The sequence below is a fragment of the Momordica charantia genome (assembly GCF_013281855.1).
Source record: "Momordica charantia cultivar OHB3-1 chromosome 1 unlocalized genomic scaffold, Mcharantia_2.0 BLBB01000001.1, whole genome shotgun sequence".
NCBI lineage: Eukaryota > Viridiplantae > Streptophyta > Magnoliopsida > Cucurbitales > Cucurbitaceae > Momordica > Momordica charantia.
Window position 1 is genome coordinate 11,107,141 of NW_028275157.1, and position 144,179 is coordinate 11,251,319.

At 32.7% G+C, this 144,179-nt stretch overlaps 6 protein-coding genes and 1 pseudogene across 14 annotated transcripts; 3 read left to right on the top strand and 4 right to left on the bottom strand.

Moving 5' to 3' along the window:
- Positions 1–23,457: 23,457 nt before the first annotated feature.
- LOC111019995 (MADS-box transcription factor 23) lies at positions 23,458–30,970 on the bottom strand. The gene is made up of 8 exons (XM_022296527.2): positions 28,920–30,970; positions 27,960–28,041; positions 27,782–27,849; positions 26,766–26,865; positions 26,640–26,681; positions 25,824–25,865; positions 25,571–25,728; positions 23,458–23,853 (listed from the first exon to the last, which is right to left on the bottom strand). Exons 1-8 carry the CDS (start codon positions 29,156–29,158, stop codon positions 23,718–23,720), a joined length of 867 nt encoding a protein of 288 aa, XP_022152219.1. The 5' UTR covers positions 29,159–30,970; the 3' UTR covers positions 23,458–23,717.
- A 6,948-nt stretch (positions 30,971–37,918) lies between these two features.
- LOC111020025 (Glycosyltransferase family 61 protein) lies at positions 37,919–41,227 on the bottom strand. The gene is made up of 3 exons (XM_022296563.2): positions 40,682–41,227; positions 40,507–40,593; positions 37,919–39,395 (listed from the first exon to the last, which is right to left on the bottom strand). Exons 1-3 carry the CDS (start codon positions 40,935–40,937, stop codon positions 38,137–38,139), a joined length of 1,602 nt encoding a protein of 533 aa, XP_022152255.1. The 5' UTR covers positions 40,938–41,227; the 3' UTR covers positions 37,919–38,136.
- A 28,099-nt stretch (positions 41,228–69,326) lies between these two features.
- On the top strand, positions 69,327–73,927 carry LOC111020018 (pentatricopeptide repeat-containing protein At3g14730). Of its 9 annotated transcripts, XR_002602606.2 has the most exons (4): positions 69,334–69,794; positions 72,988–73,109; positions 73,446–73,536; positions 73,652–73,927. XR_002602606.2 is itself a non-coding variant. In XM_022296555.2 (2 exons), the coding sequence occupies exon 2, from the start codon at positions 70,402–70,404 to the stop codon at positions 72,361–72,363; it is 1,962 nt and encodes a 653-aa protein (XP_022152247.1). In that variant the 5' UTR covers positions 69,327–69,794; positions 70,399–70,401; the 3' UTR covers positions 72,364–72,571. The 9 variants fall into 9 exon arrangements, 2 of the variants coding, with proteins under 2 accessions (XP_022152247.1, XP_087983870.1); XR_015792898.1 differs by lacking the exon at positions 72,988–73,109 and having other exon boundaries at positions 69,331–69,745; XR_002602607.2 differs by having other exon boundaries at positions 69,332–69,745; positions 73,446–73,927.
- A 4,683-nt stretch (positions 73,928–78,610) lies between these two features.
- Positions 78,611–86,348, top strand: TFIIB (transcription factor IIB). The gene is made up of 7 exons (XM_022296535.2): positions 78,611–79,183; positions 80,260–80,284; positions 84,035–84,164; positions 84,247–84,377; positions 84,482–84,570; positions 85,779–85,855; positions 85,999–86,348. The coding sequence occupies exons 1-7, from the start codon at positions 78,831–78,833 to the stop codon at positions 86,130–86,132; spliced, it is 939 nt and encodes a 312-aa protein (XP_022152227.1). The 5' UTR covers positions 78,611–78,830; the 3' UTR covers positions 86,133–86,348.
- Positions 86,349–93,881: 7,533 nt separating this feature from the next.
- On the bottom strand, positions 93,882–96,341 carry LOC111020016 (zeatin O-glucosyltransferase). The gene is made up of 2 exons (XM_022296553.2): positions 95,432–96,341; positions 93,882–94,703 (listed from the first exon to the last, which is right to left on the bottom strand). The coding sequence occupies exons 1-2, from the start codon at positions 96,242–96,244 to the stop codon at positions 94,035–94,037; spliced, it is 1,482 nt and encodes a 493-aa protein (XP_022152245.2). The 5' UTR covers positions 96,245–96,341; the 3' UTR covers positions 93,882–94,034.
- Positions 96,342–105,085: 8,744 nt separating this feature from the next.
- On the bottom strand, positions 105,086–106,278 carry LOC148213264 (uncharacterized; annotated as a pseudogene).
- A 31,662-nt stretch (positions 106,279–137,940) lies between these two features.
- LOC111020013 (zeatin O-glucosyltransferase-like) lies at positions 137,941–140,152 on the top strand. Its single transcript, XM_022296550.2, has 2 exons — positions 137,941–138,824; positions 139,379–140,152. Exons 1-2 carry the CDS (start codon positions 137,984–137,986, stop codon positions 139,903–139,905), a joined length of 1,368 nt encoding a protein of 455 aa, XP_022152242.1. The 5' UTR covers positions 137,941–137,983; the 3' UTR covers positions 139,906–140,152.
- Positions 140,153–144,179: the final 4,027 nt, after the last annotated feature.

The window sequence follows — 144,179 nt, forward strand, 5'->3', positions numbered from 1 at the left end:
CAACACCACAATAGTATACTCTTTTATTTGTGTGTGTATATATATATATATATATATTTTCTCTTCTAATTAAGTCTTAGTGATGGCTGAGCGGTAGGACACACGAGGTAGGAATAGGTGGGAGTGAGACTCGAAACAGGGAATGAAATCCGTTCTGCATCAGATGATGAGCCAATTAAGTCTTAGTGATGGCTGAGCGGTGGGACACACGAATATGAACTGACATTATTATATTGGAATGAAAGGGATCTTGTGGCCTATTCACGAGAAACTCCAAAGCTATATGTGTAAGAATCATGTAGTTTGATTTTTTTTTAGTATAACAATTTGGAGATGTAAGGGATCAAACTTTCGATCTCGAGAGAAGTACGTGCTAATTATCGTTGAACTATTGATTCTCTTAGTCAAAGTACTTTTTTTTTAATCAAGCTGAGCACATGGCTTGATTAAAATAATAAAACATGACTAAAATAATTATTATTTTTAACATTTAGAGACTGAAATAGATATTTATGAAAGTTTAGGGCTCATTTATCAACGTTTCTGTTTCTTGTTTTTCGTTTTTAATTTATTAAAAAACCTAAGCTAACATGTGGTAATATTTCCTACGTTTTTTTTAGAAATTTTGGAAACAACAAAATCAATCGTTTCCAATTGGTTTCAAAAGATAAATAAAAATATTGTTTTATCAATATTCTTGAATTCATGGGTGCTGAACCGATGCAATTATTTCTTTTTAGTAACAAGAAGCGAGAATGTTAACAAATGAATTTTTAAAAACCAAAATGAAATAATCTTCGAAAGTAAGAGTCTAAAATAGAATTTAACTGTCTAGACCATATATTCTACGCAACTTTTCAGCCTTAATTATCACATGTTATAGTTGAATAATATGTTAGTAAGGTGTGTTTAAATAGAAGTTTTGCACTAATTTAACTATAGTTTAATTAAATAACTAAACTTTTTGTAATTTGAAGGTTCTATCTCATCCTACATTTATTGAAAAAAAATCATCAAAATATACTTTTGATCTCTTAGGTTTGGACTTGGTTTCTATTTGGTTCCCAAGTTTAAAAAATTATTTTGTTTATGAGATTTAAATTTAGTTTCAATTCGATTTTTAAAATTTCAAAAGGGACATGTTTTGTCCTTGAAATTTTTGAATTTAGTTTTTAATTGATCGCTAAAGTTTGAGCTTGATTTCTAATTTATCCCAACAAAATGATAATGTAGTATATTTATAAAATGATTTAGCAAAAATTTGTTATTCTTTATTCTATTTTCTCGTCTTCCTCTCTTCCTTCTCCTCTCCTACATTTCTTTTACTCGTTCTATTCGAACTTATGACCTTCTGGTTAGAGATAGGTGTCTTAACCATTTGAGCTATGCTCTGGTTGGCCTAATTTCATATTTGTTAATTTGTATTATTTTAGTAATATATTTGGTTAAATATTTACCATGGGCTAATTTAAAATAATGAATACTTCAAATTTAAAAGTACACAATACTTTATGGTCACATCACCATCACCATCAATTGGAGGACTGAATAGCAAAAACAAAAGGGTTGTGACGTTCATTGCAAATATTTTTCCTCTACATGTCTTCATTATTCAACCATGAGATGCTTCAATTAAGATGAATTTTATTTTAATATCCTTTTTCTCCTATAATTAATTTGTTCTAAGAATGGAAATTAAAAAAATAATGGGCGGTTTGAAATTTGTCTCTTCAAATTTTTTAAACTATAGTTTTACACACGCAAGGCATCTACTATCCTATTAAATAAATAAATAAGTAAATAAATATATATATATACATGTACAATTTAGAGGTTTAAATATTATTTTAGTTACTTTAGTTCATTTTAGGTTCTATACTTTCAAAATGTCTATTTTGGTTCTATATTTTCAATTTTTATTTATTTTAGTCCTTTTATTTCGGGAACGTTCGATTTGGTCCATGTACTATTAAAAAGTGATCATTTTGGTTCATCTGGGTCCATTTGGTAATGTTTTCGTTTCTTGTTTCCAATTTTATTACGATACTTAAGAATTTTACAAGTATACTATGTTTCTCATTTCTCGTTTTTTAGAAATATTCTTGAAACTTTGGAAACAGCAAAAACAAGAGATTGAGTTTGTATGGGATTTTAGAAATTTTGGACAAATTCCCTTATTTTTCGTTTCCGTTTTCAATTTGTTCCAAAACATAAATAAAAATATTGTTTTATCATTCTTGGATTTAGGCCGATTGAAACCATGCAATTCTATTTTTCTTTATTAAAAATGAGAAACAGAAACAAGAACAAATTTGTACTAAGAAACAAAAACAGTGAACAATTGAGGAAATAAATCCAAAGACACACATGTGGTTTAGAGGACAAGACACCATAGTCAGGAGGGCTCGAACCTAGATCTTGGATTTCATGACTCAAGCCTCTTACAACTACGTTAACACCGTAAAGTGCCACCACGATGTCAAATAAATAATAGAACAAGCTAATACAAAAGCCTACCATGAATAGAAAAACAATAAAATTATTGTGATGGAAAGGGTTGAATAATTAGGTAATCTATACTATATTAAAATGGGAGGATCTCGGAGTAACATTTTTGGACGCTTTTGTCCCTTTCTTAATTTATTAATTTACAAATTATGTTATTAATAATTTATTATAAATATTAAATTAATTATTGATTATTAATTATCAATAATAATATAATAATAAATATCAATGATCTAAACAAGGTTAGAATACAAAAGGTTTTTCGCCCTATTAAATTAAATTATTTTCTTTAATTACAATTTATAATAGAATTACAAGAGTTTTGTAACGTTTTATCTCCTAATACTATAAAAACATACTTTCTTTCACTATTTTTTCACAACACTTAATTCTCTCAAAACATTGCTCTCAAATATTATTCAATCTCAAAAACATCTCAAAATCATGTTGGCGACATATTCATCAAGTCATAGAGAATACATGTGTCGACACTATATCTTGAATCCAAGGCTTGCGGGATCATCGTTCCATAATTTATGAGGTAAAATAATAGTAATTGTTAAGCATCAACATATTTTAGATTAGTGTATTGATAAACTTTGATTTTTTTTTTGTTACTATTGTTTTGTATTGTTCTTTTATAATTAGTGTTTTATGTATTTAGAATGTTTTTTGAGAAAATAATAATAATGTATTGATATATTACAAGTTCATGTTGATTTTGTTGAAAAAAAATTTGCATAAGGTCATAAAGTTTTAAATAATTGTAAATAGTAAATTAATAAATTAATTATGTAGAATAATTTGTATGAAATCTAAAAAGTTGGAATATACTAACTTGAATTTAAATTAGTATAAACTAAAATATTTAATATATAACAAAATGTTAGCTTGAAATTTTTTTAGAATTTTTAATAAACAAACAAAATATTTTTAGAAAATAATGGACCAAAATTAGATAAAATAACATTAAAATAAAAAATTAAAGTATTTATACATTTCTTAATCAAATATAAAATTCTTTTAAGAGGTACGAAACAATGCAATTTAAATACATTCATAGATTAAATGATTAAAAGTACATATATTTTAATGAAGTTTGTATATATACATCTTAATTTTTTTCTTTTTTTGTTTATTATTGTTATTGTTATACTAATATTGTTTTTTCTCATTTATTTATGTTATTGTAAAATTAAGTTAAATAGAAAATATTCGTGCATTTGCACGAGGTATCGAACTAGTATATATAAAGGGTACAAAATTGTGAATAAGTTAAGGCTAGTTCAATATGAATAAAAAAAAATCCATAATAATGAATGTAATAGAATAGTTTGCTATTTTGGTAGATGTATTTTCTTCATTTTGATTCGTATATTTTTAAAATGTATATTTTGGTTATTATATTTTTACTTTTTATCTATTTAGATCCTTATATTTCGTTCATTTGGTATCTATATTTTAAAAAATACTAACAATTTTGGTCCCTTGATTTTCATTTTTTATCTCTTTTTTAATCACTATTTCAACCCAACACTATATTTACTAAATTTCTTAAAACGTAGTCATAGGTTTGTATTAAACTTTCATTATGTATATAATTTTTATTAAAGTTTTGTAAATACATACTAAAATGAAAAAAATAAAAAATTATAAGTATCAAAATTGAAATTTAAAAAATATAGGGATCAAATAAAATAAAAAACTAAAAATATAGAGACTAAAATAGTGTTTAAACATATAATTATCCATATCTCATGAATTGAGCGTTGGATCAAAAATCAAAATGTGAAAAGAGAAAAGGGTGGAAACGTGTGATTGAGATTGAAATATGTATAAAAATAATTTTATTTAAAATAATGATTATGAAAACGAAAATGTCTTTGCACGCTTGTTCGATGTGATCTCACCACAATCCCTATTTTTAAAAAATTAAAAAATTTCCAACTTATTTCTTTTGTTAAAATATTGGGATGTTTCCCACACAAAATTAGAAATTATAAATAAATATGGGTTCAATTATAAATTTTGTCCTTACAATTTTACGATCCGTGTCTAGATGGAGTGTCTAATAAATCTTTAAACTTTCAATATTGTATCTAATATGTCTCTAAACTTTATCTGATAAACTATCCATTAATTTTGTATTTTGTATTTAATATATATATTTTTTTAGTACTAACATGTGGGGTGGGAGATCGAACTCACGACCTCTTGATTGGAGATATATGTCAATTATCGTTGAACTATGCTCACTTTAAATTTACTAACTTTTAATTTTGTATTTAAACTTTGAACTATGCTCACTTTGTATGAGACAACTTTTTACATTTAGAGATTTATTAGATATAAATTTGAAAATTAAAGGATATATTAGACACATTTTAAAGTTCTAGAGACTTATTAGACACAATATTAAAAGCTTAGAGTATCTATTATACATTTTTTTAATGTTCAAAGATCAAACTTCTAATTTAACCAAAAATATATATTTTCATCGATTTTTTTTAATCTCTAATAAAATATAATATCTACTAACTGATCTGGTTAAAAAATTAGTAATCTCTTCTAGATTTATCTCATCCAATAGATTTTTCTAAATTCTAAATTCTTTTGCTTGGATATAAACTTTTTAATCCAGGGTTAAAAGTAATAAATGTAGAGAGATTGAGTTTTTTTTTTTTTTTTTTTTTCAGCCAAACCAATTAAATTTTCTGAAAGCTTGTTGCTTGGATAATGCCAAAAATGATGGAAAAAACCTGCTACCATACCCAAAATAGAATAGCTAACTGTCCTAGTTTCAGCTAAATCAAGAGTCTAATTACAGATATTTTTCTCCTCCTACAGTTGTTTAAAAGTAAAGTAAACTATTCAAGAGATTTATAATAATTCACTCAACAAGGATTACGTCTAGTCTTCGGTGTACAATCACCTACTTCTTTTTCAATAATACTTAGGAATACAAGAATGAAAAATTTCACCGAGACATGAGAATATAAAGATTGCCGACGATGCACCACAGCCCAAAAACTTAGTTCTCCCTCTTTTTCTCTGCCAAACAGTCGCAGTCGAGTTCCTCTCTTTTTTTGTCACAAAATCTAAAAACGCCGAAAAAACGTATTTATAACATTGTTACTGTTTCTCTACCTAATTCTTTTTCACTGCAAACAGACGCGTCCGTACAGTGTTGCAGCGTTATGATGTAGTGCCGCGGCATTGCCACCTCGACCAATATGACCTGTTGCAACCCGCTTCAATCTATTCTTCATTGTGTAGCATGCAAGCAAGACAAAACATGCTTACCATGGTTCTTTTTTAAGGCCTACTACATTATGGGTGAGAAGCACCTCTCAAAGGTGGCTCATTCAGCCGGTCATTTTGACCTTGTTTTATGAAAGGAGTGAACCTTTCTCGAAGGAAAAAAATCTGGAACGGATAGCCTCGAATTATGTCGGAAAAGGTAAGAGAAAGAAAAGTAAGGACTCTCTTCTTTTTAAGCCCTACTACATATTATGGGTGAAAATTTGAACCTACGGTAGAAATACCTAACCTATTTGAATGGTAGTTAACCTAGAACTACTTTATACCTCAAGTTAGTTGTTTCGCAAAATCATGACAAAAAAAAAATTTACTGACTTTCAAGGTTATATATATTATTCCCTATAATTTAAAAAGTGTCGAATAAATCTTACAATAATGTATTTATTGAACTTTAAAAAAAAAGTTTAATAGATCTTTGAAGCTTCAGTTTTAATGTCTAATAAGTTAGACGGCCTATCAGACGTTAATTTTATAAAATTCATGTTGACATAAAGTAGTAAACATTTTTTAAAATTCATTCTAATACCAAATACGCACAATTTTTAGATTTCACGGACTTACACAATATTGAAAATTTCAAGACCCATCAACAATTTTTAAAGTTCAAGATCAGCCTATTCGCTTAAAGTTGAGTCAAATAACGTAATTTCATTTTTTTTTAATTTTCAATGGAAATACGTATAACTTAACTAATTAAAACATAGAAAATTGACATACATAATCTCAAATGACCTAATGGTTGAAAATACTTTTTTCTAACCTAAAACAGTTTTTTTTGACATGCCTGTAAAATTAAATGTACAAAATTACCCCTGCTTTTGAATATAAAATGAGTTGTCTTCTCACATAAATAATGTGCCAAAATTCGGACGAGTTTTATGAAATTTGCTGCCCAAAAATATTGGTTTAGGGGTGAGTTTTTGCAACTCAAGAGTTCTTGGGCAAGTTAACGTCTGTGATACATATTGTAATTGTTATTTATTTATTTTTTGATCAAAGAAACATTGCATTAAAAAGAAACAAGACCACTAAGGGTTACATGAGAAAAGTGGCGACGACGCACCACAAACCGAAGCCACAAAGAATAACAACTATCCCAAATCATGTTCAAATAACTAGGAATATGAATAAATTTTGGCCCACTAAACACTTTCTCCAAAGTCACGACATTTTCAACCTCATTTAACGATTTCAGGGGAGATTAATCAATTAATCGAGGGATCTTGTCAATTATGGCACCCTCTTTAGGATTTGAAGAAAAATAATTGCCTCCAAAGTTGACTTATTCTCTACTATGACAGGTAAGGAAAAATTAGGCAAATTCCTCAAATCATGTTGGTCACAGATTTCAATACAATTAACACTGATAGCCTCTATAGATTCCAAAATTGTGTTTGAGCCTGTTTGGGGGTAAAAATACCTAGGACACGTGGAGGACACTTATTGGTGTTCTAAGAATTAAATAAAAGGAATTACCCAGGTCCACCTCGGCCTCACCAAGGTGATCGGGTTCGCCCATTGAAAAAGGCTAAGTATAGACGCCAAGGTTCCACCTGGTTGGGGTTCGATCTGCTCGGAACCCGACAGGTCCGACATGAGAAAAGACATATAACCGTCGGTCGTGAGTACTGTTGGATCCACCACCTATAAATAGAGGGCATCATTTCACGCTCGGGTATCGAATCTCACCTTGAACTAAATACGGAGTCCGACCTATACTGACTTGAGGTCGGAGTGTTTACCCTCTTGTGCAGGTCCACTCTAAGTGTTCAGGTCGAGACCGGAGACCGGGTTCGAGCTTGGTTCGTGAAGAACTGTTGTGCAAACTCCTACATAAACATTTGGCATCGTCTGTGGGAAAGGACGATCTAAGTCATCCCGATTTGAGAACGCGAACAAAAATGGTTCAGCCAGCAAACTCAACCAATACAGCCGACTGAAGAGCTCTAGTGGCCAATGATGGCCACCAGAGGGAGGCCGGAGCAGAGGTGGTAGAGGGACAGGTTCGTGAAGGCCTGGGGACAGAGCCTCTCCGCAGGTCAGCACGTATCACCACGCTCGTTTTGCCACCAGCACATCCAAAGCCATCCAAGGCCAATCGCGGCCGAGGTGGGGCTTCAAAGCAAACCACTCGAGCACCAGCCCCAGCTCCTACTAGGGAAAATTTTGACTCGCTCCAGAAAGAAATGGAGGCAATGCGCACTCAGATGCGTACCATGGAAGAGATGTATACCGAGATGGTGCAAGCTACGGGCGCTGGATCTCGGTTTGAAAACCGGGTGGCACACGATGACATGCGCGAGCAAAGGGGTCATCACCTCGGTCCAGTCGAGGAAGGGCACCCTGAGGGAGGTGATGACGAGGAGTACATTCACCAGAGGGGTGACCTTCGCGAGCATCTCAACAGAAAGAGAAGCTTGTCCCTCCGAAAGGGACAGTCTCCGTCCTGCTCGCATAGGAACTCCAATCAACAGGCAGAGTCCTCCTACAATCCAATGACTCCCGAAGGAGTGATCACAAGGGAGGATTTTGATCAGCTAAAGAGCAAGTTTGATGCCCAGGTTGAGGCCTTGAAGGCTAAGTGCGAGAAAAAAGAAAGTTCGTTTGATGATGGCGACCTGGGAGAATCACCATTCACCTCGGACATCCTAGAGGCATCGATCCCTCCAAAATTCAAGACTCCCACCATGAAGCCTTATGACGGGTCTAAGGACCCAAAAGACTATGCTGAGGTCTTCGAAGGCCTCATGGACTTCCAAGCGGCAACAGATGCAATCAAGTGTCGTGCCTTCCAGATCGCGCTCACCGGCAGCGCGAGCTTGTGGTACCGAAGAGGCCAGGTCGATCTCGACCTACTCCCAACTGAGGAAAGAATTTATTAGCCAATTCTCTTCTCCGCATTACGATAGAAAGAAAGCGACTCACCTCGCCACCATCAGACAGAAGGAAGGTGAGACGCTGAGAGAATATGTCACAAGGTTCCAGGAGGAGCAGCTGAAGGCGCACACTGCTCCAATGACTCGGCCATGTGCTACTTCCTCACCGGCCTAGCCGACGAGACCCTCACTGTGAAGCTCGGAGAAGAAGCCCCAGCCACTTTTGCCGAGGTCCTGCAAAAGGCGAAGAAGGTTATTGATGGGCAAGAGCTCCTCCGAACCAAAACTGGCCGACCAGAAAAGCAGATCGACCAGAAGAAGCTAAACCAAGAGAAGAGGAAGGTTGATTCTAAATCTAAGGACAAGGGATCGTCCTCTTTCGACAGCCGAACCAAGTATCGTAGGTCGGAGATCGGCCACAACTGAAGCCGACCTTATGAGCGTTACACTTCAACCACCATCCCAATCTTCGAAATACTTACCAACATTGAAGAGACTGGGATGGAAAAACTCCTCAAGCGACCTGAGAAGCTCCGAGGGGACCCAGAAAAGCGTAATAAAGACAAATATTGTCGTTTCCATCGTGATCACGACCATAATACATCAAGCTGCTGGGAATTGAAGCGCCAAATTGAAAACCTCATTCAAGATGGCTACTTCAAAAAATTTGTAGGCAAACCGAGGTCCAACTCGGCATAAAAGAAAGAAGAGAGGAAACGTTCGAGGACGCCACCTCGCCGAGATGACCGACCTGCGGTCATCAATACCATTTTCGAAGGCCCAAGTGGGGGCCAGTCTGAGAATAAAAGAAAGGAGCTAGCTAGCGAAGCCAGACGCGAGGTGTGCATCATCAGGGAGCAAAGACCGACCTCCTCCATTGCCTTCAACGATGCCGACCTGGAGAGGGTCCATTTGCCCCATAATGATGCGCTCGTGATCGCTCCTCTCATCGATCACGTCCTGGTCCGAAGAGTACTGGTAGATGGAGGCGCATCTGCCAACATTTTGTCCCTTTCAACATATCTTGCCTTGGGATGGACTAGGTCGCAGCTGAAGAAGAGTCCAACACCCTTGGTTGGATTCTCTGGAGAATCGGTCTCTCCAGAAGGGTGTATCGACTTGCCGGTTTCAATTGGGCAAGATGATACACAGGTAACTCAGATGGCCGAGTTCGTCGTGATCGACGGAAGATCGGCCTACAATGCCATCTTCGGGAGACCCATCATCCATTTGTTCCGGGCCATTCCTTCGAACGCTTCATCAAGTCTTGAAATACTCAACTCCCAATGGAGTGGGCACGGTCCGGGGGGAGCAGAAGACTTCATAGGAGTGTTATGCCTCCGCGCTTAAAGGGTCGTCAGTATGCTCCCTGGAAGAACAAACAATTCGGGACGAGCTGCAAGAGTCCAAGGCCGACCTACCCAAAGAAGCCAAAAGGCAGTTCTCTGCACCAACAGAAGAGCTCGAGCTTGTTCCCTTGCTTAGCGCTGAAAAACAAGTCAGCATAGGAACCAAGCTGGGGGCCACTGATAGGGAAGAGCTGATCAACTTCCTTAGGTCCAACTCGGACGTCTTCGCATGGTCTCACGAGGACATGCCAGGCATCAACCCAAAGATTATGGTGCATCACCTCAACATAGACCCATCATTCCGACCTGTAAAGCAAAAAAGAAGACCTGTAAATAAGGAGAGGAGTGATGTAATTGTTGAGGAAGTTAACAAACTTTTAAAAGCCGAATATATACGAGAAATTCTATATCCCGAGTGGCTCTCTAATGTTGTATTAGTTAAAAAAGCTAACGGGAAGTGGAGAATGTGCGTGGACTTCACGAATTTAAACAAGGCATGCCCAAAAGATTGCTTCCCCCTGCCGAGGATTGACCAGCTCGTGGATGCAACGACCGGGCACGAGCTACTCACCTTCATGGATGCCTACTCCGGATACAACCAAATTAAAATGCACTTGCCAGACCAAGATCATACCGTGTTCATAACAGATCAAGGTCTGTACTACTACAAGGTGATGCCTTTTGGCCTAAAGAATGCGGGTGCGACCTACCAAAAGATGGTGAACAAAATGTTCGCCAAGCAGATCGGTCGGAATATGGAAGTATATGTGGACGACATGCTTGTCAAGAGCAAGCAGTCAAAGTCGCATCTTTCCGATCTGATCGAAGCCTTTGGAGTATTGCGCAAGTACCAAATGAAGCTCAATCCGACCAAGTGTGCCTTTGGAGTCTCCTCGGGGAAGTTCGTTGGTTTTATGGTAAACAACCGTGGGATCGAAGCTAACCCAGAGAAGATAAAGGCCGTGCTCGAGATGGAGGCACCCAAGACTCTGAAACAGCTTCAATGCCTCAATGGGAGGATTGCAGCTTTGAACAGGTTTGTTTCAAGGTCGACTGACAAATGCCTTCCTTTCTTCAAAGTTCTAAGAAAGAAGGGACCATTTGAATGGACGGTAGAGTGCGAGCAGGCATTGGAACAATTGAAAAACTATCTCTGCTCGGCACCTCTGTTCGCAAAACCGTTGCCAAGAGAGAAGCTCCACTTATACCTGGCAGTGTCTGACAGCGCTGTCAGCTCGGCCCTAGTCAAGCAGGAAGGAGTACGCCAAAGTCCCATTTATTATACAAGTAAAGCCATGACCGAGGTCGAGACCAGATACCCCCAAATGGAAAAACTGGCCCTCGCTTTAGTCACCTCGGCTCGAAGACCTAGGCCGTACTTCCAAGCGCACACCGTCGTAGTACTTACCAACTTGCCCCTGAAGAATATCTTCAATAAGCCTGAAACATCAGGGCGCCTGACGAAGTGGGCATTGGAGCTGAGTGAATACGACATCCAGTTCGGGCCCATAACCGCGTTAAAAGGGCAAGCAGTGGCAGATTTCATCGCGGAGCTTACCCCACCATCTCAGTCAACCGAGTCCGACCTCTCGTGGACGATCTACGTTGATGGATCTTCCAATGAGAGGGGGTACGAGGCAGGAATCCTCTTGCTCGCACCAGGTGGTGAGCGATTTGAGTATGCTCTGCGATTCAACTTTCGAACTTCAAATAATGAGGCTGAGTACGAAGAACTTCTGGCAGGCCTACGCGTTGCTAAGGGACTGTGGGCCATCCACATCAAGGTCTTTAGTGACTCCGAGTTGGTCGTAAATTAGATTAAGGAGGAGTATCAAACAAAAGACTCCCGAATGGAAAAATATCTGAGCAAAGTCAGATCGCACCTCGCCCAGTTCGGGACTTACGAGGTGAGTCAAGTTCCACGGTCAGAAAATTCCAATGCTGATGCCATGGCCAAATTGGCATCAGCATATGAGACCAACCTGGCCAGATCGGTCCTAGTCGAGATCTTAGACAATCCTTCAATTTTGGACCCAGACGTGATGGAGATTGACACTCCATCACCCTCATTGATGGATCCAATCGTGGAGTTCATCCAAGGAAATCCGCCACAAAAACTGAAGGAGCAAAAGAAGATGGCACGGAAAGCAGCTCGGTTCGAACTCCGAGATGGAGGGTTGTACCGACGTGGCTTCTCCCTGCCTTTGCTTAAGTGTGTAACTCCTGAAGAAGGCCTTTACATCCTTAGGGAAGTCCATGAAGGAGTGTATGGAAACCACTCAGGCGCCAGGTCGTTGTCGGCCAAGGTAGTTCGACAAGGGTACTATTGGCCCACTATTGAACAGGATGCAAAGCAGTTTGTAAAAACCTGCGATAACTACCAGCGCTTCGCGAATATCATTGATCAGCCTCCCGAATTGCTTACCCCCATCTCGGCCCCATGACCATTCGCGCAATGGGGAGTAGACATCATAGGTTCTTTTCCCCTAGGCAAAGGGCAAACCAAGTTCGTCGTTGTCGCTGTAGACTACTTCACTAAGTGGGCCGAGGCCGAGGCGTTGTCCCACATCACGGAGTCAGAGTCACATCTTTTATATGGGCAAACATTGTATGCCGTTTCGGCATACCAAACGCCATTGTGACAGACAACGGAAGGCAGTTCAACAATGCAAAGTTCAAGGACTTTTGCAGTAACTTGGGAATAAGTCATCTCAGGTCGTCCCCTGCTCATCTGAAGGCCAACGGGCAGGTCAAAGTAATAAACAAAATTATAAAACGAGGACTTAAGCTAAGGTTGGACTCTAGAAAGGGAAATGGGCCGAGGAGCTACCTAAAGTATTATGGTCATATCGGACCACCCCGAGAGAGTCAACTGGCGAAACTCCGTTATCGCTAGCATTTGGCTCCGAAGCTGTTGTACCGGTTGAGATTGGCATACCAACAGACAGGGTAGAACAGTACGAGCCAGCAAAGAACGAAGAAAAGCTACTACTTAACCTGAACTTATTGGAAGAAAAAAGGGAAATGGCTCAACTGCGCTTAGTAGAGTATCAGAATAGAATAGCCAGACATTACAATGCCCGAGTTCGACCTCGAGGCTTCCAAGTTAGACATTTGGTCTGAAGGAAAATTCAGAATCATGTGGGCACGCTTGACCCAAGTTGGGAGGACCGTTCAAGGTTAAAGGCATAGTCCGACCTCGAACGTATATGTTGGCCGATCTGGAAGGAAACGTGCTTGCACATCTATGGAACGCAGAGCACCTGAAGCGCTATTACTCTTGAAATGTCAAAATGGTCCTAAAATGGACTTGTAAAAATTTTCAAGGGGCAAAACTTTTAATAAATGGAGTAATTTAATTTCATGACTCCGAGTTCGATTAGAAATTAAATGGGGGCCACAGACTCTCATAAGACTTAAATTCAATCCTGTAAACCCACGGGTTCGAGGTGCGACATTAATATTAATTATGGACTCAAAATTCAACCCCTTTGAACGTTTAAAGTTAAAGGGGCGATGTAGAAAGTTCAAATTATTTAACATTATCTTTTGGGCTTCCGAGTTCGAGGAGAAATATTAAAAACCAGTGAAGGAAACTCTCAAATTCAAACCTTAAACGTAAGAAAAAGGGGCGATGTGGAAAGAGTTCCTCCCAGACTCAATCCTTTAAGCTTATGAGTTATAGGTGCGAGATGAAATTATTCATATAGGAATTCAAATTTACAAAAGCAAGTTCAAAAGCCAAAGGAAAAAAGCAGTGAAAGAACAGTCAGAGCTCGATGTACAGAACTGGAGAAATTAAGATTTCATTGATTAAAGGACAGAGCCAAGGCTTGTAAACCTTGCAGCTCTGCCCAAAGACTTACAAAAGAAATAAAAAAACAACAACAAAATCTACAAGGAATCTCAGCTGCTCTCGAGGTGAAAAGATAGCTCGCCCTGAGAACCCAGAAGGTTGACCTCCTGAGATCCGTCCTGCTGAGAAGGAGCTCCCTCTTGGGTAGTGCCGACCTCGCTAGGCTCCTGACTAGGGGCTTCGCCTTCGTCCAGGTCGGAGTAGTCAGAGTCCAGATCTCTAACGTACTTGTCCACTAGGGATGCAGGACCTAGAGTGTCGTTGGGCCCAGAAGCCCATTTCTCAGCATACCTCTTCAGATCCCTGAGGTCGACCTGGAGGTGGGGCATGTCAGCAGCAATGCCTTTGATCAGAAACTTGAAGCCTACATCGCTGAAGTCCTTGGCAAACCCATCAAAATCTGGGTGTTGCCTGAAGGCTGATTCAAGAAGAGCTCCGTTGGCAAGGCGTTCTTTCTCCGCCTTGAGCTCAGTAGTGAGACGCCCAATTGTAGCGTCCTTTCCTTCGAGGGCCTGGAGCATGTCGTCCTTCTTCTTAAGGAGTTGGAAGTTTTCCTTCTCCAGCCCCTTAGTGATGGCGTGGGCAGCTCGGAGGTGGGCCTTGTGCCTCTCATCCTCCCTCTTTAGCAGTTCGGCCTTGGCTTCTACCTCTGCCCTCAAAATGTACACCTCGCTCCGAGCCTTCAGCAGCTCGCCTTTTAGCGTAGTGGCAGCCTCCAAGGCAGTAGAAGAGTTCTCCCTCTCTTTCGCTGCCAAGGCCTCCCTTCCATCCAGCTCGGCCTTGATCATGATTGCTGAATGGATGGAGGCAGTGAACGCCTGTAGAGCACAAAAGGCAAACACAGATCAGACCAAGTCACAAGTTAGGAAAATAAAGCAAAGTTTAGGAGTAGATCTTACCTCGACAGCGTGGTCAATTGTCCGTTGCAGCACGGACCCTGGATCGCTCACGAACTTGGATGCTCTTTTGAGACAGCGATCTAAGCATGCAGACGAGATGCGTGACACCTGGTCCTTCACCCCGGAGCTTGACGGTTCCATTCTGAACCGCATCTTCACGTCAGATGTCCCCCTCATACGAGCTTCAGGGTCATCCACCAGGTCGGCATGGCTTGAAGGCAGGGGGCCACGAGGTCCAACCTCTAAGGAGGAGGTGGTCTTCTTCTTCTTGTTCCTCCTCTTCAAGGGAGACTCTTCCCTCACTTCACGAAGAGGCGACATGTCCATCGCCTCGGACTCATCCCTTGAGCGCTTCCCCCTGGAGTTCTCCCCAGTAAAGTCCAACTCGATCACCGGAGTTGGAACTCCTGAAGATGGCTCAGCCTTGTCCTGAACCACAGGCTGAGCCACCGCGGGCGTTGTTGGCTCCGTGCTCTGAACAGCCTTGAGGGCGTGATCACGGCCCTTGGATTTGCGCTTCACGCTGCTTGTGAATCCACACACCATCGCTGCCAAGAAAGCAAGACAAGAAGTCAGAAATGCCAAAGTACAAAATTGAGACAAGGTCGAGCTCGACCTACCTAGTCCGGAATTTGGCCTTGAAGCTTCAACCGGGCGCACCAAGGGGTTGTAGTCTAACAGCCCAGATTCCAGAAGCAGCTTGTCGGTCACCAAAGTTCCGATCTTCCGACCCCTTGGGAAATGATCTTTGTAAAACTTGAGGGTGTCGAAAGAGGCTTGTGTGAGCTCGGGAATCGGTTTGATCGACACTGCACGGGATATAAAAGATTCAAGTTAGACATGAAGAAGGAAGAACAGAAAGATTTAAAGATGTAAACATAACGGCCTCATACCTAGGTTCCCAAACCTAATAGGCACGTCATAGAAGGGACGATCTGATTCGTCCTTTGCCAGCCACTCACCTGAGGCAAAGAACCACTTCCCTACCGATCCTTTGATGGAGGTCGGCCCCTTGACTATACCACCCGCGCCTTTCCTCGTGCACATAGAGTACCGACCTGGTTTTTTAGCTATCCTCTTGGCCTCAAAGCACCCAAGAAGTTGGTCAACACTTAGTAGCTCGGCCTCATCCTCGTCCCGAGCTCGCAACCAAAAAAGAATGGCCAAGGCAAAAATGACACCCCACCCATTGGGGGCCACTTGAACAGGAGCCACTCCAGTTCGATTTAAGAACTCTTGAGCAAAAGGATGAAGGGGAAGTCTGATGCCGTACTCAAACATCTTTAAATAAAGAGTGACCCATCTCTTTGGAGGATTGTTAGCTCTTTCCCCTTCCTCTGGAATTCTAAGAAGAATATCATTCGGAATTTTAAACCCCCTACGGAGGGGTCCGAGATAGTGCTCGGGCATTTTCGAAGGGTACTCCAAACTCTGGCCCGAGGTGGAGGTGTCACTATCCTCTCCATCATCCGAAAACCTAAAGTTTTCTATTTCTTCCAGCTCGGACTCTAACCTAAGAGCTAGGACCTCACCAGAATCACTCGGTTTGGGGGGCGAACTACTTATAGTCGGACCTGCGCTACCTAGGCTATCACTACTGGAAGGGGAAGACAAGAAAACTACCATATTTGAAAGAGAAGAGTAAAACGAGAATGACTGAACTACAGAAGGTTCGAGCTGGTTTCAGATCGAACTCCAAGAATTCAGGGAACGTAAGATTTGACCTGAAGTCTCAGAACTATTTATAGTTAGTCGGAAAAACCTCTACACCGTACACGTGTAATCAACGAGTGGCTGGGATCATCTCGAGATCCGTAACGACGGAATACTTGAGTGCTCCGACAACCTGGCAGATCGAAACATCTTCCGCAACGGTCATATTCCCTCTACAAATGAAAAGTCGCCACGTGTCCAGAATGGAATCGGATGAACTTCTCTGTCAGGTTGATATCGAACCTGACAGAGAGGGGGCCAATGTTTGGGGGTAAAAATACCTAGGACACGTGGAGGACACTTATTGGTGTTCTAAGAATTAAATAAAAGGAATTACCCAGGTCCACCTCGGGCTCGCCGAGGTGACCGGGTTCGCCCATTGAAAAAGGCTAAGTAAAGACGCCAAGGTTCAACCTGGTTGGGGTTCGATATGCTCTGAATCTGACAGGTCCGACATGAGAAAAGACTTATAACCGCCGGTCGTGAGTACTGTCGGATCCACCACCTATAAATAGAGGGTCTCATTTCACGCTCAGGTATCGAATCTCACCTCGAACTAAATATGGAGTTCGACCTATACTGACTTGAGCGTCAGAGTGTTTACCCTCTTGTGCAGGTCCACTCTAAGTGTTCAAGTCGAGATCGGAGACCGGGTTCGAGCGTGGTTCGTGAAGAACCGTTGTGCAAACTCCTGCATAAACAACCGCCGCCGCACCTTCGTCGTCGCCCACCTTCTGCTCCGTCATCTTTGCCTCTGAACCATGGAAGTTCTCTGAACCATAATGCAACGAAAATGAAGAGTCGTCCCAAGAGATTGCATGCGGGAGCCCTATCCAATTTGGTACCTGATAACTCTTCAAGACGCCTGGATGATGAAACCATGGACCATACATTATTGTTGGCTTTGATTTTGTCAATCGTAACAACTTTATCAGCATCCAACGGGGAGATCCCCAACACCCGACCACCGCCCGCCATCATAGAAACTAACGGGAAAGAAGGATCCTCTTCGAAAGTCGCCTCTACAACAGCAAGAGAGATCTCTATAATATCTCGATCCATGCTACTTACTACTTTTAAAATACCATGGAAAAACTGTAACAAAGTAGAGATGAACACCCTCTTAAAAAAACTGAGCCACTAAGAAAAAATGCACACCTTTCACGGAGAAAAGAAGGAGAGGAGGGGAGTCGGCCACTAGCCACCTCCCTCCCTATTTTTTTCGCTCTCCTTCGAAGAAACTCAATTTTTGGAGAGGAGAGAGAACTTTAATTGTTATTTTCTTTTGTAATTCATACTTTGGTTTGGTAGTTTCATTCAATTTTGTCTCCTTCTCTCGTGTGCACGGCTTCGAATCTTGTGGAATGCAATTTATACTATTTTTCTTCTTTTGCGAAAATTAGATAGTAAAACATAAAAAATGTACATGGTCGAATTGAACCTTACCGCACGGGAAATGTAACCAACAGGACAAGATGAACATTTTTAACAAATAATATATATATATTGTAAATTTTAACCTCCCCTATGGCTCAGGAAACTCCCCCGTGAACAAATATTTTCTAGCGAATTTCATAACTTGGGCGAGATCTTTCAACCTTGCTCGAGCCTTAATTTTTTACTACCGCCTGAGTTTTAGTCTCTATCTTTTGTTACTGTTTTATCTCTCGGGTAAAATTCGCCCGAGTTTTCATCAATAAACCAAAAAATTCTGATCTCGAGGACAAAAATATAAATCACTCCTCTCTACTTTTTTTTTTTTCAAAAATTAGCATCAAGAATCCAGATTAAGTTTTCATCCAGAAACGAGAGCATCTAATGTATGATTGTAAAAGCAAGATTAAGTTTTCTTAAAATGAATTTATTTATTTATTTTTTTATAGCCAACGAACTTGGGCTAAGATTGCATGAATTCCAACCAAGATTTATGCCCATTTAATTTAAGCAAACCCAAAGAAAAAAGATATTCGAACTCATGACCTCTTTGTAAGAGATAATATGTCAATTACCGTTAAGTTACGCTCGTGTTGGCGAATTAATGTTTTTAAGGTGATATCTAGATGGTTTTTTTTTTTTTGAGTAAATATAGATAATTAATATAATCTCTATGGTTGGCTGCATCTATTAATGATTATTGTCACACTGATAAATAAATTACAAGTTAGTGCTTGAACTTTTTTTTTTCGATATAAAAAAGTGTCCAATAAGTTTTGACTTTAAATGTTTGGTAAGTTCTTGAATTTTCAATTTTGTGTCAAGGTTATCCCGATCTATTAGACAATTTTTTAAAATTTATGACCAATGTCCTGAATTCTAATTTAGTACTTTATAGATTATTGATCTTTCGACCCTAGAATTAACACAAGACCCAACAAGTGCATTATCAATATTAATTTTGGGAGAGATAAGAGCATGGTATATAAATTGTTAGTAACAAATTCCTAATGATATTGTTAATTTTTAGATAGCCATATTAGTTTAGATTTGTGGTTTAATTTAATTTCTTGGCTAGTTGAATAATGTCTTAAAATGTTGTTTTCAATAGGTTTTGCTCCTATTTGCAATGGACAAATCATAGATGAAGAAGAACGGAATATCATAAGAATACATGTTAGGAGTAAAACAATTTATTGAATTTGGATTTCGCCATCGACTGTAATTTGTTGTTCATGTTTAAAATGTAGAAATTTTCAAAGGCACGATGGTCAGGAGATCAGGATTCACTTGATTATCAATGGAATGGATCAAAGTTACGTTACATGACTTCTGCATGGCGAAGAACTTTTACCAAAGTCGCCAGCCGAGAAGGAGCGTTCTTGGAGAGCTCGTAAATTTTGAAATGGCAAGGTTATACCCTAATGAAAGATTCTGGATTTTAGAGTGCATATTAAATAGTATGAGACTGAATATTTGATTTGCATTTCAATGGAAGAAGAAGGGAAATTAAAAGCCAAGAAGACATCAATAAAAGTTGCTTTGAATGAAAATATTTTGTGAAGCAAAAAACCCTTAAAATATCTTCATATTTTTATTAGTTTTTTGGATGCTGTCTTTTTTACTTTTAATTGTTAGACATTTTGAATTAGTATGAGATTTAATTAATAATTTCCTATTCACAAATAAAAATGGAAATTTGCTTTTTATTACTATTTTTTTTAAGTACCACATATATGGGGTGGGGATCAAACTCACACCCTCAAGACACATGTATTGAGAGTTCGAATCTTCACCTCGATCTAAAATATTAAAAAATAATAAAAAAAACTATTAATTTTAGCTAATAATTAAAAGTTTGGTCGGTTATAGCGGAGAAACCATAGAGGGCATAAATTTCATTATTATTATTTTTCTTTATTGATTTGTCCATTTGTTTATATATATCTTTTATCCTCCCAACATTTAAATTTCATTGAACCAACTCAATGGAAAAAAAAAAGTTCTTTTAATATTATTTTGTATGGTTTGTACGTATATATAAAGGAATTATAGTATATAATATATATATGATGAGAAAAATATTCGTCTTAATTAATAGAGTTAACTTGTCTCCTAGTTGGTATTATAGGAAATCACTAATATCATGTCACCCCAATAATTGGGACTTTAATGCTAGTTGGTTATTTATAAACAATGTGAGTTGACTAAATAATGTCGATTTTATGTGTAGACGTGTGGGTCTCTCGAAATTTTTATATATAATATATATGATGAGTAACACACGTTTTGTATTCCTCTATATTTAGGGATGGACTCTGTCAAATTTCCAGAATGGTATGATATTTGTCCAGCATAAGTTCTCATAACTTTGCTTTTTGTTTCACTCAAAAGACTTCATACCAACGCAAATATTATCTCTCACTTATATACTAGTCAACTACATTTTATTAAAACTTCACACTATACGTTGTTAGAAATTATCCATTTTATTTTATTATTTTTTTAGTACAACATGTGGAGGTAGGAGATCGAACTCACAGACTCTTAGTTGAAGATATATGTCAATTATCATTGAGCTATGCTCATTTTGGCATAAATTATCTATTTTACGAAGATATTGTTTTGATATTTATGATAATATTTTTAGTAGACAACCTTTTGAGCCATATTTATATATTTAAGTACAAAGCCAACACTCTTCCCCAATGGCAAATTAAAGAAGCTTAGCTTTATAGAGCTGAATCAGACATTATATTATGGAGTATAGTTTTCCCTTTCATTGTCCAATTAAGATTATTGTTAGTAATAAAGTAATAATTTTATAAAGTCTTAAAAGTAAAAACATATGGCTCAAAGGCTCCATTTGATACCAAAAAGTGGATACAAATATAACATATGGTTTTATTTTTTAAAACTTGTACTTAAACCAACAATTGTGACCATTGGTTTTATCTCATTCTTAATTGCTTTTATTTTATTAATCTTACTTTATTTGAGAATGCTTTGTGGATCTCAAAAATCATTTATCCCGTTTGATTATCATTTCTTTTTTTGATTTGTTTGTTATTAGAGGAAAAAAAACAATCAGAATATGTTTAATAATGATTTTACTTTTATATATATATATATTCAACGTGGTACAAGAGACTTTTTTTTTCGAAAACGAGTGCATCAATCAATTGACATATGTTCAGATTGATACAACAAAGCTTGTTATATCAATATTTACTTGGCGTAGAATCTGATTTTTTTTTCACTTATAATAGTCAGACCTTTCTCTAAAATAAAAAAATAATGGTGCATAAGAGACTATATTATATCAATATTTACTTATTTACTATTTAAGAGTCATTTGATACCGTCCCTCTTTTTGTTTCTTATTTCTCATTTATAGTGCATCAATGATTAATTTTCTCATATATCAAGAAATGTTTCCAAAATTATCTAAAAAATTTTAGAACAAAACCAACTACTTCTTGTTTCCATTTTTTTCCAAAACATAAATAATATTCATAATATATTATAAAATGCATAATAAATATTAAGAAATAAATATACATAAAAATTTTGAATATTTAATTAAATATTTTATTTTTATATAAAAATTTACTTTTTAATTTAAAGCTATTAGTGCATTGATAATAAGAATCATAATTACATAAAATGATTGAAATGTATAAAATTTATACTTTTGTCGTGAAACAAAACTAATTAGGATGATACTCATCATACAAATTACTAATATCCTTTTAAGGATCCACTAGAAATAGTAAATTTGGATGTTACCTTCAAATCTGCTTAATTATACTTTCCATAATAAAAAAATCTCAAAACCTCAAAAATCCCCAAAACCATCCATTTTCGAAATCTCTTTCTTCTTCCTTCGACCGTCCGTTTTTTTTCCTTTGATCGTCCATTCTTCTTCTCCGACCGTCCGTCTCTGTCTGCCTTCCTCTCTGGCTGACTCCGTTTTTCTCCGTCGTCTGTCTCCGTTTATCCCGTTCGAAAGGAGATTTTTGTCCTTCCTTCTTCTCCGATCGTTTTTGCCTGCTTTCGTCTCCGGTCGACGTCTGCTTGCCTTCATCTCTGCCCGCCTCCATTTTTCTCCATCGTGCCAGGGCAATTCGTCTTTGTTTACCCCAATCGAAAGGTTTACATTCCAACGATTGTTTTTTATTTATGATTTCGTGTGAACTACTGTATATATGAGGGTATATATTATAATGAGTTTGATTATGATATATCTTATAACTCAACTTGTATATATGCGGATATATACTGTGATTTTGAATATATGGATATATGTTTATTGAGACTTCAAAAGATATGTTAGATGTTTTTTGTGATTTTGAATATGGGGCCACAATAATTTAAGAATTATGATAATAATTTATGGAATTATATCTTTTATATTTAAAAAAAAAAACAAATAACTCTAATAAATGTAAATGTAATAAATAAGGGTAAATTCGGAATTAAAATAAAATCCTACATGCATAAATCTAAAAGTGTAAAATTAGAAAATTTTAGACATTTGTGTATATAAGTTTCTAAAACAACCCTCCGAACACATTATCTTTAATTTAAAATTGTAGTTCTTTTTCCATAAGAAAAATAACAATAAATAGGAAATAGTTACCAAATGCAGTATTTTTTATTTATTAAAAAATGATAACAAGAAATAGTGACCGTTACCAAACATGTCATTTTGTAAATCTTTTTCTCATTTCTCATTTAAAGAAAAAAAAACATTCCCAAACATGTCTACAAATTTTAGAAATGACAAACTAATGTTTAGTTTTTTGTTCTGGCTCCCAACTTTTCAAACACAAGTAATAATTATTATTATTTTATCATTATTTACTTATAAAAAGCATAATAAATATTTTTAAGAATAAATATAACATAAATTCTTTTAATGTTTTATTTTCAAAAAATAATTTCATGTAAATTTTTTGTTTTTTAAATTTAATATTTTAAAAAATAAGAAACAATTACCAAAAAAAATATTTCTAAAAGAAAGAAAGAAAAAAATATCAAACATGATTTTTTTCATAAATAAAAAATGCAAAAGAACAAAAAAAGAAACAAGAGCATTGTCAAACAGATCCTTAAATTCTCGAATACTAACTTTATAGCTCTAGCCATAATTACAATTATATGAAAGAAAAACTCATATTGCCCTTCAATCTTTTTTCCTTCAATTATTTTTGATAATTTGGTCACATTTCTTCAAATACTTTACATTGGAAGTTGTTTGCTTAATCAAGAAATAACTCTCTTCACTAAAACTTTTAACAAAAATATAAATTAAATTAAATTAAAAACAAAAGACAAATATCAATGCAACTAATTCACAAATTCAGTCCTTCAACTTCGAGCATTATATCTATTTAGTCTGATTTGTTAGCAATTACACCTATAAACTTTAAATCCCTTTTCAGCGTCGATAGTACTAAAAAATGCAGCAGAAACTAAATTAGTTCAAACTTCTGCCCTGTGTTCAATTCAATAGCCTTCATTTCTCATTTTCATATACCAAAAATTGTTCATGTACAAGCCAAGAGAACCAAAAAGAAAAAATCACTGCTCAAATTGATTACTATAACTGTGTCAAATTTCATTGAATATAACAGTCAATAAGATCACTATAAACTGACTGTAGACAACTCAATGTAGTTAGGCTCTACCTCTATTGATTTTCTATGGTCCTGGACGAGAATGCAGAAAACATAGCCCGAGCAGGAACCCGAGTCTGTTACAGACCAAAATGATGAGAGAGTTCATCAGTTGCTAAAATTGCATCTCCTTCCAAATCTACTTGACTGCCTGTTGTGTCATTGGTTGCACCTTCAACCGATCGTTTCCTTTTTCGTTGACCGTCCAACGATAACCTAATGAAAATTCCGTATTTCGTGAATTAACCATCAGTTTGAAATAAATTTGACAATAGAAAGTTATCATTAAACTCTAATTGAAATAGATTTTGAGAATAAGTGACCCTCAAAATGAATTGAGCCAGGGAAATACGAAAGAAAATGATGCAAAAAATTTAAAGGAGTGCTTGGTTGCTCATGAGTTCGATTTTTATAACATGGTGTTAAGAAGTCAAGTCTATGTTGGTTAGGCGGGTTTACTTATCTCATACCATAGTTGGTTAGTCTTACAGGCTTCATGATATATTTAGGGTGTGTTTAGGTCATGAGTCGGGTTTATGTAGCTCGAAGGACTAACAAACTTATAAACTAAGGACGAAGAACTCGCCTTTTATTCAATATATTAACTTTCAAAAATCATAAATTTACAAATCAAATACATGTCACACACTATCCTAAGTTTCTAAAACATATTCTTTTAGTATAATCCAAACGCAAATTACACAAGTTTTCCAACTCGCTTAATGAACCTAAACTTATTAAAAACGACGGACTAAACATCCTCTAAAATAGGTTAAATTAGAAGTTTGGTCCCTAAACTTTGAGGTTGTATCTAATAAGCCACTAAACTTTAGAAACTATACTAAAAAGTCTCTAAACTTTAAATATCGTATCTAATAGACTCCTAACCTTTAAAATGTGTCTAATACATTCCTAAACTTAAAGAGTTAAAGGTGTTTAATAGATTTTTAAACTTTCAATATTGTATCTAATAGATCCCAAACCTTTAAAAAGTGCCTAATAAATCCCTGAACTTTCAATTTTATTTATGTCAGTAGGTCTCTGGACTTTAAAATGTGTCTCATGAGTCAAGGATCTATTAGACTTCGAAGATTATTAGATATGAAATTGAAAGTTCAATGACCTATTAGACACTTTTTAAATTTAAGACACTTGTTGGTCACCATGGCGAAAGTTTAGAGATTTATTATGCATGGAATGACTCACAAATTAACCAGGATTTTAACAATCTATTCCAACGCCACAAGTTCTGAGGTCGAGCAGTTGATCAATATGATTAATCGTGGAACCTCTAGCTAATCTACTCCTAAGAAAAAAGTTTCTTTTCCCAACTTTTAAGGTTAAGGATGGACAATCGTTTATATTCATGTGAAAGATACTCGATTCCTTTTTCACCTTTTTCTTCCATTTGTTTCTATGCAAATAAATGAATTGAGTAGTACATGGAATATTTAATCAATTTCAGACGGTAAAATGTAAACCCAACACAAAAAAGCAGCTCTCCTTTTCTGCTCTTGCTTGCCATACTCTAAAAAGAGCCTGATAAAGTTGACTGTTGCACTAAAAACAGGGGAGTATGCCTATGAAAAAGTTAGTAGTTGCTAATCATGTCCATATTCTACCAAGACTATATTTGAAGGCAGAAAATTTTGATGAACTATTAGTCAGATCCTTAGATAAAGAATTGGGGCACATTCAGACAACCAACCAAGCTGGTGATCAAGAAAACAAGCCGAAGAAAGTGAGTGTGAGTCTATTTGATAATGATTTCGTTTTGGCTTTGCATTATAGAATCTATTTTCAAAAGCCCTTTTATAATCCTAGCTAAAATCTGAAAAAGTAATTGTCAAAAGTCTACTTTTTGTTTTAGAATTTTGGCTAGTTCTAGAAACTGAAAGCTAGATAGGTTCAAGATAAGAAATTTGAAGTTTACCCCAGATGCAAGGAAATTTCCGAGCGGTCATTTTCCTCTGCCTCGGTCTCGGCCTCAGTCTCGTTGGTAGAAGTAGTTTTCGAATCCGAGAAGTAGGATCTTTGAAAGGGGCTGGACTCCGGGAGCGGTGTATTATTTCTCTGCTGTAACTCCTCAAGCTATAAATGTTCGAAAGGAAGATATAAATAAAAAATTCATGTCATTCTTTCCATCCCGAAAATATGAGTTAATTACTTTTAAACCAAAAACTTACCTGTTTTCGCAGAGTCTCGTTCTCTGAAATGACCATTTCCCCCTGGGAGTAAACAAAATCCGAATAGGAAATAATTAGTAATCAACGAGTAAGATCGAGAGAACATTAGTTCCACGAGATCGTGTTTATTGGAAGTTCATGACTCCTTCTTCCACATTTCTATTAGGAGAGTTCTAAATGTAATACAACAACCATTTCAATTAATCCATCAATCTATAAACTTACCAAAACTTTCCCTCTAGCAAATATTAACTGAGTTATTTTCTACCAACCCCACTTATCAAAGTTGGTTACATTACCATTGTCTTTTCATTTTATTCCATTTGATACAATCACAACCACAATTAACTATAATCAAATCAAGCAAAACCTTGAAGGAAAGCAAACTTTAAGAAAGATTTACTCGAGACAAGAGCTATGGTTGATTAATCACTTTTACCATTAGAAAATCACTCATCTTCCTATTGATCATGTTTGGCAAATTAGAACATTGATTTTAGGAAAATCAATTACTTAAATCTCTTTTTCCAAAATCACTAATTCTACCATCACTCCCAAACACACCCTTATTCGATAGGTGTCACTAGCATAATTCTTTGTTCCAAAATTACGATTGGGTATTGTAAGTGGTAGGGTGGTTTTGCTACCACAATCCACTAAGATTTGGTCGTTCTTCATCCCGATAGTCCGATTCATTTAAAAACCTCAACATCCAAACCAAAATCTTCAACTAGCTTACTTGTGATATTGGTAACTTCTTTGGATTCTAAGATAGAAATAAAAGAAAACGAATTAAAAAAAGGATGACAAAGTTACCTGTGACCTACACTTTTGGAGCTGCTCCAAAAGCAATGTTTCCTGAAAAAGTTATGTCTCAGCCAAGGCAAGATTTTTTACACAAAGTACTAACTACTAAAATTAACATGCATATTTGCATAGTACCTTCTTGTCTTTGATCGATACGATTCCTTCCCGCAACTGATTTTCTAAGTTTTGTAGCTCTCTAAAGCTCAAACCATCCAATTCTTGGCCTCGCATCTGCCTAAGAGGTAGAAAAACAAAAGCTAAGAGTTATTTACCAAATAACAGGCTTCTTAAGTTGTGTTCTACAATGTCAAAGTAAATAAATTGGTAAAGTGAAGACATATGACTTGTACTTTAAATTTACAACAGACACAGACCAACTTTTTTTGTTTCGGTGTATCATCTAAGTACTCATTCTTTTTTTTTTTTCTGATAAGAAACAATTTTATTGATGATTGAAATTACAAAATGGTGGAGATTAAACAAAAAAAAACCAAAGGAATTACAGAAAACTTCTCCAATTGGTTAAAAGAGAGTTCATACTACAAGAAAGGAAATATGGAGAATCTTTACACCAAGAGCATGCACTGTTCCAAGAGTACTCATTCTTTCAGGTCCCTAGGTTAACATTTCTATTTCTTATTTCTTATTTCCCGTTTTCTGTTTCTTATTTCTCATTTTTTATTTTTTGATAAATAAAAATAAAATTGAGTTTAGTAACTGTTTCTAGTTGATAATGATTTCTTGTTTCTCGTTTTGTAAACTTTTAAAATAAAAAAGTAAAGTTTTAATATAAAAATTAATTTATAAATTAAATATTCAAATCTTTTATGTTATTTTTATTTTTTAATATTTATTATGAGTCAATATTAATAAAATAATGAATTATTTATGTTTTGGAAAAAAAATAGAATCTGAACAAGAAACAAGAAACTTGATTTAATTGTTTCCAAAATTTCTGCACAATCTTGAAAACGTTTCTTAAAAATAAAAAACGAGAAACAAGAACCATTACCAAACGCTTACATTTCTCTAAAAATGGAAATGAAAAACATGAAATGAGAACATTACCAAACCTTAATAATTCCTAACCAGTTCCTACTATTTCAAATTTGTATGTTTAAAAATAAGAAAACTACTTACTACCGACTTACAAGCATGATAACTTTAGCTTTACAATCTCCTCTTCAGATGACTTTGTATTGGAATCGGATGGTGGCAACTGTTTTTCACAAGAAAATTATAAGAGAACTTAGCAAAAATAACAAACAAAAAAAAGGAGAGAGAGAGAGGGAAAAATAAACATAGACCATAAAAATGTAGTGCATTTACTTTTGTTGTGTGGTCCAAAGTCTCCTTTGGAAAATCCAACTCCATGCCCTGTCCTCTGTACCTTGAAAGAGTATGTTCCATGCTTTAAAACAGAGAGAAACAGAGTCAAATAACTAAGCATGTTTCCAAATAAACAAATAATATTAAAGACAACTATTCTTTTTTTTTTTCATAACCCAACATCAAACTTTGCTAGTTTCCTAGTTACTTGGGTAATTCAAGAAAATGCAGATTCTACATTTATGTCAGATTATTAAAACCGGCTGTATCTCATCTCATGCTGTACTCTTAGTAGTAAAAGATCATTTCAGTTACTAGTTAAAAGATAACTATCTGACCATTTGTAAAGGAGAACTATGTCCATCATTCTCTTCTTCTTTAGCTTTTCCATATCATTTAACTTTTCGAGTGTTTAGACTAGCTTCGCACCTTGACTAATCTCATGAAATAACTACCTAACCTCACTATATTTGATTGCTAAGAAAAGTCATAGAATATTAAATTCTACTAGGTGACTACTATAGTTTGAACTGATTCTCTCTTTAGTCTAGCTTGAGCTCATTCACTCTTCATAGGCACTACTGACCACCAAGCCACGGTGGTTCATTTTACTATTTACCAAGTGAATAAAACTAAACTTTCTCTATATAATATGATAAACTAGAATACCAAACAAAACCTCAAATTAGTTTATTTTAATATAAAATAAAGCTTCCGCAGCAGAACCAATGAAAGAGTTCTGAACCCCACACCACAACTTTTATTTGATCCTATTCACATTTCACTAGAAACCCAAAAATACAAAAACCCCCTTTTAAACTCCAGAGCTGATAAAGTTTCCACTGTTACTGAATCCCCCAAATTCACATGGTCCAACAATCAGAAACTCAAAGCTCCAACAGCAGACAGAAAAGACCAAAATCAAGAAATCAAAAAACCCTAAAGCAAAAAACCCTTTACCTAGTGCTGGAGAATTCATAGAGCCTCCCAGTGCTGGAGAACACAACAATGGCGACCTCTGCATCACAAAGAACCGACAATTCCTTGGCCTTCTTCATCAACCCATTGCGGCGTTTGGAGAATGTAACTTGCCTGCTGTTGATGTTCTCGATTTTCTTGATCTCCACTCTCCCTCTTCCCATCCCCTTCTTCGATTTTCTGGGACGATTTTCTCGAGGGTTTTCGTTTCCCCCAAACATCAAATTTCAAAACAGCAGTAGAATGTACAAAGTGGGATGGGAAATGGGGGAAATTGCTTTAAAAGAAAGGCATTGGCATTGCTGTTGGAACTTGAAAATGAATTTTGGGAAATTTTTTTTTCTTTTTTTGTTTTGGAGCGTCCATGGAAGGGAAGTTCGACTAAAATTAGTATGCAAGTATAATGGGTGACGATTGCTATTTCTATACGTAGAATTTATCCATTATTGGCATCAAACTGGCTGGTCTTTTCGGCCGCGATTGGAGGGATCCCTTTTTTAAATCTTTTCATTTTTCTCAAACACTAATTTGGTAGTGTCCGTTTGCTCAAGTTCTTCATTCTTGTTACAAAAGAAAGAAAGAAAATTGTGTTGGTCAGTCAGGGGTGAGCATATGGACTCGAAGAATCGAGCCGACCGATTGAAACTGACATGACCGCGGTCAATTTTTGGAATAGGCTGTTCAATTGTTGGTTCTTATTTTTTAGAATCGACGAGTCGATAGATCGACGGTACGAACCTGTCGATACCAACCGACTGATTATACCATAATTAAAAAAAAGTTACACTATTTTACAATTATATTAAATAGTTTGGACTTATGTGTATTATTTGGATTAAAATTACTGTGTACATTTGGATAAGAACTAATATGTATTAGTATTAGTGTAATATGTATTTTGAATTTTTTTGGAACTTGTATTACTTTCCTACTTAATAATGATTATTGATTAGTCTAAAATATCTCGTAAATAATGAAACATACCTTATAGAAAAAAATTTGAATGAAAATATTAATGAAATTTGAAAAATATTATACAGTATATGGTTATATACGAGAGAATTTGAATAGAAAAAATGAAGGGGAATCCAATTAATAAAAAAACGTATTTGAAAAAAAAACGAAATCAATGTCGATTTAATTGACAAACCAACTGCTCAATCGGTCTGCGCACAATGAAACAAAAAAGTTGTTGATTTTCAGATTTGGAAACCGACAATGTCGGTTTTTAACGGTGGAGTCGACCAAACACTGACCTCGACCAACCGATGATCGGCCCTAGTTGTCTACTATAGATTTGGTAATTTTAATCTTCTCGTTTCTATTTTTTGTTTCTAGTTTTCTAGTTTTTTTCTTTTTCAATAAAGTAAAATAGAAATGCATTTGAAATTAGTTTTTTAAATTAAAGGTTCAAAGTTTTTATGTTTTATTTATTTCTAAAATATGTATTATACGTTTTATGAGTCAAAAATGATAAAATAATACTTTATTTATGTTTTGAAAAAATTAGAAACAAGAAAGAAACTCAATTTAAATGACCAAAAAAGGCCGCTATTCTAATATCATCTCATGTGATTTTGAAGACTAGGATGAAGCACTTCTAAAATAACAAAAGTAAAAATGATAAAAAAAAAAGTACTCTCATGTATGTTGAATGAATTATAAAATGTATATTTAGTATGAAATTGATAGAGTTTAGACAAAAAAAAAAAATAGAGTATTCCTTTTTTTCTAGTTTAAAATTGGTATGTTTTGTCTAAGTTATTTAATGGTGAATTTTGTGCTAGAAATTTAGAGACCGTTCGATAACATTCTCATATCTTGTTCCTGTTTATAGTTTATCAAGGAATCTAAATATTTGGTAATTATTTATATTTCTTGTTTCTCTTTTTTTTAAGCCGTCCCACAATTGTATAGAAATTTTTTAAACAACAATTTCTTGTATGTTTTACCTGTTTTCAATTGGTTCCAAAACATATGTAAAAATATTGTTTTATCATTCTTGACTTAAAAAATAATAAATACAATTTTTTTAATATTTAGCTTAAAAAAATAGTATTTTTCATATAAGATCTTTACTCTTTGAATTTAAAATTTAAGAGAACAAAAAACGAGAAATGGTTACCTTCTTTTTTGAATAATTTTCGATAAAAAATAAATAAATAACAATAAATAGTTACGGTGTTTCTTTATTAAAGACGAAAAACTAAAAAATAAAAAAACGGAATGATTACCAAACGGACCCTTAATTTTATTGTTTAAAGAATTTGGCCCTTAATTTTATTCATTCCAAAATTTCTACACAATTTTAGAAATGTTTCATAAAGATGAGAAACAGAACGAAACAGTTGTAAGCACATTTTTTTTTGAAAAAAAAAACTATAAATGAAAAACAAGAAGCAATAATGTTACCAACGACCCTTTTTTTTTTCTAGTTTCTTGTCCTTACAAATTTTAGACTAGAAAAAATCAAAGTTTTACTTGAAAATTAATTTTTTAAATATGCTCTTCCAAACATTCTTTGAAAATGAGAAATAAGGGTCTGCTTGGTTGTTAATCTGGATTTTTTTTTAATGCAACATATGAGGTGGGGATCGAACTTACTGTTGGATGTTTAATATGTGAAAGAAAGTGAGAAAACCGTTGAGTATACAAATTTAACATCCGAAAATTAAATTTGTATATTAAGAATTTGAAACTTATTTTACATTTGTAACAATTTCATTATTTATTTCATAAAGTTTTTTTTGTTTCAATTTTTTGTTATGTAACTTTATTTTGTTAAAGTTGAAGGGATGAGATTCCCGGAGCGGAAACGGATCTTCATTGCTGTTTTTCGGGATACAAAATCCAAATGGAAAGAAGGAAATACAAGGGAAAAACCAAACCTTTGAAGAACGTTTCTTCAGTGAGTTCCCCTCGAACACCACCACCGGATTTTCCTCGCTATCCTCTTGGGTCTCGGGATCGTGCTTGTGGTAGCACCTTGATCGAAGAGTGGGTGAGATTGAGAGAATTTTGACAGAGAATTGATCGGTTTTTTTTTTTCTTGGTTCTATTCTGTAACCCCTTCCCCTCTTCTCCAACACACTTGAAGAAGAAGAGGGATGACGTGGGGTAACTCCCCACGTCACAAAACCTCCCACTCCCCTGCAATTTTGCAGGGGAGTTAATATTAATAATAATATTAATATATATATATATATATATAATATAATAATTAAAATATATATATGATAATATATATATAATAATTAATATATATATATAATTAATTAATCAAATTAATAATTAATAAATATATATATATACATAAATAATTAACACTTAATTATTTATTATAAAATTAAAATCATATTCTAAAACATTTCTCTCGTATAACCTATAGTTTTAATGTACATCTTATGCTCATTATTTTTAACCTATAGTTAGAATCTTATTCATATTAATTTTATTTGAATGAGATTTGAATCTCATTCAAATAATATCTCTCATAATATATAGTTTTAATTTACAATTAACTATATATCATAATGTATCAATATATATATAATCTCTTAAGTAATTTGAACAATTCAAATTCTTCCAAAAACTTGATCCTCGTTTTACCCGTTATGAGCTAGCAAGGGGACCTAATGGACCTACAGATCCGAAGCTCCAACGATGAAAGATTAATCGGTCAAACTCATTGACCGAGTTAATCTGGATTCGTTAACTACGGGTCATTCCACTAAAGACCCGCAGTTGCACTCTTCTCACTACAGAATGTTTTCGTGTCCATGGATATACGACCATTAACGACGAGTCAATCCTTTACGAGTCGTAACTCAAATTGGGTCAAATTACCGTTTTACCCCTGAGTTACATCTTACTCCTTAAACACCACTGCTCCTCTAATAAACAACCCGGTTATGGTCCAACCAATAACCGGAAGTCCCTCTCGACCAATGAGAGGGTGGGGCCCCTTGTTCAAGTCCCGGAGTCAGCATTTAAGGGAACACTCATCTACTCCCCTAAAGTCGGGGAGGAGTGAATTCCATCTTGTGAAATTATGTTCCCAGCTCCCCACTCGGTCTCGTCCCCAAAATGGTAGGAATGTTGAGTCGGCGACTCGGGCCACTCTCACTCATACAGATCAAAGGACGAGCCCTCACGGGCAGGAGTCCATAACTCACTCAGGATTGATAATGAGTTGCTTGGTCATCCTAAGAAATAGCAATCTATTAGTCAACGGTGTTACATCTAAAGATTTCCTATTTCGCGGTCCGGTCTTATACAAACTCATTGTATAGGATACCCCCACTCGCATGTCTCCACACGAACGACCTGGATCGAGTCGTCTGTAACCTTTACAGAGTGTGCCGTATCCATAGTGTTGCCAGGATAAGGTACTCAGCCTTATCCATATACTATAGACCCTTTAGGTTATTCACGAGACATTATCCATTCATATATCAGGGGTATATCAAATATATACCCCGTATATATACTGTCTCGATTACATCATAAATAACCTTGGATGTTTAGTTTATTGGATTTTGGATAATGCAAAGCTATGACTCAACAACAAATTTATTGAATAAAACTTTATTAAATAGACATTTGTTTTTACAAAATACAAACTACGAGTTTAGGGCAACACACCCAACAAAAGTTACGTGTTTTAAACTTGAAGTTATACTTCAAATGAGAAGTTTTTTCTTTATTTTGTTAAAGTTACACTTGTAACTTTATATGTGTTAAAGATGCTTGTGAGATGTTACTTGTTATGGACAACTATACATAGTTGTAGTTTTCTTCATTTGATATCCAAGCATACCACAATTGGGTATTCTCCTCCTCCCACAAGAATTCTCTCTTCTTTTGAGTTGTTCTTCTTGTTTATGTTGAGAGCAAGTATCTAAGAGTTCTGCCAGATCCGAGTAGTTCGAGGTTGCAATTCTACCGGAGTTAGTCGTTGTATCCTACTGAGACGATCGCTGTAGTCTGCTAACAACTTGTGCAGAGCGAATAATTGTCTTCAGGTCAGCGCTATTGAAGCGTGCCTCGACTATTTTTTTATCAAGTTTTGGTGTTCATCAAGTTGTTCAAATTTATATCGTTTGTATCCAGTTACGTTGTAATCTGTTTCTTAGTACTACACAGTTTATATATACAGCGTATATTTTCTCAACACTTACAACCTCTCATTGTTGGACCACTCAGCTATAGTTGACAGTTGTAAATCCGGATTTTGTTTCTTATTTTTAGATTGACCGAATCAAATAGATTCCATGAATATGCAGTTGTCATATTTGTTTTTGAAAACTGTTTCTAGATTCTTCCATCAAAAATGAAAATTCTGAAAACAACAATTTTAGATTTTTAGAGTTTTCAAATTTTGAATTTGAAATTTTTTAAAGTGCATAATTACATTATAAAAAAATATAAAACTTTCATAAATATTATAAACTTTTTTTTAATTAAAAACATGTAAAATATAATATATTATAAATTATAATATTGTAAAATAAAAATTATCAAAATTTATAACAAAAATGTTAATAAATTAATTACTATTATTTAGATTGAACTAAATATTTAATGAGTAACTACTAGTTACAAATATATTGCTAAATGCAGTAATTTTTTAAATTGAGATTCAATTTTCAAATCTACTGCCAAATACATATCTGAAAACACTCCAAACAAATAATACAATTCTATTTTTTATTGATTCTCTTATTTTTCATAGATCACCAACGAAATGCACCCTAAGAAACGTAACCAGATGCCAAGAACAAGAAACATTGAACGATGTTACTAAATGGGCCCTTAGCTCCATTTGGTTTATTGTTACTTTATAGGTCGATGGAGGAAAAAAATTAAGTTTAGATTTTTGGTGTACCGGTTTACTTATTTCAAATGAAAATTTGTGTCAACTTGAATATAGTTCGAGATCATAGATTCAAATCTTCATCGTCTCTCCTTTGGGATGTAATATTTAAAAACAAAAAACAAACATTTGGGAACCTTTCAAATTATATAAACCAAATTTTATGTTAACTCGTGCTTGATTTGTGAATTTATGATTTGTAATAAAGTTAGGCCTATCTATGGTATTTGAGTTTCATAGACTTGAGTTTATGTAATATAGATTTATGTCGCTAGTTGATAGGGATTAACAAACTCATACCATAATCACTCAAAAAAAAAAAGTCAAACCGAGCATAGCTCAAGTGGTTAAGACACCTATCTTTGACTGAGAGGTCATGAGTTCGAACTCCTACTACCAAATGTTGTATAAAAACAAAAAAAAAAAGACTCATACCATAAAGATAAGAAAACTCACATATCAAACTAGATGGTGAGGGACTTGCTGCTCCCGACGACGATTCAACATGAAGAGATGTTTTTTTATAATCGGATTCGTCGGGTTATCAAGTTTTTTTAACACCCCTAGACCAAACTATACAAACTCAATCTTTTTAAACTAGTTAATCAAACACCTCCTTGTATGGATGTTAGGTATTTTCTTCCCTTTTCAAAATAAAGAGATGTTAGGTCATATAGTCCATAAAATTGGACTCTAGAAAGGATAGGAGAGATTCCAAACATACCCTTGCCAGATTGATGTGTATCAAATTTCCAATAATGGCTAAAAATTCTTGTTTTAGAAGGTAATTAGGCAAAACAAATGTCTTTTTTTCTTGGGTTCCCTTGTTTGGTTTACTTTCCTTTTATAATTCTTTTGAGATTTGGATGTGTCATATAAATTTTGAAGATTCAACCGGCTTGTTTAATAACGTTCTTGTTTTTTGTTTTGTTTTGTTTTTTTTGTTTTTCGATTCTAATTTTTAAGTCTTTGGTAACTTTTCATGTTTCTCCTTCTAATTTCTAAGAAACGTTCAAATTTTGGAAATAACAAATTAAAAATCAAGTTTCCTTTTTTTTTCTTCTAATTATCATTTCATTCTTTTGTCCCAAATCATAAATAAAATAATTATTTTATTATTCTGTAAAAATTTTGAATGTTTATTTTAAAATATAAAAAAATTATTTTCTTGTAATTTAATATTTTGGAGAACAAGAAATAAAATATCATTAATCAAACATATTTCTTTTTTTCTTTTTCTAAAAGAACAAGAAACAAGTAATAATTATCGAACATTGTTCTATTTTTATTTATTTAAAAAGAGAAAACACGAGATAGAAAATAGAAAACCAAGAAACAAAAAACATAAATACCAAACCGAGCCTGAATCAAATATTTTGAAATTTCTCTTCAAATATTTAGAATTTTTTTTTTCTTTAGTTAATAACTATCTTGCTCAAGCAAAGCATTCGTGTTAGTGATTTATACCTAAAGCTTTATAATTTTGTAGTAGACATTACAAATATGAAATACATATGGTCTTTAATTACCATTCAAATAGCAAAATAATCAGTGACTTTAATAATCTTAAACTAGGTATATGTAGGTAATACATACAAAATAATATAAAGTTTAAAATATTTAACTTAAATAATCTATAGTATATGGATAGGGTTAAGAATCTTATTTATCGGACACTATTGAAATAGTCGACTTTATATATCTGCCAATAGCTCAACGAAAAAAAACAACTACTTCTTTACTTTAAGTTGGAGGTACAAATCCACAGGCTCCAAATTTGTAGGCTTCATCATGTCCCTACTAGTTTTAGAAACAAAAAGTTTCGGTCCCGTTTGATAACCATTTCATTTTTAGTTTTCTATTTTTTAAAATTATGCTTGTTTACTCGAGATTTCTTTAGTATTTTTTATTTTTCTTGGAAACACATTTAAATTACTCTTAGCCAAATTTAAAAATAAAAAAAAAAAAACAAATTTTTGACCGTCTACTTTTTTTGTTTTCAAGTGTTAGCTTAGAGTTTGAAAATGTTTTCTAGATGCAAAACAAATAAATACATATTTGAAAGTAGGGTTTATCAGTTTAATTTTAAAAATGGGAAATAAAAAATAAAATGGATATCAAATGGGCCTTAATTATGTATAAATAAATCTTAGATTTAAATACTATTTTGGAATCTGTCTATACCTTCAACTTTTATTCATTTTGGTCCATGTATTTTCAAAACCTATTTTGATCCATATATTTTCAGTTTTTATCAATTTTAATCCATAGTATTTTCGAAATGTATATCTTGGTCCTTATACTTTTAAAAAGTGATCGTTTTACTCCATTTTATTTTATCGCGCTTTTCTAATCACAATATTAGGACAACACATATCTCAATTTCCCTTTTGGTCTAAGTTGTGGCTTGAATGCATTTAGTTGGGTAATATGGCTTCAAGTTTGGTATGAAAATCCTAAAGGCTAATTTTCCCTCAATTATTAGTTCATTGAAGTCCATTTTGACTTTACCATTAATTTGATTATATTTCATTTTAAAAAATGTTTCATTATACTTCTTGGTCATAGGAGTGCAAGTCAAGATGGGTGAATTTTTCTTATTCACGAGCAAGGTATTAAATTTTTATCGACATATTTGATGTTTTTATCATACTTTTATATGTTTATGGGTTCAACATCGACATGAGAGATGAATCAACATTTCTATATAAATATATATATATATATATATATATATATATATGTTTTAATTTTTATAGTTTTTCTAGAAACGTGAATAAGTTTGGGCTTGACTTTTCTTTGTTTGATATATTTGCAATCTAGAATGTTATTTGTATATTTGTAATTTTTTTTAGTACAACATGTGGGCGTGGGATATCAAACTCACAATCTAAGTTTGGAGATATATGTCAATTATCGCTGACATATGTTCATTTTGACATTAGTATATTTGTAATTAATTGGGTTTGTTTTGTCAACTGCCTCAAATTTTTAAACCATATTGAAATTAAGATTAAAATAAATGTCCTAAATTAATAAATAGAGAAAATTATATAGGAAAAAAATTTATTTATTCATAATGAGAATATAAGATTGAATTTTCATATATACCCAAAAATTATCTCACCTAAAAAATAAAATTTACACAAACTTGGTCTCTTTGTAATGATTCACAAATCACAACCCAAGTCAAGTGGGTTAGTTATGTGCAAAATAAACACACAAGAATAATCAAATGTTATGTACAGAAACAATGTTTTGAAACTCCCCCTTTATTTCTTTCCCCCAAAAAATGGACATGATGCAGAAGAATCTCAGCAACCATCACTCCGATCGAGCACCGCGTCGGGCTCGGGCAATGCAGTAGTAATAAGCACGGTCCAGCCGCTTCCGAAACCGAGCGAGGTTCAACCTCACATTCTGACCATCAAGATAGATCTTCTTCGTGTACTCCCACCCCTTTTTCGTGACGCTATCTGGGTTGACAAGAACAGGATCTTCTTTGTCGTATTGGCTGTACAATGAACTCTCCTTTGGTCGAATTTCGTACCCAATGTACCTCAAACCGAGCTTCTTCGCGGGCTCGCCGTAGTAGGTTTCGGCTGCCCAAACAGTCCCCAATGGAATGATTTGGATGAAAATTGAGGCAGGCCTCATGAAGAGAAAGTGTGTCATCGCAGCTCCATGGACTCCTACCATTACATCACTTCCATTGAGCTCTCTATAGATTTTGGCCAATTCTGTTGTTCTATCTGGCCTCAAAACTTTCACCTCGAACCCGATCTTCTCCGCCATCTTCACCATCATCTTCTCGTTCGTTATCGCCCTCGACCCCTTCCTCGACAAAATCACCAATTTAGGTCGCTTTGCTTCATCTGCAGACACTACTACTCTTTCATCTTTGACCTCCTTCTCCTCGTGTCGAATCAACTCTCGGATTCGGGGTCGGTATGCCATGTCCAACATGTTCCGAAAATCGACGATGCTCTTGTTCCCTTCCATCAGTGAAGGATCCACAGTCAGCTCATCATGGATTCTCAAGCCAGCAATGGCTTGTGGGAAGCAATGAGTTCTATTGTCTTTGCCAAAGTTTATGGGAGGATAATTTGAGAGTTGGGAAAGAATGTCACCATATTTTGTGAACCACCAATTATGATACTCAAGGATCACAAAAACTACCTCCTTCTTCATATGTTGACTAGTTATGTAGAGTGGCAGAATCCCGTCGTTGAATTCGTGATAAACATTGCCCGTGTAGCCCCCCGTCGAGAAGAACACGGCGGGAATGTCGTGCCAGACGTCGCACCGGTGGCGGCGGTCCACGACCTCGCTCTTTCGTTTAACGATGAGATCCAATTCATCAACTGTGTCCATTGTGTTTTTCTCCCATTTCCTTGTGTAAGGCTTGATTTTCTCGACTTGGATCACCCCGTCTTCGTTATCGTCGTCATCGTCATCGTTGTCGATCGGGGAATCACGTGAGGTGTAGAGGAAAATTGATGAGGAGGAAGAATCTGTTCTTATGTCTCCTTTCATAATACAGATATCAGAACGAATGCTATTTCTGTCGCAACATATGGTTCCTAAACAGAGGAAACAAAAAAACATCTCATAATAAAACATAAATTTCTGCTAACAAATTCTCATAAACCAATCCCAAAAAAAGAAAAAAGAAATTTGAAGCTTTTTTTTAACTAAAGAGATGATTAGTTCAGAACTCCGAAGCATTAAAAAATTCATATGAAAATAAAAAGTGATAGGAAAAAAGAACCCATTGAAAGGATCAAGTAAAAACAGGGGATTTATAATATTATAATGAAACATTTTGTTTCCTTTTCTCTCTCGTTTTCTATAGGGTTGAAAACTAAAAGTTGAATATTATTGTAAAAGTTAAAAAGCAGATCAGATTCTAGTGGCAAAATTTTCCCTTTTTCCCAATCTTTGAAATCATGTTTTGATTAACCCCGACATGAAACCTGGGATGAAGGAAAAACTTGAAAAAACAGAGGGACAGGAGAGAGAGAGAGAAGAGCTGATTACCATTAGAAAATTTGGGATAAACTAAATTAGAGAGAGAGAGCTCATTACCTTCAAATAAAACCAGGAAAAACTTTACAAAACAGAGAAAATAAATGAGAGAGATAAAGATTACCATGGGAAACAGAGAGAGAGCTGACTAGTATTAAAAACAAAACCAGGGAGAACTTTACAAAACAGAGAGAGAGAGAAAAAAAACATTGAAAAACAGAGAGAAAGCTGACTCCATTTGGAAGGAAAAAAAAAAACAAAGAGAGAGAGAGAGATTACCATGGAAAAACTTTGGAGAACAGAGAAATTAGAGAAAGAGAGAGAGAACTGATTACAATTAAAAAACTTGGGAAAAACTTTGAAAAACAGGGAGAAATTAGAGAGGGAGAGAGAGAGCCGATTGCCATTAAAAAACTTTGAAAACAGAGAGAAATTAGAGAGAGAAAGCTGATTGCCACTAAAAAACTTTGAAAATTTTTGGAAAAACTTTGCAAAACAGAGAGACAAATGAGAGAGAGAGAGATTTGACTACCATTAAAAAAAACCAGGTAGAACTTCACAAAACAGAGAGAGAGAGAAAAAAAACCATTGAAAAACAGAGAGAAATCTGAACCCATTTGGAAAACAAAACAAAAAACAAAGAGAGAGAGAGAGAGATGAATATACCATTAGGGATTTTAGAACAGAGCGGAGCAAAAGCCTCCTTATCAGCAGCAGAGAACTCCCCATCTTCAACCCCAAACCCAAAAGAATCTGCACCACAAACACACACAAATCCGAACCCCCATCAACAAAACAAAAAACAGAGAAAACCCACAACACCCACAGAGCAAGCACTTACAGAAGGATGAGAAAAAGGAGAAGAAATGGGGAGCAAAGACGAAGCAGCAAGAGAGAAGACAGAGAAACAGAAGAAACAGAAACTTGGGCCTCGCCGCTCTCTTGTAACCAGAAACAGAGTACAACAAATCGCCGCACCCCATAGAAGAAGAAGAAAAAGCTGAAGAAGGGTTCTCTTCATCGCCTTCAAAATAGTAATGGGTTCTTAAATTGAGCCCCTTTTTCCAGGCCTGGTGATACCGCATATAGTGAACCATATTCCCAAGCAAAGCTTTGATCTTTGGGTTTTCTTTTCTCTGTCGCTTTATTTAATTGGCAGCTTTTTTTTTTGAAGTGGCCTAACTTGATGCCAAAACAAACAGGAGAGAGAAACAAATACTGCATAAATCCAACTGGGTTTGTCTCTGTTTTTATAGGAAGGAGAGAGAAAGAAGAGAGAGAAAGAAGAGAGAGAAGAAGAAGAAGAAGAAGAAGGTGTTTTCTGGGGGTTCACATTCACAGGCGCAGGGAAAGAGTAAGGAAGAAAAGGCAAAAATGGAGGCGTCAAATATGGCTGGATACTGCCTGGGGATGGGATGGTGTGCTGCCCCTTTTTTAAAAAATCATCATAAAAAAAGAAAAAAAAAACTATTATTCCCGCTGCACTCGTTTTGATCTTTGTTCTTCCTGTTGCATTTGTTTTGATTTTTGTACTTCCAGTCACGTTCATTTTGATCTTTGTACTTAATGTTTTAAAAGTACATGGAGGAATATTTTAAACTAAAAAACTGATACCAGTTCTGAGCTACTTAGAATAGCGTAAACTGTCCCTACAGACCAGAACTACATGCTTACTGTCAAACACACTTAATTTTAGAGTTCTTATGATTGAGTTGTTGGGAAGGAAGGTGCATCTTGTTAGTATAGGGGTGACTATCAATTTTTTAAGTCTTTCTGGACCATGTTTCTATGGTCTCAGGATCCCTCTCATTCGGATATGGTATCGATTCATTCATCTACTCCTTCTCTCTACTCAAGCGTGAAATTAAATTGTGATCCTTTTGGTTTTTTATTTGCAAAATTTTAACACAAATTTTATACGCCATAGAAATCAATTAATACAAATTTTATGGTTACATTGCAAAAAATTTAGTGGATTGAATGTCATGTTATAATTATGATAGTTAAAAATGAAAATGATCGTTTTAATTAAAATGGTCACGTTTTAAGAGTAGATTGATCAAAATGGATGTCTTGAGAGGGGAAATTAAATGAATAAAGTTGAAATAATAGGCGTCTTGGAATTACAATTACCAAAATGAACCAAAACCAAAAAAAGTAGTAAACCAACAATAAAGAAGTTAAACTACGCGTCCTTGTGGATGGAACATATTTTCAATTTGGTCCCTGTGATTTAAAAGTTTCAATTTGATCTCAATACTACAATCTTAGTTTCAAGTTGGTTTCCATGATTCATAAATTCTCGCTGTCATTACTTTAATTGCAACTAAATGTGGTTAGACGAGGTGTTGTCATTTGAGATTAGTAGAGATGTGTACAAGTTAACCCGAGCGCTCGTAGGTATTAAAAATATAGTTGTGTTTGTAATTACTATATTAATTAATACGTGACATTTTGTTATTTATTTTCATGACATTGCAAATTTATATTTGACATAATATATTAAGATTTAGGGTTGAGTAAAAAATAGATAAAGTTCGACTTTTAGAGCAAGTAAAACACAGTTTAGGTACGATAGATTTAACCAAATTATAGTGATTAAATTGAAAACTTCAATTGTATGAACTAAATTGAAACTAACCTCAAATCGTATAATCTAAATTGAAATCTTTTGAATCATATCGACCGAATTGAAATTAAGCTCAAATGCGAGAGATCAAATTCATAATTTAAGAAGTCAGTACTTAATAAATGTTCATTCTAAACTTTTTAAGTATTTTGTATCAATTCATAAAGTTTGTAAACAAAACTAATTCAAATAAGTGTCGGAGAGTTATTTAACGGCGGACTTTATGCCTGAGCGAAACTTAATTTTGTTCCAAAATTGAATTTCATTAAATTAGTGAATTTTTCTTTAGATTTTTACTACATTATTTGTAGAAATTAATGGAACTTGAGTGGAGGGTAAAAATTGAATCACTTACCTAAATTTATAGTTTTTTTTGCAATGTAAATTTGAACGTACAACCTTTTGATCAAAAAAAAAAAACTACCTTAACAATTAGGCTATGTTCAAATTTACTTATCTAAATTTACGGTAAGTCAGCATGAAAATTTATATAACTTGTCAAGTTTTAGAATTCCTTAAAATTTACACTTAAGTAAAAAATTATTTAAGAAAAAAAAAAGAAAATGAAAAAAAAAATTTGGTCCATTTTACCGTCAAAGGCGTGTGAGAGAATCCAAGGGAGAATTAAAAAGGGATGGCGTGTAAATTCTTCATTAACTTTCCAACAAAATTGTGCTCAACACTCAACGCGCCTATTTAGTTTTAAATTAAAAAAAAATCAAATTTCGGTATTTAATTTTGACATTTATCTAATTTTAACGTTTAAATCGGGGAAGAAAATAGAAAACGGGATAAAATAGCGTACAACAATTTAAAAAATGGCTTTGTTTCGAAAATGGGGTATTTTAATATTCAATTATCTATGTTCTGATCTTATCTTGTCTCATATTGTATGTAGCAAATCAATCGTTTGTTCACATACATGTCACACTAATTAGTAGCACTAGAAATTACATACGGTCATGATCCAAAGTTTATGAATGAAATTTAAATTTGTTTTTTTCTATATAAAATAGACACAATTGTCAAAATTTGTAATTTAACCGACACTATTGTATAAAATGTTAGAGTGATAATGCATCAACTAGTATAATATATAATTAGTTCTTAATTTGAAGAAACATTTCTATTGAATAGACATTTTGATAGGGTAGATTATTTGTCATATCATACTATCTCTTTGTATTCAACTAATTATACAATGTTTCTAAGGCATATTGATGTTGATACATATCAATTTTATGAAAATGTCAATAGAAATATTAATAAAATGTCAATATTAATGGATATTTCTAAAAAAAAAAATTATAAACAGTCGTAACAAATATTTAAATTAACAAATAAATATTTCACTATTTTTAACAATAAAAAATTAGAAAAATACTTTTCTTATGAGCAAGAACTCATTATTAAATTAAAAAGAATTATTGTTTTGCATTTCTCTTTCTGAGTTGTCAAACATTCAATGGTGAGAAGAATAAGATTGGTCCTCGCTGACAATGAACTAAGTATTTTTCGAAAAATTATTAGTATTAATGATATATCTATGATATTTTGTTAATATTTTTTATATTTTATCGGTATTTTTTGTAATACTATAAAAAAGTCGATGTCCAATATAGACTGGATACTTGGCAAAATTAAAAAACAATATATTTTTAGTATAATTTTTAAAAGAATATATCAAAAATTTAAAAAGAAAAAATCGCATATAAATTTTGGGGTTACTCGGCATGGGCAGGAGAGTACGGCATTGTAATGGGGGATGTGTTTTGGCGTATGTGGGAAGCTTTGTCCACGCGCCGACGAGGGGAAAGCGCGTGGCTAACTGGGCAATGCTAAATTGCCCGTGACGGTAGCCGTGGACTCGGCGAATTTTTTTGACTTTCAGTTTGCATTTTGTCACACCTGGTTTAGGTTAAATTTATTAGTAATTACTACTACTTGCCACGTCAGATAAATAATTGAAAAGAAATATATAGCTAATAATAATAATAATACCTAATCCTTATGGGTTTTTTTTCCTTAATAATTTGATTTCTAACTTTAATATATATTTTACAAATTTTAATGAAATTATTATGCGAAAAAAATTCATGTGATGAAGTTTAATACTATTTTAGTTTCCGAATTTTTTGTTTTTGTTTTATTTTGGTCAAAACTTTTAAAAAATAATCATTTTAGTCCTTCAACTTTTATAATGCCTATATTAATGTTTAAAACTTTTTAAAATAACAATTTTTGTTATTTGTAGATTGTTTTTTTACCTTAAATTTCCTTACTCAATATCGAGTTTCAACCTATGTGTGGTTTGAATGCATTTTTGCATTAACACATACTCAAAGTCATGTTATTGATGTAAATTTTTATTTGGGCAAAATTTGTTTTCCCCAAGATATTAAGGAAAGCACACCAGTACAGATTTACATGAATATATATCCAAGTCAACATGAGTTTAGTTCAGCAGTAGTTAACATCTGTTTTTTGTCGATAAGTCGTGAGTTAATCTACCGCCCCCACTTATAAAAAAACAGTTAAAAGAGAAATTGGAATAGAAAAATGTAAAAAACGAAATAGAGCAGGGATTTAAACTCATGAATAGAGGGTTGATATTGACCTTTATGACCAATGCTGCACAATTCTTACCATTGAACCAAATGACAAAATAATATATATAGCATATATAACTCGCAGCAACTGCATGCCCAACACGTGGCATCCTTAAAGCCATGTCACACCGAAGTAGCGCCCAATGACTGCGACTATCACAAAATCGCAGTCATTGGCTGCGATTTTGGCCTAAAATCGCAGCCATTAAATGCGATTTACCTGACTACCCTACTTTTGAAAATACTTTCAAACATATATTTGTGTCATTTGTTTTTTTAAAAAACATTATTTAAAAAAAATCCGGTTAGGTTATGGATAGTTTCAAAAAAAAAATAAATAAATAAAAGGCTATGGATTATCTTTTTTGGTTACTCTCAAAATATTCATTTTAGTTCTTATATTTTCAAATTTTATTTATTTTAGTCTAGGTACTCTCCAAACATCTATTTTGGTTATTGTATTTTTAAAAAGTTGTTATTTTAGTCTAGTCAGCATGTTACTGTTCTCATTTCTAGTTTCTGTTTCTTCTCCTTTAATAAAGAAAAATATAATTGTATGGCTCGGACTCCAACACACACGAACTCAAGAATGATAAAACAATATTCTTATTTATGTTTTGGAACAAATTGTAAATGAGAATAATAAATTTCAAGAAACTTGTTTTTGTTGTTTACAAGATTTCTATACAATTTTGAGAACGTTTTTTTTTAATGAGAAACAAGAAACATAAATAATTGTAAAATGCTTACGTTTCTTAACTAAATTAGAAATGAGAAACAAAAAAAAGGGGAACAAATATCTAACGTTTTGGGTTCTTATTTCTGTTACATATTTTTGAATAAAGAAAAAATATAATTGCATGCTCCAACACCCATAAATTCAAGAATGATAAAATAATATTTTTTATTTATATTTTGAAACAAATTGAAAATATCAACAATAAATTACAAGTAACTTATTTTTGTTGTTCCTAAAATTTCCATACAATTTTGAGAATATTTCTAAAAAAAACATAATAGTTAAAATGGTTAGGTTTATCAATAAAATTGAAAACGAAAAACAAAGAAAAATGAATGTTATCAAATAGACCTTTAATTTTCATTTTTATTTCGTTTCTTTCTATCATAATTTGAACATGACACTTCACTCATTAAATTTTTTAAACGGTATCTATAAACAACTTGAACAAAATATATCATTCATATATTTTTTACAGGCTAATTTCATAAATAATGTAATTTAAAAAATAAATTACAAATTTAAGGTAGATTACAAACTAAAATTAAAAAAAATGCAAATACAATAATATAAATCCGAAATAGGATACATTCCAAAACCATTGACAAAACCAGGGTGATTATGGTCAAAGTCAAAACTCTTGGACAACGTACACAAGTTACACATGTCCGCTTGAATATATAATATATATTTTCAGCATGAAAACGTTTACAGAGGGAACTCGTGTACAATGTACATGATTTACTTGGTACACGAGTTCATTCAAATCGTGTACAATGTACGCGTTTTTTAGGAAAATCTGTACATTGTACACGAGTTCCCTCAAATCGCGTAAAATTCTCACGATTTATTAGTCCAACTGGCCCTCTACCCACCACATCAGATTCAAGCGGACATGTGTAACGTGTGTACGTTGCCCAAGAGTTTTGACTTTGACACTAATCACCCTAGTTTATATATTTTTTTTTTCTTCTAAATTTTTTATACTAGGTAAGATTTGTTTTGTTTTTTTGTTTTTTTGCAAAAATTTTGAATTTTTTTCCTAGTCTTTTGCAACTGGGCTGAATTGTGAACTAAATTCATGTACCCTAAGTTGATTAATAAAAGTTCAGTACACTAAATTCATATACCACATTATAAATTCAACGATAAACTAATTTCAAATCCATTAATAATAGTTCAGTACACAAGTTGATTTAAAAGTAAACAAACTAAAATATTACAGAACATCCCTAAACACTCATGTACCACATGATGACCGTCTTCTTGGGCGAGCTCCACGACGAGGTTGAGGCGTAGCAATATGTGATGATGGATGATGAATTAAATCATCCATATCTTGTTGTGTTACCTCAATAGGTGATAGTTGTGGTAATGAATTCGATGGATGAATTGAATTTGATGCGATGACTGAATGAACAACAAGAGTAGGAATCATAATAAAATCTAACTAAAAAGAAGAAGGAATAAGATCACCTCCGACGATGGTTGGTGAAGGCAGCGAGGGCGACCAATGGCAGTGCGACGGCGGCTAAGTTGAGAGGGGAGAGAAAGTGAGAGACAGGATTAGGGTTTTTGGTTTAGAAATGAGAGGTGGGTGAGACGAAGCTCGTGTGCATTGTACACGAGTTTGGTAAAATTGTGTACAGTGTATAGTTTGGTGAGGCACATGATTTCCTACAACACAAGTGGTTCCAATAAAATACATTGTTGGAGCCACATCAGACACAATTTGTGTGCATTCCATACGAGTTTACAATGGATGCGAGTTTGCTAAATCGCCCCACTTTGAGATTAGTTTGAAAACTACTCTATTTTGGTTTTTTATTTTTCAAATTACATTATTTTTTTACGAGAGATGACAACTAGCTGGTGGATACGTGGCAGCTGGTGGAAGCAATACCCACGCGCGGAATTGGGCAATGGGCTAAGCGCGTGGCTGATAAGGGAATATTGACTGTCAGTTACATCTTTGTCAACACCTAGGTTAGGTTTAAATTTATTGCTAATTTACTATTTATTCAATTTCAAACTTTAAAAAAAAAATGTCAAACAATTTAAAGTCTACTGTTATGTAGATAAATAATTGAATATAGGTAAATAATACTAACAACTATCTTCAACTAAAAGATCGTGAGTTCGAATCTCCACTCACTTTTACATGTTGTACTAAAAAGACACTACAGAATTTAAGGCTTTCAGCGACGAAAAATTTTCAGCGCATCCATTGTATCGTTGAATTGTTTCAGCGACAAAAAGAAGGTTTCGTTGCTTTTTAGCGACGAAATGGTAAAACGTTGCCTAAGCGACGCTTTTTTTTGTCGCTAAGGAAGCGACGAAATGCAGGAAAGCTACGAAATGCAATTTGTCGCTAAGGAAGCGACGAAATGCAGGAAAGCTACGAAATGCAATTTGTCGCTACGGAGGCGACGAAATTTCGTCGCTTCCTTTCTTGGCAAGCTACGAAATATGTTTTCGTCGCTTTTTTTTCTTTGCAGGCAACGAAAAATTGAAAAAACGTCGTTTTTTTATTAATAATATTATTTCATTGTTTCTTTGTTTCCTAATTTCAATCCTAAATTTCCAAGATTTCCATACAAACATTGTAATGTTGTTGATTTCTCATCCGAAATTTGCCGGATATACATCATTTTTCCATAATAACAAAATTTGACTTTAAAATTTGTTGCTAAATTTAAAAAATGTAGCAAATATCATTGAACAATTGTATCATTCATAACATTGCAAATGTTTAAAAATAAAACTCATTATAAAATTAGAGTACGAAAGAAAAATAACGTCAAACATCTAACTAAAGTCACACAAATAATCCTTTCCAACGTCCAAGCTTCCACCATCCTTGTAGCATCGATCGTGCACAAAGAATTGTATCAATTATTTTTGTAATATAAGTATAAAAGTAGATTCTCCGTGAATAAATAAAATCAAATCAATAAACTAAACTAATTAACATGATAGTAAAACAATAACCAAATGCATAATAAATATCAAATTCATCCAATGTCACAAACCTGTCCCTTTTGTTACAATACCAAACACATAAATTCATAACCCAATGTCACATACCCATCCAATGTCACACTATCAAAAAGAAGAAATTATAACCCAATGTCACAAACTCATCCAATGTCACAATACCAAACAATACCAAAAAGAAAAAAATCATAACCCAATGTCACAAACTCATCCAATGTCATAATACCAAACACATAAACGCATAACACCCACTTTGATGTACATCCAGGGTATAGCTCTTGATTAATTTCCTCAAGCATCGATTGGAACTTATTACTTCCACTTTGACTATTATCACTTGATCCAATTCTAGTTGAGTAATCTTGACCATGATATACCTCATTAGTTAAATCATCTAACATTTCAGTAATTTCATCTGATCCCTCTACATTACGTGTGGTGTTTTCACTTCGAGTCACATAAGCAGATAAATATGGAGTTTCTCCATGAAAAATTCATCTACTATAAGATGGAGACATTCCATATTTATATAAATCTTCTTCAACATCATAGAGTCGTTTCCATTTAGTATTTTGACATCTCTTGCATAGACAACGTTTAAACCCTCTCTCGTCAACATGATTCTTTGACAATTCAACAAATGACCTAATCCCTTCTTTATATTCTTTGCTTAACCTATTAGGGTCTTTTATCCAAGCTCTATCCATAATTTTCCTAATCAATAGTAGAATATAATGGATCGACAAAGTAATAACAAGTTAAAAAAGATATGAAAATAAACTTAGTTCTAAAGAGAAGAAACAAAACCATTCAAACAATTCGGTATTCACAACACATGTGATTCACGTGAGTATAATTGCTAGTTGTTTTAAAAGAACTTTTGAGCATTCAAAATGAATAATAATTAGAATAGTCTATATATATCGATATGACCCTATAAGACATATAATCTAAAACAACTTGGAAAAAATAATGAAACGGAAGGGACTTGGAAATTTGGCAAAAATAATTTATGATAAGATTGACCTAATTTCTACAATTAAAGAGCAAGATTAATGGCACTAAATCACAAAGGTAATGGATTTTACAGTGTATTATTGTCTCTTTTATAGCTATTAGATGCATAGAAGAGAAATGGTAAAAAGAAACCATTTCTTTTTTTTTTTGTTTTTAGTACAACATGTGGGATGGAGGTTCGAACTCATAACCTTTTGGTCAGAGATAGGTGCTTTAACCCTTTGAACTATGCTCGATTAAAGCAATTTCACTACATAAATCTCAAAACTCTCCCTCTTCAACCAACTCTTTCCAAAATGAGATTTATTTAAAATGCAAAAATATACCTATCAATTATTTTTGTTTGTAGTGTGGTTAACTTGTAAATCTTATAACAAAATGAGAACACGCGTAACTGTTCATATGTAGATTTATATCACTTTATATAAATTAATTGACAATAAACTAAGTTCATAGTTAATCAATATTTAAGGTAATCAATTGTATTAGAAATTATCACCATTTTTTTTTCAAACAAAACTGAAATCAACTTTTTTTTTTCTTTTGTTGGAACTTTGTTTAAAATCCACTTTATATGTGCAAGAAACCCTATCTAGCCATGGCAAATTAAATAACAACAATAATAATAGAGGTCACTGAATTATTCAAAGCTATTTAATTTAAATACGGTGAGAAAACATATTTTTAGAAAATAAAATATAATTTATCCGAATAATGAACATTCCATATTCCAAAGTCCAAACAATACAGGTGTGATAAGAAACAGAAATATAATTGGAGGCAATCTCAACATGCAGCAGTGATAAAAAATCATTGAGAGAAAAACAGAGGGAGGTCGAGCTTACGAATTGGATAAGGAGACGGCAAAGAAAAATACTCAAATGCTCCTCAATCCCTCAATGGAATATGGCTACAAATTCTCTCTTTTGCTTATGAAAAACACAAAAAAAAAATTGCAAATTCAATCAAACAAAACAAAGCGGATTAAAAAGGAAGTTAAAAGCCACGTTCAGATCTAGATTAACCCAACCTTCTTTATCGGAAAAAACACATGCAAAGTTTCTATTCACAATGGCGACAATACGACAATGGATGGCAGAGAAGGTGACGCCACCAGCGGTAGAGGGGGCTCGCGGCAGCAATAGAGAGAGAAGAAAACTGGGGAAGAAAGGGGAGCGGGGGCTCGCGGCAGCAACGGAGGGAGGGAGGGAGAAGGAAAATGGGGAAGAAAACTGGGCAAGGGGCGACGAAATTAATTTCGTCGCTTAGCCCACGACATCGTTTTGCCAGTGCGTTTTAAGTTAAGCACTGGCAAACAACATCATTTAAGAGCGACAAAATGCGTTTTCGTCATATTTAAAAGCAACGATATATGTTTTCGTCGCTACATATGCGACGAAATCTGTTTACGTCGTCTTTTATGCGACGAAACAGTTTTCGTCGCTTATTTTCGTTGCTGAAGGCTAGAATTGTTGTAGCGAGAGAAAAAAATATATAATATCTAATAGTTACAGGCGTTTTTTTGCTGCTACGAGCATAATTTAGTGGTCTTATTTATTGGTAAAGTTTCTTTCAATACAACAAGTAGGAGTGGGGATTCCAACCCACAACTTTTAATAGGAGATGTATGTCTACTATAAACTAATTGAATTTATGCTCAGGTTGGTTAGTAAAGTTAGGATGTGTTTGAGAGTAATGGTAGAAGGAGTGATTTTGAAATATAAATTTAAATATAATTGATTCTCCAAATTTATCATTCAAATGATACCTTAAAATCAATTTAAAGTGATGTTAAACTTTCATAAAATAAAATTTTTTAATTTGGCAAATATGATCCATGAAAAGGGAAGTGATTTTGACAATAGAAAAGTGATTTTGACCCGGCCAAAATCACTCCCAAACATACCCTATAGTAAATGGAGAACATGATAGTAAATGGTATCACAACTTTGCGATAATATTGTTAATTCATTGGTTAAGACATTTCTATTTTCTCGAAAATGGCTATCAGTTTGAATTTGCGCCTAATATTTTTATAATATAAATATAAAAAAAATAATAAATGCTAATATGACATCATATTGAAGTTGATATGAAGAATAGTTCTATATAGATGTTACATCAACAGTAGAGTTGACGATGTAAATTTATTGAAAAAGAAAGCATATATCATATTAAAATTTATTAAATGCTTTCACCAAAAATATTATTTGTACATCATTGTATATAATTTATACATTGTGAAACTTTTGCAAATCATAAATTTATGGAAATGACTTTCAAATTGCATGGATGATCAAATAATGTACCAATTATTCATAGTTTAGTGTACAGTGTTATTAATTACTATGTAATATATAATATAAGAAAAATGTTTAAAATAGAACATTTCAAGGAAAAGAAGTCTTGGCATTGTCACAAGGAGAAAGTTTAAGAATAATGTAATTTAAAAAACTAATTACAAAAATAATGTATATTTAAAAATAATAACAAAATAAATGCAGTATAAATAAAAAATTGCAAAATTAAGTTATACATTCAAACTATTGACAAAAATAGGTTAGGTACTAGTCAAAGTCAAAAATCGCATATGAGGTGGACCTCGAAGAATAACTCAGCAAGGAAATCGCGTATATTGTACGCGACTTTCCATTTATAGAAGTTGCGTACATTGTACGCAATTTCTATTTATGGAAAGTCGCATACAATGAACTCGATTTTCATTTAAAATATTTATATATTTATTTATGTAGTCTTTTATTTATTTTACGAATAAAATATTTTATTTTATTAATATTTTATTTATTTTCTATTTTATATTTTCTATATAGTTTTTATTTATTTTACCTATAAAATATAATTATTTTATTATAAGTAAAATCATACATTCGTCTAGAACATATTTTTTCAATAAATCTTAGATCATACTAAACATTACAATAATTTATATAAAAAGAATCACATGTATGTAACAGCAACAAACAATTGAAAATAACGAGGAGTTAAAAAAGAGAAAATGAAATTAAAAAAAAGTAAAAAGAGAACATTAAATTAAAAAAAAAAGGTTAAAAGAGAAATTGAAGAAAAAAAATGTTAAAAAAACGTTGGAAGAGTAAAAATTGAAAATAAAAAGAAGTTAATAGCGAAAATGAAATAAAAAAACGGTTAAAAGAGAAATTGGAATAGAAAAATGTAAAAAACATGGAGTAGAAGTACAAATTGGACAAAAAAAAAGAATTAAAAGAGAAAACGAAATAGAAAAGATTAAAAGAGAAATTGATTGAAAAAAAAATTAAAAAAAAGTAAAAAGAGAAATGAAATAAATAAAAAAAACGTTAAAAGAGAAATGGAAAAAAAAAAGTTAAAACAAAAGTCAAAAGAGAAAACGAAATAGAAAATGTTAAAAGAGAAATTGAAAGAAAAAAACTTAAAAGAAAATAAAAAGAGAAATGAAATAAATAAACGAAATAGAAAATGTTAAAAAGAGAAATTGAAAGAAAAAAACTTAAAAGAAAGTAAAAAGAGAAATGAAATAAATAAAAACGTTAAAAGAGAGATTGAAAAAAATGAAGGTCTTATAGTAGAGTAGGAATTTGAACCCATGAATAGAGGGAATGCTGCACAATTCTTACCATTGAACCAAGTGACAAAATAATATATATACCATATATAACTCGCAACAACTGCATGCGATTTTCATCTCAACACGTGGCATCCTTAAAGCCATGTCACACCGAAGTTGCGGCAATGACTGCGACTTTCATAAAATCGCAGTAATTGACTGCGATTTCACCATCCTACTTTTGAAAATACTTTCAAACCTACATTATCTGTGTCATTTGTTTTTTAAAAAACATTATTTTTTAAAAAACATTATTTTTTAAAAAACATTATTTTTTAAAAAACATTATTTTTTAAAAAAATCCTTATCACTAACTCATAAATAATTACAATAAAAGTTATTATCGAGTCAAAAGGTATGTCAAATAGGGTGAAGAATCTCTATTTAAAGTAAAATCAAGATTGAAAATCTCTAAATTATGTATTTATTACCAACCTAAGCATAGTTTAGGTTGTAGTTAATATCGTCTCTACATCTCAGCTCAAATTATAGTAGGTACTAATGCCCACTCTCATATATTTGTAATATTACACTTTTAGTTTTTGTCCATTTTAATTTTTATACTTTTAAGAAATGACTATTTTGATTTATTTATTTTCTTAAATTTTCACAATTACAATACAAACATTATAGCAATAAAATTTAAAATTGAAATTGGTTATATATATATATATAATTGAAACTAGGAGGGATAAAAGCTAAAATTACATAGAGTAAAATGAAAAACACGAAACTACATATACTAAAATAAACACAAGGCTAAAAATACTAAGTCCAAAATAAGATTTAAGCTATGATGGAGGGTAAAATACAATGTGTCATGTGGAGAGCAAGAAAAGACCAGTTTGTCGGGTCTTTCCCTATATTATCTTGGAAATACTCAATGGTTGGCCTATATAGGTAGCTCGACTAACGATAACTCGATAGCTCGGTCAGGAGGGAAAGCCATGCGTTGAGATAAGACGTCCAACTATCTATAATCACTCCAAAAATTTTGGAATGGTTTAACAAAATGATGTGTGTACCTACTACTTCTCACCCTATAAGTAGGAGCATAATTCCATACATAGGTATGCAATTTGATTCCACGTCTTGAGAGCTAGACTCTTACTAACTTGAGCGTCAGAGTATTTATTCCCTTTATGCAGGTCTTTCCTTACATAACTCGTTCTAGATAACTAGATCATACCCGATCCGTACACGTTCTCAAGATAATTAAGAATTCAGCGTAAACAAACTATATTAAAAACTACATGTGAAGCTTAAAATTTAAATCTATTTCTAACCTATCAATAACAACGCAACTATTTTCTTTTTTTTTTCTTTTGAAAAAATAAAAGATCTCTTTTCTATCCTCTTTTTTTACATCCGTTTCTCTTACTCGTCAAAATATAATCGTAGTCAATAAAAAAAAAATATATTAACGAAAAAGGAAAAAAGAAAAAGAAAATCGTATTGAGTAGTAGTTACAAGATAAGTATTTATTCTATTTTGAAGGCAAAGGGTTTGGCATTGGGGGATTTTAATTGAATTTAATATTTGTGATTGTGGGTTTGTGAAAAGACCAATAAATTCCAATCGATTTTAATTTAATTAATTTAATATTCTAAGTCAAAAAATGTGGATCTTTTGCAGAATAAGCTTTGGATATATTTTGTTTTGAATTTGATTCCCTTAGCCGTAGCCGCCAGTAGTGCTCCGAATTAATTGTTTCAATAGCTGTCCAATTTTTTCTTTTCCAATTTCTTACAAACTAAGTATTCTGCCAAATGTTTTCATTTGTTGCTTCTTATTTTCATTTCTATTTTTTTTAAAATAGACTTATTTGATAATCTACTCCGTTTCTTGTTCTTAAAATTTGAGAAATGTTTAAAAGATGTCAATAAAAACTATAAAGAGTAGTTTCGTTCCTTTCGTTTTTTTTTCTTTTTTAATATTTTCATGTGTCCAAGAACGTCTTAGAATAAATAATTTATGTTGTGTTTTATAAATTGAAATAGGTGTTTTGTCGGTTGGCGCAAGTGACTTCCCTCCCCTTTTTGCCAAACTTTAGAAACATGACCGGATAAATAAGAAACATGGAACGAAAAATGAAAAAATTATCAAATGGGCCTAACGTTTCTATTTTTCTTCTTTTTTTTTAGTTATTGTTTCCTGTTTTTGTAGTAAATAAAAATCAAGTTGCATATATAATTATTTCTTGTTTCCTATTTTCCTTCCTTTTCATTAAAAAAACAAAAACTACTTTTTGCAACAATTTCATTGTTTTTTGTTATCTAGAATTTTAAATTATAAAATGTATTTTTTTAATATGAAAAATTGAATTTTAATCAAACATTCAAAAATTTTATGTTATATTTATTTTTAATATTTATTATGTATTTTATAATTCAAGAATAATAAAATAATGCTCTTATCTCTGTTTTGGAGAAAACGGGAAACGAGAATAAGAAACTCAAACAACGAACTTGATTTTGTTGCTTACGTTTCTTAAAAACTAGGAATGAGGAACAAAAAACTAAGGGGCCGTTTGATAATGTTTCCGTTTCTTGTTTTTTGTTTTCAATTTTACTGAGAAATCTTAGCATTGGACAACTATATGTTTCTTGTTTCTCATTCCTTTTAGACACATTCTCAAAATCGTACAGAAATTTTATAAACAACAAAAACAAATTTTTTTTCTTGTTCCAATTTCTTTCAACATAAATAAAAATTTAGTCTTATCATTATTGCATTGGTGGGTATTGGGGGCCATACAATTCTATTTTTCGTTATTAAAAAGTGGAAATATAAACAACAAAACGAGAACATTACCAAACAGACTCTAAAAAACAAAAAATAGAAACGCTACATGTGAGGGTGGGGAATCGAACTCACAATCTTTTGGTTGGAGATATATGTCAATTATTGCTGAACTATGTTCACTTTGACTTACTTTCCACTTATTTAGACACACTAGTCTTCTTTAATATTTTTATTTTTATTTCTTCATAAATAAAAATTAATGGTGAATAATACCAACTTATACTAAATAATTAAAAAAATTAAGAATTAAATTAGATAATCCTAACTAAAAAATATTATTAAATTTTATTATCTAATATTTAAAAATAATAATTTATATTTTAAAAACCTATTGATATTAATTAATATAAGTTTATAATATTATATAATAAAATCACGTAAACTAATAAAAAATGAAGAAGAAATTATAAAGTATAAAAAATTAATTAAATATTGTACGATCTAATTAATAGATGAGAGGGAACTGGTAAAAATTGTAAATTAATTATAATAAATATGTGGGTCAACGAAATAAGGAATGAAAATGAGATTGATGAGGTTGTAGCGGTACAATGAGCTTGCACCAGAGGAATGAAATTGCAAAGTTTGAGGTGAGTCTCACCATTTAATTGGGGGAATGAAATTGCAAAGTTTGAGGTGAGTCTCACCATTTAATTCATTCACGATAGATACCATAAAAGGAATCAAAGTTTTCATTATGATTCTTTAGGGATAAATAATTGGGGCTTTAATAATAAAATAATATTCAAACGATATTTTATTTTTATATTAATAACAATTTAATACCTTATAGATAATTTTATTTATTTATTTATAGTACATCATGGGGATTAAAGATAAAATAGATCATTATTATCTTTGATGAAATTGAGAAAATAATTGAAACTTATTAATACATCGAAGATAAATTTGATAATTGTCATCTTTGATAAAATTAAAGAAAAAATATATATTAAAGACAAAATTGAAAATAGTCTAAAAATTATTTTATTATTATTATTATTATTATTATTATTGGATAGAAGCAACCTCCTAACTCGTAAGCCGTTGTCAAACACGAGATAACATTTGGAAAAATAAAGGGGAGCTTTATTCAATTCACAGGACCACTGATTTTCCGTTTCATCCGAAATTTATTTTTATAGCTTTTTCAATGCAGTATAAATTTCAGCGAGTTTAGTTCAGTGATAATTGGTATATATTTTCAATTAAAAAATTGTGAGTTCAATCTTCTACCTTATAAATATACTGAACACTTCTTTTTAATATTACTAATTTTAAAACTTGATTTCTTAAAATATTATAACTTTTAAATTTATTCATGTTTCAAGAAATCTTCCGTCGTTTGGTTATCTCTCGAAGAGACACCTTTCTTTTTTCTTTAAAGCAACGTTACTGGTAGGTCATCTTGAGACGACCTATTGATAGGATATATATTTTTTTGAAGTATCACTTTTGGAATAAATTTGAAAGTTATAATATTTTTTGAATAAATTTTAAAAGTGGTAATATTTAAAAAAAATGTCCATTTAATATTTGTTTTCTAATATAAAAGTAACTGGATTAAAAAAAGGAGAGAGAAATGAAATATGATTTTTGTGCGTTTGAAAAACAAAAAAAAATGGTTTTCTCAGTTTTGAGGATAAAAAGAAGATTTGAACTAATTATTTAGTCAAATATTAGTACCTTAATAGAGTTATGCTCGAGTTGACAATGATTGTTTTTTTTTTATTGTTAGATATATGGAAATTATAAATTTAGTATATTTCTATAGTTGTGTCTATTACTCCAAAGTTGATATTTGGAGGATCGAGTCCATGTATGTGACAAACTACGGAGATGACTTGTGGTTAGAGGTGAAGGCCACCAAGATCGGATATAGCTGGTTTTTTGCAAAATCTATTTTAGTAGAGCGTATGATGTCAATGGTTCGAGGTAGAGCACTCAATGGGCTATGGTGCCCCATTTCACCTTATCAACCCTAAGAAAATTCTCAATACAGGTCTAGATCGTTTGTACAGACAGATTTTTGGGATCCATTCATTGGAGAAATAGTAATAATCCCAGATGAATTGGAGTAGGCTATTTGAATAAAAATAAAGGTGGACAAACAAAAAAGATCAATTTAAAATATGTTATACCTATTTGTTGAATCAAACATTTTTTGCTCGCTCGCCCTTACTTTATACAATTAGTCTATTCTCTTATATCATGTTATACTAAATCATCGTTAAATACATGAATTTATTAGAATCAAAATCAAAAGTTGAAAGATATGTCATTTTTTAATTATGTTAAATAATTTTGTGCAGGATACAGTTTTAGGTTCCAAATTAATGTATTAAAAAAAACTAACACATTATTCCCCAATCTTAAAAAATAATTTTAAATGCATGTAAAAAGAAAAATTATGTGATAGTTAATGAGTCAAACTCTACTTAGATTTTTTAAATGAAGTGTTAAAATATATAAAATGTCCGTTTTTTAAATCTAAAAATCAGATAGAAACATATTCTCCGACTCAAAAAAACTAAAAATGTATTTTACCTTAAATATATTATGAGTCGGCAAATTTATTAATATAATAGTATTTTTAATTGATTAATTTTCTATAACAATAATGTTACTCAAGTTTGGCAATATCCTAAGAGAAAAGTTGGTAGGTTCCTACTTCATGAAAGATTGTCAATCCATTTGTTCGGAGATAAAATATCCAATTGCCACGTGGACGACAGAGATCAGCAGTCAGAAGAGATTGTTTTGAAGAGTTGCTTTGCAAAGCTCCTCCTCGGAAGTTCATTACTCCTAATTGTATTACCTCTAAAATATCCGAGCTCGATCTATTAGAACTCGACATATCCGACCTGAAAACGACCAAGGTAACTGTCTGTCGTGACCCGTGTCAGGATCTAAACCTATAAATAGAGGCCCCATTTCACCATCCGGCATCGATTTTCTCCTCGAACTTAATAGTGAGTCCGAGCTACTTACTGACTTGGGCGTCGGAGATTTTGTCCTCTTGTGTAGGTCTCTCCAGTCTTTCAGGTCGGAGCTAGGACCGGATTCGATGCAAATAACTGTTGTGCAAATTTTTGCATAAACACCATTAAATTGAAAGTATTTTCAATTTAATTGGTATAAAATATATTTTAATATTATATTAATATTTCAAATCAACACCCCTAATCTTCATCAAGACTCCTAAATTTGTCTATTCAAAAGTCTCAATCCAATATGAAAAGATATATAAAAATTATATATTAATTTACCTAAAAAATGAGCATCATATTGTATTAAAAATATGCATTCTTATCCATAGCCATTGAAACATTACCATTCAATTCTTTTTAAATAGCTCTTTCAATCATTAATCACAATTGATTTGATTGCCCAAATTGTTTCTAAAATTATGAAGTCATTTTAATTTGGACTTATAGAGATTATCATATTTAATAACGTAGTTTTGTACTTGTAGTAGTCACCCATAATGGTTATAACTAGGATTTTTCTTTTCTGGTCCATTGCATGTTCGAACTTTCTTCAACACTTAAAAGAATAGTTGTTTAATAGCTAAACATAATATATTTTTTTTGTTAAATTGTAGGTTTATTTCCTAAACTTTCATATTTATATTCAATAGGTTTCTAAACTTTTAAAAGTGTCTCATCGGTCCCTAATGGCTCGTTTGGTAACGTTTTCGTTTCTTGTTTCTTGTTTTTGTTTCCTTTGTTTTGATAAAGAAAAACAGAGGTGCACGACTCCAACACCCCATGGATTCAAATAAACAAAGAAACTTGTTTTGGTCGTTTCCAAAATTTTTATACAATTTTGAAAATATTCTAAAAAAAATAAGAAACAAGAAACATAAATAGTTTGTCAAAGGTTTAGATTTCTTAATAAAATTGGAAACCATAAACAAAAAACAGAAACATTACCAAACGAGCTCTAAACTTTCAATTTTGTATCTAATAGGTCCTTGAACTTTAAAAATATCTATAATAGTAATAGATCACTGAAATTTAAAAATATCTAATAGGTCTTTGGCATATTCAATATTTTAAAAATTTAACAAACCTACCACATGCAAAATTGAAAGTTTAAAAACTTAAAAAATACAAAATTTAAAATTTAGAGATCGGTTAGACATTTTTTAAATTTCAGGATACTTTAATTATTTCTTTTTATTTTAAAAAAAGTTTACAATATATTTTTCACTTCAAATATAAGTTTCTAGTTGCTATCACTAATGGTCCAATTCAAATTCAACACGCCAATGTTTTGGCATGGCCATGGCTTTTTCTTGGCTACCATTTCTTCTTAATTTTTAATAACTACAATAATTTTTCTACTTGACGCAATTGATAGCTACTTCATGTATTATGTAAACCAAATAATAATAGTAATAAATTGTTGTTATATTTATACTTATTTTGTAATTAAATACTTGGTGCTTCTCGATCAATTATTCAATTAAATGATCAACGCTCACGATACAAGCAATTTTTTTAGTTCAATAATTGTTGGGTGGAGAATCCAACTATCAACTTATCCACTTATCTATTCGAAAGTCAATAAAATTGTCTCCATATATGGCAATACAAGTAAGTTTCTTTTTTAGTTAGGTGCCTTTAGGGATGATAAAAGTTCTTGTAAAAAAAAAAAAATTGTGGATGAGGAAGTAATCTCTCTTGATATATATATATATTTTTTCTTCCGATGACTAGGATGATAAAATAAGGGCGAGTGATCGGATGGGTCGGTGGAATATATTTTAAACTGATTTTTTTAGTATGTCTCTTTCTTTATCTTATTTAACCTAAAATACTGCGTTTTATACGGTATCACATCATGTCAAATCGTAGGTTGTTAGTATAATCAGCATATATCACGTCAGCATTTTGTTGGAACAAACGAGGATTAATGAAAAAGATCATTGTGTCGTGGACGAAGTCACTGTCTTGAAAGCAATTTAGACATGATCATGGTACTACATCGCATGCTCGCTGATTACTCTATAAAGTTAACACAACTTTAAAGTCAGGCGTACACTCGAAGGAGACGAATATAATAAATTACGTTCATAAAAGTTTTCTTTTTTATGTTCTAAAACAAAAACAAGTCTTTATTTATAAAGAAACAATAAGCTATTTTTTGTGGTTTAAAAAATAGTAAAGTTAAAAATAGCATACCTAAATTTATAAGTTTAAAAATAGTTAGAAGAATAAATCTTTTAAGGACAATTTAGTCATTCCGATTGTATTTAAAGTAAGAACGTTCCCGCGAATCCACATGGGGCCAGAAGGCATGTGCTCCTTAGATTTTAATTAATTAAATAACATTTAAGTGTATTATGGAAAGCACTAAATTGGTGTTTGCTACCAGCATGAGCTTATATCAACGGTAATTGACATATATCTCTAACCAAAATATCATAAGGTTGAATCCCCCACCTCCTTTGGTTCATTTTAGTAATTGTATTTTGAAAATTTCATTTTGGTCCATTTACTTTTAAAAAGTAATCATTTTGGTCCTTTCATTTTATTTTAAATATCATTTTTTCTTCACAATTTCAACACCATATTATAACCAATATATTTCTTGCAATGTAGACATTACTTTATACTAAATAGTTTCCATTAGGTGTAAAATTTGTGTTAAAATCTTGTGAAGATGGACTAAAGTTATCACTTTTTAAAAGTACAAAAACCAAAATGAACATTTTCAAAGTACGCAGGAACTAAAATGAACCAAAGTTAAAAGTATAGGAATCAAAATGAACATTTTTAGAGTACCACGACTAAAATGGACCAAGGCTAAAAGTATCGGGACCAAAATAGTATTTCAACTTCTTTTTCACCAAAAATTTGTCTATTTGTTTTAAATAATTTTCTTTTTTAAACAAAATATGTCTAATTCTTTTTAAAAAAAATTTGACAAAATATGTCTAATTATTTTCATTCAAAATAAGTAACTTTTAAGTTTTTTTTTTAATACCAAATATGCTTAATTAAGTTTTATATGTGGATGTATTTATTTTGATAAGTTTTAATTACTGATTCTAAACTTAGATAAAAATTTTCTATTAAATTGCGAATTCATCCCTTAATTAAAATAATACAAAAGCTAACCAATTTAATAAAAATCAAGTTTCTCAGCTGATTAATACACAAAATCCACAATTAAATAATTATACAATAACTCCAATGTCGTTGGATCTAAATCCCACAATTATTTCATACTATGTTTCCTTTATGTGATATGAGTCGAGTCGTCTGAGTCAAACCACCCAGGTCAGATAAACCCAACCAGATCAGACTTGAACTTACTAAAATCCAATTGAGCAAGTCCACTCAAGCAGTCCAATGAAACTCCCTCTATAAATAAGATGAAAGACAACCTAGGACCCAAGGTGTGCTTTTCCTAATATAGGCATCGAAAAATGTCGAGTTTAGCACCACACTGATGTGCAGATTTATTTATGTGCAAGTGTTCGCTGAAACTATCGATGCTTGAGATCGAAACTAAATTCTTGCATCACCCAATTATATAACTAATACTATTATATCAGCATCGTCATAGGTTGCCAAATGATAAGATCAAATTTTAATTCTCAGTCAACAAACAATTGAGTATGATTTAAACAATTCCATACGAGAGTGCTGAGTTATAATAAAATACTAGTTTGGGATGTCTCGAATAAATTAAAATTTAAAATGTGGTAATGTATGATTTTTAAAATAGTCAAATCACACCTTTGTAATAGTATTTTTAATTGAAGCTTCATTCATTAAATATTTATTTTTAAAATAATAATTATAATACATTGGAGCTTGCAAAAGCAGCAAAAAAATATATGTATATATGGTTGATACCTTATATATCTAATATCAATATTTATCAATGATATGTGTATGTTTGATATATGATCTTTTTTTTACTGTATTAAGTTTCTCTGATTGAATTGTATCGTGTTATTTACAAATTTTAGATAAAACGTCTGTCTTTTATAATTTAAATGTTATCTTTTGTATATGATAGGAATGTTGATATACTATTTATATACTTGTGTTATATTACTGAAGAAATCAATAACACTATTATGAATGTTGATATATTAATGATATACATGATATATATACTCGATTTGATATACCTGTATATATATTGGATATGGCAAATATTTTAGCTATGTATTATAAATTTTCTCTACATTTTCCATGTTTAAAGAAAAAAAATCAATTTTTGTGTTTTGAGTTTTTATTTTTTTTTATCTTTTTATTAACTCGTTGACTTTTGTTGGGTTTATTACAAGAAAAACCAAAACAATTTTAGTCTCAAAATATTTACACCTCTATTATTCTTTTCTTTTATTTAATATTTCGCCAAATAATGATTTACGCAGCTAGCAGCTAGTAGGAGAAGGAAATCCAACCTCTAAGGGTGTATTTGCTTCCCGATCAGAAAATAAAAATTTGAAAACAATAGACTCAATAAAAATCAGAATTGTTCTTTATTTTCAGCATTTTCAGATATGTGTTTGGTAGCAGATTTGGTAATTGAATCTCAATTTAAAAAATTATTCAATGTGTATTTGGTAATATATTTGTAAACCAGGGGTAGTTACGTTACAAACTAAATATTTAGTTTAATCTAAATTCATATTAATTAATTTATTAACATTGTTTGATGAATTTTGTATAATTATTATTTTACAAGGTTATATAATTTAGAATACATTATATTTTATCTGTTTTAATTTTAACAAACATAAAAGAGTTTATAATATGAAGTAATATATTTATCAAAGTTTTTATCATTTTTAATGTAATTTTGCATCTTAAAATTTTCAAATTATGAATCTGAAAACATTGAAAATATAAAAAAGTCGTTTTCAGAATTTCTACTGTTTGGATCACAGAATCCAAAAACAGTTTTAAAAAATAAATCTCCTAAATCCTATCAAATGCGTATTCCTGAAAACAAAAAACAGAATCCGAGTTTCCAACCAAACAGGCCCTAAGATTCTTTAGACTATCGAACTGCCTTAAAATAATTTTATTTAATCTATCTTTAGAGCTATCTTATTTTCTATTTTATTTTTGGATTTGATAGTGTCACAACGGAAGAAATATTTTAAGTACTAAATTATAGTTATTGTTGATTGTTTTAGATTTTTTTTAAATGACACAAATAATGTAAGTTTGAAAATATTTTCAAAAATAGGATAGTGACTACGATGTCAGGTAAATCGCATGTAATGGATGCAGTTTGAGGTAAAATCGTAGTCATGAGACACGATTTAAGCTTAAATCGAAGCTAATAACTACAATTTTGTGAAAATCGTAACCATTAGTCGCAACTTCGATGTGGTATTGCCTCCAAAAAGCCACGTGTTGGGATAGAAATAGCATGGACTGACAAAGTGTATATATACTCTTAACTAAATTCACAAAATCCACCTCGGAACTAGCTTGTAGCTAATTTTCCCTCCTTGCCCACGTTTGATTCTCTGTCCCATTATTCTTTACATTTTTTTATTTCAATTTTGTATTCTTTAGGATAATTTTATTCTCCAACCTTTTAATCTCTTTATTATAAAAATATCTCAATTTCAATTAGTATTATTTAAAATAATTTTCTTCTCTGTATAACTATTATCCTATTATTTTAAATTTAAAATAGATTTATTATCTTTTTTGTCTAATTGTTACCTAAATTTTAAGTATTTTTATTTTCAATTTGTAGTGAATTTTTTAAATAAATTATTGTATAATTAGTCATATTTTGTAAAAAAAAAAACTTAATTTGACATAAAATTAAATTTATTTAATTTAAATAAAAAATACATTTTTTTAAAAAAATAATATTAAAAAACCAATAAAATAAATATGAAGTAACTAAAATACTAATAAAAAATAAATAATATTTTATATATTAAAATAAATAAATAAAACTACATAGATAATATATAAATAATTTAAATGAAAATCTCCCAGTTTCCATAAATGAAATCGTGTTCAGGTACTAAACCATTATAATAAAAAATTTATGGACTAAATCGTTATTTTAATAAAAATATAAGGATGAAATGTATATTTTTAAAATATATATATATATGAAAAAAGGAAATGGAAATGGAAATGGAAAAAGAGAAAAGCCATCCTTACGTCAGAAAAGTGAAAATCTTTATCTCACAGCGGAAAATGACCGAGGGCAGCACCACGTGGCCGGTCAGTGACTGTAACGTAAGCAGCAGAATTTGACCGTTAGCTTTAAATAAGTCAATAGTCTTTTTCTGTCAACTCCTCTCTCTAGACTCCTTTTTATTTCGACAAATTTATTTATTTATTTTTCCATTTTTGTGGTTTTCTTTTATATTTGTAAACTTCCATTTTTAATTGGTGTGTAACAATAGAATTACGTGGACTTATATCTCTTGGCTAGAGAAAAGTATATCGGCTCGACGGGACCACCAATATATCTCTCATGGTTCTTCATGATCTACAAATTAAAAAATACATTTTAATTAAGTAACGATTTCCAAATAATAAATCGACTAAGATATATAGAATTATTTTCTAGTGAGATTTTAAATGTTGATGCCTATTAGATATGCAGACGTGTAATCCGTCCATCGACTTGTCATTATTCAAAATACATAACTCTACCAATGAAGAGTAGGAAGATATTCTTTGGCAAACAATAGACTAGATTAGATTCTTGCTACGAGAATCATATTATACTCTAATTTGAATTATTTAGTTTTAATGATTTCAATTTGACAAAACAAAATGATTTCGTTTTAGAAGATTCAATTTAAGAACAAGAGGATTAATAGAGTTTGTTAATAATTTGATGGTTGGTTGACTTATTATATTTCAAAATTTAGATTGTTTATATTAATCTTAAAACTTCTTCTAAATTCCTCAAACTTCCAACTTTAAACAATTTCCACGGCCAAATTCATAAAAGTAAAAAGTGATGATATTCACTTCCATTATTTTCTTTTTAAGTAAAGTATCTTTTTGGTCCATCAAATTTGTACAACTGGTCGATTTCGTCCCTAATCAACTAATAGGTCACTGATTTAAGATTGCTCTAAGCCAAACACGCTTAACTTTGAAGTTCTTATAATTGAGCAATCGAAAAGAAATATGCATAACTATTAATTCTTCTAAGTCTTTTTTAACCATGTGATCTCAAGATCCCTCTCATTCAGATTTGTTACTGATTCATCAATGTATCCCTCCTTCCTACTCGAGCGTCACACGCATTTTATAATAAAAATATATGACGTGACATCTTATATAATTGGAAAATAATAATAAAACAAAAAAAAATTACTCTCCCCTACCTCTTCTCCTTCTCCATCCTCTATTGATCCCCTACTCCTATTGTTACTGTTCACTCTGTTGCTTTTTTTTTTCCAACGTTAAACTCCGAGTGCACACCAACAAGTCATTGTGAGCGACGTCGAACAATAGCAACAAGCGACGGGTAACGTTGAACTGCAGTACCGCCGTGGCAACGTGGATGATAGCCTCCCATATTTATTCATTTTTTTAGTTATTTTCTTTTATTTTAAGTTTTAATTTTTGGTATCCTCCGATATTTATTCATTTATTTTTAGTTTTATGTTGTTTCATATGTATTTTAAAAAAATCTAACAAATAATAATTGTGATAAAAGGTGGAGGGTACAAATAAAAACAACCCATATTAAATATGTTATCTATAGAGGTAAAGTTTTTTTATTTTTTTATTTTTTTATTTTTTATTTTATTTTTTTGAGTCAACCTATAGAGGTAAAGTTAACTCACCATTTATTAAAAAAAAACATGATAATATATGAAATAAAAACTTATAATGCATAATAATAAAAATTAAATCTAGTTTAAAATATTCATTTTAAATTAGTACTTTTATTTTGCTTTAATTTCATTTTAACTCTTCTAGTTTTGAGGTGAAACTATATCATTAGTCTATTTTAGTTCATGTATATATAAAAGGTTATGTTATTTCGAGTTAAAATTTGTGTTACATATTTGATTTTAAAACAACTCAGTAAAATTAATGGCGATTTAATTATTTACCATTTTTTGTCTTTTATTAAAAAGTTGCTCAAAAAAAATTTAACGAAAAAAAAAAAGAAAAGGTCTTATTTTTCAAAAACATGAAATCATAAATAATTCAGAAGAATGTTTCTTGTCCCAACCACAAATTTTGGGCCTTTTGGGCCGAAACGTCCTGGTGTTCCATAAAAGAGAGAAGAGAATTCCTTGGTCGTAGACTTTAGAAAATTCTTCTCATCATTGCCTATTTAACCTACTTAAACATGATTATCAAAAGATTATCGAACCAAGCCACTACCCCGTAATAACCGTTGGATGTATATTATTGGAAAATCTTCATGTTCTTAATCATCCTTGGATATAAATTTGAAGTATTTTTAAGGTTTCTCTCTTATAAATTTAACGGTGTAAAACTGTCAGCCACATTGTGGTGGTCTCCTCCAATAATTTCTCGTGACTATGACCCTAGAAAAAGTACAATGAATTGAAATATCTGGTCATGTGTATCCATCATGAGCATTTTCAGTTGGTTAAGACGTTATTTACCTTCCAAGAGGTTGGTATGATTAGAGAAAAATACGATCGTCCATTCAGTGGCTAGGTTTCAACTAGCTCATATAGTTAGTAGGGTGGCGACATGTAATAGGCCGTTTAGTATATTACTAACAAGGTATACCTATATTTCACTCGATGCCTCATGGCTCTGCGTGCGAAAGGGCCCATGTTGTGCAATAGGAAGTATTTTTAATCTTTGGTTGTAAAGGATATAGAAGAATTGACAAATGGGTCAATTATTCAGGATGTTCTATAATTGTTGTAGGTCCCTCACTTTTACTATATTGATGTTGATTTCCTCGCGAAATTTTTGAATATTTTTAATTTGTGGTCTAATTTCGAGGTGTCCATATATTTTGAATTTTGAATCCCAAACACCTAGGATTATTTATTTATTTATTATTATTATTATTTTTACTAATTGCTCATAAATCGTACTCAAGGAAGAAAAAATAGATATTGCAATTTTTTTTTTGAAATCCGTGTGTCCGGGCTAGCTTGCGCGCACCTCGACTAATCACAGGTCAACCGCCTGACCCTACTACATTTGGTTGACAAGGTAACTCGTAGGATATTAAATCCTAGGTAGGTGGCCACCATGGTTTGAACTCATTCCCTCTAAGATATTGCAATTTTTTTTTACAAAAGATATTGCAATTCTTCTCTCTAATTCTCCATTATCTGAATTTCGAGCTTATGAAGTTTTGTATTTTATTTTCTTTCTATGAAAGTAGGTGGAGATCTATCTTCATGCTCAAAACAAAAAAAATAATAATAATAATTCATTCCCTCGTACCTTATTCATGGAGCTATATTTAGATTGAATGATCTCTATTAAAATATTGTTCAAACTGTCGCATCACACCATGGAACAGGGAACATCCTCTAAGAATGTTATTTCAATAAATAATTTTAGGGTTGTCACCGATCATATTAAAAATATGGTTTGACACCTAATCAAAATATTAAAAAAAACAATGTGCATAAACCATGTTAGGTTTGAGAGGCATTTGACTTATTAGGAAATAACTAACTTGAAAAGAAAATAGTTCGTCCATGTCCCTGCACGCATCAACACACCTAATTTTTCGTCTTACCTATATAAGAAATCCTATTAAATTTTAACAACATTTTTTACAATAGAAATTAAATTGTTAGATATTTAAATTACAATGATGATTAGATTTTTATATATTAAAGTTAAAGGTCGAGATTATTACCAAATTTGAAAATATAATGATTAAATTATTCCGACTACAGTTTTAATAAACAACATCCAATAAATTCTGATTTTAATTTCAGAAAATTTCTGTAAAACTGTATCAAAATAATAACATTTTCATTCCGATTATCGGCAAGTAACATGGCTGAAATTGGCAAGACGAAAAGTTTGTTTTTTTGAAGAATACGAAAAGTATTTTTTTATGCAAAGGGAAAGAACATCTAATAAGAGCCCAAGTCGAAGCCCAATTCTCTAGTCACACGCCCATCTCTCTCTCTTCGAATCGCAAAATCAATTGCCATTTCGGCTTCTTCTTCGGCGACGATTTCAGATTCTTCATCGGCGATTGCTTTTCCTTCGACGGCGATTTCTACAACGCGAAGAAGACAACACTTCCCACCGGCGACTTGCGAACTCACGTCGGTGGCGGCGACGGGGAAAGATATGGAACTGAAAAATTTAGTTGCTCAAGATTATATCATTTTGTTTGGTTGGTTTGTTGCTGGGATATTGCAGACCAAAAACAGATTGTGAAAAAAGAGGGAGGAATCTCAATTTCTCTCACATTCATCTAGGCGACCCGTGGAGCTAAAAAGAGAAGCCCCTCTTTGGCGGTAGTGAAAATGGATGCTTCTTAAGGTAGGAAATGGCTGCAATGCGAAGTGAAATCTCTTGCCGCCATTAGAATGTGAGTTCCATTATGTCATTTGTATTGTTGGTTCATTCAGAATCTTTTGGATTTTGTTTCATTTGTTCAGGCCACTGTAGAATTACTTACTTGTGCTTGGAAACCTAAATTGTGTGGATTATTTGGACAGTTGGGTGTTGGTAGGATTCGAACTTTCATTTTTTCTCCTTTATTTTTGAGTTTTCTTGTTTATCTTACTAGGTTTGATGGGTTTTGGTTACTGAGAATTCTTGTGATTACCCTTTTACATCTCGTTACTTTGAACTGGATCCCCTTTTTAGTAATTGTGTAGTTTGGTTAGCATTTTGGTTTTTTTTTCTCAGCAACCTTTTGTATTGAGTTTTTCTTTTTTCGTATTGCCCGTAAGTGTTCATATATGTTTTTTAGATGAATACATGAAAAACGGAAAGAAAGATAATGAGTTGAGGGTCGAGTAATGTATTTTGATGGTGTTACGACTCTTGTAAATGCATGAAAGACTCGTAAAAAGGAAGAATGTTAGTAGATGGTTTCAGAAAATTTGCTCTGTTTTAGGTGATCGTTCTCATTTGTACGTTGTCAGTAGATTTGATTTATTTATTTGGTTGGTATCTTGTCGTTGTAGGTGATGGTGTCGAATATGTTAAAACCACACAAAGTTTTTGACGACGTTGTCGATAGATTAGCTTGGTGTTTAACAACCAAAAAGATCAACTTCTCCAAAATTGTCTCCAAGAAGCACTACCTTTTTTCTTCCTTTCTTAGTTTCTCTACTTCTCCACCTTCCAAGTGTTCGGTTTTTCAACTGCTCGAAAATGTAACCACATCCATTTCATTTCTACAATCATGTGCTGACCACAAGAATCTCAACAGAGGAAAACAGCTTCACTCCCTCATGATCACCTATGGTTTTTCTCATTCACCTTCATCCATCACTAGCTTAATCAACATGTACTCCAAATGTGGTCAAATGGAGGAGGCCATTTTGGTTTTCCATGATCCATGTCACGAGCGTAATGTGTTTGCATATAATGCTTTGATTTCTGGGTTTGTCGCAAACGGACTTGCTTCAAATGGGCTTCAATTTTATAAGCAAATGAGGTTAGAGGGTGTAATGCCTGATAAATACACTTTTCCGTGCGTAGTTAGATCTTGTTGTGAGGCTATGGAGGTGAAGAAAATTCATGGATGTTTATTTAAAATGGGGTTGGAATTGGATATGTTTGTTGGTAGTGCTTTAGTAAATACTTACTTAAAGATTGGCTTAATGGAGAATGCACAAAAAGTATTTGAAGAACTTTCAATAAGAGATGTTGTGCTTTGGAATGCACTGATCAATGGGTATGCCCAGATTGGTTGCCTTGATGAGGCATTGGAAGTTTTCAGAAGAATGAGTATAGAAGGGATTTTACCTAGTAGGTTTACAGTTACTGGCATTTTATCTATTTTTGCTTTAAGGGGAGATTTAAACAATGGGAGAACAGTTCATGCAATTGTGACAAAAATGGGTTATAATTTGGGAGTTGCAGTTTTGAACGCGCTAATTGATATGTATGGGAAATGCAAGCATATCAGAGATGCTCTAATGATTTTCAAGATGATTGATGAGAAGGACATATTCTCATGGAATTCGATTATATCGGTTCATGAACAATATGGTGATCACGATGGTACCTTGAGGCTTTTTGATAAGATGTTAGGGTCCGGGATTCTACCTGATTTAGTAACCGTCACAACTGTGCTTCCAGCTTGCTCTCATTTGGCTGCGCTCATGCATGGTAGAGAAATCCATGGATATATGATTGTTAATGGATTTGGAAAGGATGGAGGTGTAGATGATTTGCTTGTAAATAATGCTGTTATGGATATGTATGCAAAATGTGGAAGTATGAAAAATGCCCTCATGGTTTTTGATCTAATGAGCAATAAGGATGTGGCATCATGGAACATTGTGATTATGGGTTATGGCATGCATGGATATGGCATGGAGGCATTGGATATATTTTCTTGCATGTGCGAGGCCCGAATTAAGCCAGATGAAGTTACGTTTGTTGGAGTTTTATCGGCATGCAATCATGCAGGTTTCGTGAGTCAAGGGCGTTTGTTTTTAGCTCAAATGGAGTCTGAATTCGGTGTTATTCCAACTATTGAGCATTATACGTGTGTAATTGATATGCTCGGTCGAGCTGGGCATCTGAAGGACGCTTATGAGTTGGCCCAAAAAATGCCTATTCAAGCCAATCCCATTGTGTGGAGGGCTCTATTAGGAGCATGTCGACTTCATGGGAATGCAGAGTTGGCTGAAGTTGCTGCACGAAAAGTAATGCAACTTGAACCAGAGCATTGTGGGAGTTATGTATTGATGTCTAACGTTTATGGTGTTGTAGGTCGATACGGAGAGGTCTTAGAGGTTAGAAAAACAATGAAGGAACAAAATGTTAAGAAGACACCAGGTTGTAGTTGGATTGAACTCAAGGATGGGGTGCATGTTTTTCTTACTGGAGATCGGACACATTCAGAATTGAATGCATTGGCAAATCAACTTTGTGATATTGGATACATTTTAGATGAAGTTTTGAATTTATATTGAGATATGGTAGTATAGTATAGGCAATTGCAATGACCTTTTCTTTTCTTTTAGAGAGAGATCGATGAGCGGTAAGACATGTACATTGACGAGTTTACTACTGTAACGTGAATCGTTGATTAATGATTGTGTCAAATAAATATCCTTGATTGTCCACCTATTTGGAAATAAAACAAAGCCTCTATTCCTCTCTTGTTAGGGGTTCAAACCATGTTGCCCACTTACCTAAGATTTAATATTCTACGAGTTTTCTTGTCAACCAAATGTAGTAGGGTTAGTCGATTGGCTTGTGATTAGACGAGGTGTGAACAAACTGGCCCGGACACACACAAATATCAAAAGGAAAAAAAATCTTTATTTTGATATCTCTGCTATTTCTCCATTTTTCTTCTTGATGTGATGCAAGCATGTTATTCATCTCTTTCTTTCTCTTATTGGGAGCTTTTCGTTGTAAAGTGTCTTAATTGAGTGGAGTGTTGCCTCGAGGATATGGCAACAATGGTGCCTTTATGTGCCTCTTCGCCTACGACTTCCTATAGTTGTGTCATTGTTCATATTGGTACTCTTCTCTCTTCTATATTACTTCTCTCCAATCTTTTGGAACTGAGAGGAGATTTCATTTGATAGTGTCAATCGAGATATGCAATGAGTTGATAGTAGAACTGAATCCAATGTCTAGAGATTAAGCCTTGTCAATGCCGAACGCAGATCTCAGTGCTTAAGATGGTAGACTATCTGATCATTAACAGGTAGAAACTTCACTTCGCTCTGCTTTCTCCTTAGTACTGCTACTGCATTGCTAGTCTTTCACTCTCTCTTTTCGTGTTTTACTTGATCTTCGATGGACATGACAACATTTTCATGAACTCCACTTATGAAGATTAGATGAAGAACAAATTTGTTTCTTATTTTAAACGTATAATTAAAATCCGTATTTAGCATCATAAAATCATTTGCCTTTACAAAATTACAAAGTGCATAGAATACTTAGAAACTTTGTATTCCTTTGGAGAAGGAGGATTTTCTTAAGAGAGAGGAATTGTCTTCTATGTAACATGATTTTGTAATTTCTTAACATTTTGCAGGCTTATTTGATGAATATGCAGCATTGGTTAATCTAATTCTCCAACATTGGATTTTCAAAAAATGAAGTTTTTGACAGATTTTGCAAGCGAGGTATGTATGATTGAAATCCTTCAATTTATTTAAATGGTACTTTTTCTAATATTATTTTTTTTGTTACTTTTTTTTTTAATGGTTTGAACTGTTTTCTCTCACCCCATGAAATTAGTCGAGGTGTGCATAAATGGTTGACCAGCTGCTCACGGTCATCAAAAGATATATGTTTTGAGTTCTACATTATTCATCCAACCAAAAACTCGTAACAATGTCCTTTTATCTCTTTCCAATAGATTTTTGTTTCTTTCCAACATATGTTTTTAGATGATAAGAGTTATTATTTCTAGATTCCCATACATTGATCGGTCTCTATTTTACTAGCCGGTGAGGCGGTACGATTTAGCTTCCATGTTCATGTCGTGTTTGATAAGCATTTGTCTTTTGACAACCATAATTCCCTACTAATCTTTAACCTTCTATTTGACATCAAGAAAGTTCAATAAATGATTTGAAATTCGAGAAATAGTTTTAAACTCTTTATCTTATTTGAAACAAGAATGATTTGAAGTGATAGAGGTTTGTTGTTCCTTTGTAACTTCTTTTTTCTTATTTAGTTCCATATGAGTTGCAAAGAGTTTGTATGGTTGGTGGTCTGAAACCAAGGGATTCAATGATAACAGTGTTTTTTTTTTTTAAATGTTTTTAGAGATGTGTTTGGTAACAGATTTAGAAATTGAATCTCCATTTAAAAAATTGTTTGGATGTTTAGTAATATATTTGTAAATTAATGAGAGTTCTTTACTAAATATTTAGTTAAATCTAAAATATTATTAATTGATTTATTAACAAATATGTTATAAGTTTGGTAGAATTATTATTTTACACTATTTATACATTTTAAAATATATATTATATTTTGCATTTTTTAATTTTAACAAAAAATGAAAGGAGATTATAACCTGATATATAAAGTTTTTATCTTTACGTAATTTTTGCATTTTATAGTTTCAAATTTCATAATCTGAAAAATGTTGTTTTTAGAATTTATATTATTTGGATCGTAGAATCTTAAAACAGTTTTTGAAAACAAAGGTATCGAATAGTTATTAATTGAATCCATTTGAGGGAACTTTTGCTACTTTTTCTTTATAATTTATAGGTTTAAATCTTCAAACTTTTACATTTATTCTATTTTGGTTCCTATTTCTAAACTTTAAAATGTCGATTTTGGTCTACTTTTTCAAAAATAACTATTTTGGTCATTTTTGTTATTTACCATCATATTTTGTCTCGATTAAATTTTATGTTTTAAGTATGCATACTACTTTTACCTGTTGTCACCTGCGCGAGCTATGAGTATTTGACTTTATTTTGTTCTATTTTCGTTTTTCCATTTAACAATATAAGGATTTGAACATTTGACATCTAGAATAGATGCATAATCTTATAACCAATTAAATTATGCTCAAGATTTTAAATGTCGATGCTAATAAAAATGTCGATACAAATATCGATAAAAATGTTGATATTGGTGGATATTTTTGGAAAAGTTATAAAAATAGAAAAATTGTAACCAATATTGGAATTAATAAATAAAAACCTACCATTTTCAAATGAGTTAAAATTTATTATTAATAATATTAGGTTGATATCAATGATATATATTTTTTTTTATATTTTGTCATTTTTTTCCTTTACTATAGAAGTATCAGAAATGTAATACCGTGGTTAGGTTTAGATTTTTATACATATATATATATATATATATTTAATTTAAACTGGCCCATGTTAGATTGATGAACATATGAAAATGTTGATAGAAATACTAATATGTCGATAGAAATGTAGTACCATGGTTACGTTCATATTGATAATGTATTCGACTTTCTAAACAAGTGAAATTACGTTAAATGTCTACTAATTTAAATCTCTAACATGTTTTTTCCCCATAATTATCGCACATATTATATTTTTTACGTTAAAAAAAAAGCCATGAGAAGAATAATTAATAACATTACAAATGCCTTCTTCCCAAAAAGAAAATTTCAAATGCACGTGCTAACTTTTGTATAATGCTATAATTATAGTGTTTTTTTTTTCAACAAAGGTAATTATGGCATTTTATTGTGGAAATAAAAAAAAAATCATGAGCAAAAATATTCAATTCCCATCTCTTAAATTGACCAGGCAGTCAAAATTTTATCATAACTTCCCATTTCATTAATTTGGACTTCACTCGTACTATAAAGATTGAAATTTCTTTCCAAAAAAAAAAAAGAAAAAGAAAAATTGAAGTTTACATAATTAGCATAAAAATAAATTATATATTATCAAATATAGTAAAAAGTTTAAAATTTTATAAAAATAGTGTAGTTCAAATCAAACTTTAAATTATAAATTTTTAAATATAGTAAAAAGTTTAAAAGTTTATAAAAATAGTGTAATTCAAATCGAACTTTAATGCTATGCAAAACTCATCACAAAGTCATAATTACGCTATATTTGGAAAAAAATGAAAGTGATATTTTTGTAAATACATATTACTCTAAATTTTTATATTTCATCCCGTTGTATGTTAAATTTTTACCTAAGTTTTTATTTGAAAAATCGATAAAAGAATATTCTCATGTACATTCAATAAATTATAAAACATATGTCTAATACAAACTCGATAGAATTGTAGAGAAAATTGACATTAGAACAGGATAATTTTAAGAATAATGTAATTTTAAAAATAAATTAAAAAATAACGTAGATTTAAAAGTAATAACAAAATAAAAATAATTTAAATAAAAAGTTTCAAAATTAAGTTAGGCATCTAAACTATCAGATGCTATTCAGGTGTCAACACGTTTTCCATGTACGCGATTTTCTTAAAATATATTAATATATTTATATCTATGTTATTTTTCATATATTTATAAACAAAATATTATTTATTTTATTAGTATTTTAACTATTTTGAATATATTAGTAAAAATATAGATCCACATGCTCCACATCCAACAACAAAAAATACTTTTATTGAAAAAATATGAGTAAAAATACATCATTTCAATTTATAGAAAAATATCACCTATATGAATAGTGACAATGACAACGTACAAATCGAAATAAAAAATACTTAAAATTATCGGCAGCAATTAGAACAAAATGATGGAGAAGAAAAGTTATTAATAACCAGAACATAATAGTCCATTTAAAAAAAATCCCAGTAGAATTAGTATTTTTTGGTTGAATTTTGTAAAAATCCCTGTAGAATTAGTATTTTTTGGTTGAATTTTGTGAGTTCTAGCAAGGTGCATTGACCAAAATTATTTTGTGCAAAATAGCGAGTTTTTGATTTTTTTTTGTTAAAATTAACGGGCGAATTAGCGAATATTAGAGAGGATAAAATCTCAAAATTTATCTAGGTCTAATTTGATGAAGATAAATATTTATAGTGAAAATTGATTGTAACGAATAAATTTTTTTAGACTCAGATTGTTAGAACGTTGCTACATGCATGCTTTCAACATTTAAAATTTGTGAGAAAAGTCTATAGAAAAAAATAGTAAAAACTCAAAGCATAATTTATAATAATTTGAAATCTTTATTTGAGGATCCTATAAAAATTTTACATAAATCATTATAGTAACATAAATAACTTCAATAATCAATTGAATTTAAAAAAAAGAAAAACGAAAAGCCAATGTGAAAGCAAACACCATTATATGGTGCTGGCAATCCAAGTCACTCACATTACTCGAGAAAAATATTAAAGGCGTGTATTAAAAATACTCAACACATACATTAGCATGATTGATGATATCATAAAATATACGTAGACCTAAACTTGTCCTATCATATATTGTTCGGGCAAAAGTGGACAATTAACCCATCCTTAAACCGTATGAACTCTATGGTAGTGCATGAGTAGGTTTTATGCAAAAACTCTACTCCAACAATGAAGATGAAGACCCACCTAAATCTTGTTCTCGTGAACAGGGATCGGACTGGTCACTGCCAAGGACCAACGGTCCCTCGGTGAGCCCCTCCTCGAGCAGCGAAATACATCGATGGGACGTATATCTACCCATCTGCCGCTATAAATACGCCACTCTCTGCCAAGGACCTTCTGTCTAATGCTTACCTATTGAGCTCGGCTTGAAAACTGACTTGGGCTTTGGAGTGGTTACCTCCTTGTAGGTACCTAGGGAATCGTCCAAGTGTGGCCGGCCCTGTCATCTTTTATACCTCAGCTCAATCTTGCATCAACATACATTAACATGATAAGGGAGGTAATTGTCACGATACTTTCATAAAAATAAATGAACATACAAATAGAAAAAATACATATGTTTCCAAACAAAGGGTGGGTACAGAAAGGAAGAGAAAGATTGAGGGATAATCTTTCTATCTAATGGATGATGAGATGGTTTAGGTATGGCTCGAGGACCTAAAACAGTCGGAGTTTCGTTGATGCAGGAAATTTGAATCTATGTTTTGACGACAAAAGCTCTGACGAATACCTATATACATAAGAAATCTGCATATGTGGTGCTAAGTCCAACACATTTAAATACCTAAGTTAGTAAAGGATTTCGTTGAGATTAGAAAAAACTAGCTAAGTTGTAGAACACATCTCCTGCTTAAGATCTTTCCTCTTATTCATAGAGGGAGTATTCTCGAGTTGGTTCGGATGGACTAGCTTGACAAGGTTCAGTTGGCTCCATCCGAGTAGTCCCCAGCTCTAGTTAGGTGGTCGAGTGGTCATGACCTCATCTGATCGAGTGCTTGGATGATCCCGCCCTAATTTGGTCGGGTCAGACACCCCATCTCCTAGACTCCAAACCCATGTGGCTCCTACTTCACTATAATTCCACCTCTAACACGTCTAGTTCCCAATTCTTATACTTTATTTTGGTAAGGAAGAAATCTTCTGATAGATATTAATTATAATACATAACCTAAAATTTTTCCCCCAAAGGTTTTTTTCCCCTTTCCACCTAATTAATTAACCTAGGCATCCACAAAACTTAATTGGAATAAAAAGTCGGCCAAATCCGAGTAAGAACAAAGGCAACCCTGTTTCCAAACGCACCCTATTTGTTCAACTAAGCTCTCTCATCCACGAAACTTCCATGACTTTCCTAATTCCCTGAAATTCCCCTTCACAAAAATCCCTCTCTATAAATACCCTCTCTTCTTCTTCAAATTCTTCAAATTCTTCCCAATCGCCGATAAATTCTTTTCCGACGGCCGGCCGGGGAGAAGAACCACTAAATTCTGTTCCGCCGGAGGAGTCCCCCGCCCTGTTATTGTTCAATTGGGGAAAATTAAGCTTCCAATTTAGGGTAGGGTAGCGAACAATGTCCGATGCGTTTTGCTCCGACTGCAAGCGCCAGACGGAGGTTGTGTTCGACCACTCCGCCGGAGACACGGTCTGCTCCGAGTGCGGCCTTGTGCTCGAGTCGCACTCCATCGATGAGACCTCCGAGTGGAGGACTTTCGCCAACGAGTCCGGGGATAACGACCCGGTTCGTGTTGGTGGCCCGACGAACCCGCTTCTCGCCGATGGGGGGCTCTCCACGGTGATTGCCAAGCCCAATGGTACGTCTGGGGAGTTCTTGTCCTCGTCCTTGGGACGGTGGCAGAATCGGGGGTCTAATCCAGATCGAGGGCTGATTCTTGCTTTCAAGACCATCGCTACTATGTCTGATAGGTAAGGGGGGCTTCGATGTTTCGGTGGCGTTTCGATGTTGAGGAGGCATATGATTTGTTGGGTTTCTCTGGATTGAACTGAATCTCGATTTCGTTTCGGTAGCCTTTTAGCGTTAGAGACAGATCGAATTGAAATCGCGGAGGGGTTGGAATTGAAAAATCTGAGTGGTTTTGAGGATTTTGTGTTCGTGGGAAAACTTTTGGTAATGGATACCAAATCATTGTTGGGTCGGTGTTTGTTAAGGATTTGGGTTATGCAGCTGAGGCTGGTTGACTAAATTTTAGTCATTTAGAGAAGTGTTCCTCTCTTGCTTGGAAAAGAAGTCTATAATAATCCTTAATAAATTATCTTGTATACGGGATTGAGTTATCAGAATTTATAAACTTAGATGTTGCGTTAAGAAGTGTTGAAAATGAAAACTGGATCTGCGTATTCCTTTTGTGGGGAGAATGTTAGATGGATAGTTGAGCTGAATTTTGTAAAATGGTCCGACGGAACTAAAGTTTGGAGTTGAATTTTCTTGTAGCTTCTGCTTTCTTTCTATTAAATCCTGGAAACTTGTAGATGGAATTGAATGCTTTTTAAGTCAGGACTCAGTTAGGTCGATTTATCATGTTGCTTTGGGATTTCAAAATTTTTCTTCATTTTGGGGGGAGGAGCCAGTTCTCTAATATGGATTTAAATGATGAATAGACTTATTGTCCACTCTTTCCATCTAGTGTTTGAAAATTTGATATTCTATAATAGGCCTTGCCACAAGATGGTCATGGATCTTTATATGGTATTTTCTTATTTTCTTTTAATTTTTTGGCTTTCTTATACTAAAAAAATTTAGATTTGTACTTTGGCTGGTTATTAACGAGTGTCCCAGCTTGGAATTATGACTACCTGAGACTGATTTATATTGCTTAATGAAATTATTAGTTCACATATTTTTGCAATATGGATGACGAGTTCCATGGTTATGATGATTTTGGTTCACTGGTGCAATTTAACTTTTGGCATTCAAGCATTGAATGAGATCACTTGTCAAAAAGAGCCACACTAAAAACTAATGCAGCTTTATTGTGTTTCAGGTTGGGCCTTGTTGCAACCATTAAGGTATGCAGTTTTCCATCCATTATGACATAATGCAACGAGTTTCCATTTCTTGTATTTTCTCAAAGCACTCAGGTTAGTTGTCAGTATAGAATGATCATCCATTATGATATAATGCCACAATGAATGGGTCAATTAAGAAGAGTTAGCTTACGTAGATTCTGGTTCATATGAATTGTGAGATACAAGCATAGAACAGAAAATACCCAAAATTTGCCCTGGGAAAAACAGAAGATTCCATGATTTCTAAAGCTTGGGAGGAAACTCATTTCTATCCTCGAAGATGCTTGCCTAAACTCAAGATTGATGCACTTGACTTATTGGTTTAGCTTCAGGACTCGAAGTTTGTTATGACTTATGAGTTTTATTTCTGTAGGAATAAAATTCATATTGAAGTTATTGAGAATGTGGGGAGGGAAGAAGCAAAAAGGGACCATTAGGATAATTGAGGAGACAGAAGATGTTGGATAGTTTGGGGGTGGAGTGAATTCATCTATGATTTTGAAGAATACTCTAGAAACGCACTATAGTTGAGACAGGGAAGTGTCTGACATAGATTTTGAGTAAAGACAGGATTTACTGTGTTTAAACATCATTAATGAATTAATGGCTCATTGTTATTTGAAAAAGAAAGGTTAAATTAGGAATTTGGTTCTTATGGCTTGACCCTAGTTCAATTTGGTCCCAATGGTTTTAGAAGTTTCAATTTTGTCCAAATGCTTTGGACTTAGTTTTAATTTGGTCCGTATACTTGGTCAAACCTAATGCATCGTGTTGACATAATCATATTGAACATGTGACATTTTTTTTTTTAACGTGACAGTTGATGTTTTCTAATTGTGTTAGCTGTCTGTATTAGGGCTGTTCATTTTTCCTACGGGAATTCTTGTTTAGGATCTTTGCGGGGCAGGGATTGGGGAAAAATTGTCCCTGTCACCTACCTATCCCGCCCCTTATATATATACTTGAAAAACCATTTTCTCAATGAAAGCTCGGCTTTTCATCCAAAAAGAAAAAATTTGAAAAACCCTAATCCTAATTAGTCCCATCCACATCCAGCCGTCTCATCTCTCCCTTCCCTTTCTCTCTCAATTCCTCAGTCCATATCCCTCTGGATATTTTCTCAAAATAACAAGTCCCCTTTTGCTTCCCTCTCCCTCCCCTCTCAGTCTCCCTCTCAATTCCTCAGCCGTCATTGGCTTGCTCCCGCCGCTGCTGTCAGCTCATGCTGCACGCCAAGTTCGATTCCCTAGAGGTTTTTTCCCTCTCCCTTTAGTTTTTTCTCTGACACCCACACCCACCCCACCCCACCCATCGCCTCCCATTCTTTCTCCCCCATCTTCTAGGTTTTTTTTTTTCCCAACACCCACTGCCCACCGTCCACCAGACACCTACTACCTACCTTTCTCTCTCCCTCTCACTATGGTTTTTTCCCCAACAGCCACCCCCACCGACCACCTGCTGTCTCCTGTTCCCTCTCCCTCTCAGTCTGATTTTTTTCCTATGGGAAATCCCCGTAAATTCCTCAAGAGGAATCCCCGCTACATTCCCCACAAAATTTTGCGTGTGGAATTAAACGGGGGGCAGGGGCAGGGATGGGGACGGGGATGGAGAAGCCTTCCTCGTCCCTGCCACGTCCCGTGAGCACCCATAGTCTATATTAGGATTTAGGATTGACGATTGAGTAAAAATTAGGGGAAATAGATTGATTTTTGGGTAAGTAGATGACATTTCGGAACAATTTGTGAGGTTTAACTAAACCATTGAGACTAAATTGGAACTAAGTCTAAACTATAGGGACTTGTAAGGTTTAACCAAACCATTGAGACGAAATTGGAACTAAGTCTAAAATATAGGGACTAAATTAAAATTTTAGAAACCATAAGGACCAAATTGAAATTAAATTCAAATCATAGTGACCAAATTTGTAATTTAACGAAAAATTAAATTAATAGTAGAATCCTCTACAAGGACAAATGCATGCGGAAGTTATTGAAGATGCTATTGAGGTCTGGGGAAGGAGGGTAAGAGGGTTAATAACAGTTAACAGTTTTCTCAGTAGGTGATCACAAAATTAATCTTCATTCCTCATCAAATGTGATCAAAAGCAGTGGTATTTAATATTTATAGACCCACTGTGAATACATCAACTAATAAACCAACTCAACTAATCAAAATAACTAATCAGTTACATTATGAATGAATTTACAACAGAAATAATTTGCTGGACTAGTGAGTGAGCTTAACACCCCCCCACAAACCAATGTTCAATGGAGAATGAACATTGAGTTTGACTTTGAGAGGAAGAAATCGTGCTGCAGAGAGTGGCTTTGTCAAGATATCAGCTATTTGGGCAGCAGCGGGAATGTGAGTGACTCGTAACTTATGAGAGAAAAAATTCTCAAGAAAAAATTCTCAAGACAATTGGATCGTTAGACTGTGGTGCTCTGATACCATAATAGTTTACTCAGTAGGTGACCACAAAATTAATCTTCATTCCTCATCAAGTGTGATCAAAAGCAGTAGTATTTATAGACCCACTGTGAATACATCAACTAATAAACCAACTCAACTAATCACAATAACTAATCAGTTACATTATGAATGAATTTACAACATAAATAATTTGCTGGACTAGTGAGTGAGCTTAACAACAGTGAGGGAGTTGTGGGGCATTAACTGGAATTAGGAGACAGAGTAAAGAACATCGGATACTGGGTAAAAGATAGAAATAAATAAATTATCTATAATTTTGAAGAATTCTCTAGAAGCAGGCTACAGTTTAAGATTAGAAGTGTCTGTTGTACCTTATACCGTTTGAGTAAAGAAAACATTTACCAAATCTAAACATCGTTAGACAGAATAATGATGAGAGCATTAGAGTTTTTTGGATGACCACCTATCCTTGGGTGTCTGACAAAATGATTTTGTAATTATTATCTGTTGCGTGTTGCTGGTTGGTATTGTTCTCAACAATTGGAGAGTCCTTTTGTAGTTTTGGCTTTTTTGGTTACTCGATTCAAAATTTTAGTTAATAATGAAAAGGTTGTATATTTATTTATATACATTAACATGATACAATAATTGTTATTGGTACTACCGTACTAATAATAATAGTTTCTTTTAAAAAAAGCAGCCGTTTTTTACTTCTGATAGACCATATGAAAACAAATGCATTATTTAAGAAAAATTATAAAAGTTTCAACTGATGGTGTGCCAATGTTGCAACTCTTTTTACATATTTTCTTCAAGTTGTATGATTTCTTTTCTTCACAGTTGCTGAGACCCTTTTTCTGGATATAAATGCAGTTGTTGCTCCCGTTAGGACAACTTATCATTTATGCAATGTCACATTAAAAAAATAACCATTGAAGAAGATTGGAAAAAAAAAACAAAATTATGCAATGTCACATGTGAAGATTACAATTTGAATTCTTGGAATTTTTAAGTTTAGTAACACAACACTATAGTGAAATTGTTCCTCCCCAATATTGTAGAGTGCCTGCTGATTATTCAAACGAGCAAGCACAGGATTTTCTCTGGTTTAGATAGGATTAGGTGAAAATATAAACCTGTATTTTCTGGTTTGAAGATCATGTTAGTTTTTGATTTTTGTTGTTGAGTATGAGTTCTATTCATTAACTGATGGGTTTTAGATCAGTTCCATTCCTTTAACTAGTGAGCTTTAATATTTTATAAATAGTCAATCTTCTTCAATGGTTATTTATTTATTTATTTATTAACTGTTAATAGGATCGGGCGAATGAGATATATAAAAGAGTAGAAGATCAAAAATCTAGTAGAGGAAGAAATCAAGATGCTTTATTGGCTGCTTGCTTATACATTGCTTGTCGACAAGAAGACAAACCCCGCACGGTCAAGGGTACTGCTTATAAACCTTTTGATATCTGGAGCTGTTGTAGTTTATTTTCTACTCTTACCTAACCATATGCTCATTTCGATAGAAATTTGCTCGGTTGCCAATGGGGCAACAAAGAAGGAGATTGGCAGAGCAAAAGAATACATTGTGAAACAATTGGGGTTGGAGACAGGTCAGTCTGTGGAGATGGGAACGATACACGCTGGAGACTTTATGGTGAGGTTTTTGGTGAAAATGTCACATTTAATTAAAACTTTGATTATGGATGATGTTGCATTTATTTCTTCTGACATCAAATTATTTTTTTCCTGAATCAACAGAGGCGTTTTTGTTCTAATCTTGGCATGAACAATCAAGCTGTTAAAGCTGCCCAAGAAGCTGTACAGAAGTCTGAAGAGTTTGATATTAGGTAATGTTGGCTTCCTTTAATTGTTGTTTTGTAGTCTCTAGATTTTATGAATTTGTCGTTATTGCGTTATTGCATTATTTTGCTGTCATTTTTTTGATCGGTCCGTTAACCGTTCACTCCGTGATTATATGTTTGACAAAATTCACCCTTTACACAACCATCCTATGGCCTGGCTGTATTAGCCAATTCCTAAGACCATGTAATGTATAATGGGAAAATTTCTGGTAGTCCAGTATCTACCTCTCCTGCCTACTTTGAATTTTTTTTCCTAGATAATTCTTTAATGTTGTTAGACTCCACGTTATTCTTAAATGATGTTGATGTGGTGGACAATAAATAGTAGTGTCACTGCTGGATAGGAAATTTATTTTTGACCTGTAAGGTATATTAGCACATGCATGATTAATGGGATTTTTCTTTGCCTGTCCTCTGTTTGATACTTTGATAATGCTTAGATTAGAAAACAAAAGTAAAATGTCAGTAAATAAGTAAAACAAAAATGTTGATTGGGTTGTTTAGACTTGTACGGCAACATTCTCGTTTCTTTCTTCATTTTTAATAAAGAAAAAAATAAAGAAAAATAGAACTGCATGTTGTAACTATTTCTTCTTTCTAGTTCTCTCTCTCTCTTTTTTTTTTCGGAAAATGAAATAGAAATTTCTTTGGTAATTTTTTTTGTTTCTTATTCTCTTAGGTTTTAAACTATAAAAATTAGATTCTTTTTATAAAAATTAATGTTTTAAATTACATGTTAAAAAATTTTTATGATATATTTATTTTTAATATTTATTGTGTATTTTATAAGTCAAGAATGGTTGATTCATGTTTTGGAATAAATTAGAAATGAGAACAAGAAGTTTCATTTCGTTGTTCCTAAAATTTGTACACAATTTTAGAAATATTTCCTAAAAATGAAAAACAAGAAACAAAGATAGTTACGGATTATGTTTCTTACAAACGGAAAACAAGAAACAAAGATAGTTACTGTTCATGTTTCTTAAAACGGAAAAATTTCCATTCTTTTTGGGTGGGTGGAATTTTGGCATTGGAGGGTAAGGTTATTCATATTTATACTGTAGTTCTCCCAAGAATTTTTCAGTGCTGTAATATATTCCCAAATCAACAGTACCTCCTGGAGCTCACAATTTCTTTGGACTGGACATTTTTTCCTTCTTTTTTCTAAAGAGTATTTTCTTCCCCCATTTCAGGAGAAGCCCAATTTCCATTGCAGCAGCAGTTATTTACATAATTACTCAGCTTTCAGATGATAAGAAGCCTCTGAAAGGTAACCTTTCACTTCGTCATAAGTTTCTAGAGATCTGATCATAATCTGATCTGCAAATTTTGTCATTGTGGGTCCCGACCCTTTGATAACATCATTGATCAAGGGTTTTATGTATTAAATGTGTGGCTGTGATTTGAGTGCAGACATATCGGTAGCTACCGGTGTCGCAGAAGGGACAATCAGAAATTCATATAAAGATCTGTACCCTCACGTGTCGAAGATAATACCGGGTTGGTATGCGAAAGAGGAGGATCTTAAGAACCTCTGCAGTCCTTGAAATGTAGAGCAGAACAACGACTACGAAAACGACAGGAACTCAGACCGAAATTTTAATTACTTTTTTTTGAGGCTCTTCTTGTATTTAAACTCTTTGAGATTGCAAAGAGTGGTAGAAAGAAAAGCTCCTCCCTCCCACCCCTCTCTGCTTCTCTGTTTTTTCCTGAATAGATTATTGCCATTATCAAATTCTAAATGACCCCAAAATTTGCCATAATTTCACCTCATTTCACAGTGGAAGTTTTCCAAAGTTTTGTGATGCTCTCTCATGAAATATCAACACCAATCTCTTAACATCTGCTTCAAGTTTATGAGATAATCTGTCAACATTTCCAAAATGCTTTTAGAATGAATTCTTTTTTCAGTTTATGTGATCTTAAAATGCGTTTAGATTCAACACTTAATTATTTGTCTGTCAAAATGCCAACAAAATAGTTCTTCACTTGAAAATATACATTTTGAAAAGATCAATAAATATTTAGTACGGTTAAAGTAAGAGAGAAATACAGAAATAGTTGTAACTTGCTTTCACTTTTCGAACAAGTCTCTATTCTGTCAACTACTTGTTTGGTTTGGTTCTAGGTTCGAGCATAACATGTCTAAGATATTGTTTGGGTTATCCAACCTTTTTTTTTATTATTATTGAAGAGTCGGTGGCTCTTTGGCCTTTATGCCCCTATATCCGTACTGTCCTGAACCCAAAACCATAGTATGGATCACAAATTGGATCAGTTAGTTGGGATAATAATTTAAAAAATATATATTTTTAGATCAATTATTGAATTTATATTTCTAATTAAATTTCATTTAAAATTTTTGGGTATTTTCAAATGAAGAATTAAAATAGTTAAAGAAAAACATAGGTAGATTAGAGGCCATGTCGCTTAAATAGTTGAGAGAATCTCACAAAATGAATAATATTTAAGAAATATAATGAATAGATATACGATTTGTTACCTTACAGCTTGATGGTAGGAACTATCAAGAAAAGTATTTTTAATCTCTGTAGTTTTTATTTTTATTATTTTTATACTTTTTTCATTTAAATTCTATTTTAATTTCTAATCTTTCAATTTTTGTCTACCTTAGTCGCATTATAGTTCCAAACGTTTGTTTTGGTTTCAATATTTTAAAAAGTGGTTATTTTGGTCTCTAACTACTTGCAAAATTTCAACACAAATTCGATGCATTACAATAAAAATTCTCATAAAGTTGGACTACGTTTTTTAAAATTTACTGAGTTTAATGTTGTGTTGCAATTTTGACTAAAAAAAAAAGAGATATAGAAAAGAAAACGAAGAGACTAAAGCACATACTCTTTACAAGTAGGAGGACTATGTTTAAAACGTACATGGAATAAAATAGACAAAAGTTAAAAGTATCCGATCAAAATAAACATCTTAAAAGTATAAAGACTAAAATGAACAAAAGTCAAAAGTATAGAAACAAAAACAACTCATTATCATTATTATTATTATTTTATTTTAAGAATTTGAGTGCTCGGGATTGATAGAGGATGTACATTAATTTTTATACAAAATAGATAGCTCCAAAAATAATATTAAAAGTAATCAAGGATCTAAAAGAAAACTAGTGGAAAATCAAACTCTTGGGATAGCGTGGTGGCAAGCTCGAGGTACTACTAGGGTAAACCACCCGACATCTATTTCGACGTATAAAAAATAAAGAAACAGAAATCAAATCTAACCCACACGAAAAGTTGCATATTGGGTAGCCTCAAAGTTGTGGAATCTAAATGGGGTTAGGAGAATTTTATTTTTGCGGAAAAGAAAGAAGCAAACGTTATCGTAAGGAAAACCACAAAATAAATATGCTAATAAAAGTTAATATCATTCAACCAATTCGCTCCCGTCAAATCGAGCATAGCTTAAATGGTTAAGTTAAGAGAGAGAGAGTTTTCAAAATGTCGAGTCAATTGGAATCTACTTTTATTTTATTTTTTTTTGAACTTGTGTGGAATTATATAATATATGGTTTTGTTATTAATTAATGACTTGATTTATGTGTGATTTTTAAGGCCCTTTAGAAAAAGTTTTATACTTTATTTACATTACTGATCAAATTTTTTGGAACTAAATTGGGGTAAATTGAAGCAACTTATTATTATTATTATTTAAATTTTCTTAACACTTTTAATATAAAAGTGTTTTCCTAATTAAAATGCCTTTCCTTAAAAGTGACTTTTAATAATAAAATTAGTTGGTTGTACTACATTAAGAGTGATTCTAAAAAATGTTTAGACGACCATAAAGTGATTTGAATATTATTCCTCGTCAATTACTTTTTTAAATAATCAATATTCGAATGTTTCTTAAAAAAATGTTTTCAAATCAATTTGATTTTCTAAAATTGATTTTTATATGCTACCCGACGTTGCACATAAAGAAACACTTTTAGTGACTTAGAGTGAGCTTCACATACACCTTCTTCTTTTTTTTTTTTAATATTTGGGAATCATGTTTCGAGTGATTAATCTATGTGAGTCAATCAATTTAAATTAACTTTTTGGATAATCTTGGTTGTTGATGCTTGATTCTGTCAAGTGTGCGAAGGTCGGCTTGCTATAAATCGGGCCAGTAAACCGTGTGAGGAAGGATCACCTACATAGAAAAAACAAACGTTCCGAACCTCAAGTCAATGAGAATACGAGCTCAGTAAGTCGGCCTGAAATAAAATTGCATACGTGAGTTGTGGAACAAGGTGTTCTTTTATAGGTAGAATGAAGGAGACATGTATGTTATGACCTTTCTAACAAGTGGTTAGGAAGTTACAGACAGTTGGATCATAGGTCGGAATCCTTATAGCTTGGACAGACATACTTAAGAAGACTTGCTAGGTCTTCTAGATTTCGTAGGTCGGACCTTATGCTTTAGCTGAATAAGTATAACAATCAACCCAAGTTACAATGATGCGTCATGTCAGTTTTTACCTCCCAACATTAATGTGTCCTAAAAAAAGTTTTTAAACTAATCATATTTAAAAAAAATGCTTATTTAATAGTAGATTTTTATTTTGAAAATTTTTTTACTAATAAAAAAACACTTTTAGAAGCTATACTAGTTAGGTAGGTGGAATAAGTGATTTTAGAAAAATAGATTTAATTACAATTAATTTTGTAAAAGTGATTTAATTACAGTTGATTTAATTTTGTAAAAGTGATTGAATTACAATTGATTTATGTTTGGTTTGAAGTGATTTTCAATCCACAAAAATTCACCTGCCAACTAATACTTCAAAATTCACTTTACAGTGATTTTAAAATTTTTCAAAATCAATTTTATAATTTTTAATTTGTCAAACATTCTGCATTATTTAAAAGGAAAGTAATTTTAACAATAACAAACATTATTTTAATTATAACAAAATCACTCTTAAACATAGTGTTTAACCTCCTTCTTCTAAAAAGTGTTTATAGGAAAAATGATTTTATTATATAATTTTTGTTTTTCAAAAGTTATCTAAAACACGCTTAAACCACACACGCCTAAATAAATGATGTTAAATGTTTTCCTTCAATATGCATGTATTTATTGTGATTGTGTGGTGATCCCACGTGATCATAAATGATGAATTAAAGAAAGAAAAAAAAAACAGAAAAAAAAACCATCCATGCAATTTGTTACATGCAAATCATTAATTATGAGAGATCAAAATAAACTTCTTGAAAATATAAGGATTAAAATGAACGAGTCTAACTTATTATTGTTATTGTTATATACATCACTTTTCATACGAAATAGATAGCTCTAAAAAGAATCTTAAAAGTAATCAATGACTTAGAAGACTGGTGGAAAATTAAATTCTTGGACAGTGCAGTGGCAAGCTCGAGATACACTAGCGTAAGCCACACGACATTAATAAACAAAAAAGAAAATCAAATATTAACCCACACATGAAAAGTTGAATATTAGTAGCCTCGAAGTTGTGTTATCTAGGGATTTCTTTAGGAGAATTTTATTTTTGTGATATGCACGATACTTTGAGTCGAAAATAAAGAAGCAAACATTACCTTGATAAGGAAAACCACAAAATAAATATGCTAATGAAAGTTAATAGATTCAACCAATTCCCCCTCTCATTTCCTTCTCTGGCGAGGGGTAGAATGAGTGATTTTGAAAAAAAAAGAGATTGAAATATAATTGATTTTTCAAAATCATAAAAAATAAATTTAAAGTAATTTTAAACTTTCATAAAATCAAAATTTTAATTTGCAATGAAAAGAAAAGTGATTTTGACCGTGACAAAAGTGATTTTGGTCATGTTAAAATCACTCCAAACACACCCTAACTATTAATTTAAGTAGAACCACATTAAGCATCGTTTACAACTGGTATTTTTTTTCTTCTTTCTTCCTTCCTTAAGCACTGTTTTTTAGTGGTTCAATAATGATAGGGGTAAGGATCAAACCATCAACATTTGAAATGGTAAGTAGGTACTTTATTATCTACTTAACTATGCTCAGATTGACTCTTCGCAATAAGAGGAGTCCATGTCTATTATAAACTTTTGGTGAATCTCTTATCTTTTCAACTTAGGATTTCTTAACCGTCCTTCGAGAACAAGTTTTCACAAGTGTACATTTCGTTAAGATTTAAACCATCACCTATATATAGTACTAAGATTCCTATTGTTATCTATTTGTTTAGTTAGGTATGTACTACACCAAATATATCATTTCTATAGCATTTAAGCACAACATTTGTATAAGAACTGATATTAAAAATTGAAAAAAACAAAGCGGAGATGCATTAAAGATTAGTTCAATAATATATAATGGTGGAGATTCGAATCTTCAATATTTAGTCGAGAATTTTTTTTTGAATCTATTTCTCTTTTTCTTTTTTTTTTCCCTTTGAAATTGTGTGGAATTATATAATATATGGTTTTGTTATTAATGACTTGATTTATGTGTGATTTTTTTAAGGTCCTTTAGAAAAGGTTTAATATTTTATTTATATTATTGAAATCAAATCTTTTGGAACTAAATTGGGGTAAATTGAAGCAACTTATTATTATTATTATTATTATTATTATTATTATTTACATTTTCTTAACACTTTTAATATAAAAGTGTTTTCCTAATTAAAATGATTTTCCTTAAAAGTGACTTTTAATAATAAAATTAGTTGGTTGTGCCATATTTAAAAGTGATTCTAGAACATTTTTAGAGAACATAAAGTGATTTGAATATTATTCCTCATCAATTACTTTTTAAAATAATCAATTTTTAATGTTTCTTAAAAAATGTTTTAGATAATCAATTTGATTTTTTAAAATTGATTTTATTTGTCACCCGACGTTGCACATAAAGAAACACTTTTAGTAATTTAGAGTGAACTTGGCATACCTTTTAGTTTAAGCAATTTTTTTGGGACTAAGTGTTAGTCAATTTAAATTAACTTTTTAGATAATCTTAGTTATTGATGCTTGATAATTCTGATGAGCTCCGAAGGTCGGCTTGCTATAAAACCAGCTGGATGAGCTATTAAGAAGCAAGTCGTGTGAGGAAATATCTGCACAAAAAAAACAAACACTCCAGACTTCAAGTCAGTGAGAATACGAGCTCAATAAGTCGGCTTCAAATAGAATTTTGTGTACCTGAGTCGTCGTGGGACATGGTGTTTTTTTATAGGCAGAATGAAAGGGACATGTATGTTATGGCTGGTTTGACAGGCGGTTAGGCAGCTAGGAAATTACAGATGTTGGATCATAGGTCGAAATCCTTCTAGCTTGGACAGACATAGTTAGGAAGACTTGCTAGGTCTTCTAGACTTCATAAGGCAGATTTTATGTTTTAGCTGAATAACTCTAAATAATCAACCCAAGTTACAATGAATGGTCCACTCGTCATGTCAGTTTTTACATTTGAACGTTAGTGTTTCTTGAAAAAGCAAAAGTTTTTAAACCAATCCTACTTTTAAAAAATGACTTTTTAATTATAGATGTTTTTGAAAAGTATTTTTAGTTATCAAAATCACTTTATAAGGTATACTCGTCAAGACACGTAGAATAAGTAATTTTCGGAAAAGAGATTTAATTACAATTAATTTTATAAAAGTGATTGAATTACAAGTGATTTATGTTTAGTTTGAAATGATTTTAAGTGATTTTCCACCAAAAAAAACCTACCAACTAATACTTTAAAAATCACTTTACACCCATTTAAAAATTTTTCAAAATCAATTTTATCATTTTTGTCGACATCGTGCATTATTTAAAAGGTAAGTAATTTTGACAATGATAAAATGATTTTAACGGTAACAAAATCACTCCCATACCACTTAACCAACTTCTTGTAATAGTTTTATTTTATAATTTTCTTTTTCAAAAGTCATCTCAAACACACTCCAACCAAACACATTTATTGTGATTGTGTTTTAATTGCATGGTGATATTAGATGATCATAAATGATGAAAACACCCATGCAATTTGTGACATACGAATCATTAATTGTGAAGTTAGGCAGTTTGTGCATGCTGAGAATATAGGCGCAATTGAGTGAATACAATTGGTCGCTCTTTGTGTATACAAGTAGCCGAACAACTCAATAGGAATTGACATATATGTCTAATGAAGAGGTTGTGAGTTCGATCTCCCACCCTACGTATACTAAAAAAAATAAAGTATATACAAGTGGTTAATTACTTAAACAAAAGTGACTATAGTCCTAAATTTGGTCTTCTAAACATCACGGAAAGATTTCGTGACGTTTTTTCCGACATCATTGTATCACCCATCACGGAAGAGTATTCGTGACATGGATTATAAACATCACGAAAAAGAGATTTGATGACAATTAAAAAACATCTTGAAAAAAGAGATTTCATGACAACTAAAAAACGTCACGGAAAAAAGTTAATGACAGTTAGAAATCGTCACGATAGAAAAGGGATTCAATAATAGGTTAAGAAACTTCACAGAAAAGAGAATTAACCCTTATATTTTTACAAATAAGGGAGAAAATGATGCACAGAAAGAATATATTTTCCTTCTATTTTTAAAAGAATTAAAAAGGTGTCAAATTTTTAATAGCGGTAAGTAAGAAAATAGATACTGACCGATAAGCATTTAAATATCATTCTAAACATAAATTAACATAGCAACTTCTCACACTAGTAGTACTACACTCTCTCTCTCTCTGCACTTCCTGTTTTCAAGAACTTGCAACTTTACTTCTTATGTAGTTTATTTTAGATCCTGTCTACTTACTATAAATCGTAATTAATGAGAAAGAATTGGAATGAAATCAATCGAAATTTGAATGTTGTTCATTTAATGTTGTTTATCAGAAGTTTTTCGAAATTGACATCAGACATCATTTGATGTTATTACCTAAAACTGTATGGAATCGAATTATGAATAAGATATTACAATGACTAGTATACCTCTTTTTTCTCGGTAGCTAATTACTAATACACTATTGTGCTAAATTTTTTTAAATAAAATAATAATACATTTTAATTTATTTTATTACAATTGTATTGACGGTGAATTTTTTTATTATAACAAATTAATAAATAATAAAATCACATTAACTACCAAAATCGAATAAATTTGTATTACAAGAAAACTTATTAATAATATAAATAAAAGAAAAATAATAGTAAAGCGAGTATAGTTCAATGTAATACATATATCTAAATTTAGAGATTATGAATTCCATCCTGAAACCATGTATTAAGAAAAATAAAAGATAAATAATAAAAAGTGTAAACCATGAAGCAGATATTAAGAAAAATAAAAGATAAATAATAAAAAGTGTAAACCATGAAGCAGAAAGTTCATAACAAACTTCAAATTTCTACTTCTCATTCCTCTTTCTTCTCTCTCTCACTTTTCTCACTCTGTTTCTGTTTAAGACTTTTTTTTTACAGTTAAAATCTACCTCGTAATATGAGCAACAAAAGCCTCCAACTCCCGGCGAGAATCGCCGCCGTGCTCCACCGACCGGCGGACGGCCTCCCCAAGCCTCTCGGCGTTCCTCCTCACCTCCTCCCCCTCCTCCGACGCCATCAACCTCCTCACCACACCCTCCACTGCCGCTGCCGCCACCACCACCGCCACCTTTCCACCCTGCCCCCACTCCTCCACCACCATCCCCACCCTCAGCACCGCCGTCATCAGCACCGTGTTCCTCGGCTGGTCCGAGTGCATCGGCCACGCCGCCACCGGCACTCCCGTCGTCATGCTCTCCATGCACGAATTCCACCCGCAGTGCGTCATGAACCCTCCCGTCGCCCGGTGGCTCAGAATCTCGAGCTGCGGCGCCCACTCCCTTATCACCATCCCTTGCCCTCTTACCAGCTCCTCGTATCCCTCCGGCAGCTCGGAGTTTCGAACTTTGCCTACGTCGAAGACGTCTCCTCTGTCCGCGTCTCGGAGGACCCAGATGAACTTTTGCTTGCTTCTTGCTAACCCCATTGCTATTTCTTTGATCTGCTCCTCTCCCATTGCCGTCGTCGTCCCGAACGAGACGTAGATCACTGATCTCGGCTCTTGCTGGTCCAGCCATGCTATGCAGCCATGGCCGCCCGGCGAGTTCTGCCGGTTCTGAAATAATAATCAAAATCAAAATAAATGGGAGTGAGATGCGATTTTAGAAAAAGTATCTTGAAATGTTTGGGTACATGGTTATTTGCTAACAAAAAGTTAGTATATGGAGTTTGTGGATAGAAAGAATATATGGCAAAGTCATTTTTAATATAATGCTGATAGATTACACTACTCTCTTAGTATTAGAAATTTTATTAATTTGTTGTTATTTTTTCATCAACCAACCACATTTACGTGACTGACTATATAAATGCATTATACGCGCACGTAATTATTTATATTAAAAAGAAAATTCAAAAAGTAAATATCTTAAATGATTATTTATAGCCTATTGATCACCACTAAAAACTTGACAGTTAAATTTACCAAAAACTTTATGATTTAACGTTTTCTAAAGTTCATCAAAGACTACGAATTGAGCATATATCTCGAAGATTTTTTTTTTTAGTACAATATTGTGGATGTAGGAATTCGAACTTATGACATTTTGATCAAAGTTACAGGTGTCTTAACCATTTCAACTATACTCTACTATCTCGAAGATCTGTTAGATAATCTTCTATACAATTCTAGATAATTATAACTTTATGATTTAAGGTTTTCTAAAGTTAGTCAAAGACTAAAAGAATTTATAATAACCTTAAAAGTCAAAAGATCAAAATGAGATTTAAAGCTGAAAAAAAAAATAGGAATCTTGAAAACACCAACACATTTAAAATATTTACCTTGTTAGTAGTGGGTGAGATCTTGAGAGGGTTGAAGGGACCCAAAGCCCAATGCTTAATCTCATCTTCGACCCTTTCGATCACTTCCAAGTACGGCCGTTCGATCACTCTACAAGCGTTATAGATTTTTCCCGCCGCCGTCTTCGGCATCTGATCAAACTGCCACGCAATGAACTCCAAAAACTCCGCCGGAAAACACCCTGCCATTGCCGGGACGTTCAATTCCTTTGGGAAAAACGACGTCGTTTTGATCCCTCTCCGCTCCAAGGCGTGGAGGGCGATGGCGAAGGCGGATACGCTATGGAAGCTGTAGGATTCGGCGTTCGGGAGCGAGTCGACGGCGTCTTGAATGGCCGACGACATCAGCGAGTCGTGGATGACGACAAGTCGTTTCGTTTTTGGGGAAAGGGAGCGGAGGAAGGCGGCGAGAGGGCGGCGGAGGTACGAGGCCGCGGCGCGGAAGGTTGGGATCAGGTGGGAGGGGAACTTGTGGGCGGCAGCGGGGTCCGGCGCAGGGCACGGGAAAGGGGGGACGTCGTCAAAGTCGTGGAAATGGATGAGGTCGGAGCTCCGGCCGCCGTCAGCGGCGGCGACGGCGCCGGAGATGCAGCGGACCTGGGCTTGGCGGTTGTGGGTGGCGGCACCGACGAAGTGGATGGGGATGTGGAAGGCGGAGAGGAGGCGTGCGAGGTGGAGGAGCTGGTTCAAATGGCCTTGCGCCGGGAGCGGGACCATGACGACCAGCACCGGAGGGTGGTCGTAGTTGTTCCCGGCGGTGACAGCGGCGGCAATGGCATGGTTTTGGTTACTCATTTGATGATAGCTTGGAATCCAAAGTACAAGCTGTTTTGTATTTTCCTTTGCAAGTTTCAACTTTCAACTTTAACCCATTTTTATATGCAAGAAGAAGAAGAAGAAAAAGAAAGAAAAAAAAAAGGAAAAAAATATAATTTTGCCCTGTCCCACAGATTTTCATGTGTTCCAATTCCATATGGTGCATAATTTCTATCAATTATTCAAAAAGGAAAAGAAAAGAATGAAATTAGCCTCTCAAGTGGTATAATTTTATTTATATTATTATATTTAATAGATTAGTGGCTCTTAATGGTACAATGGAACTTCTGTTAATTTTTTAATGTGTCGTATTTATATGAGTTTATTTATATTGCATTTAATTAATAACTAACCTTTTTAACTAATAATAGAAAAATATTTAAGTCCTGAATTTGTTTCAGAGAAAAGTAATGAACTGTCTATTTTTCAACGGTGATACAAATATGATCTCAATAGTCAAGAACCTAAGTATTTTTCAATATATGGCCACATCACAAAGTTAGTAGGTATGAGTTTCTTAGTAGTATGTTTGGTAAGTATTATTTTTTTTTTATAAGGAGAAAATTTTATGTAACTGGGAGAATTTTAAATAATAATAAGAACAACAACAGCATTCCATTTTAAAGTAAAATAAAAATATCAAAAAAACAAAAAAAATTAGTCACCAACAAAATCATAACGTATTAATTAGTAAAATTTAAATCGGAGGTTCAAATTTTCGTCTAGTTGTTTTTTTAATTAAAAAAATAAAATCAAAAGATGTCAAAATAATTTACATTGAATAACTCTTGCCAAAATAAACTATAAAGGTGAGGATCATAACAATAATATTTGGGTGCTGACTGCCTTGTTCATCATCTCAAAATTTGAGAGTTCTCATATTTTTCTTTTATATATATACCATTATTCATTTCCCTCTCTAATTTAGTAAAAAATTTTAATGGTGATTGGCAAGAGATAAGTGCTGATGATTATTTGGATCAAAATAGTTATTACTTTTAAAATTCTAAAGTAGACCTTTTTTTTTTTTAAAATTCTGAAACCAGAATAGATATTTTGAAAATTTAAAAACTAAAATGGATGTGGTATATTTAAACTTTAAACTTTAATGGATTACTTGAGTGTGTGTTCATAGAATATGAAGTTTCTAAATATAAATTAATTAGTGAAATCAAATATAGAAAATGGGACTGGTTAGAGACTAGCATGATTCTAAATATCTATCAATATGTTACATTTCAATCGACATGTCAATGTTTTCGTGAGTTCGACATCGATATGAGGGATAGATCGACATTTCCATCATAGTACGGACAAAATATGAAAAATTTCAACAAAAATGCCACTAATATATACATAATACCAATATTAATTATTTTTTTAACTTATTTAGAAATATGAAAATGTTTATTTATTAATTTAAATATTTTTTCATGATTTTTTAATTTTTATAATTTTTACAGAAATATCCATCGATATCGACATTTTATCGATATTTCCATGAAATTGAGATCTCGACGTTTCCATGAACATCGATATTTAAAACCTTGGAGAGTTTTGTTTTGAGTTTTTTTTTTCTTTTCTTTTCTAGATGATAAAACTAAGTCCTTTTGGAATCTTAGCCAAAGTTTCTTTAAAAAGTTCTAAATACTTTTTGTAATTCTTAAAATTTTATTAGTATTTTAAAATTAATACTTTCTTAATTCTCAAAAATGGACTAAAATTAAAAAATAAATAAATTTATTTATCAAGTCTCAATTCATTTATGATTTTCAATTTCAAGAAGCCAGTATTCTTTTCCTATGGAATGAAAGTTCTAATTTGTTGGATTTTTTTCCCTTTAATCTCTAATTAATTAATTACTTTGATGATAACAAAACGCACACGAACCTAAGACCTCATGCTAAAATATAAAAGTTACAAAAAGAAAATATTTTACTTATATTTGCATGTGGTTTTTTCCATTTTAAATGACCTCAAGCAAACTTATATATATATAGATAGATCCATCATATACATATATATAACTGCAAACTACTCAACTATTCTCCCACCGGTGAATCATATACTCAAAATTAAATGCAATGTAAATTAACACTGCGAAATGTTACCATTATGCTATACTAAAAAAGAATTATAATATTTTTTAAAATACATATTAAATTTAGAATATGGAGTGAAAATGTTCTAATTTCAAGATATCATAGTTTATTTTAGCTTCTTTTAATGCAATATGTACCGATGAGAATTGGAATTCATGGCCCTTTGATTGTAAATATGTGTCTTAATTAACTTATGTTAATATTGATTTTTGTTGTTTTAATTATATAATATAATTAGTTTTTAATGTTCAATGCATTATCAATGAAGTTGTGATACTCCTACAAAATATTGTATTAATTTTGTGATATTTATTTGTATACCATCTCAATATTACCAAGTTATCGTACTTTTGTCTTTACAATTTGTTATATATATTGAGATTTTTTTTGTTGAGAAGGTTATATATCGAGATTTGATATCTCTCTAATTCTGTAAACATACAAATATAATTAGTAAAACAAAAATGATGGATTATATATCATAAATTTGTTATAATTAAAGTATCATAAACTAATTCAAACAATTTCCAAATATCTATACTTTTTACGGTTTTTTTAATTTCCTTGAATATCAATATTTTCATAGAGATATTAGTTGTATTTAATTTTTAGATATATAATACATTAAAATGTAAGTCATAACCTACTTAACCAACGATTAGAGTCTTATTTGTTAATGCAATAATTTTTCTTAATCAATTTTTACGATTTTCATTATTATTTTAAAAGGATTTGTTGACATAAATATATTTTCATAAAATCAGATGAGGTGTATATCGATTAGTCAAGTTAGCTTTTAGGCCAAAATCCCAACCGATCGACATATAATTTAGGGGTGTTCAAAAATCCGGCAATTCGACGAACCTGATGAACCCAACCCAACCCATGGGTTGGATTAGATGAAGCTTTTCGTTTGGGTGGGGTTGGGTCTTGGGTTCAACCTTTAAAAAATCAGGTCAACTCAACCCAACTCGAATTTATGCATATATATGTATATTTTAAATTATATATACACACACATGCATACAATGTTCATTTAGTTTTAATCCTAGCCCTTCATTTAAGTTTTCCTATTATCTTCCATTTTGTATATTAATCTCATATGTCCATTTAGTTTTAATCCTAACTCCTTGTGGGCGCGATAATTAAAAAAAAAAAAAAAGAATACAACCTAACAACTCAACCCAACCCAACTATTAGACAACTATTAGGGGTGTTCACAAGTTGGGTTGAGTTATGAGGGGTTTTAGGATCAATCCGAATTTTTGGGTTTGCCATATATATAGGAACCGTGGAGTTTGAACAAAAATTCGGATTAATCCTAAAACCCTCATAACCCGACCCAGCATGTGAACACCCCTAATGGTTGGTTTCTAAAAATGGAAACTGACTGATCGAAACGATGAAGCTTCTATCGACATACTTTTTGTTGGTTTGGTCGCTCGATTTTCGATCGACCTTTTTTTTCTTTTTTCTTTTTACGTTTTGTGTTTTCGACAAACCTTAGAAATTGAGTCCAACTTGAAACGGGGGTATTAGGGGCAAGTTTGTGGTGAATCTCAGCCGTAGGGGTTGTGGGGGACGGGTTTACGACGGAGCTGAACGGCAGCCTTGTGGGGTTGGGTTTGTGGCGGATTCGAGTGAGGCAAGTTGTGGGGGGTGAGGTTGAGTCTTGGCAAAAACCGAGTGGCAGGGGTTGGGAGCAGCAAAAATCGAACGACATGAGGGTTGGGGTTGGACAACAAGGTGGCTAGTGATGGAGCGACGCAAAAGGGGATAGGGAGAGGGAAGGACGAGAGAAATAGAGAAGATCAAGAGGTGAGAAGGAAGAAGGTGCTGGAAGTGAATGCGAGCAAGTGAAACTAATTTCATTTAATATGTTCTAATATACATATACATGTATACATAGAATTACCTAGGCAACTAAATGTAGTACGTTCAAGTGGTTGTTCCATGAGATTAGTTGAGGTGCGCAAACTGGTTTGGATACTTAAGGATATAAAAAAAATATTCATGTATACATATACATATACATATATACATATACATATACAGATACAGATACATAGAATTACGTATATGTATACATATATGTACATATACGTATACATATATATACATACATATACATATACATAGATATATGTATACATATACATCTACATCTACACAAGATATACATAGACATATATATACATATACACATATAGATACATAGACTTACGTATACGTATACGTATACATATACATATACATATACATCTTGATATACATATACATATACATCTACACATGCATACACATCTACCTCTAGATATACATATATATTTACATATACATCTACATCTACATGCATCTATATCTAAATATACATATACATATATATGTATGTATGTGTGTGTGTGTATATGTATGTACGTGTATGTGTGTGTATATATATTGGTCCAGTTGATCGGTTTTGGAGGTTTTTTCCTAGCCAACCGACCACCTAACAGTTTCAAAAAATCTCAAATCAATCGCTGACTGATCTGTGGCTAAAATCGATCGATCGATATCGATTCGATTATCAGTATTTCATACACTTATCTACACTCCTTAGGAATCAGAACCTTGATATTTTCGGAGATTTATTGCATGCAACAATTTAGGACAGGCAATACAAGTCATTGAGTCCACATTGATTGGTGTGGCAAATCAGAGCACCTTGATTGGTGTGGCAAATGAGAGTCCACCTTGGTTGGTGTGGCAAATTTTCAAATTTTTAATTAAAAAAATGTGCTTTGAAAAAGGCAATATGTTATTTAGTAATAATACTTTGGGAATAACAAATGATTTTTTTTAACCATTTAAGAGGGATAAATAGAAAACTAGATTTTTTAAAAAAAAATAATAAATTGTCTGATAATGATGATAAAATTTGATTCTCACCTAATATATATTTATTTTTTAATTTTCTAGTTTATTTAGTTTTTAAGTAACGTTGAAGTGAAGATTCAAATCTATGATATATATTAAAAAAAAGGTTAGGATAAAATTTAAATTTTACATCTAAACTTGATAAGTTATATTAATTTTCTCTATTGTTAAACTTTCATTTTCATTAAAATTGGAACTTAATCTTAAGATAAAGTGTTGCAATGTTGATCGTTTGTTCAATTTTGCTAATTCATCAATTAAGTTTAACAAAAGTTTATGTAAAAATTTCAAAATACCCAATTTGCAGAAATTAAGATAAATATGCAAAATCTACCATTGAACAACTCTTAAAACTTACCATTTCAGCAAAGAAAAAAAAAGACTCCAAACTGTAGTTTTTTTTTAAAATTATATTAATTTCGTACCTAAAAACATGTTTTATAATATCATTGAATGCAGGTAAACATATTTCTTTAACCATCCTTCACATAAAAACTTATTAGAAAAGTAAAAATTGCTTCAACCTGAACATAACTCAATTGATTTAATCACTTATTTATGACCAAAAGGTCCAACGAAAAAAATAAGTTCATATCCCATGATATAGTCACCCATATTATGGATTTTCAAGTAGGGAGATTTTGATGATCATATCTCTCTATCTTGCTTGGGTTGATGCTCATGTGCAAAAGAGAGAGCGCTCTTTTTCTCGAGACAAAGATAATTTTAGAAGTTATATCTTGCTCTCGCTCGGTTGACATACGTCGATGATTTTAGGAGATTATATTTCGTAGCTACCTCATTAAATTGATACTCTTGAGAAACCAAAAACTTTTTCAAGATGAGAATGATTTTACAGGTCATATTTCTACTTTCCACGACTGACACTAAATACAATATGAGAAAGATGAGTAATCTCATTCTCTAGTTCTTAATTAAGGACAAGCATTATTGCTTTTTTTTTGAATTCGTAGTTGGCTCTCTTCTTTGCTAAAAACAAAAGAACAAAGGCAAAATCACCAAAGGAATAGTGTCATTATTAATCAAATAATGTGCATGCATATGGGAAAAGATACTCATTCCTTTGCAAGAAAAAAGTGAGAAAAAAAAAAGATGCCAAAAATTCCCTTTCTAAGTTGGAACAAAAACAAAAAGTGGATGTGTTTTTCCAATATCCCATTTTTATTCAATTATTGTGAACTTCTCTCTTAATACCATAGTCATTTTCATCTACCATGTGAATTTCTTTTATGTTAAATAGTTGTTTGTTTCTAATTTAAGAATTCTAATTTATCACAAGACCTTCGAAGCCTATAAGGATGTGGGGCCTTGTGGTATCACTTTTCATATGCGTGTTAGCAAACAAAAACTTTAATATAGGATCTATGTATGAGAGTAGGCTAAAGAACTATAACTTATTTCGAATTACCTAAATCCATGAGTAGAGATTTCAAATTCCTGTAGCAATATTTGCGTGATTTGACTCTTCCTCAACTATGCAGCTTTAGACCAAAGATGGGCAATACTCTCTATTAGATGGGGAATAGGAGACTAAAGGAACATAGTATATTGAGGACCATAACCCTATATTTATAAGTTGATTCTAGGGTTTCCCATAATCCCCTAGGATCAATGAGCTAGTATCTGCCCAACAGGCCACACCACATGTAGGAAGTTTATGGGTCCTAATTAGACCACTTATTTTTCCCATGAATAGTAGTACATTTAATTTATCATAAATTGTTACCCATTTAATGGAATTAATTAAATTAATTCCAACAATCTCCCACTTGGGTAACAGAATTGTACGACAAATCATATAAGTTTCAACTTTTAGTACACAACCAAATACTATTAAAAAAAACTTCCTTTAATTACAATCTCGTCCATCTTGTATACCAATGTGGGACCAAGGTGCGGCTTTTGTCACATGTAAAAGCGCAACTCTACCTTCAATGATCACCACACCAAATATACTTGATGACATAGATCAAGTGTGGAAGAGCAGCATGAGAATTACATTCATAGTGATCTATTCATGTCTATTCTCAACTAGTCCTAATCATACTTTATAGAGATCAACACAATAAACATATATATAAATACATAGTCATTGTATTTACTCCCTACACACATTCATCAACTACATTAGCTTCAAAACCAAAAGAAGTAATGACATTATGAAATTTGTGGTACCAGTGACGGGAAGCTTACTTGAGTCCATAGATGGATTTTTTTAGTCTGCAAATCATTGACTTTGGATTTCCTGATTCAAAGTTTTCTGGTTGATCCATGTAATGGTTTCAACAATGTCTCCATTGAGAAAAGTCGTCTTAACATCGATCTGATGTAACTCTAAGTCAAAATGTGCTACTAGTGCCATAGTAATTCTAAAAGAGTATTTCGAGGAAACTGGAGAGAAAGTCTCTTTATAATCTATGTCTTCTTTTTGAGTGAAACCTTTTGCAACAAGACGTGTTTTATATCTTTCAATGTTGCCTTTTGAATCCCTTTTGGTTTTAAATATCCATTTACAACCAATAGGTTTCTTTCTTGTAGGCAACTCAACTAGATCCCAGACGCCATTGTCACTCATGGATTTTATCTCATCTTCATAGCCTCAATCCACTTATCTACCTTAGAACTTTTCATTGCGTGTTGAAAATTTATAGGATCATTTTCTGTAAGGCCAATGCTATCATCATGTTTTTGAAGAAATACAATATAATCATCTGGTATTGCACTTCTTCTTTCTCTAGTGGATCTTCTTAATGACACTTCTTGAGTATGTTGAGGTTGATCAAACTACTTTACTGACAATCATAGGTAAAGTAGCCACATCATTCCTGATAGTAGCATTTTCTTCTTCAAAGACAACATCTTTACTTTTATTTCTCCCCTCAAACTCAATATTCTCAAGAAATTGAGCATTTCCCGTCTCGAAAAAGGCTCTTGAAGTGGGATTATAGAACTTAAAGCCCCGAGAGCGCTTAACATACCCAACAAAGTAGCAACTTATGGTTCTTGAGTCTAGTTTCTTTTCATTTGGCTTATAAGGCCTTGCTTCTACTGGACATCTCAAAATATGTAAATGCCTTAGGCTGGGTCTTTTCCTGTCCACAGCTTATATGAGGTTTTGTTTACTGCTTTGCTAGGCACTTTGTTAAGTATGTACACTGTGGTTTTTAATGCTTCTCCCCAAAGAGACTCTAGCAAAGAAGAATGAGCAATTATACTTCTTACCATATCTTTAAGAGTCCTATTTCGCCTCTCAGCAACTCCATTCATGTTAGGTTTCCCAGGCATCATGTACTGAGGAACTATGCCACATTGTTCAAGGAAAAGCACAAAGGGTCATCGACGTTGATCACCTGATACATCATATCGACCATAATATTCTCCTCCACAGTCAGATTTGATGGTTTTAATCTTCCTGTTAAGTTGAAGTTCAACTTCTACTTTAAAAGATTTGAACATGTCCAGAGCTTGAGATTCTCATGAATTAAATATAGGTAGCAGTATCTTGAATAATCGTCAATGAACGTGATAAAATACTATTGTCCATTCCATGAAGACGTAGGGAATGGTCCACATATGTCAGTATGTATCAATTCTAGGACTTCTTTAGCTCTTTCAGCACCTATATTCCTCTTGTCTGTTTCTTTTCCTTTGATACAATTAACACAAATCTGAAGATCTGTTAGGTCAAGTGAATCAAAAATTCCTTCATCCACGAGTCTCTTAATTCTAGTGTTAGAGATATGTCCTAATCGTTTGTGCCATAATGTACCAGAATTTTCATTTAATTTTCATTATCAAAAGGAACATTATCAAGCATATATAAATTATCAATCGATGAACCGGTACCAGTAATATTTGAATTATGCAAAAGACTTAGTTTGTTATTTCCAAATGAATAAGAATAACCAAATTTGTCCAATGAAGAAACAGAAATTAAATTCCGTCTAAATGACAGAACAACAAAAGTCTCAAACAAATCCAAATGAAAACTAGTTCCTAAAGATAATCTAAATGTTCCTATTGCTTCTACTTTTGCCCTATTGCCGTCAGCCACGTAGATGAAAGCCTCAGCATCACTTGGCGGTGGGCTCCAAATGCAACCCTGCATAGATACACTGATGTGAGTAGTATCACCTGAATCTACCCACCACGTATGCATAAATATAGAAGCTAGATTAATCTCAGAACAAACAAGGAAGAGAAACATACGCTTCTTCAATAGCCATGAAGCATATTTGGCACATTCTTTTTTCATGTACCCAGTCTTCTTACAGAAGAAACAAGCAGGTCCTGAATCCTGTTTCTTTTCCTTTTTCTATTTAGAAGATTCTGCAGCATTATTCACTCTCTTTCTCTTTACACTCTTTGAGGTAGAAGCCATGTGAACACTTTCTGTCTTCTCTCGCTGCATCCTCTCTTCCTCTTGAACACAGTGAGAGATTAGCTCATTCAGAGACCATTTATCCTTCTAAGTGTTGTAACTCACCATGAAGTGGCTATACTCTGCTGGAAGAGATTCAAAACCAAATGCACTAAAAAGTCTTAAGAAACTTCCAACTTCAGTGCCTTAAGTTTTGTTGCAACATTTGACATTTGCATTATGTATTCCCTTATGTTTCCTTTACCAACGTATCTTGAAGAGGTGAGTTTTGCCATAAGGGTACTCGCCTCTGCCTTATCGTTTTTGGTAAAGTACTGCTCCATTTCCTTTAGAAAGCCTTTGGCATTCGTTCCCTCAATAATAGAGCCTCTAAATGTTTCTGGAATTGAGCGCTTCATGATCATTAGAAACATGCGATTAAACCTATCCCACTTCTCAATTTCAACCTTATTAGGATTTTCCTCAATTGAAGTAGGGCGGTCTACCCTTAATGCGAGGTCTAAATCCATACATCCAAGTACTATCTGGATGTCTTCTTTCCAGTTTTTGAAATTAGCCCCATTCAGTCTAGGATTGTTGTTGACTTGAGTGGACATATTATCAGAATTAGCAACCTTAACTGTATAAAGAACACAAGCTCAATATAGTAAGTAATGTCACACAGATATATATAAATATTCATGACATTCTAAATAAACTTTATGAGGACAAGTGAGATACCTAACGCAACATTTACATTCAGTCATTGGACAAAAATGTTAATTTGCTAGTGATACTCTCAGTACAATAATAAAACATTAATAACTCATTCCTTTTAGATGATAGTCTTCCTTTGGGTCGACTAACAACTTCAAGAACACAACCTTATGTTATCCATATTTATTATTGCATGTGTGTTTGTTGTTTGGCCAAATTGTAACCTTCCTTTGGGCCAATCACAATCCGCATAAACAAAAAATACACTACATCTAAGAACTTTAAATGTTCCAATTTATAGAATAGAGACTACTTTGGTAGCATATTTCACACATCAAAACATTCAAAGAAATTAGATAAATTGTGCTACCAATAAATGAAATATAAATTTATTGAATAGTAGTCAACCTTTAATTAGCACCATTTAAAAGGGGAAAAATAAACAGTCCTCCATACCTTTTATGTCCAAAATATTAATAATAGATTATAAATATATAAAATACTAATCAAAAAAGGAAAAAAAAAACAAAATAAATAACCTTAAAAGCCCGTTGCAACAAAATTGTCTTTATGTGATAGGGTAAATAGTAACCTTATGTGGCACTCTGGAGTGTCGCAAACTTTATTTGTTTGTTTTTTTTACAATAATAGATTCTTCATGTAACGCCACAAATTTTTTATTTTTTTTTTAACAATAACAGATTCTTCAAATGCAGCACTTCATGCCACTTTATTTTTTTATCAAATCAATGGACAATGAATTCAAACAATTTTCAAATTAAATAATTTAAAATTGTTGAATCAATCCAAATAGTTCTAATAATTCAGATTTCATGATGTTTCATAATAAATTTAACTAAGGAAACAACCAACAAATTTATTCATAAACAACAATTAAATATTTAGCAAACAACCATGTAAAACTAAGCTCTGATACCACTTGTTAGCAAACAAAAACTTTAATATAGGATCTATGCATGGGAGTAGGCTAAAGAACTATAAGTTATTTTGAATTACCTGGATCCATGAGTAGAGATTCCAAATTCTTGTAGCAATATCTGTGTGGTTTGGGTCTTCCTCAACTATGCATCTTTAGACCAAAGATGGGCAATACTCTCTATTAGATGGGGAATAGGAGACTAAAGAAGCATAGTATATTGGGGACCATAACCCTGTATTTATAAGTTGATTCTAGGGTTTCCCATCATCCCCTAGGATCAACGAGCCAGTGGGTCACACCACATATAGGAAGTTTATGGGCCCTAATTAGACATCTTATTTTTCCCATGAATAGTAATACATTTAATTTATCATAAATTGTTACCCATTTAATGGAATTAATTAAATTAATTCCATCAATGTGGTCTTACGTTCAAACCTTTTGGTGAGCATAATACCAAAAATTCTTAATGTATCTTAGGTCCAAGTCTTGGGATAAGCACAAGTGCTCCCCGTTAGAGAGGTAAAAGCTAAAGAACTATCGATTATGGATCATAACAAAAAAGAAAAAAAAAAGAAAGTCTAATGCCTAAACTTTTGAAATTGTGCCTAATTGGATCCCTAAATTTTAAGAGAGTTGTATCGAGTATATTACGTTCTTGAATTTAGAAAGATGTCTAGCTAGTAGATTTATGAAACTTTTCAATTTTGTATTTAGACCTTAGGGATTTTTAAAAACGTGTTTAATAGATCCCTTTCACCTTTTCATTTTGTATCTAATAGGTCCCCACCTATTAAACATAATTTGAAAATTTTGTCCAATAGGTCCCTTTAACTTTCAAGCTTGTGGTTAATAGGTCTATTGAGCTTTCGATTTTGTGTACATAATAAGACACAATATTAAAAGTTAAAGGACTTACTAGATACTACTTTTTAAAATTTAGGGATCTATTAGACACAATTTATTATCTTATTTTTTCATGTGTTACGATTCAAACTATAAAAGGTGAGGCTTTTCCCAAACTCTACAATCTTTTTCGTGGGGAGGAGTTGCATCTTGCTATGACGGCCATATAAATTTAGATTTTTGTAGCGAGGGTAGAAAGGAGAGAATGTATAAAATTTTAATCTTTTTTATTGTAATGAAATATCGATGAACCAACATTTATCAAATTTGAAAAATGGTAGGAAAAAAGATCTCTATATAGCATAAATTTTAAATGTATTTAAAAAAATATCATGGTTTTTTATTTTTTACTTTATATATATATAGTAGAAGTCTGACTTTTATACTGTGCATGTGTTTTATATTATAGTTTGAGGATCTAGATTATATATATTTTGAAAATTTTCAAACTTTCTAGCTACGTTTATTTTTAAATACATATTTATTTTATGTAAACAGATGGTGGTGAAATTAACATGGTTAAGCTATTTTTTAAATTATAATTTTTAAAATTTGTGGCTGGTCATGAGGATTCTTGAAGCTTATAAGACTATTTTTATGGATATTTTTCGTAGTTGATTTAATATTAATATTAAATATCTAATTTTATTAAATTTATTCTTAAATTTTAATAAAAGGTAAAGTTAATATATTCCATTGGTCAAGTTCTTATTATTTTGTTTTAGAAAATATGTAGCTGGTCATGAGCATTTAATTTGTGGTTGTGGGGACTATGATTCTAGTTGTCCTTTTTTTTTTTTGAGTAAAGAAATTGTGATTTTTCAAGTTTGTTGGGAGTCAGACTGTGAGGGGCCAACCTCTTCAAACGGAATCAAGCGTCTTGACCTAACACGTCGGGGTAGACACTTAGGTAAAAAACGAAGACGTCCATAGCTTCCATTTCAGGGTAGGCAAAAATCCGGTGAAACGCATGGACAAAGGTCCCAGAGGTGGACGTGGTGCGAGGAGGGAAATACCCGATGGTATAGATAGCTACTCCTTTGACTGCTATAAATATAGCTCCTTTTCACCATTCAAGGTATGAAAATCTGTTTGAAGCTGATCTGTCTAAGCTCGAATTCCTAACTAACTTGGGCGTCGGAGTGGCCCACTTGTTTTCGCAGGTACCTCTGAAGGAATTTATACCAAGTTGCTAATACCAACCTCATAGGTCATCCTCCGTACCTTAGGTGGATTTTTGCATCAACAAAGTTGATAGGGGTGATTTTAGAGACAATATCTTTGTCTTCCTTAAGGCGAGATAGAGCACACATAAGAAGTCAAAAACATTTTTTAAGATAGGGATGACTTCTTTGTCGGGAGTGCGAATAAAAGTTCCACATCAACTAAATAGTGAAGGGGAAGAGCGTAAGATATATATACTGTTAAAGATCTCATATTGGAAAGATAAGGGCTAACGAGAATTTATAACATAAGTCCAGTACTGCTCTCATTACCTATTGAGTTTGAGAGGATCCTCATGGATATTGATATATACATATGTGAGAGACAACATTTTCATTGGTATTTAAGGTCTTTTTTAGTGAAACCAAAGCAAAGTCATGAGGACTTTGGTGCCCAAAGTGGATAGTACCATACCATGTGAAAATATAGGTTGGAGGGTCCCTTGTCCGACTGTATCTCTAACACCTGGTATAAGAGTGAAGATAGAACCATCGAGAGTTTATGCTCAAATAGACAATATTATATCAATGTGGATGTTCTTTTGTCTCGGTTGCATCTCTAACACATGTGTATGAGAGAGAGAAAGCATTTTATTGTTTCAACAAAGACGATTCATAAATTTGTCTTATGTTTTGTGCATATGAGAGAGGAGGGTCCTTGTCCGATTGCATCTCCAACACATGTGTATGAAAGAGAGAGAGAGTAATTTCTTGTTTCGACAAGGACGATTCAAAAAATTTTCTCATATGGTCTTGACATAAGATAGGGAGCACGTGCACATTATTAAAAAAAAATGAGATCGATTTTTCCAAGTTGAGGATAAGTTCAAATCAGAACGTATCTCTATCTCGCTCGGTATACACCGTAATTAAATGCATATGCATGAGGGAGAAATGGGAAATCTTATTCTTTGAGTTTTTAATTAAGAACAAGAAGTGAATCTTGTTGTTCATCCCCTAGTTGGCTCTCTTATTTGCTCAAAAACAAAACAAGAAAAGCAAAATCAAGAAAGAGTATTGTCATTGTTATAAAAAAATAGCATATATGAACGTGGGGAAAATTCTCCTTGATTCCAATGGAAAATGCGAATAATTTCCTTCGTAATTACAAACAAAATCAAAAAGTGGTCGGGTTTTAATTAACAGCTCATTTTTATTCAATTATTGCAAAATTCTCTCGCCATTTTAATTCATTAAAATAATATTCCACCCTAAATGTAACTCAACTGAGATATTTATTTCCGACCAAAATGTCGTGAGTTCAAATCTCTATCCCGCATATACTAAAAAAAAATCATAAAATGATGACATTCTTCCACTACCGCGAACTCTAGTTAGATTTAGGTATGATACACTTTTAAGCTATTGGGAGAATCCAATTACTCTTTTTCGGATCAATTATTCGCTCATCAAAAATGGCAACAAAGACAAAAATGAAAGTAATTGGCATCTTAATGCCCGTGAACGAAACTTTCCACATACATCAAAAAGAAATATTATATATATATATAAAATATTTCTTTTTGGAACTTTTGGGACTTTTATTATATGGAGAAAAATATCGTATAGAATGGAACTTAATTTATAGGTTTAAATCTTATTTTAAATTTTTTCTTTTTCCATTTTAGTTCTTAATACTATAAATATATATTTTTTTAGATTAGTTTCCATTTTGATCTATGTTAAATTATTCATATTGTATTTATAAAAAAAATAAATAAAGGTACATCTTCCCCAATTTGATACCAAATTTGTTATACATCACAAGTCTACTTGATGTCAAAAATTTTTATTTTTTCTATTTTGGGAGTAATGGCTAAAATGATATATTTTTTTTTATTTTAAATTTACAGATGAAAACACAACGTTCACAACTATACAAGTATTTTATATTATTTTGGCTAACACAGGCAAAATTCCCACGTGATTCAGGGGCTTTATTATGAAACTTAGCTTCTTCATTTTTCCCTCTTAAATTAGGGGGCACAAATGTAATTTCCTTCCATTTTTTGTTGTATCATTGTAAAAAAGAAAAAAAACTATTTTACTTAAAGAAAACGTTAGCCAATTGAATCTAAGAAATCCCTATGGTTATGCAAACTCTAGATCACGGATACTAAAACTCCAAATCAAGATGATTTCAACTCAAGGAAGAAGTTAGAACGAATTTATGAGAAAATTTATTTCTAAACTCAAGATTCAAATCACTCCACAGGTTAACTTGATCAATGTCACTTGAATAATTCTAGCATGCAATTCTCAAACACAAGAAAAACAAATGAGAAACTCATGGCTCAATGGCTCAAATTTCATTTTTCGGATAACTTAAATCTGCTTTTTACAATTAATGGAGTAAGCTAGACTATATATAACCTAAGAAACAAGGCTTAGAAGTAACCTAAAGACAATGGAAAGGTTGTAACTGTTTAGTGCATTAATGTCATAATATCCGCTAACTTAAAAGCAACCTAAAATTAACAAATGAAAAGTTTAAAATTGAAAATACAATAAAATGAGGTTTAAATCCGAGAATGAGGTACTAGTTGAAAAGTAGCTTAAAAGTTTAATTCCTGCTTTGACTTGCATTAAATGAAGCTTGAGATGTATTTGAATTATTTAATTGCAACTTGAGTTCATTTAATAGAACTTGAGTTCAACTTTAACCTTTTGTTTGGTGTCAAGAAAGTTCAAGAAATGATTTTAAATTTTGTGATTTGAAATCCGAGAAATGATTTTAAATTCTTTATCTTGTTTGAAATAATAATAATGATTTAAAATGAGTGAAATTAAATTTCTTTGTTCATAATGTTCGTTGTAAATGAAAAGAAAATAAAAATTTTACTCATGCTTTTAATCTAAATTTATTACTTAGAAATTAAAATATGACAAAGTTAAATAGGTAATTTATTTTGAAATTCAATGAAATCCTACAAAATCACTGTTTTGATCCGAACTTTTTTTTGCGTAAAAACAGGAAATCCAGTAAGATTTCAAATAATTTAAAATTAGGTGGTACCAAACAACGAAATTCATTTGGAATCCGTCATGATTTTGAAATCTTTCAAAATCGTAGGTATCAAACAAACAGTAATGCAACTTGACTTCCTTAAATGTAACTCGAGTTTATCTTGATTTCTTTATAAATGAAGTCTGAGTGCATTTAATGTATCTCCATTTTGTTGTCAACTTGGACATAGGATAAATCTCCAAAATCTTCGTTTAAATCTTCGTGGCATGACTAGGACATTTTGGTTCATATCATGTAATTTTGGCTTTGGTTCATTTTAGTCTCTCTATTTTCAAAACGTCAATTTTGCTCAACAATATACTTTCAAATTTTATTGTCCATAGATTTTCGAAATATTCATTTGGGTCCCGTTCTTTTTAAAAGTGATCATTTTGGTCACTTCATTTTCATTTTCATTTTTATCTCATTTTTTTTTCGATCAGCTCACTCATTTTTTTCTAATGTAACCATAAATTAGTATTTGTGGATTTCCATTGTGTATAAATTTGTGTTAACATGTTTAAATATGGAAAAAAAATGATCACTTTTTTTTAAATATAGAGACCAAAACAGATGTTTTGAGAGTACATTAATTAAAATAAATAAAAGTTAATATATAGTGATCAAAATCCTCGGGAAAGAGGTCGATCTCGATGACTAACACCTTTTTCTTCTCTTCCTTACCAGGGAATCTTCTCTTATGGCCTTCACCTCTCGCCCGGCCCGGAAATCGAACCCAACCTCCTAATCCATTCATTTCTGCAAGCAGGGGGGATCCAGAGCTAAGCCCCCCTTCTATTGCATAAGCTAAAAAAGTGATAAGCAAAGTACCAAAGTGGTTGCGGGAACGATACGCTTTGGTTACCGAACGTTTTAAAAGTACAGGAATCAAAATAAATTAAAGTAAAAAATTAAGATCAAAATAGTTTTAAAATAGTACAACTATGAAAGTTTAGATACCGAAATATGATTGTAAACCAAAATAAATTTATTTTTTTTAAGATAAACTCGAATAAATGAATCTTTCCATGCTTATCTCAACAGAGTTTTCTAAATAGATATAGTAAACGTCAAATCTCATGTATTTTTATTTTAATAATTTTCATATTTATCTGCAGATTTAATATAGTAATTTCGTTGCAACTCTTTATGACTTTTTCGACTTGTTCAAGTGATTGACTTTCTCAAAATAGGAGATTTTGTAGATAAACCTTTTAATTAAAAAATCATTTATGAATAACCAGACAAATAATTTTACTTAAAAGTCACTCGATTATTAAAAGTATATTTAAAAAATGAATTAGAAAACCTCTTTTAAATTATTGGAAATCCTCAATGTATTAAATTTTCATAGACATGCAGATATTTTTATTGATATTTTTACATGTTTATGAATTTGATATTGACAAGAATGATGAATCAAAATTTTCATAATATTGCAAAATTAATCGAGAAACTATTACAAATATAGACATAATATTAATCTGAATAATTTTAGACTTATTTTAAAATGGTGAAATATTTATTTGTTAATTTAAATCTTTATAATGATTTTTTTTTCTTTTATAATTTTTACAGACAATTTGATCCCATCATATCTTAACAATATTTCCATAAAGTTGAGACATTGACATTTAAAACCTTAAGGTGCCATTTATTTCGTGGGAATTCGAGATTTCCATTGGACGGACATCTGGATTCCTACGTTGTTTTGCAGTAATGTAAGATACTCAGAGATGTCCGGGTATGCTAGGATGTCCATACAGAAGACATCTAAAATTAATTTTAGATGTCCTTTTGAAACACGGGTTTCCAAGATTACCATGTTGAGATTATCAACTTTTTACATTTTTGCCTTTCATTTTTTCCTCCATATATTTTCTTTCATCAGTTTTTTTTTAATTTTTTCTAAGAAAAATTCTTTATTTTTAATTTTTAAATTTATAATTAAAATAAATTAATGTACTCATCATCTTATAAACAACTTTATGCTATTAAGTGTATTTGTACACTAGATTTACATGTAAAATAAATTGCAATTAAATTATCTAATATCTCCATTTATTTCTAATAGTTTGAAGGAATTACATTATTAATAATATTTATTATTATAAATATATAATAAATTAATTGAAAATGCTATATCTGGTTTTGTATTATTAGCAAGATACATACTTCACCAATTGTACTAAGATATGGTACTTCAAGACCAAGAAGTTCTTTATTATCTTCTTGAGGTTGAAATATATATTTCTTCACATCAAGTAAACGAGCATCCATTGGAATGTTCAATGAATGTGTTTTGTCCATATAAAATCTTTTAAAAACTTTTCCTCTATAATTTGATTGATGCACAAATATCTCATCTACTAAATGCTCAATTTGCAAGCTAAGGCAAAATTTTGTTTTTCCGAAATCTTTTATTTCAAACTCTTTCTTAAGATACTCTATTGCCTTCGAACGCTCTTCAGGAGTTCCAATTATATTCAAGTCATCAACATACATAGTTGTTATAATAAATCATGACTGTGATTTCTTTATAAAAGCATATGGACAAATTAGATTATTTTGATATCATTCCTTTAAGCAAATATCCACTTTGGTGATTGTACCACATTCGTCCTAATTGTTTTAAGTTATATAATGATCTCTGTAACTTTATTGAATACAATTCTCTACGAACTTAAATTATATGTTTTCGGTATCTTAAATCTTTCAGGGATTTTCATATAAATATCATTATCAAAAGATCTAAATAAATATGCAGTAACTACATCCATAAGATGCGTGACCAAATTTTCATATACAATCAGACCAACTAAATATCTCAGTGTAATCGCATCCACCACTAGAGAATATGTCTCATTATAATCAATACCAAGTCTTTGTGAAAAGCCTTGTGCAACTAGTCTTGCCTTATATCTTTTGACCTCATTGTTTTCATTTCTTTTTCTTACAAATACTCATTTGTATCCTACAGGCTTAACATCTTCTGGTGTTCAAACTACTGGTTCAAAGACTTGACGTTTTGAGAGTGAGTTTAATTCTGCCTGGATTCCTTCTTTCCGCTTAAGCAAATCCTTTCTTTGTTGACATTCTTTGATAGATTTTAGTTCAGAATTCTCACTTTCAAATATAGTGTCAAGAGCTACATTATAAGAAAAAATGTTATCAATAACTACATTACTTTGATTCCATCTTTTCCCTATCATGACATAATTTATTGAAATCTCATTATTATCTTCAGGTACTTGACATTCTTCTGTATTTTTATGAGTAGTCATGTTTAGGATTTCTTCTAGAATATCCATATTCTTAATCGAGTCATTTTGATTATTGACAACTTTTCTTTTTCGAGGATTTTTATCTTTGAAACTATTGGTCTCCCACGCTTTTAGCGTGTCACAGACTCATTAATGACAACTTGCTGTATTAGGATATCAATTTTCGAGGGAGCATTTGTAGTTGAAATATATGACTTAGTCACTTTCTTAGTATCTATAAACACATTTGGTAATTGATTTGGTATATTTTGAAAATGAATTATCTTATGAACTTCAAGTCACTTTGAACGGGGATCTAAATTAGACAATAACGACGTGTTCCATGTATTTTTTTTCCAACTTCTTAATTCCTCCCCCCAATGTTGAAAAATTTGTCTCATTAAAATGATAATGAGCAAATCATCACCTGTCAGGGGCTCACGAGATTTAGTGATTGTTGGCAAATCAAAACCAACATATATTCCCAACCACCTTTGAGGACCATCTTAGTACGTTGTGGTGGAGTAATAGAACGTATACTGCACATCCAAAAATTCATAGATGAGAAATATTCGCCTCTTGGTCATGATCTCATTGTAATGGAGAATACTTATGATGGACTATTGGTCTAATGCGTGCAAGTAATATTGCATGAAAAATAGCATGTCCTCATACATATGTAGGAAGCTTAGCTCTCATAAATAATAGTCTAGCAATTAACTACATGTTGGGTTTTATGCACTAAACTCGTGGTTTGTTGTTGCGCCTCTACTTAATAGCTAGAGGATAAGTGCAAGTGCACACTGTCACAAGTAATAATATGGAAATATTCCAAGTTCGTCCCCACATGGACTAGTTTTCTTTTAAAATTGATTTTGTAAACTGCTTGAATGAGCAATCGAGTTTGGGTATAAAAATTGGTGGAATTGTTGAGAACACGAATTAGAAACACAGAAATTAAAAGGTCAACCACCCTACTAAGATTTAGTTCTAAAAGATGAATTACACTTATCAAATGTGCCCGTAATTAAACTCAATTTATGCAAACTGGTTCAACTCCTATTCCATACCGCTTTTGGTTTGTTTAAAAGCTTAGGCTAGTCTTTACATATGTCTATGCAACTCTAGAATCTAAATAAATCAAGTTCCAACTTACGTTTAACGGGTAAGAGAGCATATGTCTAGGATCTTGTTTTAGTTCTTATTTTTAAGTAACTTCCCGTTTTACCTTGATGAGATCCGTTTGACTCTAATCTTTTTAGAATTAAATTCAAATTAATGTGATTTAAACAAGTGGCCAACAAGAAAATCAACTGGATAAATTAGATCAATCAAGATAAGCAAAAGAGAGCATAATACGCCATGCTCACTGATAGATATAATTTAAATAGATGAACTAAACTTGTAGGAGGGTTGAAGAAACAATTTACCTACTCATGGAATTAAAAGAAATTAAAACACAAGAGAAGATAACAAAAGAAAGCATTTTAATTAGAATTGGAAAGAAAGTAAAAAATGGAACAAATTGAATTGCAATAAAATAAACAAGAGGAATTGTAGAAAAATAATTGAAAACAAAACTTAAATAAAAACTACAAAACTAAAGTAGAAAGGAAAACAAAAGCATGGAAAAAAAAAGAGATGTCCTGAAGTGATGCTTGGGAGCTTCTTTTATAGGTAACAAGATGTTGAGAAATGCATGAGAGGTTGGAACCAAATGAGGTTGTAGAGATTTTAGGAACTACTAGCAAATCTTGGACCAATTACTTGGTCAAAAGTTGTTATTCCCGTTTTGACAATCTAGGCATCCAATGTGGCTAAAGCATTGTGAAGTTGGAACTTTCAAAGCAATTTCGGTGGTGCATTCCTCTAGTAAGCTGGAAATTCTGGGCATGCGATGTTCCTGATGCATTGTGATCATCAATCTTCACTTTTCCTTACAAAATAAGCATATTACACAAATTAGCCTTCATTTACCTATAACTAAATTCCAAAGCCCCTAATCACAAATTATGCACATTTTCCCTAAATTATATGCATGAACATACATTTTTCATTCCAAATAACCGTCAACTAAGCATACAAATCTACCATTTTTAGCCTTTAATCAAGGCTTATCATTTATAAACATAAAACAAATATTCATTCAATAAAGTTGTTATTGATGTTTCTCTTAGAATTGCATTAACCCAAATCCAGTAAACTAACATTCGAGGTTATTTCATGTAACTGGAACAGTATATAACAGATATACAATATATATTTAATATACAACATATATATTTGATATACAGTGTATATATATACAGTATATATTCGATATACAGGTGGATAATGTTCCAGTAGTAACCGAAAGGGTATATAGTATATGGATAAGGTTAGTTACATTATCATAGTTACAAATGACTTGATCTAGGCCGTTCGTGTGGAGACATGCGAGTGGGGGTATTCTATACAATGAGTTTGTATAAGACCGGAACACGTAATAATTAATCTTTAGTTGTAACATCATTAGCTAATAGATTAATATTTCAATAGGATGACCGGGTAACTCGATCTCAATCCTGAGTGAGTTATGGACTCCTGCCTGTTAGGGCTCATCCTTTAGTTTGTATGGGTGAGAGTGATCCGAGTCGCCGACGCAATATTCCTACCATTTTGGGGACGAGACCAAGTGGGGAGTTGGGAAAATAACTACACAAGATGAAATTCACTTCTTCCCGACTTCAGGGTAAGTAGATGAGTGTTCTCTTAAGTGTTAATTCTGGGACTTGAACAAGATGCCCAACCCTCTCACTGGCTCGAGAGGGACTTCCGATTATTGATTGGACCATAACCGGACTGTTCATTAGAGGATCAACAGTAATTAAGGTACAAGATGTAACACACGGGTAAAACGGTAATTTGACCTAGCTGTGATTACGAACACTCGTGAAGGATCGACTTACCATGGACGCAAAATATTCTACAGTGAGAAAAGTGCAACTGTGGGTCTTTAGTGGAGTGACCGACAGTTAATAAATGTTGATTAATATGGTTGATGAGTTTAATCAATTAATCTTGTATCGTTGAAGCTTCCGATCTGTAGGTCCATTAGGTCTCCTTGCTAGCTTGTAAAGGAAAATTAAGAACATTTAATTTTGAAAAGAATTTAAATTGTTCAAATTAGTTAAATGGAATTAAGGTTAATTGTATGAGATGCCATTAATATAATGTATGTATGTTGATACATTATAATACAAAGTTAATTTTGAATTGGATTTAAAATTATGAGAGAGATAAATATTAAAATTTGATTCTATTATAGTTGATTAATTTAAGTTTAATTTAATTAAATTAATGTGATATATTAATTTGGTTAAATGAAATTAGATTTAATGTAATTTAATTAATATTTTTTTTTGTAATTAATTAAATTAGGTTTAATTAAATATTATTTTAATTAAAATTGTTTTAATTAAAAAAAAGAAAAAAAAAAGAAAGGGATGGTGGAAAAGTGGGAGGTTTTTCCGTTCCCACCTTTAATGGTTGGAAATGGGGAACTGAGTGGGTAAGTGGTGACTTCCTCCTCACTCCTCATTCCCTATAAAAGGGAGATTCTCCAATTTTTTCGGTAACCCGAACATCGGTTGATAGAGTTTCCGAAACTCTAACTAGAAAATCTCTCTCGATTTCTCAACTTACCTTTAAATTAAAAGACGGTTCCCACAAACCAAGTTCTTAATATCCAGAGGATAGCGAAGAAGACTTTATGGTGGTGTTGGTGTCTACGTTGAAGAGGTGTCTTCGAAGGTATGTATTACTACCTTCCCTTTTACTCATGCTTATGTATTTTCTTGTTGTAATTCTAAAACAAGATCGAAGCACATGCGTTCGCGCGCTTCCGCTGCGGGATATGATCCCTTCACTACAATCTTTTTATAAATGATTCGACTAAACCATTTTGTGTATGAACATGAGGTACAGGGGATTCAACACCTATCCCAATTGCAATACAATAATTATTAAATGATTGTGATATAAATTCACCAGCATTATCAAGAAGAATGCTCTTAATTATTGTATAATCATAAAATTGTGATCGTAACTTAATTATCTGAACAATTAATCTTGTAAATGCAATATTTCGATTTGATAATAAGCAAATATGTGACAATCTACTCAATGCATCTATTAACACCAGAAAATCTCTAAAAGACTCACTTGGTGGATTAATAGGTCCACATATATCACCATGAATTCGTTTTAAAAATGCAGGTGATTCTGTTCTCACTTTAGTTGGTGATAGTCTAATGATTAATTTGCCTTGAGAGCAAACATCACATGAAAATTCATTAGATTGAAGAATTTTTCTGGTTTTTCAATGGTTGTCTATGTAATTTCTCAATAATTCTTCTCATCATTATAGACCCTAGATGACCCAATCGATCATGTCCAATAGTAAATATATCTAGATTCATGAACTTCAGGTTCATTGTTGCATATGTTTCAATTATTCGTATATGAGTATAATATAATCTACAATATAAAGCAGATAACTTTTCCAGTATACGTTTGCTATGTGAGACAATAGATATAATATAGAGATATTCTATATTATTATTGTTATTAGTCGCAATATGATGACCATTGTGATGTATATATTTAAAACTCAGTAGATTTCTCTTTGATTTCGACTAGAGACAAATGCATTGTCATTATTTTAAGTATTTTGTGCGTGTTACACTATCTGCCAGACATATATCTTCATTGCTCATTTTCGAGTCATCCAATATACGAAAACTGTCTATGCTTCTTCATTAAACAAAATAATTACAATAAGAAGAAGAGTAAAAAAAACTTGAAATACAAAAAGGCCAATCTTAGCTAAAAAAAAATGAAAGATACATGTTAAAAAAAACATTAATTCTGAATGTTTTCCAAATCAAAGGAACTGACTACTCCATCCATTGTGCCAATTTATTCTCCGGTAGATCATCATTTTGTGTGGTTCTTTTGAAATGTGGATGATATAACGACCACCACGTAAATAATAATTATTTCTTCCTCTACCGTAGTCACGCCTTCAAACACGACCTTGATCTCGACCACGATTATTAAAATTCATAACATTTATTTTAGGGAATGATGTTGCTCCCGTTAGTCGAGATTCATGGTTTTTCATCAACAGCTCATTATTTTGCTCAACAACAAGAATACATGATATGAGTTCATAATATTTCTTAAAACGTTTTTCTCGATATTGTTGTTGCAAGAGTATATTCAAGACATGAAAGGTAGAAAATGTCTTATCTAGCATATCTTCATCAGTAACTTTGTCTTCTCATAACTTTAATTAATCTTGGAGCCTCAATTGCATCCATTCGTATTGAACTTGAGGAAGGATAACTGTTTTCTGATGATCATATCTCTTTTTCAAATTTTGCCATAAAACACGAGAATTTTTTATTGTCAGATATTTCATCTTCAATCCCTAATGGAGATGGTGACGAAAGAAAGTCATGTTTTTTGCATTATCTTGACTTGTCGTTGTATTTTCTTCTTTGATGGTTTCTCCCAGGTTCATGACATCGAGATGAATCTTAGCATAAAGTACCTATGACAAATAATTATTGTCATTGATGTCAAGGACAATAAACTATAATTTGGTGAGATTTGTTATGGTAACACTTTAGAACCTATCTTTAGCTGGAAAAATTATAAAGGCTCGTGCTGATAACGTCTTGTAAAATATGGAACAAAATGAGGTACCACGAGTACATAAACAACGGGAGAATACGAGATTGGATGAAATAGAAAAATAAAAATATAAAACTAAAATAAAAATTTGGAAATACAAATTTCTCTTATAATTTCAACATAGATTTTTCCACCAGCATTTTTTCATCTCAAATGAACGATGAATTGCCACTATTTATAGGCAATTTGTACAACCATTAGGTGTTACAATTTGATACTAATAATTGATAGAAAATAGACACACTAGACATTAGGAATTAAGTACTTGGACATGAGTCAATTTGACACTTGGAGACAATAAGCAAATGGAAAAATAGATTAGGGCTATTAAGATTTTTTTTTTTTCTTTTTAACACTTAAGATTGGACATCTATATTTTGATAATGTTTATAATGCATGACATATTTAGTTTTTTTCATGGACATTTTCTTAAAAGATATAATTAATAACTTATAGTTCATTTTATCAAAAATAATAATAATAATAATAAAAGCCAAGAAACAAATACCAAACTTAATAATTTCTTTGTTTTATATGCACCACTTTCACATTTTAAAGTTTCGCCTTTTTTATATATAGTATAGATATAGAGCTTAGCGGTAATTGACATATATCTCCAACCACGAGATTGTGAGTTCGATCCCCCATCCCACATGTTGTATCAAAAAAAAAAAAAATTACTTTGACCTGATTCTTGATATTAATTATGGACTTCATTTTATATTTTTAAAAATTATTTATTTGGTTTTATTTGTTTTAATAATTACTTTTTGAAAAGGTTTAAAAAATCCTTGCAAACTTTTATTAATTAAGTAAAAATATTTCTAAATATGTACTTTTTGAACTTAAAATTTGACACTAAGATATCAATTCTGCTTTTGAAAAAAAAAAAACTAACTAACGAAATTTATTGTAAAAAAATTTAATTTTCAAAAGTCCGAGACCAAAAGTAAAATCATTATGATATAAAGTTTTCTTTTTTTTTTTTTAATAAATAATTTTTTGATGTTGTTAAGGAACATCTTATAATTGTTTTATCTTTGATTTTTTTTAAATAAGTTTATCTACTAGTAAATAGATTGTAAGTAGATAAATTACAAATTATTGAAACTCAGAGATTAATCATCTCAAATATTTTTGTATGAACTAGTTAACACAGTCGATCTAAATGGTGTTGGAAATGACCATGAAAAAATGTGAAAAGAAAAAAAGTAATAATTTTTATTATTGCTTATATTTTTTAATTTCTATTACAAATTTTATTTAAACTCAGAGTATGAAAAAAAGTCAATTCAAGCATATTTTAATTAATAAGACACTGTTACTTTCTCTAAAATTGAAGGTTTAATTCCTATTTCATCATGATTATATAAAAAAGAATAAAAAAAGGCTAAATATGTTTCAATTTTATTTAAAAAATTTCAATTTAATATCTTATATTTTAACATTTTCCAACTTCGTCTCTCACTATTGATAAATGTTAAAATTATATGATGATAAGCTTATATTACCTAATACTCGATGAATTGGTGAAAATTTAGAGGAAGAATATCATTTAAGAAAGAAAATTTTCTAAACACCATCCACAAAATTTCTAAGAAACAACTAGTATAAAATTTGAGCTCTCTTATTTTCCGTGATATTTTTTTCTCTTAATTTACTATGTATGATCATGTCACGTAACACTACAAGAATTTTAATTTTTGTCAGGAAAATAAATCTCGAAGAAGTTCAATTGGGTCAACAACTACTTCTCTCGATGTGGTTATGGCGACACATCTGCCAACATTTTTTTCGTCGAGATAGGCAATGTCGACGCTTACTCTTTTGCCAAAAGATTTATTTCGTCAGTAGAAATCAAATTTCTCATTTTACAAGTTTATCATCGGTTGATTTTAGTATTATATAAGTTTATTATCAATTAATTTTAATATTTATCCCCTAGGATTGAAAAAAATATATTTAGTCCAAAAAGTAGAAATAAAAAAATTTTAAAAAATTACATCAATTCAGCCGAAATAAAATGTTGCCCACTCTTTAAAATTGCTCACATAACACATCAAGATGGGTGAAAAATGATGTGATTGATTTAATAATTTGAGCTCTTCTATTTATGAGTCGGCAGACCTAAGCTTCCAAAAACAAAGCCTTTTGTAATTGTTTCACTTTATGCTTCCTTTTTCATTGTCCTCCGTTTGTTTCGATGTGTGGACATGGTTTTTGTCTTGTTTTGATCAAAACAAAATTAGAAACTTTCTTCAAAATCAACTATAATAAAATACGCTAAGGCGCTAACGCGAACATATATTTACTGAGTAGGATATATATTCTCGATCGAAAGGCCTTGGGTTCGAATCTCCACTACTCAAATGGTGACTCTTTTAGATTCACTAATCTTAACCAAATCTCATTTTTGGATCGGATGATACTTACTTGAGCTTTTAGACTCTAATATCATATTTGACTATGAGAGGAGTCTTATATGATATAAATCTTTATTGGGTCACCCATCTTTCTAATAATATAAAATGTTCGTGGTAATTAGTAAGTCTTGTAGTATTACGACTGCTCTATCATGAGTAACATTTTCTCATCGAAATTCATTTGTCTATAGTTGTTTGGTATCAAACTCATAGTCCTAACCTTGTCAAAGTCACTTGAATAATGTTAACCGACATATATACAATGCATGCACTAGCGGCATATTTCTTGACTTCTTCCATGAATGGTTTGGCATTTCGATGTAAGCTCTTCGCCACTCAAGATTATAATATGTTCTAAGGGTTGAGTTGTTCTTCCATTTAAAATAGTACGTTAGTTGGGTTCATAACAATTCATACCGCTCTAGTTTGTTTAGAGAATATAGTGAGGGTCCTCAAGTTTGGGTGATTTGGGATTTTTAAGAAATGTCCTTGAGGTCTTGGGTTTTCAAGCCTCAAGAAATGCAACTCCACCAAACAATGACCCCTTGCGTATGTACGGATATGAGACCGTGCGTTTTTGACAAAAAGGTCAAAGGACCGTCGACTCCGGAAAAATAAAAAAAGAGAATATAGTTAGAGGAACTCTATGTGGAGTAATTAACTAGACATAAACTGATACCGATTCCTCAGAATTTGGTAACTTCAACTCTATTAACAACCACGAAAGCAAATTCGAAGCGTTTGTAAAACAAAACATCAACCACAAATGATACAAGCACCACATCAACAACATCAATGCATTGCCAGTACCACATCAGCAATCATCCAAACAGCAGAATAGCAAAGACAAAATCCTCGATTTTGTCTATGAGATAAAGTCATTTTTCCTTGATTGATGCTGAAGATCACCCGTGTGTATATATATGGTAAGAGAATTTGTCAAACCTCACCAAATATTGTTGATTTCTCCATCTTAATCTCTCATCACGGTTGGGGAGAATCTTCCCAAATGTGGCCCATTAAATTTGCAATATCCTCTGTATAGTTATACCGGTAACAACTTCCTTCTCAATTTTCTCCGGTGTCAAGTCTACATATATGTTTTTGTAATGTAACAATTGAAATTAATCAAAAGAAATTGTATTGGATCCATTCTACAATTTTTTTGCTTGAGAAACACTTGCACCCAACTTGTCTCTTTCCGTCACAGCGTTCACACTAAAATAAGAAAGAATCGCGGTCGACTTAACTTCAGCAATAGTTTTCAATGTGAGGCAAAAACCAAATCTTTTCCTATTCAGGCCAAATATTTTATAGCCGTAAACAGATTCCTTTTGAATTCCTCAACCTTTTTGAAAATCAAATGCAAAGTTTTCAGCCAAGTTTGATTTGATATTTTGTTCCATTTCTCACCATTCAAAGCAAAAATCTTGCTCAAGGATATGGATGGAAACATATGCATGTTACATATCTAACCAACTTTTGTGATGTTTTTAACCAAATTTATTGAATCCTCATTGAATCTATCAAGCAATATAATAAAGGCATATACATGCATGCTTATCTTTTTGTTTAGCTTATCAATATATATATGAAGTTACTCATCAATATCTTTATAAACTCAGCCAAATTCAAAGTACAAGAGTCTCAATCAAATAAATTTAATGTGAATAATCAAGAAGTTCTCTAAAAAAAGGCCAAAAGTGATTGATTTTATTTTTTTTAATAACAAAAACAAAAGTGATGATTGATGCTTGGATAAATTCCAAGATTTTCATAATTACTAAATCAACAATAATTAATATATCAAGAATCCAATACCATGTAGGAATATTAAAAAGTCCAATAATTAAAAAAAATTCAATTCAATCCAATCCATACTTAGATGGGATGATAAACTTGAATTGGTTTCGAATGTATGAAAATTTTTATGAATTTGATTATTTCATAGGTTCACCGTTTATAAATTTAGTTTGAATCCAACTAACCAAAACTTTAAATTAATTTTAGAACCATTTCTTTTATTACCATAAAATTATATATGGATGTATTTATTTTAGTTTTATTTCATTCGATCATTCTCTATGCATTATTTATTCTCTGACCACTTTTAAATTTTTTAATGTAAATTTTAACCATAATAATAAATATTGAGTTACGAAATTTGAATTCTGATTTAATGTTAGAAAATATGTACATAAGAATTTTAAGATTTTAGTATTTATTTTTTTTTTTTTTGGGTACACAATATTTGGAATTGAGTGACTCAACTCATATCCACCCAATCCAAAAAATCCAAATAGTTTATGGTTGGATTGGGTTGGGTTAATTATTTAATAAGGGTTATTTGGGTTGACTCCTAAAAGTATTTCAAATCAATCCAACCTATAAATACCTCTACAATCAGTATATGTCTTAACCATGAATCAACTCTATTGGAGGCGATTTTTCACTAACCACGTGTCACATTTGATAGGGCAATAATATTTGTTGGGAAAGTTACTTACCAAGAGACTTTTCCTCTTCCACAGTTCGTCAATGAAAACAAAGCCAGCCACAGTAATACGAGAATAATAGGAAAAACACAGAGACAATACAAGCAATTTACATTGGTTCATCCAACTACAGGCTATGTCTAGTCTTCCGTGACAACGGGTTCTACTATGATTTTGGGATAAATACAATGTGCAATATAACTCTTTCAAATCTAGAGGCCTCAACAAAAGCCTGCTAGTTTCTAGGAACTACAACAATAGAATCCTAAGGTTACATGAATGAAAAACCTCACAAAATATCCATGAGAACTGGTTGTTGACGATGCATTTTACAACTCCGAGATCTCGTCTTTGCCTCTTTGCCAACACACTGCCTCACCACCCATTGAAAACATGCACCTACACGTTCAGGCTACCCCTCAAATGTGCAACAACACACTTAATTAACCTAAAATGCAAAAAAAAAAATGCTTTTATATCTCACTACAGCGCCATGGCACTGTCCCAAATGCCTGGACACTGTCCTTAGCATCCTAGCATTGTGCAGTGTTGCAGTGCTCTACAGTAATGCCGCGGTGCTGCCTCTTCAGCCAATGTAGCTTGCAACAGCTCTTCTTCGATCGTTTTTCATTCTTGCCTTGTCCCAACTTGTTCCAACGTCGGTTTGGCTCTATAATCCCAACAATCTCCTACTTTGAGACAAAACAACAATCTCCTTGATGCACTCTTTTACGTACATGACTTCATCAGCTCACTAATCCGTCTGACAATTGAGGATAAAATCTGACAGCTTACTAAACATCTCGTTGAGCTATTCTTCTTTTTCTTTCCTTTACTTCACAGCTGTTGAACCTAAACTTATGGCAGATTCTCCTTATCTGTCCTGACTATCAATGTTGCTAGTTGAATCATGTCTGCCCCTAAACCATTTGCAACTCTGTGCATAATCCGTCTCTCTGATCATTTGGCAACACCAAACCTTGACACATACACTGAAGCTTCTCTGTGGCCAACAACGACTACCTCGGATCCCCTCATGAGTTTCCACCTATTCTCTGCAAACTCACATCTGCAAGTTTCATCATTTAGCTTCCTACTGATATCAAATTCATTTTGAAACTGGATACATACCTCACATCATGCAGTACTAACTCGGTCCCACTGTCAATCCTCACATGAACATCCTCGATCCCTCTAATCTTGGAGAGTCTACCATTTCCCATCCTCACCGCGCAATGATTCCCTACAATGAAAGATGTGAACTAACTCTTGTCTGAAGATACTTCAACATTCATATGGAGGAAACACTTATAAGGGATCGTCATTTGATTTATATGGGTGAGAGTGGCTCGAGTTGCTGACTCAATAATCCTATCATTTTGGGGACGAAACCGAGTGGGGAGCTAGGAACATAATTACGCAAGATGGAATTCACATTTTCCCGACTTTAGGGAAGTAGATAGTGTTCCCTTACATGTTGACTCCAGGACTTGAACAAGGGGCACCACCCTCTCACTAGTTCGAGAGGGACTTCTGGTTATTATTCGGACCATAACCGAGTTGTTCATTAGAGGAGCAGTGGTATTTATAGAGGAAGATGTAACTCAAGGGTAAAACGATAATTTGACCCAGCTAGAGTTACGAGCACTCGTGAAGGATTGACTTGCCATTTATGGTCGTACATCCGTGGACACGAAAATATTATGCACTGAGAAGAATGCAGCTGCGGGTTGAGTGGAGTGACCCACAATTAACGAATGTTGATTAACTCGGTTAATGAGTTTGACTGATTAATCTCGTATCGTTGGAGCTTCTGATCTGTAAGTCCATTAGTTCCCCTTCTAGCTCACAACGGGTAAAACGAGGATCAAGATTTTGAGAGAATTTGATTAATCAATTAATATTTGGATATATTTGATATAAATTAATTAATTATTAATTAGATTAATAATTAATAATTTAATTAATTAATTGTTAATTGATTTAATTAATTTGTTTATTATTAATTAAAAAAGAAGAAGATATCCTGATGGTCTTGGGATGGAAGCAAAAGGCTAAAAAATCTCTCAACTCTCTTACTCTTTTAATCCCTTACAATTGGATCCTACAATCCAGGTTCTCGACCGAGAGACATAGCAGGAAGATCAAGTAGTGCTATCTCATTGGGATTACACGAGTCTTTAAAGGTAAAATCCAACATCTTTCCCTATTTTATATTTTTCTGTGTTTTAAATTTCAAAAAAGATTCAAGAACGCGTTCTACTGCTTCCGCTCCGGGAATCACATCCCTTTCAATTTCTTGATCCTCCATGAGCTTCCTGCAATGTTTCTTGAAGTGGTAGTTCTTATGGTAATAAAAACATTCAATCTCTTGACTCTCACTCCTCTAGCCATGTCTCTGTCGTTTCCCATAATTCATCTTTCCTTTGCCTTTGCTCTCAACTTCCAAAGCTGATTCCATAGAATTCTCCCCACTAGAAGTGGATGTAGAATTCTTCCACTTCTTTTCTTACGAATCTCCTCAGCAATTGCAGCATCACAAATTTCTGAAAATTTTCCTCAACGAATTCGATACAGTTGTCTTCATCGTTTCCCAGCTCCAGGCAAAAAGTACAGCAGCTTTATAGCCTTCACTTCCTCTGAAAACGTGATTTCCATTTACTCCAACTGATTCATTAGTTTAGTCACCTCGTTAATATGGGAGTTCAACAATGTGTTTCCTCCATATGAATGTTGAAGTATCTCGTAATGAGATACACCTTGCTGTTGGCAGATGGATTTTCATCAGTCTTATTGTCGTTGTCTGACTCGCCATGAGACTTGCCACATTCATTGACAAGCACAACCTGATGATTGCTACGACCTATTCATGCATCTCTGCCCATTCCTTATCTATCATCCCAGCCTTCAGAGTTTTTTGCATCTTCTTATACGTAAGAAGATCCTTCACTTGCATCTTCCAAAACCCGAAATTTTTCCCGTTAAATCTCATAACTCCCCAGAAGTTGGTGTTTCCAATGGATCCCATGATGCTAAACCTACAGTTCTAATACCACTTGTTGAGAAAATTACTTCCCAATCGACTTTTTCCCCTTGCACTGTTCATCAATGAAAACTAAGCCAACCACAGTAATAAGAGAATAATAGGGAAGACACAAAAACGATAGAAGCAATTTATACTGGTTCACCCAATTATGGGGCTACATCCAGTCTTCCGCTACAAAAAATTCTACTATGATTTTGAGATAAATACAATGGACAATACAACTCTCTTAAATCTAGAGGCCTCAATAAAAGCCTACTAGCTTCTAGGAACTACGATAATAGAATCATAGGATTACAAGAATGAAAAACCTCACCAAATACCTACAAGAACTGGTTGCCGACGATGCACCTACACGTTTTAATTGCCCCTTAAATGTGCAACAGCACACTTAATTAACCTAAAATGCAGAAAAAACTACTTTTATATCGTCACTACAGTGCCACGGCACTGTCTCTAGCGCCTCTAGTCACGACAACGCCGCGAAACTATCCTTAGTGTCGTAGCATTGTGCAGCGCTGCCTCATCGACCAATGTGGCTTGCAGCAGCTCTTCTTCGATCCTCTTTCATTCCTACCTCGTCCCGACTCGTTTTGACGTCGATTTGGCTCCATAATCTCAACAATATTGAACCAGCATGAAGGTAGATACATTTAAGTGATTGCACCTTGGAACCCTCCAAAATGTTTGAGCCAATTCAAAAGACCAGTTGAGAAGTCATATATTGGACGAGCCGACCTATGTCTCCAACTTCGGCCACTTGAGATCTAAGCTGAGCCGATGTCATAATATCCATACCGAAGGCCTTAGTTAACAGCCGTGCCAATCACAGGATACTCCTTCAAGAAATGATATTCGACACACTCTACACGACAATACACTATGATTCTCGGGTTGTCGAAGAGCTGTTGAAGGCTTGTTGAATGCCCTGTCGGAAGCTCCCATCTATAAATAGAGACCTCCCACCTCATTTTCAGGTACGCAAAACTGTATTCTCTCTGGAGTATAGATCGACTAGTTACTGACTTGAGTATCAGAGTACTTACTCTTTTTTCCTGGTCTCCTACTTGTCAGCACATCAACTTGTCCACCGAATCAGCCATTGCCGTAATGTAGACTTGGTCAAAATCTTGACCAAACAAACTCAAATATATCTACTTTGGTTGGTTTTATATCTTTGTTGAGAGAAATGTTTTATTGATGATAATTTTATGGTTCTCTTAGGGTTTAAATTTTATTTTGGTCCCACATCTTTCAAATTAATATTAATTTTATCTTTAATTATAAATTTTAATAAAAATTGTAACAGCTGATAGAACCAATTGTCATATTTGCAAATTTATCACTTGGAAAATAATTGGTTTATATGACAATTTTTCTCTCGTATATGATTGATATTTCATTTCAATATCATTGATAAAAATATCGTTGATATACCTAAAATAAAATATAAAATATATTACTAACGTACTTTTATGTCATTGATATACAAGGTGTTCTATACATTTTTCCATTTTTGCAAAATATATATCATGGGATAAATTTATTTTTATTTAGGCGAAATCTACTATTATCGCAGAAACTCTATTTTTCTAAAATATAATGCTGCTTTTTGTAATTTTTCTTTTCACTCTGCATTATCTTAATCAGGATGGAAAAAAATTTAAAGAATAAAAAATTAATGGACTACACCCTGACCTAAATCCAGTCATTCAAATTGAATTGAATATATATTTATGGTCCAACCAAATTGAAACTTAATCAAATTTGATTATAATTTGAAATAAATTAAAACCTTTAGAAGGTAAAAACATCGAAAACATTTTAGATAATTAAAAAAATAACTAAAATTTGACACATTTTCGAGCAAAGGTTAAAGCTTCTATCTATCTCCACTATACATTTTTAAATTTAAAAAGAAAACCAAAATTTGACACATTGATTTATATTCCATGCAAAATTTCTCAATATTGAAATTTTAATTACTAGTTATTTATATTCCTCTTTTTCTTGTCAAGTTCAGTAACGGGTGGAGTTTCGAATCTCCGTCCTTTTAATTAAGAATATATATCTTAAAACTGTATTAAGTTGGCAATAACTATTTATACGCTCATTCTACCGTTCCAATCATCTCATCGGAATCATTTAATCTTATCTCGACGTGAATTGACACGTTAAAACGAATAATAGTTTGAGTGATGATTTAACTCATAACATAGGTAAATTGATTGAATAATTTCTTGGGAGGGTTCAAATCAAGCTCCAACTAGACTAAAATAATTCAAGCTGGTCTTTAGAACAATCTTGATTCAAAGGATCTTATCTCTTTATTTCATAACTAATGATGCTCTCCTTAATATTATTTAAACTTTCTTTGTTCCCATCAAATTGAGGTGATGCAAGCCATGACACTTTTTTTATGGGACAAGCCATGACAATGTTTAATGTTAAATAATAAAAGAGGTCTTTTATCCAGTTAAAATCCTTAAATTTTGTTTTTATTTTAATAAAGTTCTTAAAGATAACATTTCTACTTCAATATTGACATAATACGTCGATTGGATTAAAAAAGTAATAATGTGGCAATGTGATGACACAAAAAAGTTAACTAGATATAAAGTAATTAGAACGGGACAAATTAAAAAACATCATAAGACGTGACGGGTGGACGAATAACATTTTAAATTAAAATATTTTGGCCTATTCATCCAAGTTGCGAGGATGTAAATTAAGTAACAGTTGTTAACAACAAACGCTTATCTATCATAACAATAATCGAAAGTTCTTCAAAATATATAATTGAAGGTTGACTAAATAGACACGACTATCAAATTAAACTTATAATTTAATTAAATATATAAAAGTCAAAATTATGCTAGTTGGTAGGGTCTATATGTTTCACACAAGCCAAGATTTGTGAATAGAGAAATGTGGAAACAAATTTAAAGCAAAATGGGGGCTAGGAATAGAGGACAGATGTGGGACTAAAGAGCCGTTTATGGCCCCATTGCCCTAAAAAAGTTCCATTGATGCTGGAAATGGAAATAAATCAAGTTGTCATTTGTCAAATCAAATCCCATGGGGTGGGGTTTAGCCGACGTCCAAATTTCCCATGTCCTAATATTCTTTTCAAACTCCGATTAGAACGAGATGAGTATTTGAACTAGTTTACATGTATCTCGATTAAGTATATACCACTAGATAACTCATTGAACCCTACTATATTTCTTTAATCGAAATTAAATAGCTCCCTTTCTAGTATGACATTTACTACAAATCAAGAATGACAATGAAATGTCAGGTTGTGGCAGATTTTATAGTAAAACTGTCACCAATGCTGAAAGGCATAAAACACCAAATCTACAACATCGACTCTCAACTTATTCCATATCATGAAGATGAGCCACTCGGGACACTTGATGTGGATGGATCCTCAAACATGAGAGGCTATGGAGCAAGTCTCTTACTCATCTCACCCGATGGAGAGCAATTTGAGTATGCACTTTGGTTCAACTTTCATGCTTCAAACAACAAGGACGAATATGAAGCTCTACTGGTAGGATTGAGAATGACTAGATATATTGGTGTCACAAATCTCCTTATTCTCGGTGATTCACAATTGATTGTGAACCAAGTGAAAGAATAATTTCAGGCTAAAGAGCCACAAATGATAGACTACCTGGCCAAAGTAAAAGATCAACTCGTCGTATTTTCAAAGTGTGAAATCAAACAAATCCCCGATTCTCAAAATGTTAACCTGGATATCTTGGTTCGACTTGCTACAGCCTACGAAACAGACTTAAAGAGGACTGTTCCAGTTGAGATTCTTCCTGAGCCGATCATACAAGTACGGGATGTGATGGAGATCAACGAACCAAAACAACTCGAGTAGAATTGGATAGATACATTGGTCAAATACCTGAAAGACGAGATTCTACCATCATGAAAGATAGAAGCTCAACAACTCCAACGACGAGCGGCCTGGTACATACTTAGGGATGGAAACCTATACAAAAGAAGTTATTCCCTACCTCTCTTGAAGTTCCTCACCCAGATGAGGCTAACTATGTCATTAGAGAAATACACAAACAAGTGTGTAGTAATCAATTTGAAGCATAGTCCTTAAGTCACCAAATTATTTGCCAATGGTACTATTGGCCAACCATGTTGAAAGACGCTGCGTAAATTATTAAGAAATGCGACAGATGTCAGCGATTTGTAGCAATACCGAGGCAGTCGCTTGAGCCATTGATGAACATAATGAGTCCTTGGCCTTTCGCTCAGTGAGGCGTAGACCTCATTGACCCCATTCCACAAGGAAAAGGCCAGACAAAAATTGCAGTGGTAGCTATAGATTACTATACTAATTGGGCTGAGGTCGAGGCCTTAGCTACAATCACTAAAAATAAGATAACAGACTTCATTTGTAGAAATATAGTTTGTCGTTTTTAAGTGTATATACGGTTATTAGCAACAACAGGAGAAAATTTGACAATACTGCGTTTCAAATCTTCTCTAAAGAACTTGACATGAAACATCTTTTTTCTTTGCCAGCACACCCACAAGCTGACATACAAGTTGGAGCGATTAATAAAATCATTAAAAGAATTTTGAAAACTCGGCTATAAGGACTTAAAGGGTTGTGGGCCACAATCTAAAGATTAGACTAGTGGAGCACTAGGACCTACATGAGAAGGCCCATATAAGGTTTGCCAAAGTAATCCCACCAGGCACCTATGCGTTAGAAAACTAACACGACAAAGTCCTATCCCATTTATGGAAATGTTGAGCATCTTACCACTAGTTAAGTATTCTATTTTTTTTTCTTTTCGTATACACATCATTTCACTTTTGCAACTTTTTTTAGTTTTGTAGGTTAGGTTTCAACATTTAGTAATTGAATCATCTTTTTTTTTTTATAAGTACTTGAGCAATGGTAGTTTTTATATAAAATATACACTACTCAAGTGGAGAACTAGATAAGTTAATCAACGGCGAATGCTGATCAAGAAACTTGAAAAGCGACGAACCTAAAGCAGGCCAATAAACTAAAAGACAGTCAGTGAAATCGAGGAAGATCAATGGCAAATTAAGCCTAAATGATCAGAAACTCAAAGGTACTGTAAAAGGCAAGCGAACGAGCCCAACAAGGTTAAAATTGAAAGCGGGCGAATGAGTCAAGCCAATCAACGAAATCCAAGTTATAAACCATTTGCAAAAAGCCAAAATAGATTCAGAGACACAAGGGTGTTGAAGACAAGCAAACCAGCCGAGCTAAGTTAGAGCCCATAGCCAACAAAAGGCTAATGGCTAAATATAACCATATAGTAGAGCCTAAGAGACTTGATTAAAAGCCAATTACGACAAATGGATATGGGGTTGTTCCATAAAAATGGTCAGCCCATGAACAACAAAATCTTCAAAAACCAAATAACAAGTACTTTCAATATAAAAGCCTAGCATTTTATCAATGCTTCTTATCTTATATTTTGAGAGTGTGGGCTACTGTTATTGGAATACAAAGTTAGACCCGACAGACAAACTACAGGTCTATGGCCCAAGACATGATCAGATCCAGGGGATGACGAGATCCAAGGCGTGACTAAATCCATCACATGACCAAATCCAGTGCATGACCGATCTGACTAAATCCAAGGCATGGGAAGGTTCAAAGCATGCCAAGATCCAGTGCATGACCAGGTTTAGGGCCCCGCCCAGTCTGGACCGATAAGATCTCGATCAACCAGGATTCGATCGATTCAAATCGTGGCCACCAACCAAGAACTTCAATGAAGCTCTTCTAACAGCCTTTCGAAGTTGGGCCTGAACTTGCTCCACCTTGGGAAAATTCTATTGCAGGTCACTACCCCTTGGTTTAACATCCAGCCCACAACAAGATGCCACAGCCCCAGAATGGTATGTTTCCTAAGGGCATCAAGATTCAACCACTATAGCTAGAAGAATAAGCTGAACCCTAAAGGTACGCTGAAAAAACCCTAGTTGACTATTTCCAATACTAACTTAAGCATCGGAGCCTGTGTGACTCTCACCACACCGGTATTTAGTGCTATAAGTTTTGTAGGTTGACGACCATTCGTATTTTATTATAAATAATTGGTGTGAATTTGGCGGATCTCGAAGAACCTAATTTCTGCATGAACACATGAGATTTATGGTCATTGTTATGATATGTCATGAACCAAAATCAATATTTTTTCATATCAAATTTAAGAGAATAAAGTGTAAAAGATGTAAAAATGTTGTTGTTGAAACCCCTGGTTGAAAAATCAAATTATGAGTTTAATCTTCCACTCTCTTGATAAATACACATTTTCCTACCTCTATTCTCTCAGAAATATCTTATATTTTTAATTTAATCCCTTGTCAAATTAAAAATGTCTAATAGTATCTAGGCATATTTCAATGACAATTCCTTTGGTATCCTAAACTTTTTTTATTAGATTCACTCCCTTTGTTGTTACATCCTTCCAATGTACTTTATGGAGATCTACCCGGTTTTATCTTAAAATCAATCAGCATTGAAAAAAGTAACTCATGTATCTTTAATATTGTTAGGTCTTTTGATCTTTTTCATATAGGATCCTTACATTATCCCCATCAAGATGGTAGCTCTTTTAGTCTTACTGATCTTGGCAGCTAGATCATATCTTAATACTCATAGAGTTCCATCTCAAAACCTATTGACAACTAGAAAAGTAGTCCATATATCTATAATTTGGGCTAGCCAATCTAGGCCTTTTTTTTTTACCAAACGCTCATTTGAGCTTTTAGGCTTTGATACCATCTTAATATTTATAGAGTTTCATCTCAAAATTAATAATTTAACCTAATCTATTAATATCTACGACTTTTTCAAAGTAAAAGGAGGCGACAAATAAACCTAAGCATAATTCAACTGGTTAAACAACATATCTCCGACTAAAAAATATCTCCATGTTGTACTTGAAAAAAGTTACATGTGCAAAAGTAACATGGTATGTTCTTCAAATTTGGAAATATTAGAGTAATGGCAAATTGAATAAACGCAACCCTTATTATCGTACACTAATATTTAGAAGCCTCATTGGATTAAACAACAATTTTATTTTACAATTGTTCAGATCATAGAGTACGTGATTGGACAATTACATCCCCGCATTGTGCGCCATTATATATTTTATAGTTCTTTGATAATATTTTTTATTTCTTGTTATTTTTTTTTCTTTCTTCCTTTTCAATCAAAAAATATATAATTACGTTTCATAAATATTTTTTTATTTTTTTATTGAAAAAACAAAAACATATTTAGTAATTATTTCATAAATTTTTCTAAAATTTTAAATTAAAAAATGTAAACTTTTATGTGAAAATTAATTTTTTTATAATTAAATATTCAATTTTTTATGTTATATTTATTATGCATTTTATAAATTGAAAATGAAAAAAATAATGTATTTATTTATGTTAAGGAAAAACTAAAAATAGAAATAAAGAAACTTGATTTCCAAAACACGTTTGTTAAACATTTGAAATGGAAAACAAAAAGCTAGGAAAATTTATGTTTCTCAAAAATTGGAAAGCAAAAACAAGAAACAGATATTATCAAAGAGTCATTCTTATGGGAGATATTTATAAGTTAATCCAAAGTAAAATACACTTTTGGTCCTCGACTTGAGATTAAATTTCTATTTAGTCTCTAAATTTAAAAATACGACAGTTAAATCACTGACAGAAATGATTCTAGAAGGTCCTGAGATCAAAATCATCTACAGGTGGTCACGTGTGAATGTTGAGTTGGTAAAATTTAATAATTTTATATATATTTTTCTTCTCTCTCCACTCTCTCTCTTAAATCCGTCATTCAAAGCTCGTCCTCGTCTCCGGCCTCCGTCGCCCCCTTCTAGGGGTACTGGATTTCAATATTTTTTCCATTTTTAGCTTCCCTTGCCTCAAAAATGATGAAGAGAGAAATATCGCTTAAAATTTCCCGAGTTCGTCGACTTGAACATAAACATAGATTTAATTGGTTAAAACACACCCGTTACCCCTACTATATGAGATATTTGAATTTCTAACCAATCACGTGTTGAACTGAAAAGTAAATATGCTTTTCTGACCCACTGTATGGACATTGTTGAATTTTTTTTTTTCCTTGTTCAGGACAATATTGAACTTTGGACTAAGGCAAAAAGCCAAATACACATGTTCAGAAGAAAAATGAGAACCCAAATACACCGAATTAATACTATTGAATTGAATTACACAAAGTTTTAGGTCATTGAATCTTTTTTAATATGGTTGTGTTTAACGTGACACATTAGATATTACTTTGTAAATATATATTATGTACACATAGACAGCTATAGACACCAATTATTGATGAAGTTTTAATTTAATATAAGATTTTTAAGATAAACGATTAAATCTAGATGTATATGAAAAATGCAATGGTGCATAATTAAACTAAAAATTCCCCAAATAAAATTACAAAAATAACCCTACTCCTTCACTCATCACTTATTTATAACATCTCAAACCCTTACAACCAAGCTTGCAAACAACTATGACTACCGACGGTCAAGTGGCGGTTGTCATGGTACCCTTGGCGGCGCAGGGCCATCTCAACCAACTCCTCCACCTCTCCCGCCTCATCTCCGCCCGCCACATCCCGGTGCACTATATCGGCACTGCCATCCACAACCGCCAGGCCAAGCTCCGCATCCACGGTTGGGACCCGAGCGAACTTGCGAACCTCCATTTCCATGACTTCTACATCCCTCCTTTCCCCTCTCCTCCGCCTGACCCCAAGGCGGCCACCAAGTTCCCCGCCCAGCTCATCCCTTTGTTTCGGACCACCACAGTCCACCTTCGCCACCCTCTCACCCGTCTCTTACGCTCACTCTCTTCCAATGCAAGAAGAGTGGTCGTCATTCATGATTCTCTAATGGCATCGACCGTTAACGACATCGATTCCATACCAAACGCTGAGTCTTACAATTTCAACAGCATCTCAGCTTTCACCTTGGCCATTCATGAACTTGAGCAAACCGATGGAAGTGACAAAAACTCCATTAGAGATCTGAATATTCCATCTCTTGAAGGTTGCTTCACTCCGGAGTTTTGGGAATTTGCGGCGACGCAATTTGAAGTTCCAAAAAAGTTCTCTGGGAATCTCTACAACACTTGTAAAGTCATTGAAGAGCCTTATTTGGAGATTCTCAAGAGCATCCACCATGAAACTAAGCATTGGGCCATAGGCCCATTTAATCCTGTGGATTTGGGCTCAAGAGGGCCCATTAACTCCTGCTTGGAATGGTTGGACCAGCAAGAGACTAATTCAGTGATCTATGTGTCCTTTGGGACGACGACCGCCATGGAAGACGAGCAAGTTGCAGAGATTGCAGGTACCGAGCCTCAATTTTTATGTGGACAAAACTTTATATCCTTTTAAGATAAAATATACTTTTGGTTTGAGGATAATTGTCCATTTTGTCCTTTAAGTATAGTTTAATCCTAACTTTAGAAAATGGTTTTAAATGGTCCTAAAACTTATTCACCATTAGTTAACTAATAGAGTAAAATTATGTGGTTAGCAAAGTTTAGATGAAGTAGCAATTTTAATACAGTTTTGAGGAATTCTGTCTAGTGGCATTCGATCACATAATTCATTGTCAGCAGCATAAATGACTTGAATTTGTTTTTCAATTGGGGTGGTGCGCATTATGCTTATTTTAGTACTTCTGTAAGCCTTGCACCTCTATTGAGTAATGCTTGAGTCACAACATAAAAGTATGATCCAAATTGGGCAAAGGCGGCCACTTGGTAATATTGTGCCGATTTCAATAGGGACCAAAAGTGTATTTTACCGAATTTTGATAAGTATAATTTTTGTAAATTTTAAGATTAACAAAGGAGGTAATTGTCCATTCTCCTTCCTTCTCTGCTATACTTCCTACAGGTGGGTTGGAGAGAAGCGAGCAGAAATTCATCTGGGTGTTGAGAGACGCCGATAAAGGAGACGTTTTTGATGGAGGAGTTAGAAGATCGAAGCTACCGGAGGGGTTCGAGAGGAGGGTGGCGGGGAGAGGGTTGGTGGTGAGAGATTGGGCGCCACAGTTACAGATTTTGAGGCATCGGTCGACCGGAGGGTTTATGAGTCATTGCGGGTGGAACTCGTGCATAGAGAGTTTAACTATGGGGGTTCCCGTGGCGGCGTGGCCAATGCACTCCGACCAGCCGAGGAATGCTGTGCTGATGACAGAGGTGCTCCGAGTGGGTTTGCTTGTTAGGGACTGGGCTCGCCGAGATGAGCTAGTGATGGCGACGACGGTGGAAAGTGTAGTGAGGAAATTGATTGCATCAGAAGAAGGACGAGAGATGAGGAAAAGAGTAGAGGAGCTCGGTACTACCGTGCGGCGATCAGTTGAAGATGGCGGAGTTTCTCGTATGGAGTTTGATTCTTTCATTGCCCATATTGCAAGATAGATTAATTAAGACTAAAAATATTTTTAGTCTATAATGTTTTGAACTTTTTTTTATTTGGTCTCTCATTTTTAGTAGTTTTAATTTCTTTTCTGTTATGTGGTGGTGGAGATTAGAATTTATGATACTTTTATCGAGAATATATATGCATTAACTAGTAGAGTTATATTCTGATTAGAGTTATATTCTGATTAATTTGTAGTTTCTTCCCTATAAATGGAATGTTTTAATTTAATTCTTATAATCGTAAGATGGGAAAGAATAATGATATATGAATTCAAAAATAAAATAAAATAATAATACTTCTCTGCCCACCATTTGAGTACTGGATTTATCTCCTATTTAACCTTTTTTTAGTTCAATGAATGGTATTAATGTGCCTATTTACTATCATTTTATCTTTTCTTTAAATTTTTGACCAATTTATTAATTTTGTGGTGCAATTTTTAACCTATTTATATTTAACTTTCATTTTATCTTTTCTTTTATAATATATATTGAGCATGTTTTTTTCTAGAACTTTGATTCAATTTTGTTATTATTTTTCTTTTTCTTTTATCAACTTGTATTCAATGATGCATATTTATCATATTTTCTACACTAATATTTAATTCATTTACTTTTCTTCATAACTAAGTATGAGACATATATTTAACCTATTTTATATTGAAACTTGATTTATCTTGATTATCATCTTCTTTTCCTTAATGACTTTATATTTTCCTTTGCTGATGTATATAATTTAGCATGTTATAATTCATCTTCTTTTCTTTAATCACTTTATATTTCTTTTGAGGGTGTATATATAATTTTGCTCAATATATATTTTAGTTTAGTCTCTCAAAATGTGTTAAATAGTTTCTTAAATTTTCAATTTGGTATCTAATAGGTCTTTTAACTCAATAGATCGCTTTGAACTTTCAATTTGATATATAAATAGATCAATATTTATATTAGACATAATGAAATTTATATAAATAGGTATATAAATAGGTCTTTGAACTCTCAAAATAACATATAGATTCAACATTTTTAAAATTAACACATTTATTAGACATAATGAATTTTTTTTAATCTAATATGACTCAATTTTAATAATTTGGATTGGATCAAGAACCTATTAGACACATAATTTAAAATTCAATGACCTATTAACACAAAATTAATTACAATGAAACAGCTTTAGCATGCATCGGATAGATCGAGAATTCTCACGTCTTATGTATTTACTTTGATTTCAAGCTTCAACCAAAACTCTACACATATTCGAGGTCCTTTTTTTGAGATGCAGGCATCTCATGTATCTATTCAAATCAAATCGTTCAATATAATTTAGTAAAAAAATTAAACTTAATCCATTATGGTTTTGTTTGATTTGATATTATACCTTAGTATGTATTAACTATTTAAACTTCAAACGTATAAATAATATCGCATGTAATCGTGTATATTATTGCATTATTTTGAGTTTCTAATTATTATATATGTAAATTTAAAATAAACTATGGTGCATGAAATTTATATATGGTTATGAAACTTTTCATTGAAGGAAGAAGATTGGAATAAGCTTTAGTATCACTTTAGTTAGGGAAGACCGGCATAAGAGAAGCATGCAATACTCCGACGCTTAAATAAGTTTAAGTTCAACCTTAGTAAAAAGATCGAGCTTAAAGATATAGCTGAGGTCAAAATGAGACTTTCTATTTATATGTAGAATATCTGACAAGCTATTTGATCAGTGGTTTCGATTATTAGATAATTTGTTAGTGAGTTTGAGTTGTCATATCCAAAAGATTATATACAGGCAAGACCTTCAGTCGAATGGGCTTTAACCCGTACAATTCCAGGATTAAGTTTGAAGGTCGTCATACTTCCAATTCTTTAAGAGAGACTTAGTCCTTATACGACCTTCCTCTGTGCTTTACGTGACAATACTATTTTCGACCCCAACAATATATATTTCGAATATATACATAAAATGTCACACAAACTAAGAGATGCCTCTCAAACCTTTTTTTTTTTTAGAAAGAAAATAGTACTGAGTATTAAACGAGAAACTAAAATATCAGAAGAAAGAATAGGTTAAAGCCACAAAGGGCAACGAACTCTCCAACATGCTGAGAAACCCGTAGAGCATGCTCTCCGTGCGATTTCATGGGCCACTTGGTTTCCGATCCTTCCGATGTGTGCTTGAACGCTTTGATTTTGAGATGCATTGCTTTGAATTTTGCTTCATCCGTGAACATCTTAACTTGTGTGAGATCCACTTCCTCTTCCCTTAAAATGTGAATGACTTCAAGGCAGTCCGATTCACAATCGTAACATTTGAGATTTCTTGTTTCAGAGATTTTAGAGCTTCGCAAATTGCCAAGCCCTCGAGTGTTTTGATCGACCACTGTTTCTGAATGTGGTGACATCCTGAAGAGACGAAATTTCCTTTCCAATCGCGGAGAATCCAATCAATCCCACCTCCATTGAGGGTGTTACTCCAAGTTGCGTCTGTGTTGAGCTTCCATTTGGCTCAAGGGTCCACTGCTATAGTTCGATGGAGCTTGACTTCGGCCTTGAACTCAGGTTGCAGTCTTCTCTTTTTTTTTAAATCTCTCATGCATCTGTCCATTATCTCCTTTGGTAGACTTGATTTCTGTAGAATATCTGTTTATATGTAGAATATCTGACAAGCTATTTGATTAGCTGATGTCAAAATGAGACTTTCTATTTATATGTAGAATCTCTGAGAAGCTATTTGATCAGTGGTTTCGATTATTAGATAATTTGTTAGTGATGTTTGAGTTGTCATGTCCAAAAGATTATATATAGGCAAGACCTTCAGCCGAATGGGCTTTAACCCGTACAATTCCAGGATTAAGTTTGAAGGTCGTCATACTCCCAATTCTTTAAGAGAGACTTGGTCCTTATACGACCTTCCTCTGTGCTTTACGTGACAATACTATTTTCGACCCCAACAATATATATTTCGAATATATACATAAAATGTCACACAAAGAGGTGCCTCTCAAACCTTTTTTTTTTTTTTGAGAAAGAAAATAGTACGAGTATTAAACGAGAAACTAAAATATCAGAAGAAAGAATAGGTTAAAGCCACAAAGGGCAACGAACTCTCCAACATGCTGAGAAACCCGTAGAGCATGCTCTCCGTGCGATTTCATGGGCCACTTGGTTTCCGGTCCTTCCGATGTGTGCTTGAACGCTTTGATTATGAGATGCATTGCTTCGAATTTTGCTTCATCCGTGAATATCTTAACTTGTGTGAGATCCACTTCCTCTTCCCTTAAAATGCGAGTGACTTCAAGGCAGTCCAATTCCACAATCGTAACATTTGAAATTTCTTGTTTCAGAGATTTTAGAGCTTCGCAAATCGCCAAGGCCTCGAGTGTTTTGATCGACCACTGTTTCTTAATGTGTTGACATCCTGAAGAGACAAAATTGTTGGGTGTGTTGCCCTAAACTCGTAGTTTCTATTTTGTAAAAACAAATGTCTATTTAATAAAGTTTTATTCAATAAATTTGTTGTTGAATCATAGCTTTGCATTGTCCAAAATCCAATAAACTAAACATCCAAGGTTATTTTTGATGTAATCGGGACAGTATATATACTGGGTATATAGTTGATATACGGGGTATATATTTGATATCCCCCTGATATATGAATGGATAATGTCTCGTGAATAACCTAAAAGGTCTATAGTATATGGATAAGGCTGGGTACCTTATCCTGGCAACACTATGGATACGGCCCACTCTGTAAAGGTTACAGACGACTCGATCCATGTCGTTCGTGTGGAGACATGCTAGTGGGGGTATCCTATACAATGAGTTTGTATAAGACCGGACGACGAAATAGGCAATCTTTAAATGTAACACCGTTAACTAATAGGTTGCTATTTCTTAGGATGACCAGGTAACTCATTCTCAATCCTGAATGAGTTATGGACTCCTGCCCGTGAGGGCTCGTCCTTTGATCTGTATGGGTGAGAGTGGCCCGAGTCGCCGACTCAACATTCCTACCATTTTGGGGACAAGACCGAGTGGGGAGCTGGGAACATAACTTCACAAGATGGAATTCACTCCTCCCCGACTTTAGGGGAGTAGATGAGTGTTCCCTTAAATGCTGACTCCGGGACTTGAACAAGGGGCCCCACCCTCTCATTGGCCGAGAGGGACTTCCGGTCATTGGTTGGACCATAACCGGGTTGTTCATTAGAGGAGCAGTGGTGTTTAAGAATAAAGATGTAACTCAGGGGTAAAACGGTAAT

Excerpts from the sequence above, each read along its gene's own strand:
- LOC111020025 (XM_022296563.2), bottom strand. The coding sequence starts at position 40,937 with ATGGTTCACTATATGCGGTATCACCAGGCCTGGAAAAAGGGGCTCAAT. Across the intron at positions 40,594-40,681 it reads CTCCTTTTTCTCATCCTTCT|ATTCTTTTGGGTTTGGGGTT; the intron begins GTAAGTGCTTGC and ends TTTGTGGTGCAG. Across the intron at positions 39,396-40,506 it reads CTGTTCTAAAATCCCTAATG|GAACCATATGTTGCGACAGA; the intron begins GTATATTCATCT and ends TCCTCTGTTTAG.
- TFIIB (XM_022296535.2), top strand. The coding sequence starts at position 78,831 with ATGTCCGATGCGTTTTGCTCCGACTGCAAGCGCCAGACGGAGGTTGTG. Across the intron at positions 80,285-84,034 it reads GCCTTGTTGCAACCATTAAG|GATCGGGCGAATGAGATATA; the intron begins GTATGCAGTTTT and ends AACTGTTAATAG. Across the intron at positions 85,856-85,998 it reads TGATAAGAAGCCTCTGAAAG|ACATATCGGTAGCTACCGGT; the intron begins GTAACCTTTCAC and ends ATTTGAGTGCAG.
- LOC111020016 (XM_022296553.2), bottom strand. The coding sequence starts at position 96,244 with ATGAGTAACCAAAACCATGCCATTGCCGCCGCTGTCACCGCCGGGAAC. Across the intron at positions 94,704-95,431 it reads TCTCACCCACTACTAACAAG|AACCGGCAGAACTCGCCGGG; the intron begins GTAAATATTTTA and ends TTATTATTTCAG.
- LOC111019995 (XM_022296527.2), bottom strand. The coding sequence starts at position 29,158 with ATGTTTGGGGGAAACGAAAACCCTCGAGAAAATCGTCCCAGAAAATCG. Across the intron at positions 26,682-26,765 it reads TATCGATCAAAGACAAGAAG|GAAACATTGCTTTTGGAGCA; the intron begins GTACTATGCAAA and ends TAACTTTTTCAG. Across the intron at positions 23,854-25,570 it reads GAAATTTCCTTGCATCTGGG|GTTATCGTTGGACGGTCAAC; the intron begins GTAAACTTCAAA and ends AATTTTCATTAG.
- LOC111020013 (XM_022296550.2), top strand. The coding sequence starts at position 137,984 with ATGACTACCGACGGTCAAGTGGCGGTTGTCATGGTACCCTTGGCGGCG. Across the intron at positions 138,825-139,378 it reads GCAAGTTGCAGAGATTGCAG|GTGGGTTGGAGAGAAGCGAG; the intron begins GTACCGAGCCTC and ends TACTTCCTACAG.